The sequence below is a fragment of the Lycium barbarum genome, chromosome 9, assembly GCF_019175385.1.
Source record: "Lycium barbarum isolate Lr01 chromosome 9, ASM1917538v2, whole genome shotgun sequence".
Lineage (NCBI taxonomy): Eukaryota > Viridiplantae > Streptophyta > Magnoliopsida > Solanales > Solanaceae > Lycium > Lycium barbarum.
Genome location: NC_083345.1, coordinates 91,720,160 through 91,864,338, shown reverse-complemented (window position 1 = coordinate 91,864,338; position 144,179 = coordinate 91,720,160).

Sequence of the window (144,179 nt, the reverse complement as noted above, 5' to 3'; positions counted from 1 at the left end):
GGTTTAAGAAGACTTGGAACCAACCAAGTTAGTTGTTAATAAGATCTGTTTTAATGGAATTCCATAGAGAAGTTAGATGAATCAAGGATTCTTTCTGGCGAGAGTAAGTCACGGTTTCAGGTTTGTGGTGTGTGTGTGCTTGTGCTTTTAAGAAATCGTGGTGCACAAAATGGCTTTACCAAGTGCGAAGGAAAGGTTAACGAAATCAGGATATCTTCCCGGTTCAGAATGGGCTATGGTTTGTGGCCATGTTTCGAAGGATTACGTTGGTTTAGGAAAGTGTTTGTGGGACCTATTGATCGCGTTCAAAGTTGCGGTTTTATCAAATCAGAGAATTTGAGCAAAAACAATTCATTTATTCGAGGATCAGTTGTGGGGGGGAGGGGGGGTGAGCGAGCAGGTTCTTCTGAAGGTTACACCCATCTAGGGTGTCATGAGATTTGGGAAAGAGGGCAAGTGAGCCTGAGGTGTATTGGCCTGTTTGAGGATATCTTTTGTATTGACCCTGTGTTTTACGAGTTAGTTTCCCACCAGACCGGTCAGGTGTTCATCCGGTCTTTCGTGGTTTTATGTTGAAGAAGTACCATTCTGATGGTTCCTATATCATTCGTTAGGATTTAGTTTTGTTCTATAAGAATCTTTCCTATAAGAAGAAGTCAGCTATGCGTTCTAGATATCCAATTGTTGTAGACACAAGTATATTTCCCCCGTTCTCTTCCTTGTTGCTCGAGGACCAGCGACGAATTGGTATCTGATGTAACGAGCCATTTGGCCAATATTGCTTTTCGATGCTCTTGGTCCTTTCCCGAGCTTGATTAGCTCACGTTTGACCCGAGGAGACCGTTGACACGCTTCCCGAGGTCATTGGATGTGGTTTGGGTGAGTTTATGGAAAATTTGGCCTTAAAGTGAAAAGAGTTGACTCAAAGTTGACTTTTGAAAAAACGGACCTTTATCAGAAATTTGTCGATTCCTATAGGTCCAGATGGTCATTTAGAACTCGTGTGTTTGTTCGATTTGGTTCCTGATGCACTCGTGAGTGTTTTGGGTTGTTGGTTGGAAAGTAGCTCTTTGGCCGTTGGGGGTTGACTTGGTCAACGAGACCTCTTTTGAGAATTCCGAGTGCGCGAGTAAGTTCTGTAACGATTCTATTTTTTCCGATTTGTATTTGCACTTGTCTCATTTGAAAAGGAAAGTGTCCCGCGGAAGTACGGTTGTCAGTTGTACCGGAAAAAAGGAAAAAATATACTTCTATGCGGATGGTACTCATGGATATTATTTTAGAGTCGCCACCTAATTTTTAGGAAATTAGGAAAACCAGTTCGAAAAGAGTTCATTTAAAACAGTCAAATTTTAAAAGGATCCTAATCTAACCAAAACTCAGGTAAGGGTTCTGGTGATCCCCCGGAGAAGGTGTTAGGCACCCCGTTATTAAGGATCCGTAAAATATGGTTAACCTACGGGTTCTAATAGTGTGTCTTTTTGCAAATATAAACTGTTTGTGATAAAACTGTTTTTTGTCAACATTTCCACAAATAAAAGTTAGTCATTCATGCAAAATATCACATTTTTTAAGAAATGAAAATGGTAGAGTTTTGCCCAAAATTGGGCGTTTTGGGGTTCGGACTAGAATACCTAGGTAAAAACCAGAAGACGTTAACCTAAGTAGAACACTACGTAAGCCCACCCAAGTTTAAAAAAAGAATTTTTGGTTTAAGTTTTTTAAAGAGTTTTTATTTAAGTGTAGAAATAGTTTAAGACATACTATTATTATCCGTTTGTCAACCATATTTACATTTTTTAGATTTTTAGCCATTTCTTAGTTTAAGATAGTCCAAGTTATTAGAATAGTCAAATAGTGCCATAAAGTCTCAAATATGTTCGCGTCAGTTCATCAGGTAACTATAGCAGTCCACAAGTTTTAAAACTTCCAAATCAGTCTTCCAATTTTATAAAATCAATCGGTTTTCACCCACGTTATCGAAATGATATTAATTTTTTTAGAAGAAATTATACAAGCTACAACGATTCCAAAATTAGTTTTCAAGTTTAATAAAAGTCAAGTTTTAGCGACTCTAATTACGTGACAATCAATTGAGGGTTCCAATAAACACATATCATTAATTTTTGCCAAATAAATAATAAGAGATAGGGAGTTGGGGCTACCAAGCCCAACAAAATAAATGCATATAAAATTTATCTGCTCCAAGTTATGCTCCAAATGCTTAGTCCATCCATGGTTGAGGTCGACTCGATCTAGGGAAGTTAGTGGGCCTCGTTGGGGCCAACCAACGGGTTTGGGTGGACAAGGATGCAAATGGGTATACATGATATTAGTATACGTTCACAAATTAAACTAAGTACAAAATTAAAGAGCTACAATAATTATTACAATGCCAAAAAATGAATTACATCAGATTTGGGCCAAGCCCATATGATAATGAATTGCTGAGATAGAACCTAAACAAATAATGATGGCCGAAGTTTTAAAAGAGCGGATAATAGGCCCAATTACAAATAACAAGCCCAAGCTATCTTCTTCTAAATTTTTCTTAGTATCAAGCTGTGGTAGACATAGTATACCACTGATATACTTACTAAGATAGAGAGCAGAACCCATGAAAGGGCCCTCTATACACCTCGATATACACCATATACCTAACACATATAAATCCTCCAATACCAACTTAGATCACACAGGAAATTTCAATTCCACCCAGCAAATCCCATAATTCCCAAACTTAGATATTTAGCTACTAACTAAGGCTAAACAAACAACTAAAGCTATCTATAACAAACAGTTTCAAGACTAATGAACAACAAACTCAAAACATGAATGTCATAGAGTGATTCAACTAGCATAGGAAGAAAAAACAAGCAATTTCAAACCAAACAAGTTATGCAGGATCCAAGTTTAAAACAATCTTTAATGCAGGACACTAACATAGAAGTGAATTATCACCTAGGAATATGACTAGCAAAGGGGAGATTCAGGCAAAAGTGAGATAAAACCAGTTTAGTGTTATACCCCGTATGTTCATACGTCAAATTATTCGCAAGCAAGTCGACCCAAGTTAAATGAAGAATCATTTTCGGACACGAAATAGAAATCTTTTAATTTGCAATTTTAATTATAACATAAATTGTTTATAAATTTTATTTAGTGTAAAAATATTATTGGGGATTACGAACTAATTAATTATGATTATATTATTAAGTGGAGATTAGTGATTAATTAAGATTAATTAAGTAACTAATTAGGTAATTAAAGTGGGCCCCACTACACGTGGCAAGATGTGATTGGCCTTGAACAAAAATGGACACATGTCATGGAAATGGACATGTGTCCACCTTGTGGATGCCATATAAAGTCATGAGTATGACTAAGCAATCAACAACATTGCTTTCCATTTTGTGAAAAGCAATTAGAAATAGAAACATTTCCAAAGCTTGGAAAATAATGGGAGTTTCGGCCATGGCAGCTTGTGGTTAAGCTCACGGTCAGCCCTTTGCAATTAAATGGTTAAATTATCAATCACAATTGGAGGAGAAAGATGGAGGAAGCTCACGGCCATGGTTGGTTCTAGCCAAGTTTGTTAAGGTAAGGTTAAATACTTTCCTACATGTTTTAGAAATGATTAGTCTTTATATGAATTGGTGGATGTGGAAGTAATTGCAAGAATTGTGTATGTTGATATGGAAATTAGGTCAGAGCCGTATGGGGATATTTTAAACTAGCCATGGTTAATTAAGTTTAATTAGTAGTATGGTTGTTGTTATCATGAATGATATGGTAAAAGAATGAAGAAATGAAATAGTTGAAGTTACAGTTGTGTTGTTTGTGAACGTGTTGTTATCCTTGTCAAATTGAAAGGATTGGAGATGTGATTATGTCTATATATTCTTGTTGGTATTTTTGTGTTGACAGGAGGACAATTAGAAATTCGGGTTTGGCGAATATATAGGTGAAATGCTGCCCGATTTTTGTTAAGTCCTTGAATAATGAGAAAACCCCTAAACAAGAATGTATAGGTTAAAGAACAAGTTCTATAAAGCTATAGGCTACGGATTTACGAACTATAAATTATAGTTACTGACGATAATGTTACTTTTATATTAAATAGGCTAAAGGGGTGACGAAGCGAACAGTTTTGCGATTAGTCGTCAACAGGTATGTAAAGCTGTCCCTTCTTTCTTTTGGTATGTCTTAGATGTAAGTGATGAATGATATGAACTTTGGGGTAACTCTATTCATAAGTTCCGAATGTGATTCATGATTCTTATTCACTTCTTGATGTTAGAACTATTAAGTGATTGGGTTTTCCCCTCGAGTCCTTTGTACGTTGGATAGTAGTTGATGCGTGAAAATTCCTATTCTTAAAGAATTCTGTAATGATTTGTGTCCTTGACTTCTATAAGCTATTTCACACTATATTGACATGTGCCTACGATTCCTAAGACTCTTTTGATATGAACTATAATGATATTCGAGGGATACTTGTTATAATTGTCGCTACTGATACTCAGGTGTTAATCTCCTCTTCTTATTCTGTTTGAGTCTTGATAATGATTTAAATTGCATATGGTTGCTCACTACTCTACTCGTGCATGCCTCAATATGTCTTTCACCGAGTCTCGGGCCGAGTATGTTATCGTGTATAGTTTCACTGCATTGTTCACCGAGTCCCTCACTAGAGGGCCGAGTACGGTATATATATGTATATGATATATGATATTGACATGCATAATTTATGTTTCAAAGGCAAGTGTTTTGGTATTCTTGGCATTGTACTTGTTTCCTGTACACCTTATTTCAGTTATGATCCTTTTTACCGTATTTCATGCTTTATATACTCAGTACATATTCCGTACTGACCCCCTTTCTTCGAGGGGCTGCGTTTCATGCCCGCAGGTACAGATAGTCAGTTTGGTGACCCTTCAGCATAGGACTTCTATTCAGCTATCTTGGAGAGCTCTGTTGTTCCGGAGTTTAGACTTTTGGTACAGATCTTATGATATATATATATATATATATATATATATCTGTGTGTGTGTGTGTGTGTGTGTGTATGTTTATCCAGGGGTACGACGGGGCCCTGTCCCGTCATATTTCGCTATCGATACTCATAGGGGTCTGTAGACATATGTGTGGGTTGTGTATGGGTTTTGTTCAGCTGTGTCTATACGATGTACTGTGGTATGATGTTCGTCTCTAGTAGCAGCCTTGTCGGCTTGCATACGATATTGATATGTGATGGCAGCCTTGTCGGCTTCCGTATTATTTCATGATATGATTTGTTGTGACTGCTCAGGAGACCGTTGATCTGGAGGTATATATATATGATGATGTTACGAGCATTGGAGTTCCTTTATAAGTTTCCGTATTGTCGTAGTTTCAGTTTGATGTTATATGTAACAGGTTGGTATACGGGTGCCCAGTTCGGGCACCAGTCACGGCCTACGGGGTAGGGTTGTGACATTTAGTCTCAACATGCTTTTCAGTTTTCAAATTTTTTCAAGTTACACTCAACAGGTTTTGAAGGTTCACTTAGACTGTCAACAGGTTAAATTAGTGGTAGGAGCCATTTTAATTCCATTTTTTGTATAAAACAAGATGTCACAGAAGCAAGTTAAAGGTCTAAGGCTATTTTCTAAGTCAATTTTAACTAAACAGGTCCAAGTATCAAGCAACATAGGCCACAGGTTTACAAATACTCCCCAGGTTCTCAAACTCTAGTTTAGGTTTAATCATAGGTCACAAATGTCTCAACTAAGCACAAGAATTATCTTAGCATATGAACAGTCTCATAGAAGACATTAACAGGGCCTAATAGTTTGTACTTAGTCTTATTCTCAGAACTTAAACAAACAGGTTCAATATAACTATAGGATCAAACAGGGTCCCATTAGGACATAAAGAGTAATCAAGGCACGATCTATAAGTCCACAAGAAATCAGGAGGGAACATGAAAGTTATCCTAGGTGTAAACACGAGTTAACTATGGCAATAGCAAGTCACAAATGATAGGAAAACTCATATGGAAGCAATTATAGATGCCAAAAGGGCCTAAACCATGACTAGGAGAGGTTCATGACACTGTCCTAAGTTCAACACATCCCATCAGATATGTCTTGGCTAAAATAAAGCAAGCAAGGGTGGGAATAATACAAGCAAATAGCACATAGATAGTCTACAGTAAGCACACAACTAAGGATAATGCACATAAATGGCCAAGTGCCCATATGATAAACAAAGAAAGTACATGCTAACCTTTTTTAGTTTAGTTTTAGTTTGGCAAAGCATAGAATAGTTCAAACAGTAAGCAGGGGATAAAGGAAACAAGTTTCAAAAATCAGACACATAGAAAGGAAGGGAAAGAAAGTCCTGAGCTATCACTAGATTTAGTTTCAGACTCCCTTTGAGGTTCAATTTTAACTTTCGTTGTATGATTACCTTCTAATAATCTGGCAATCAATGGATACTTAAAGCCTACCTAATCAAAATAAGCTCACAGAGCATACTACACAACAACCTAGACAATACACAAGCTTAAAAGAGAGGACAAGTCACTGTGAGATCACAAACAACACACGACATTCCCAAAGACACTAGCCTGGGCCTCTGGTTCTCAATCTTAAGCAAAGAAAACAAGTTCTTCCATTCCCTATTATTTGCTTCCTATAATAGTTCCTAAAACATGTGGTTAAACACACACACAAGACCAAACATGACTCAAACTATTCTAAAACCAACATGACAAGCTATAAATCCATCAAGTTCATATTTTTAAATAGATTCTTAGTTTTAGAGGCTTCCAGCCACACTTAGCAATTTCAAAGTCTACAAAGCAAGTTAAGAGATTCATTCTGTACTTTTCTAAGGCTTAGCAAGATTCAAAGATGACAAAATGTATACAACTGAAGAAAAACAGTCACAAAAGCACATAAGTCCTTCTTTACTATAGCTTTAATAGTCATTTAGTCAAAAAGAGAAAATCAGAGGTTAGGTTTTAAAGGTTCACAAGATTTTATAGCTAGCTGACCTTTTGAAAGCTATTTTTTGCAAATTTTGAAAAGATTCAACCTTTAAAGGGTAGGAGAACAAGCCCGACATAGATAAAACAAGCAAACAGAGGTTCAAATACCTTATAGTCTAAATATATGTGAAGAATATACCAAAAAAAAAACAACACGTTTCAGTTTTTAAAGTTATTTTTAGCTTAGAATCAATCCATAAGGACCATACCGGATCAGAACATATGACATTCTTCTAAGACTCCAAAAATGTGCACAAATAGGCTAACCCAAAGAAAAATCATAGACTCAAGTTCCATTTTTAACCAGTTCTGATTTGAAAGTTATTTAACCATTTCAAAAGATATTTACATCATCATTTAGACTAGGTTTTAGCTTTTTAATAATAAAGACAAGAACACAGATTCAACTTATCAGGTTTCCAAAACTGTTTTAGGCAAAGAACATTTGGCAACCAACCATAAAACAAACTTAATACGTATACTTTTGTCTAAGGATCATTATACCTTGGATTAATGATCTAATTTTAACTTAAAACAAATTAACACAAGACCAAAAGAAGACAGAATTCTTAAACAATAGTAAAACAACAAAAACAAAAATGTATAAATGTGCCTCAAAACCCTCAAACATGCCAATGTAACAGTAGCTAATGATCAAACAAACAAATTTAATTAATTTTAAGCCAGTCTTAACCTTAATACCTACTAGTCAACAAAATCTTTTCAAACTTCCTTATATTGTCATCATAACAAGGTAATCTTAATAGTTCTATAAAACAGTAACCAAGATAATTTTAAAACAACCATAAACAGATCAATACATATAAATAATCTAGGACATAAATGGAATAGGATAGAATAGGGATATTACCTTTTTGTGGGGTAACCTAAAGATCAAAATGGAGGGATTGGATCACTATGTTTCAACACCAACACTCTACCTTTGAAAACAACCGTTGCTCTTTTTCTTTGTTTTTTTTTTAAGTATAATGTAGTGTATTTTTTTTAGTATTATTTATAGTATATCTATATATCTTCTAGTCTTTCTATAGTAGTAATATTTTTATAGTAGGAAAAACTTGGATTCTTAGAATTTAGGTTTCTAAAAATCCTCTTAAATACTCTGAAAATGTTCCCCTAAAAATATCACAAAACCCTTCTATTTATAGCAAAAAATGATGTTGGGGATAAAAAATGGAAGGTTCTAGGTTCCCCCTTAACCGAATTTCCCACCAATTCCAAAACCTTATCCAAACCAATTCAAATTCAGTAAAAGACAAAACAAATCGTACTAAATCATGCCTTATCCACCAAATTCTATTAATCATCGAATAGAACAACAAAAAATGCCAGCTAAATGTACCCTAAAATCCAAGTAAAATCAGAAAATACTAGGATAGTACACCTGGCCAATTAAATGATGGATTTTAGGCTATTCTAATAGTACAATTGTACCAAATTGTACAAACAAGATAGAATCCACAAAAACGGTACTCAAATTAAAGAATTTTCTTGGAAAATTACCCTAGGTCCTCTCATTGAGTGTATATAGCGCACAAGTTGGCCAAGGACTTGAGGCCCCGCCCATGGCAACCATATACATGAGAAAAACCCAAATAGTATCCCAAAACGATTCAAATTTCAAACCAACAACTATAATTTATACGAAATTGAACCTGGGTACCATGAGAGCTCGTAATAGGGCACAAAATCCCTCTCAAATCTGGCCATAAATGTCCTTAAATTGCCAATAAAGGCATAACCCTAGTCGCCTGAAATCGCCTCTCATCAGAGGTGAGGGGAAGGGTCGGGAAGAGAATGAAAAATTGGGGGGGGGGGGGGGGTGGAAGTTATTTTAATAAACTCCCCCCCCCCCCTTTTTTTAAAAAAAAACCCCCCCCCCCCCCCACCCATCCTATTTTTAAAAAATGCTAAATGAGCCCCTCTTTAAAATATTATACTCATTTAAAAAAAAAAAATACATACTCTTAAAAAAAACGTATTCGTCCAAAACTCCTTCACGAAAATAGTTTTGATGCAAACAAGATTTATAATACATATTTTTAAAATACGAGCTTTAATATGAGCCCAATATTGGCATAGTTCCGAGCAATATTTAAAAATATAAAAATGCAGTCAAAATGAGCCGTAATTCATACGTCATCTTAATTAACAATTTTTTCGAGTTAGACGGAGTGGGATACATATCTTCTTTTTAAATCAAATTTGTGAAAGTATATAACTTGTAATTTTCTTGTAATTGTCAATTTTTGCAATTTTCTCGGGATTTTTTAAATTTTGATTTTTTAAGGATGCACCCTTACTCCGTCTTGGACTTGGGAATTTCGAAAATTAAAATACGAGTCTTATGAGGTAAAAATTAGGTGTCAACAATTACCCCTTCGGAGTTCGAGGATGGTAAAGCCATCATTGAGCAACAAAATTTGACAAACCTAATTTTTACCGAACAAATACAAAATTCCAGCTTTCTTTGCGCAAAATTTTGAAAGTATGGTCGGACTCCGGTTTTTGGGCTTCCTACATATCTCCGGTTGCATGAGAATTCAGGCCGTTTGTAGTTCTGACTCTGTCACGACCCAAGCAGATGAGTCATGACAAGTGCCTGACCCCTAATGACCAAACACCCCTACACTTGCTTAACTATCACATAACAACAGAGTGGCCCATATCTGACTCATACCAGACTATATATATATATATATATATACACACACACACATATGAAAAATACCAAAGTAACAGTGCAAGCCGACTAGACTGCTATATATGTTGTACACAAAAGAATGAGAGCCGACAAGGCTACATCATGTACCAACTACATACAACTGTCTACAGACCTCTAATGGAATTGAAAGCTGTAGAAAGAACGGGACAGGGCCCCGCCACACCTATATATGATCATAACAAAATTACATACCAAAAGAGAGCAAACTGCAGCTCCAAACCAAGTGGAGTGCACTGACTACTGCAGAGGAGAAGTCCTACTGAGCTGGACTGCATGTCGGTCTATCGGGACCTGTGGGCATGAACGCAGCCCCCCCCCCCCCCCCGAACAATAGGGGAGTCAATACGGATAATGTATCGAGTATGTAAGGCATAAGGACATCAAGTACATATGAATCATGAAAACTAGTCTCAATATTTGGATGCATCTGTGGCTAACATCTAAATATATCTGCGTAACTCTGTATGCCTGAAGCAGACTCTGTGGCGTATGATATGCATAGGTTATAATATAACTGATAGTGTTGTAGAACGTACAGCCCGATCCATATATAATAGAATAGCGCTGAGGAACGTACGGCCTGATCCATATATCATATAATAATAGTAGTGCCGAGGAACGTATGGCCCGATCCATCTATCATATAATTATAGTAGTGCCAAGGAACGTACGGCCCTATCCATATATCATATAATAATAGTGTGTATATAACGCCTACGGGTCAATGTGCATATGAATATGGATGCAATGCATAAATGAAATGAATACATAGAATTCTCGGAGTGACATGAGGTCATACTATCTCCGATGAACATTCTTTGAGCTAACATCATCAACATAAGAAATATCAAGACCCATGAATAGAAGGAACAATCATAGGAACATCAAAGACTGAAGTACTCCTAGTGCTTCTAAGAGTAGAGAAATATGGAAGCTCGTTTACTTGCTTGTTCGTTCATATTATAAGATCATGCCAAAAATGAAAGAAAGGTTAGCCTTAACATACCATGGAGTCTACCTAATGTCCGATGCTTATTTCCCGAGCTTGTAACACTACAACCAAGATAACACGAATTACAATTAGGCCACATACATCCTTTACTACCCATTTCAAGTACGTATGAAACTTAACGAAATTCGGGCAGCATTTCCCATATAATTCTTACTCCAATCCAAACCACAAAACATCATCAACAGCAACAGTAACAATATACAACAACATAAACAAGTAGAAATCTCCCCAAAATTCCAATCGAAACAGCCTTCAAGGCAGCCACATCATCATGCTAGTTTAGGTCTTTCATATCATGTTTCCCTTCACTTTAAACTAAGGAATTCCTCCACAAAAAAATTATGTCAATAATTTCATATCAAAATATAATCATATCCATGCAAAAACATCTCCCAAAACAGCCTCTAATCTTAGTTTGACTCAATTGACTCAGCGCTTCCATAGCTATATTTCCTTTACTTTAAATCACTAAAGCTCTTGGTAATCAACTTAATATCAAAGATAAGAATAGTATACATACCTTAAAGGGGATGGAATTTCAAGAACCAAACTTCAAATCCAACTCCTAGGAACTTCAATAGAAACCCTAGGAATAACTTTCCCTTCACTAGCTCAGGTTTTCGGGGCTCGGATCTTACTTGGATGATAAAGAAAGGTTGGGAGAGGATTGATGAGTATTAGGGATATTTTAGGGTATTTTGGTGTGAGTTGAAATGAAAAATAATCACGAAATAGATGCATTTACACATCAGCTGCACCGCCTGAAAATTGACGGGTCGTTGGTGTGCATCGACTGATCGTCGACACTTCGACGGCCCATAACTCCCATCATCGATATGTGAATTCTAATATGCTAGTTGAGTTGCAAATAGACTCACTAAACTTATGAATGCATAGGTTATGGGTTCCGTAACTCCTTATATTCTAGGAGATATGTCTCCCCAAAGTTGACCCAAAATTTCAGTCCGGAATTCTGCCGAATTTTCCCAAAGTTTCAACAAACTTAATTTCTTTGACTCGCTTAACATCCAAACTTCCCGATAATTACTAAACATGATACCAAGCTCTCACGTATGAAGAATGAGCATGAATAATTCCTTATGACCTTGACGACAACCTCGCCTTGTAAGTCTTCGTCAACTAACTCACGACGAAACTTTACATATAAAAGTACGGGGTGTAACATCCTTTCCCCCTTTGGAACATTCGTCCGCGAATGTTAAACTAGCCTTGCATTCTCAATACTTCCTCAAGAGTTCTCTTATTGAATCATGCCCTGCACATACCTTCCTCTCAACAGGTCATATCTAATCGTACCATCATTCTCCTTACTTGACATATATTTATTGCTTCTCTTCTCATTTTTCCTTCCACACGTACTCTACTTATTTTTTTTCTTAGACCTTGCATTGAACTTGCTAATATCACATGCTTTCTTATCTTATTCTGGAGCTGAAAACGAGACACCAAACAGTTTTTATTTTCCCTTTTCCTTTCCTAGCTGGGACCATTTAATACATGGGAGCCCTAAGTCTAAGAGTGTACTTTTGAGTATTTAAACGTCCGCTTTATCACTCTTTCTTTATCCTTATCCCGAGCCTTGAAACTCTTTTCCTTTATATTTCCAAGTTACCAGTTTCTTGCCTTCACCTTGCGCTATCTCTGAATATTTCCTCCTGGTTTGTCCTTCACGTAATATGACCTATTGGTTTGAATGCTTTACTGGAGATGTCATATTATTCCATTGTTAACTGAATTATCATTCGATGCCAGTAGCCTTACTTAATTTTTTTATAATTTCCTTTAATCATGTTCTGACAACAATTAATTCTCCGTCGTCATTCTCCCAATCGTCTACCATGTTACTCATGGAAGTCTCTTATCGTATGCCCCCAGCTTCACCCTTTGTTGTCTCGCTTATGACTTAATATTCACCTGAAGATTCCACTTCACGTTGTCATTTTCTTAAAATGGGATTCCCTTCGTCATTCATTTCTTATTAAGGTTTTAAAGCTTGTTCGTCTCACAACTTTAATTCCTTTCTGAACGTAATTTATTTTTTCCAAAATAGCAGCATCTTGCCCCTTTTTATTGGTTGTGACTCATAAACATTCTATCCTAATATTGGCTATTGCACTCAAATTTATTCTTCCCCCCTTTATAGCTTCATCTTATCGTAATATCACAAACAACTTACTTATATCCTTTATCCCCAACGTTTATTCATAACAACCTCTTGAATCCTCAAAATAATCCAACAACATAGAGTTAATGCTTCGTCCTTTTTGTGCCTTGTCTCGTCTTCATTTTTCTTTAGACAGCAAAACACATACTAGGTTAAACATGGGCATTACCAAGAAAGTCTTAAACTTCACCTTTGGGAACAACTTTAATTTGAATTGAACTGCATCCTTTTTGGAATTTCCCTAAATTAGTCTGCAATGCCATAATGGGTAATCCTTTGTTACACTGAGGGATCATTGGTATAGTGTGATTGCCGAGTGCACTTAGGAGGGGCAAGAAATCCATTCTTAACTAATATTTGGAGAACTGAAGTATTCACTAATTATAACACCTCATTTTTCAATTAGAAAATAATCACGTAACATATATCCTTGGCGGCTTGTCTAACTCTCAATCATCTTAAAATGTTGATTCCTCTCCTAGTACTGAAGTACCTGTAGGGAGCTCATTTGTGTTAATCACGAATACTTCATAATGTCACTGCTCACTCTCCTCTCATCCTTTAACTTGCTTTCCTTGTTATCTTGCTCTTAGTTATCGACTCATTGTCCTATTCTTTCCTTACTCATAACTTCCTCCGTGTTAATTACAACAACCTCTTCTTCATAAAATCATTCTCTTAACTTATCCTCAATCCCATATAACAATTTTTCCTTATTCATTACCTTATGTAGTTATTATAAGCCCATAGGACTTAGTCTATCAAATGTATAAACTTTAGGCGTCAACAATGAATCTATCTTTGATCCACCAACCTGTACTCGTACTATACATATATGCGCATACAAATTTCCCGTTGTACCTTAACAAAACATAGGGGTCAATATATAATATCTCAAAAGCTCAACCACTGCCTCAACTTTGCTGGTGGCGTTAATACTGTTGACGACCGTCAACTTACAGGAGTTAAGTTCCAACAGCCTCTGATTCTCAGGGCTGATTGACGGTGCAAGGTTGACGGACCGTCGACCATCTTAACGGCTCGTCAATCTGCCCGTCAAGTTGCACTGTTCTCAACCTTCTTCCGACGTCGATTCGTTTAAACACTAATCCTTTGATACTTAATAGTCATGGCCTCTAGGCTCATACCTTGGTACACATAAAATAACATACTCAACACCTCAAAAGCTCAGAGATAAATCTTAATACTCGAGACTAATGCGACTCGTATATATAAGGATCAGAAAACTGCCTTTAAAATGACTTGTCTTTCTTGACCTTCCTTAAACATTTGGGATCTCTTTTAATTTCTACTCGTAGGGAACATATTAATTATTTCTAGTACTTCTATATCCACTTCCTCACTTACGCATAGCGCTATATTACTATTTCTCCCTCCTCATATAGGGTCAATGCTAATTCTTCCTTCAATCACCCATTACTAAACTCCTTTGATCTATAATGACATCTTACCCTTGCAGCACACATATACTCAAATAGCTTAGATTTCGAGAAATTTTGGCGTAGTTTCCTTTGTAATTCTTACTATCCTAATCTTGCACACAGCCCACAAAATACATCCAATGCCTTACAGGCTACCCATAAAACCCATAAAATTACATATGATACACAACTCAGTCACACATGGCTATTCGTATGAAAGGGGATATATGACAATAAAGCTCACTTCATATGCCATATCTGGCCGTCCTTCTTGCAAAACATCAAATTTATTTCCTAAACCCTTCGATAATCAGTCCTCTTGAATAAAAGTTCATATACTCATAAGACGTTCTCTCTGGATATGCTCTTTTACTCCCATATATAATTAACCAATCAAATTTGCATTTCATTTTCACTATCAACATTAGCTATAACTAGATCACCAACTGGCGAAAACACCACAAATGGTTTAATTGATTCAGTCTCTATCCCAAACTTGCCAGCAACAAATGGAGTAACATATAACACGTAAACCCTGGATCAATCAATACATATACATCATAAAAGAATGCTAGTATTATACATGTGACAATATCAGGGGAAGACTCGAGATCCTGTTGCCTAGTCAATGCATAGATGTGAGGCTGAGGGCCAATCGAATCTGCCGCTCCTCCCCGACCCCTACCTCTACCACGCACAAAAAACCAGCTGTTAATCCTGTAGGTTGAGCCCTACCTCTACCACGCACAAATGGACACTCACGCTTGATATGGATTGGCCAACCGTAGGCATAACAACCACCTAAACCCAATCGGCACGGTCCTGAGTGTAATCTACCATATTGGGCACACCGTGGCACAGGTCGCCTCATCTGACTGGAACCACTCTTAATCTCAGAACTGGGAACTCTGGAACTTTGAGCTAGACCAAAATAAACGGATCTATCAAACCTGGGTCCAGGATACCATGGAGGCGCACTAGATGCCGAATAAGCTAAGTGTCTAGAGAACTGCTGCCTTGGGCCACCTTCGAACTCACCGTCAAACCCTGAGAACCTGAACCTCTTGCTCTGACCCCTATTACCACGACCCGCACCCTGTCGCCGAGCCTGAGCAGCTACTAACTAGGTTAGCAAAAGGATGGCCTGTCTCATCTCCTGACCTGAGACATCTGGTGGAGGAGCTGGGAGTGCTGGAGCTGGAGCTCCTTTTCTCTCCTCTGAAGTGGGTGAAGTATGCGAAGTCTGGGATGGCGTCTCACTTTGGAAGTCGCCCCGAGCCCTGGGAATCCTCTGAGTATAGCTAGTAGTCTCACCAGCCACTCCCTTTCCCTTCTGGGCAGCTACAGTTTCCTTTCGGGGCATCACTGAAATCAGAACGAATCATTAGAAAGGGAATCCTTATCCCACCGCTCTATCATATAATCTAGAATAGAAAGAATGTCAACATCTTAAATGTCTTGTAGCCTCCTTCTTAAAAGTGTGGTGCACAACACACCCATAAACAAGACTCTACTAGACACGGTCTGTAGACAACCCTAGGACGAAACTGCTCTGATACCACTTCTGTCATGACCCAAGCTGATGAGTCTTGACGAGTGCCTGACCCCTAATGACCAGACACCCCTACACTTGCTTAACTATCACATAACAACAGGTTGGCATATATCTGAGTCATACCCAACTGTATATATATATATATATATATATGCAAAATACCGAAGTAACAGTGCAAGCCGACTGGACTGCTATATATACTGTACATAAAAGAATAAGAGCCGCCAAGGCTACATTATGTACCAACAACATATAACTGTCTACAGACCTCTAATGGAAGAGAAAGCTATAGAAAGGACGGGACAGGGTCCCGCCATACCCATATATGATCATAACAAAATAGCATACCAAAAGAGAGCGAACTATAGCTCCGAACCAAGTGGAGTGCACTGACTACTGCTGAGGTGAAGTCCTACTGAGCTGGATCACCTGTCTGTTTATCGGTACATTGGGACTTGAACGCAGCCCCCCCAAACAATAGAGGAGTCAGTACGGATAATGTACCGAGTATGTAAGGCATAAGGACATCAAGTACATATGAATCATGAAAACTAGTCTCAATATTTGAACGCATCTGTGGCTAACATCTGAAAATATCTGCGTAACTCTGTATGACTGAAATTGACTCTGTGGCATATGATATGCATAGGTAATAATATAACTGATAGTGTTGTGGAACGTACAACCCGATCCATATATAATATAATGGCGTGGAGGAACGTATGACCCGATCCATATATCATATAATAATAGTAGTGTCGAGGAACATACGGCCCGATCCATATATCATATAATAATAGTGCGTATATAATGCCTTTTGGTCACGGGTCAATGTGCATAGGAATATGGATGCAATGCATAAATGAAATGAATACATAGAACTCTCGGAGTGACATGAAGTCGTACTATCTCCGATGAACATTCTTTGAGCTAACATCATCAATATAAGAAATCTCAAGACCCATGAACAGAAGGAACAATCATAGACGGGGTATAGGAACATCAAGGATTGAAGTACTCCTAGTGCTTCCAAGAGTAGAGAAATATGGAAGCTCATCTACTTGCTTGTTCGTTCATATTATAAGATCATGCAAAAAATGAAAGAAAGTCTGATGCTTATTTCCCGAGCTTGTAACACTACAACCAAGATAACACGAATTACAATTAGGCCACATACTGTCACACCCCAACTCTACTAGGGTATGATAGGCACCCAACTCTTACGTAGAGCTGAGCGAACCCTCTGGCATTCGCATAACAACCTGTACATACTTATAGGCTTTAGGAATGTAATATACTACTCTTGCTTGCAATCGCATAAACCTCTAATGATAGTCAATTGTTTCTGAAGCCAACTAAATCAACTAAAATATCAACCTACATGGTCGATTTACTCAACACCGATCAATGTACTAATCACAGGACACTATCTGCAAAGTCTCTAAGAATGAATAACTGAATCATATAAGTCGGGATAGGGCCCCGACGTACCCATACTATCATATAATGATCGTAATGACTCGGCACTGCTCCAAGAAGAAATGGAGTTGCCAATCCCATCTGATAATGGACATCCTAGCTGAACACTTATACCTGCAAAACAATATGGGAATGTGTGGCATGAACACAGTGCCCCCAGGCAAAGGGACATCAGTACGAATAATGTACCGAGTATGTAAGGCAGGACTAAAATAATCTGAATATAAATATCAACTCAAGAGGTGAGGGGTAGCCGAATGTATATCAAGGAGTATCAACTCAAATAGGATAATCAGAAACAACCGACTCAATCCTGTACCTGAAACCTTACAATGAATCATCATCTATATGTATATACACCAAATCAACATAACAACAGAATAACTCAAAGGCAATGACTATGCATGTTTTCATATAAACTCATTTAATCAATATATAGGCCTTCTTAGACCAATTTGTATGTGAATGCTTAGGCCCTTAGAGACCAATCTGTGAATATATATGTATAGGCCCTTATAGACCACAACATATATGTATGAATGTATGTATGTATGTATGTATTTATGTATGTATGTACGTATATATGTATGTATGTATGCATGCATCATGACGTACCCGGTCTAGCCCATAACTCGATGGATGAATTATGTTACTGTAATCTGTATATGGTATCGTCCTGTATCAGGACTCGGTGTGAATAATATACATATATATACCGTACATACATATATATTTGCTCTCTTTTTCTCCTCTCTTGAGCCGAGGGTCTTTCGGAAATAGCCGACCTACCTTTCAAGGTGGGGGTTAGGTCTGTGTACACTCTACCCTCCCCAGACCCCACTCAGTGGGATTATACTGGGCTTGTTGTTGTTGTTGTTGTTGTATATACCGTACCTGTCCCTTTAGTAAGGGACTCGGTGTGCTATCTATATACTGTACCCGGCCCTCTAGTAAGGGACTCGGTATGCATGATGCAATGTAAATGCAATATGAATGAAAGATGAGTGCAACATGAACATACTGCAGAGATAAACTTGTAATCATTCATTCATAATGTTACACCTTGGAAAAATTCCCCGTTAACGTACAGTGAATAGGATAGCGAAGAGCATGACGTATACGATGATTTGATAAGTAAGAGATAGCATTTAATGATCCTAATCGAGGTTCAAAGACATTAGATGAAAAGGGAAAAGGTTATCAAGGAAAGCAAAGGATATGTTGTGCGTCAGATAAGAATTATGAGCGACGAGTTAACAATGGCTTAACGATGTTTCAGAGATGAGTGATAACGTCCCTTAGATTGGTATTGAGGTGTTAAAAAAGTGTCAAGAAGGTTGCATAAGGGTTGGAGATCAAACGAGTCGATGAGAACGAAATCGGAGCAACTGGGCATTATACGGCCCAACATACTGGCCGTATAAATTATATGGCCGTATGTTACACCGTATATTTGGACAAGAGGGGCATCATTCACTGGACCAAACATACGGCCACACATACAGCCCGTATAAAATGTACGGAACGTATCTTGGTCCGTATATCTTGGTCGGGACTGATTTCGTGATTTAATATAAGGACCCCTCTCTCATTTCATTTCCACTCTCCTCTCTTCAAGAAACCTCTAGAACTTTCTCCATTGTTCACCCACAAGGAATCAAAGGAAAACCATGATCAACTACACCAAATCCACGAAATCAAGTGTATGAAACCTAATAAAAGTTCATCTACACCAAAAAATCTCTAGGGAAGTGAGTTAGGGTTTTGGTGCAAGAAGAGAAGTTCCACTCAAGGCCTATTCTTCCATCGTTTAAGGTGATTTTTATGATCATTCTTGGTTGTTTAAGGTGTTGCAAGTTAAAAGCACTTGGATTGTAGAAAGATATAGGAAATGGGTCATGAATGTGTGAATAGTGACATTGTTGGGTAAAGGTTTGGATTGAATTATCAATATTGGAATGTTGTGATTGTAAGTATGTTATGAATGACATTTAGAACATGGAATAAGTATTATATATGAGAAAATGCGATAGTGAACTATAACCACAATTATGGAGAAATTGAAGAGGAATTGTGCAATGCGGATAATGTAGATGAATGATGATTGTTGTCTATTATATTGTGGATGTTGTTATGAATGATGGGAGTTGACATAGAATATGAGAAAAGTTGTATAAACAAAGGAAATGCTGCCCAATTTTCTTTAGCTTTAGTAAGCACGTTTAAGTAATCGATTGGCTAATGTTCATGCGACTTCTCTTGAAGGTAGAAACATGAGCATCAAAGGAGAACAAGCAAGCGATAGATTAGTTAAACGAAAAAGGTATGTGAGGCTAGTCCTTTCTTCTATGGCATGAATCCCATGGTATGATTTTTCCTTCTTCTCCATGAATCCTCTATATCTCGGAAAAACTAATAGCCCATGTTCATGAATAGCCATATGAGATGAGATATATATTATGGGTTCAATAATGATGATGATGAGTTAAGTATAAAGATTCTAGAGTTCATGATATGATGTTCTTATAACGTTAATGATGTCATATATTGTATACACTCACCTTATATATTATTTTCCTTCAAGGTGAGGCAGAATAACATTAAGTTAATGATATCGTTTATCGTACACACTCACCTTATATACTATTTCCTTCAAGGTAAGGCAGAATACTTATAAATGTTCCATAATGAAATCGGGGTTCACGACCATAGGTCACCTCGATAAAGTATAGCTATCTTTGAGTTATTATACATGCATTATGATGAGTATATGTTGATGATATTACACCGTGCCTATATGGATGGGCAGACATACCACTGCAGTGGACATCTTATACCCCGGACGCGAGAGGCCTGGACGTAGGTTAATTATTATCACACCGTACCTATATGGACGGGCAGCTTACACTTATACATTTATGCAGACATGATATGATGATGATTATGAAGTAAGCCAGCATGTGTTATTTCTTTTATAAGTGACAGTCAGATACAGTTTCTCTTTATTGATACTTCCTTTATCTCATTGATGTATTTTCATTACTTATGCCTCTCATACTCAGTACAATGTTCGTACTGACGTCCGTTTTCTTTGGACGTTGTGTTCATGCCCACAGGTAGACAGGGAGGTGTTCTTGATCCAGACTCGTAGGAGCCAGTAGTTGATTTGAGAGCACTCCATTGTTCCGGAGGTGCCTTGATTATTCTTTTGAGTACATATGTATATTTTGGGCACAACGGGGTCCTGTCCCGTCCCTATATCTAGCACTCTAGTAGAGGCTCGTAGATACGCAGTGTGGGTTATATGGTCTCACGAGGTTGCTATTATGTATATACATATACTATTTTGTTAGCCGAAAGGCTTATGTATAAAAAAATATTTATGTTTTCAAAAGAAAAATGATTTTTCCTATGACTTGAGTATGAAATTGATAAAAGAACGGTTAATGGGTATGATGAGTAGTAGAATGAGTGGTGCTCGGTGGTTAGCCCCGAGTACCCGTCGCGGCCCCTAGTCGAGACGTGACACATAACAATAGCTCCACAGGCATAATCTTTCTTATTGTATATTAACCTGTCATGATATTTCTTTAACATATCATACTCAGCCTATCCTAAGGTGACTCGGTGCAAATGATACTATACAAGGCTTATGTAACCATTAGCTGTCCTTTTAAGATCTTTTGAATCACTTCTGAGACTCTTTGCAGTCTAAGATGTCTTAATGCGCACGATAGTCAATACGAATTCAATTCAGCGTAAGGGCTTGGAATCATGTTATGGATTACAATAAACTGGTCGTCGATGAGCATCGACGGATTGGCGACACTTCAACGGCCCATAACTACCATCGTTGATATGCGAATTCAGATCTGCCAGTTGCGTTGGAAAGTAGACACGCTGAACATATGAATACATAGGTTATGGGTTCCTTAACTCCTTGTATTCTAGGAGATATGACTCTCGAAAGTTGACCGAAAATATATATCCGGAATTCTACCGAATTTTCCCAAAGTTTCAACAAATTTAATTTCTTCGATTCGCTTAACATCCAACCTTCCCGATACTTACTAAACATGATGCCAAGCTCTCATGTATGAAGAATGATCATGACTAATTCCTTATGACCTTGAGGACAACCTCGCCTTGTAAGTCTTCGTCAACTAACTCACGACGAAACTTTACATATAAAAGTACGGGGTGTAACAAACTCTATGAGAACTATAAAAGTAAAGAATTTCTTTAAACTATCTTGGGATGTCCCGAGATAATTATAGTAATATGACCGATCCTCAAAACTTGAGTAGCCTACATATCCCTGGCTTTGTGAATCCAGCCAATTGTAGTTTGACTTGATAGCCCGAAAAGGAATATCCCTTTATGTGGAAATTCCTTTGACTATTTTCGGTTGAAAATCAAAACAAGAGGAAGTTTTTGAAAAGGATTTATTAGTGATGGTGCTTGAAGTGATTTTCCAATCCCTGGTGTAGAAAGCTTGACTCTTGTACACGGTTTCTGATCGGTTGGCCATGAAAAAGTTCCACGTATGCTCTGCATGTTTAGAGTCTGGCATTTTGCTTCCGTCCTTGGTAGCTTCTAGCTCGTCACGAAATGCTGAGTCCTGCGTAATTGTTAATTGAAAATTTGATCTTAACTTAGCTATACTTGAGCGGCATTTTTCCATCTTGTTGTCGGTTACTTGTCATCCTCTGATATTATGTCCATCTTTTCGCAAATGCTTGTCCATTTTCTTTCTTCTTCTCATATAAGTGCATGCTTTCATGTATTTTTTTAAAAGAATAAATTTTTGACTACTTTGGATAATGATCACGACACTTTGGTCAACTATTTTCTCGTCATTTTCAGATGTTTTCATTTGTTCAATGATAACTTCCATTGGGATCTGGGTCAGGCTATACCGCATTCTTGCAAAACCTTCACACCCCAGTCTGGTTGTTGTTTTCGTAAGCATGATGCTATTAATCAAAACCATATCTTCAAGTGCAAGGTCATTTTTGTTTCTTATGACATTCGCTACCTCTGAAGATTTGGACTCATATCATTTTCACACAGTGTGGTGACTATCACAAATCTCGTGTCGACTGCATCGTTATCCTCATACGAAGCCTGCGGTATACCTGTTTGGGACTACATCACTTATAGTAAAAAATACCCAATTGAAGACTGCATATCAGAGTGTAGTATCATATTCCTTTCATGACGACTACTAACCTCTATGTCAAGAATTACAACGTTTAGTTAGACTATTCAAGTTAACTACTGCATACTCAAGTGCAGAGCCTTTTCTTATGGCTACCACTATCCCTGAACCAAGATTACGTTAACTTGAAATAAACTGCAGTAGCGACCGCAAATCTTGATGTAAGAATCACATTCGTATTTTAACAATTATGGACATTAACCTCAGATGACGACTCAACCCCTTTGGCACGCCGTCTTTTAATCCATATCGTTATCTTGAGGAATGAAGCTTACCTCAGTGGCAAAACTGGCACTTTCCTTTTTTGACTCCGGGGAAGAATACCCGCCCGTCGACAAGGTTCACATCTTCCGAAAGGACTAAAATCTTTTGTTTGTGAATATGGCATTTCAATGCCGATATCAATGTGTCGTCTTCAAATCATAGATTGTCAGGATGAAAATTGTGACCACCCTTCGCGTCAAAATTAATCCATCTTTGCTGACATTCTGTGTCGACGATCTTAAATTTGCTGTTAGAATTACGTCACCTGATTCAGGTGAGGACTGTGCTTACCAAATTTAAGACGTCTAATCAATCATTGTGTCAAGGCAAGTCATGCGACGTCTAGGCCGGGGTCTCAATACCTTGATACCAGACTTCGATAAATCGTGATTATATCTTTCTGTAGTCTTAAAATATTCTTTAATAAAAATCTTTGTGCTCTGCAAAACGAACAAACTTGTCAGCGTAAAACAAACTTTATTTAGGGAGGGCTTCGTTAACCTTTCGTATGCTCTTCTTTTCCACTATTTCTTGAAATTTCTTCTTCACTTTGCTCGTTGTTGTTATCCTATTTCAACCATCTTAGCAAACAAGTTAGTGTAAAAGCATCCATGCTTGTTTGTTCCCGCATCCACAGAAACATTCATGAGTTTCCTATATGGTCGACCGCTCTTCCTGCATGGGGATTTCTACCGTTCACACTTTGGCAGGAGAGAATGTTCATCTTTCTTGAAAATCTTTTGTTTTCGCAAAGAGGAAATCCTTTGGGCGATGATTTTTTTGTAGTAATAAGTTTGTAGTAGTGGTATATATTTATTTTTTTGAAAATGATATATTTTATACGCAGCCATTTAATGTCATGACATTGGTTACTCGAACAAAGTCCTCTATCACCTCTTCTTCGTCCTGATCTTGTCTTGCACTAAAATTTTCGAATCCCTTTCGAAAATTTTGCCCCAGTCTGTATACATCTTTGTACAAAACCGGATTTCGCCATGTCGAAGGAATTTTTGAGACCTTCTCGAAATTTATGCTCCAGTGTAAGGGTGTACTAGTTGATTCTGGATCAAATTACGTCGAAGGAATTTTTGAGATCCTTCTCAAAAATTCTGCCTCAGTGTAGAGGTCCTAATCAGTTCGTTCTTTTGAACTGGTATATCAAAAGAATTTTTTATGTCCTCTCAAAATTTTTGCCCCAGTTTCTTTGTGGGGTTACCTTTATCTCTGTCACACCCTAATCTTGATAGGGCATGATGGGCACCCGACTCTCATCAGAGTCGAGCGAACCCTTCGACATTCGCTCTATCAAAATCTGTCATTTCAAAAACTTTTAAAAACATGAAACTTTTCAAAATAGAGGTCATTATCTTTATAACGATTATGAAAACTTTCAATCAAATAAGTACTTTAACCCAATTGAAATCATCTAAAATACATGCTCTCTTAACATACACAAATGGTTCAGCTGACATCACTCTGTCGACATCTCGACAAACGCACCACAGGACGCTGTCTGCAAAGTCTCTAATATAGACGAAATACCATAGCATAAGTACTCTGACGCGGCGACACTCCGGAAGGAAATGGAGCTCACCAATTCAACTGGAACATCTTCTGGCAACATCCTCTACTCATCAGTATGCACCTGCGCGACATGAAACGCAGCCCCCGAAGAAAGGGGGTCAGTACGGAATATGTACTGAATATGTAAAGCATTACTGAATCATAAACACAAGGAAGGGCGCAACAATAAACAAGTTTAGAAGCAACCCGGGAATACCTGGAACAACATTTTGAACCTTGCCACATAGGACCTTAAGCAAATTCTAGCATACACAATATACATACGGCATACACAAATTCTAGAATACACAATATAAATATAGTATCACAATAGTCCCTTCGGACAGCCGCTTCCGGCATAGTAACATAATAGTCCCTTCGGACGGCCGCTTATGGCATAATAATAACGATGATGGCCCCTTCGGGCGTGCCGCTTCCGGCATAATAACATAATAGTCCCTTCGGACGGCCGCTTCCGGCATAATAATGATGATGGCCCCTTCGGGCATGCCGCTTCCGGCATAATAACATAATAGTCCCTTCGAACGGCCGCTTCCGGCATAATAATGATGATGGCCCCTTCGGGCATGCCGCTTCCGGCATAATAACATAATAGTCCCTTCGGACGGCCGCTTCCGGCATAATAATAATGATGGCCCCTTCGGGTATGCCGGTTCCGACATAATACAACCCTGGCCCCTTCGGGCATGCCGGTCCCGACATAATAATAATGACCCTCGCCCCTTCGGGCATAATAATAATAATGATATGTAAAGTAAACATAAGTAGTAAATGAAATGAAGTAGTAAAACCTCGCACCCCCTTCGGAGTGATTTTTTTGAAAATCTAATTAGTAAAATCTCGCACCCCTTCGGAGTGGTTTTGAAAATCAAACTTTATATTTCCTTTAGTATAAAACTAGTTTTCTCGAAATCATTAGTAAAATCATATGCACAACTCAATTGGCATAACATAAATTGAGGCCATATGTTATATAGCACGCTCAGACATAAGCTGAGGCCATCGCACACTCAGGCATAAGCTGAGGCCATAGCACACTCAGTGATCAGCTGAGGCCATAGCTCACTCAGGCATAAGTTGAGGCCATAGCACACTCAGACTTAAGCCGAGGCCATACGTTATACAGCACGCTCATTCGCGTCATGAAATCATATAGAAAAAAAACTATTATGAACCTCATGTATGAAATCAAACCCTTTTCATTTGTCTCCTTCGAGACTCACAAATTTAAATGTAAAATGCATAGGTAAAAGAAAGACCTTATGAATGTCCCCTTCGGGATTTATACATCATTATGGAATCGCACAACTTGAGAATGCCCCTTCGGGCTCAAGAGGTCAAAGAACTCAGGATATCCTACATCTAGGAATGGATTCATTATGGGTATCGTTACGCTTCGTACTTGTCACAGATCATAAACACGTTTCGGGTCAATCCGACTTAGTATAAGAAAGTTATGAGCGTTTGAAGTACAGACCTTCTGCGAACGTTTCAGAAGCTATTTGTTTTTGAAAAATTAGAGCAACATTCATACCAAGTACCTTTCAAGTTTCGTTATTCATTATAGAAACCTCTACGACCATTTTCAAGCAATCCGAGACCGTCTACGAAAGTTAGGGACATTACCACTTACAGAACTCTTTAAACTTTTATTGTTATTCAATCATACAATAAGCTCGGCTATACTAAGTATACTCACATCAAGAAGTGAATGAGAAGCATTAACAAGCTCGGAATCAAGAATATAGTTACCCCGAGATAAGTATCATAGCTTACTTAGCTCCAGGACATGCCAAGAGAAAGAAAAGGTGAGCTTTACATACCTGTCCCACGTCCATTTAGCTACGCTCATTCGTCCAAACTTGCTAGTCTACATTCAAGAGAATTGGCATAATCATTAGACTCATCGACATATGTTTGTCTTAGTCCTTCAAATGAATTCATTTATATTCTGCCGAAATTTCGGCAGCATTTCCCCTGTAAATACACCATCCCCGAGAATCTAACTCGGCCAATTTATCAACAACAAATCCGAGAATTCAACTCGGCCAAATTATCAACAACAATACCAACAATCATATCTCCAACTTCAACAATTATTTCAAATGCATTCTATCACTCGCAATCCTTTCTACACAATTCGACGACATTCCTCTTATATTCAATTCAACCACACCTAGTCAAGCTAACATCCATGATTTCACATTCAAGTATTAATCCGAAATCATTCTAACATGATTCAAGAACACTTCAAAAAATGCAACCAATATACCACTTCACCCGAAACCTTCCAAATTCAACAAGAACAATGACAACATATTTTCTTTCCTTCCAAATTCATAAACTACATCAACAATTCACATGCTAGCAACATTATTCTCCATAAATACAAGAAACTACATTCAAATCACATTAACTTCTCCAACAAACCACAAACAATTTCAATAGCAATTTGAAGCATTAAACCTTCATTTGCACCATAGAATCTACAACAACAACCACTAAAATACTAAGTAAAATTAATTCATCACTTCTACACAAAACAACCATCCGCACGGCTTCAACCCAACACTCATATTTTCATGAATTTCATTCATTTCTACACTCTACAACACATACAATCCACCCATAACATATAAAAGAGGAGTAAACCTTACCTCTTCCACTTAATTTCCCACTTGGCTAGAATCATGGTCTTGCAACAAATAGTGGTTTACTTGCTTCAACAACTCCTCCATGTTAATAAAGACCTTCCAATTCGTAGAAAAGCTAGAAGAAAATATTTTTTTGATCAAGATTTCTAAGAGTTCATTTTTTTGCTCCATGGCCGAATGGCCTTCTCTATTTTTCTCCAAGTTTCTCCAATCTTCTAAGGTGAAAAGGATGAGTAATATGAGTAATAAGTCATCTTTTGGGGATATTTATTTTAATTCCATGTGGGCCAAGGCCCACACCCTATGGACGGCCCACTTGGCCCCTTTTGCTCCATGAAAAATTATTTCCAAATTCCGAATTTGCCCTTAGCCTTCCTCCATTTTTCTATGAGTCATCTTGCGAATTTCCTTTTTTGCCCCTAGTCTTTCTTAACATTTCCACATCAAAACTTTCATGAACAACTTGTGTGCTAAACAAGGTCAAAAATATAGCCTTGCCCTTAACTTCCCGCAATTATCTTGAATTATACGAATACGCCAAATACGGGATATAACATCCTCCCCCCCTTTAGAACATTCATCCTCGAATATTCAACTGGCCTTATGGGAGTGTTATAATACTTCGGGAGGGTCGCTCTTATAGCTGTCCTTTCCTTCATGTCTATTCCTTATCTTTCACCCTGTTTTCTTTATAATCGAACTCCTCGGTCTTCACATGAATCCCCATTCCATGTCATGGGTTTTCTAATCAACTGCGCCAACTCATTATCCTTGTCCTTCGTACTCCCACATGTTCTTCCTATTTTTCTCTTATATCTACATTTGCAGAACTTTTAGTACACTTCCCAGGGGGTCACCCATCCCAAAATTTCTCTCGCCCTAGCACACTTAACCTTGAAACTTCGGTGAAATCCAGTGCATTAATGCTGATATAATCGCATCCACCTCTTCGCGTGACCTTCATTACATGATCTGGGGCAAGTCGAAGTCTTACAGATTCCGAGATATTCTCGTAACACGTCTTTCTCCTTAACAATTCCTAATTTAGCCCTTTCGATCCCTAATATTCACCTTCACTTTCATCCCCCACTTTACATTTCAATCATATTTCAATATTCTTACCTCATCCAACATGCCTCTTCGGCACCATTACTTACCGCTGTACTCTGTAACTGCTAATGTCATCGGTCGCTTTCTTCTGTCGATGTCGTCCTTTAGATGAAATCAAAGGTTAGTACAAGGGATTTCATTCCCTACGACTGGGCTCTATCGCACAATCTTAGATATGAAAGAAAGAATGACACCCTATTAATGTCTCGTAGCCTCCTGTTTATAGATGTGGTGCACAACACACCGATAAATAAGACTCTACTAGACACGACTTTGCAGACAACTCCTAGGACGACCTGCTCTGATACCACTTTGTCACACCCTAATCTTAATAGGGCATGATGGGCACCCGACTCTCATCAGAGTCGAGCGAACCCTTCGACATTCGCTCCATCAAAATCTGTCATTTCAAAAACTTTTAAAAATATGAAACTTTTCAAAATAGAGGTCATTATCTTTATAACGATTATGAAAACTTTCAATCAGATAAGTACTTTAACCCAATTGAAATCCTCTAAAATATATGCTATCTTAACATACACAAATGGTTCAATTGACATCACTCTGTCGACATCTCGACAAACGCACCACAGGACGCTGTCTGCAAAGTCTCTGATATAGACGAAATACCATAGCGTAAGTACTCTGACTCGGCGACACTCCGGAAGGAAATGGAGCTCACCAATTCAACTGGAACATCTTCTGGCAACATCCTCTACTCATCTGTATGCACCTGCGCGGCATGAAACGCAGCCCCCGAAGAAAGGGGGTCAGTACGGAATATGTACTGAATATGTAAAGCATTACTGAATCATAAACACAAGGAAGGGCGCAACAGTAAACAAGTTTAGAAGAAACCCGGGAATACCTGGAACAACATTTTGAACCGTGCCACATAGTACCTTACGCAAATTCTAGCATACACAATATACATACGGCAGACACATATTCTAGAATACACAATATAAATATAGTATCACAATAGTCCCTTCGGACAGCCGCTTCCGGCATAGTAACATAATAGTCCCTTCGGACGGCCGCTTCCGGCATAATAATAATGAGGATGGCCCCTTCGGGCATGCCGCTTCCGGCATAATAACATAATAGTCCCTTCAGACGGCCGCTTCCGGCATAATAATGATGATGGCCCCTTCGGGCATGCCGCTTCCGGCATAATAACAAAATAGTCCCTTCGGACGGCCGCTTCCGGCATAATAATGATCATGGACCGTTCGGGCATGCCGCTTCCGGCATAATAACATAACAGTCCCTTCGAACGGCCGCTTCTGGCATAATAATAATGATGGCCCCTTCGGGCATGCCGGTTCCGACATAATACTACCCTGGCTCCTTCGGGCATGCCAGTCCCGACATAATAATAATGATCCTGGCCCCTTCGGGCATAATAATAATAATGATATGGAAAGTAAACATAAGTCGTAACTGAAATGAAGTAGTAAAACCTCGCACCCCCTTCGAAGTGATTTTTTTGAAAATCTAATTAGTAAAATCTCGCACCCCCTTCGGAGTGATTTTTTTGAAAATCTAATTAGTAAAATCTCGCACCCCTTCGGAGTGGTTTTGAAAATCAAACTTTATATATCCTTTAGTATAAAACTAGTTTTCTCGAAATCATTAGTAAAATCATATGCACAACTCAATTGGCATAACATAAATTGAGGCCATATGTTATATAGCACGCTCAGACATAAGCTGAGGCCATCGCACACTCAGGCATAAGCTGAGGCCATAGCACACTCAGTGATCAGCTGAGGCCATAGCTCACTCAGGCATAAGCTGAGGCCATAGCACACTCAGACTTAAGCCGAGGCCATACGTTATACAGCACGCTCATTCGCGTCATGAAATCATATAGAAAAAAAACTATTATGAACCTCATGTATGAAATCAAACCCTTTTCATTTGTCTCCTTCGAGACTCACAAATTTAAATGTAAAATGCATAGGTAAAAAAAAGACCTTATGAATGTCCCCTTCGGGATTTAGACATCATTATGGAATCGCACAACTTGAGAATGCCCCTTCGGGCTCAAGAGGTCAAAGAACTCAGGATATCCTACATCTAGGAATGGATTCATTATGGGTATCGTTACGCTTCGTACTTGTCACAGATCATAAACACGTTTCGGGTCAATCCGACTTAGTATAAGAAAGTTATGAGCGTTTGAAGTACAGACCTTCTACGAACGTTTCAGAAGTTATTTTTTGGAAAATTAGAGCAACAATCATACCAAGTACCTTTCAAGTATCGTTATTCATTATAGAAACCTCTACGACCATTTTCAAGCAATCCGAGACCGTCTACGAAAGTTAGGGACATTACCACTTACAGAACTCTTTAAACTTTTCTTGTTATTCAATCATACAATAAGCTCGGCTATACTAAGTATACTCACATCAAGAAGTGAATGAGAAGCATTAACAAACTCGGAATCAAGAATAGAGTTACCCCGAGATAAGTATCATAGCTTACTTAGCTCTAGGATATGCCAAGAGAAAGAAAAGGTGAGCTTTACATACCTGTCCCACATCCAATTAGCTACGCTCATTCGTCCAAACTTGCTAGTCTACATTCAAGAGAATTGACATAATCATTAGAATCATCGACATATGTTTGTCTTAGTCCTTCAAATGAATTCATTTATATTCTGCCGAAATTTCGGCAGCATTTCCCCTGTAAATACACCATCCCCGAGAATCTAACTCGGCCAATTTATCAACAACAAATCCGAGAATTCAACTCGGCCAAATTATCAACAACAATACCAACAATCATATCTCCAACTTCAACAATTATTTCAAATGCATTCTATCACTCGCAATCCTTTCTACACAATTCGACGACATTCCTCTTATATTCAATTCAACCACACCTAGTCAAGCTAACATCCATGATTTCACATTCAAGTATTAATCCGAAATCATTCTAACATGATTCAAGAACACTTCAAAAAATGCAACCAACATACCACTTCACCCGAAACCTTCCAAATTCAACAAGAACAATGACAACATATTTTCTTTCCTTCCAAATTCATAAACTACATCAACAATTCACATGCTAGCAACATTATTCTCCATAAATACAAGAAACTACATTCAAATCACATTAACTTCTCCAACAAACCACAAACAATTTCAATAGCAATTTGAAGCATTAAACCTTCATTTGCACCATAGAATCTACAACAACAACCACTAAAATACAAAGTAAAATTAATTCATCACTTCTACACAAAACAACCATCCACACGGCTTCAAGCCAACACTCATATTTTCATGAATTTAATTCATTTCTACACTCTACAACACATACAAACCATCCATAACATATATAAGAGGAGTAAACCTTACCTTTTCCACTTAATTTCCCACTTGGCTAGAATCATGGTCTGGCCACAAATAGTGGTTTATTTGCTTCAACAACTCCTCCATGTTAATAAGGACCTTCCAATTGGTAGAAAAGCTAGAAGAAAATATTTTTTTGATCAAGATTTCCAAGAGTTCATTTTTTTGCTCCATGGCCGAATGGCCTTCTCCATTTTTCTCCAAGTTTCTCCAATCTTCTAAGGTGAAAAAGATGAGTAATATGAGTAATAAGTCATCTTTTGGGGCTATTTATTTTAATTCCATGTGGGCCAAGGCCCACACCCTATGGACGGCCCACTTGTCCCCTTTTGCTCCAAGACCCTTTTTTTGTTTTGGAATTCATGAAAAATTATTTCCAAATTCCAAATTTTCCCTTAGACTTCCTCCATTTTTCTATGAGTCATCTTGCGAATTTTCCTTTTTGCCCCTAGTCTTTCTTAACATTTCCACATCAAAACTTTCATGAACAACTTGTGTGCTAAACAAGGTCAAAAATATAGCCTTGCCCTTAACTTCCGGCAATTATCTTGAATTATCCGAATACGCAAAATACGGGATATAACAATCTCTATCTTGCTAAAGCGCATTTCTGAGGTTTCCTACGGTTTATTGGGAATTTTGTTTTGAATGACCGAGCCGGGAGAACTCCTACGTATCCCAATTTGTGAATCAGGTCGAAATGTAATTTGGGGTAAACATATTGGGATTTTTTGGTGTGACCGAACTCAAAGAGCTCCTACGTATCCTAAATGGAAATCAGGTCATAACATAGTTCAAAATACATAATTTTGGATTTTTGGTTTAAAGCCACCGAGCTTGGAAAAGTGCCTATGTATCCCCTTATAAGTATAGGGAATCGAGTCCTCGCGTAGTTCGTACATAATTTTGGATTTGTTTTTTTTTTCTAAGAAAACTGCAAAATTACAAGAAAAGGAAATGCAATTAAAGCAACATAAACTATAAAAACTCTTAATCTTCGTAGTCGTCTTCTTCTTCACACATAGTATCTCTTGATGGCATCTGAATTTATTGCTCTTGGCCATTCCTGGTGATATGACCCCACCTAGCTTGAGGCCATTCACTCGGAGCCAAGCGAAGGAGCTTCACGACCTTCAAGCTCTATTCATGAAGAAGGAAGCATTTGAGGAGCTAGAAGAGAAGATCTCAAGAGTCTACAATAGTTGGAAGGTGGCTTGGGAAGATTTGGAGAAGACATCTCAAAGTGGCTAAAAGTGCAAGAGGGACATTTTTGCAAACTATGGGCATTATATGCAAATCTCGACCAAGATTGCAATTCAAGGTCAAGAGTAAATTTGGAGGCCACATTTGCAAGATTTTGGTCATCTAGATGGTTGAAGACCCCGTGTTGGGGGTAATTTTGCAAAGAGCCACTTTTAGGCCTTTGTTGTAAAGCCCTAGACTATAAATAGGAGACTTGTCTCATTTTCATTTCTTTAGCTTGAAAATTGATGAAACTTGAGTATTAGTTTGTTTAGTAGTTAACTTAATATAGATTGTTTGGCTTGATTAACTAAGTGTGATTTTTTAGTTGTGCCTTGAATTACTTTCCATTGAATTTGCCTAGGGTTGCTCATTTGTGGATTTAAGTTGGGTCAATTCTTGAAATTCAAATTACTTAGGTTTTTAGGGTTTTGATTCCAATTGAAAGGGATTGCGTTTCATATATCCAACCTTGTTTATAGAATCCATCCTAAGGGTCTAGTATCTATCCATCTACCCTTCTTCTATCTCTTTTAGTCACCCACCCTTTATTTTGATTTTTCCTGTTCTTAGGTTTTTTTCTAGAGTTTCCTAGGTTTGTTTTTATCATTTGGTATCATATCTTAGGCTAAGAGATTTTTCCTATAATTTCTAATCCTAGGTTCTTCCTCGTTTAAAAAAAATCTAAAAATAAAAAAATTGAAAATTACAATTGTGGTTGGATTTGAGTGTTTTTAAAGGCAGATTTGAGTTTGTTGTGGTGGAAAACATCTAGAAACGAAATTTGATGTCATTTGGGTAAGGATTGAAGTTTCCACCATTGGAGGTTCATCAAAGCTTAAAGAACTCAAAGTGGGTCTGGTTGATTTGGATTGAAATTGACTTCAATAAGCACTGGGCTTTGTTCTCCTATCAAAGAGGAACCTATACCCGAAAGTTGGAGGAAAAATGAGTTGGAATTAAGGTACTTGGAATTTTGAATGTTCTTCATGTTCTTGAGGACATTCATATATTCATCTTGAGGAAGAAGGCCAAAAAGGAAGGTTTGATCTAAAATTTTCCAAGTCCAAGTGCAAAAGGTGTTAAAACAACCCAAAAGGGTAATTACTAGGTTGAGTGGGCCCAAGAAAGTCAGCAAGGTCAGAAAAATCGACCCCAGATCCAAGAAATTCAAATCCGAGACGTCATCAGAGGAACTGGAATACGGTCCATTGTACGGACCGTATAAAGTTCCACGGACCGTCAAATCTCAATGTCAAAATTAGGCTAGAAAACTTGCTTACTGTGACGCGTTGACGGTGTAATTATACGGAGCGTATAAAATTCTACGGGGCGTCAAATTGTAGCGTCAAAATAAAGCCAAGAAAATTGCTTACTGTGACGCATTGACGTTACAATTATACAACTGTATAATTTCCTGCAGAGCGTCAAATTTCCAATGCAGAAAGTACAAAAATTTTCAGAATTTTGACGATACACTTCTACAGTCCGTCAAAATTTATACGGACCGTATAAAATCTGATTTCCAACCGTATAATTTCCCGGGTAAGAGGTAAGCTTTCATTTCATGTCTTTGATTTCCCAAGCCTCAAATCTTGTTCTCAAATCAATTCACTTCTCAAAATTTCTTGAGCCTTGATTGTAAGTGATTGTGTCCCTATTCCTTAGGTAGGGAACAGAAAAAAAAAGAGAATAGAATTTTAAAAAAATTCATTATTTCAAATTGATACATTGGTTCAATTGAGGCTTCACTACCCCGTTTTCAAGTTATCACCTACCTGGGCCCGAAATTTTATTTATTTTTTGGTTTTTAGCATTCTATTTTGTTATGTCTCTCAACTAGTAGCTGTTTAGTAGTTGTTCCTACTTGTGTCCACATTTATTTCGTGCTAATTTCTTTCAAGCTTTTCTTCATTTTATTTCGTTGAAACTTTATTGGATCTCGTCCTTTTGATTCGAGTCGTCCGTCATTCATCTAAACAAGAATCCATTCTACAACAAAGGATAAGCAACCGGGTGAATTTGATTGGTTACGCGATTCATCAACTTCGAAAGAGCACGGAGTGTGGTAAGGTTGAGAGTTCATTACGAGTGACGTGAGGCTTTTATTACTAATCTTGTTTGCTAATTTTGCTGGTCATTATGTCTCACCAAGGCGATAGGATGCAAGAGGTAGTAGATGTGTCATCCATAGCAAATTCACTGGCTATAATCATGAATCAAATATCGGGCTTGACCTCGAGGATGGACGGAATGGATGGGAAGTTGAATGATGGGAAGTTGAGTGGCGTGGATGGAAAGTTGAATGTTATGGATGTGCGGTTAGTGAGTATTGAGAAGACTCACACGGGCACTCCCCGTTCTAGGAATGGGGATAAGACACAAGATACCACACCAACCATTACCCCGGGACTAGCACATACCTTGTGCAATCCCAACACCATAACCACTTCCACCCAAAGGGCTCTACCACCCCAAACAACAAACCTCCCACCCCAAAACTCCACATTCCAAAACATCAATCAACAAACCTATCCCCAAGTTTACGAAAACAACCCGAATAAGGCAATCCCTCAAGTAATCTTACAATAAACACCCCAAGCTCCACCCCAAGTCCAATTACAAGATCCCTTTTCTAACCAAAACCAATACCAACGCTACTACCAATACCCCATAAATGAAGAGGAGTATGATGATTATCCACAAGATAGGTGGTGGGATGATAACTAACAAGGAGAAAGGTGTGGAGGAATGAATATCCAAGGAAGGGGAGGAAGAGGAGGCTTTGAGAGATTTTCGGGCCATGACCCTATATTCCAAGGTCATGTAAACTTTGGGAGGGCCTAAGGTTATGAAGACCGGGGAGTATGGCAAGATAATGAGCGGAATTTGAACACTATCAAGGTGAACCTTCCTACTTTCCAAGGAGGTAACAATCCGAAATAGTTTCTTGAATGGAAATTTCAAAGTGAATGCATCTTCCTAACGAACAATGTGTCTGAGACCTTGAAGGAAAAGTATGCCCTCATTCAATTTGAGGGATATGCTTCTACTTGGTGGGAATATAAGAAGTTAAAAAGAGCTCAACAACACATCTATGATCTTCCGACTCGGAAGGACTTGATTGAGCTCATGGAGACAAGGTGGCTTCCACCCGCATACCACCAAGATGCACTCAAAAGGTTGTACATATTGAAGCAAGGGTTGAAAAGTGTGGAAGAGTACAATGATGAGTTTGAGGATTTGCGGATGAAGTCCAAGATAGAAGGGCATGAAGAGTACACTATTATAAGGTTTGCATCCAACTTGAATCGGGACATCTTTAAACCGATGAGGCTTAAGACTTATAATAGTCTTGAAGAGGCATTCCATGATGCATCCAAGGTTGAAGCGGATCTAAAAGAAGAGAGGTCCTAAATAGACAAAATCAAATCATCTTCAACCTGGAACAAAGGCAAATAAAAGTGGAAAACTTCCACTTGGGATAAGCCCAAGAGCAACACTCAAGAACCTTAAGCCAAAGCTGATGACAGGGCTAAAGGAGGTAACAATTATAACACCAACTATGATGGACCTTCTACCATCCAATGCTTCAAGTGCCAAGAAAGAGGGTACATTCCGAGTGAGTGTCCCAATCGGAGGACTATCACGATAGTGAGGGATAGGTATCAAATCGATGATGAACATGAGGGCGGGGTTAGTCATGAAGAAGAGAAAGAAAGAAGTGAGTGTAAGGGTGATTCCGATGAAGAGGTTGAGATAAGGTATGAAGAAGCCTTGAATCATGCTATTGTGGCTAGAAGAGCCATGGGGGCTCTAGCTAGGGAAGAGAGTGACCAAAGGGAGAACTTGTTTCATGTACGGTGAAAAATTGTCGATAAGGTGTGCTCATTAATCATTGATAGTGGGAGTTGCACGAATGCCGTTAGCCAATTTTTGGTTGAAAGTATGAAATTCCTCAACCACAAGTATACTAATCCCTATAAATTCCAATGGTTTAATGAATGTGGGAAAAGTAGGGTAAAAAAGCAAGCCATTATCAAATATAGCATTGGTAAGTACCAAGAAGAGATTTTGTGTGATGTGGTACCCATGCAAACTTGCCATCTATTGCTTGGAAGACCTTGGAAACTTGATGTTGATGCCCAGCGTAATGGGAGGACAAACAAGTACTCATTTGTGGTCAAGGGGAAGAAGTAAATTCTTAACCCACTAACCTTTTACCAAGTGAGTGAGGATTATAGAGTGATGGGGGAGCTTCGGGAGAAGTATCAAAAGGAAGAGAAAGAGAAGAGTGAGAAGGAGACTTTGTTGGTCATAAGTGGAGAGGAAACATATCAAGATGGTTCCAAGAAATGTTTGTTGACCAAACCAAGTAATTGCTTAAAAGGGGTTGATGAGCGACACTTCATGGTGTGTCTTGTCAACAAGGACCTTCTCTTAATGCTAACCAGCCTAGTAGCACTTAGCCTAGTAGTATATCTTCTCTTTTGCAGGAGTATGAAGCATTATTCCCAAAAGAAATGCCCGATGGCTTACCTCCCTTGAGAGGTATTGAGCACCAAATCAACTTTGTACCGGGTTCACAAATTCCAACAAACCCGGTTTATAGGAGCAATCCGGAATAAACAAAAGAATTGCAAAGGCAAGTGGAGGAGCTTCTTAAAAAGAGTCTAGTGAAGGAGAGTCTTAGCCCGTGTGCCGTTCCAAAGAAAGATGGCACTTGCAGGATGTGCATTGATTGTAGAGCTGTCAACAAAATCACGGTAAAGTATAGCCATCCCATTCCTAGGCTTGATGATATGTCGGATGAGCTTTGTAGCTCAAGTGTGTTTTCGAAGATTGATCTTAGAAGTGGCTATCACCAAATTCGAATGAACCCCAGTGATGAGTGGAAAACGGCCTTCAGAACCAATTTTGGTCTCTATGAGTGGCTTGTCATGCCATTCGAACTAATCAATGCACCTAGCACATTTATGAGATTGATAAACCATGTTTTGAAACCCTTTATCAACAAGTTTGTGGTTGTTTATTTTGATGATATCCTTGTGTATAGCAAATCAATTGATGAGCATGTAGGCCATTTGAGGCTAGTATTTGATGTCTTGTTGCGTGAGAGGTTGCTTGCTAATATCAAAAAATGTTGTTTTGTGTTGATAAAGTGGTATTCTTGGGTTTTGTGGTGAGTGAAAATGGTGTGGAGGTTGTTGAAGAAAAGGTGGAATCTATTAGAACTTGGCCATCTCCTAAAAATGCAACCGACGTGAGGAGTTTCCATGGGTTGACAAGTTTCTATAGAAGATTTGTAAAGGGTTTTAGTACAATTTCCTCCCCAATGACCGAATTGATTAAAAAGGAGGTTCCATTTGTGTAGGGGGATGTGCAAGAAAGGGCATTCCAAGAATTTAAGTCTTTGTTGAGTTCGACACCTTTGTTACAATTGCCAAATTTCGAGAAGACCTTTGAAGTACGGTGTGATGCTTCTGGAATTGGCATAGGCGGTGTCTTGATGCAAGAGGGCAAACCGTTAGCCTATTTTAGTGAGAAGCTTAAGGGGGCATCTTTGAACTACTCAACCTATGACAAGGAGTTGTATGCCCTTGTGCGGGTTTTGACCCATTGGCAACATTATTTGTGGCACAAAGAATTTGTGATTCATTCGGATCATAAATCCTTGAAGCATTTGAAGGGTCAATCCAAGCTCAACAAAAGACATGCCAAGTGGGTAGAATTGATTGGAGCTTTCCCTTATGTGATTCATAACAAAAAGGGTAAAGATAATGTGGTGGCGGATGCTTTGTCTAGAAGGTATGTCTTGCTCAATACAACGAATTCTAGAATGATGGGTTTTGAAAACCTTAAGGGATTCTATTCTCAAGATCCTGACTTTAAGGAAATTTGTGAGGACTTGACCCAAGGGAGGAGGGTTGATAGATTCCAACTTGTTGATGGGTTCCTATTCAAAGATGGTAGAGTTTGTGTTCCAATGAGCTCATGGAGAGAGTTATTCATTAAGGAAGCACATAGTGGTGGAATGATGGGCCATTTTGGGTGAGCAATTCCATTGGCCCAAGATGCGGCATGATGTTGAAAAGCTATGTGGTCAATGTTTGGAATGCAAGCAAGCAAAGTCCAAGACTCGGCCGCTAGGTATGTATACTCCCCTTACCACTCCTATTGGTCCTTAGATAGACATTTCTATGGATTTTGTGTTGGGTCTTCCAAGAACCAAAAGGGGTCATGATAGCATTTTTGTTGTGGTAGATAGGTTCTCAAAAACGTCTCATTTTATACCATGCCATAAATGTGATGATGCATCTCATGTAGCATCTTTGTTGTGAATCATGTGCTTAAATTGCATGGAGTTCCTAGAACTATTGTTAGTGATAGGGATTCTAAATTTCTTAGCCATTTTTGGAAGAGTCTTTGGAGTGCACTTGGCACCAAACTCATGTTTTCTACTTCTTTCCACCCTCAAACGGATGGACAAACCGAAGTAGTAAATAGGACTCTTGGAAGCATGCTTAGGTGTATGATTAGAAAAAATCCTATGTCTTGGGAGGATTGTTTGCCTTTGATTGAATTTGCTTATAATCGTTCTCTACACATTTCTATTGGCATGACCCCATTTGAAGTTTGCTATGGTTTTAATCCTTTGATCCCCTTAACCTTAACCCCCTTGTCTAGTGATGTTGTTGTGAGTATAGATGCAAAACAAAGGGCGGCCGAAATGTTGAAAATCCATGCTAAGGTAAAGGAGAATATTGACAAAATCAACACCAAGGTAGCAAAAAGGAAAAACTGTGGGAGGAAGAAGATAGAATGCCAACCCAACGATTGGGTTTGGGTCCATTTTCGAAAGGAAAGATTCCACCAATTGAGGAAGGGCAAGTTAAATCCAAGAGGAGATGTTCCCTTTAAAGTCCTTGAGAAGATCAATGAGAATGCCTACAAGACCGACTTACCAAGTGAGTATAATGTTCACAATGCAAGTGATCTTTCTTCTTGTGTTATAGGTGATCCTTTAGATTTGAGGATGAATTTTCTACAAGAAGGGGAGGATAATATGGTCCCACCTAGCTCGAGGCCATTCACTAGGAACCAAGAAAAGGAGCTTCAAGACCTTCAAGCTCTATTCATGAAGAAGGAAGCATTTGAGGAGCCAGAAGAGAAGATCTCACGAGTCTACAACAGTTAGAAGGTGGCTTGGGATGATTTGGAGAAGACATCTCAAAGTGGCTAAAAGTGCAAGAGGGATATTTTTGTAAACTGCGGGCGTTTTATGCAAATCTCGACCAAGAATGCAATTCAAGGTCAAGAGTAAAATTGGAGGCCATATTTGCAAGATTTTGGTCATCTAGATGGTTGAAGACCCCGTGTTGGGGGTAATTTTGCAAAGAGCCACTTTTGGGCCTTTGTTGTAAAGCCCTAGAATATAAATAGGAGACTTGTCTCATTTTCATTTCTTTAGCTTGAAAATTGATGAAACTTGAGTATTAGTTTGTTTAGTAGTTAACTTAATATAGATTGTTTGGCTTTATTAACTAAGTGTGATTTTTTAGTTGTGCCTTGAATTACTTTCCATTGAATTTGCCTAGGGTTGCTCATTTGTGGATTTAAGTTGGGTCAATTCTTGAAATTCAAATTACTTAGGTTTTTAGGGTTTTGATTCCAATTGAAAGGGGTTGGGTTTCATGTACTCAACCTTGTTCACAGAATCCATCCTAAGGGTCTAGTATCTATTCATGTACCCTTCTTCCATCTCTTTTAGTCACCTACCCTTTATTTTGATTTTTCTTGTTCTTAGGTTTTTTCTAGAGTTTCCTAGGTTAGTTTTTATCACCTGGCCATCCATTTCAGCAGGTACCATTTCTCCTCCTGATAGTACCTTTCGCGCCATATAGGTCCCTTGCTAGTTTGGTGCAAACTTTCCTTTATGTTCTTCTTGATTTGAGAATATTCGTTTGAGCACCAATTGCCCAATTGGAAAAACCCTGGTTCGTACATGCTTGTTGAAAGCCCACACCATTCTTTGTTGCTACAATTGATCATGGCAAACAACAATCATTCGCTTTTCATGTATTAAAGCTAGTTGTTCATACTTCTTGCGGATCCATTCTACATCATCTAATTTAGTTTATTGTATTATTCGAAGTGAAGGGATTTCTACTTCGGCTGGTATTACTGCTTCAGTGCCATACACCAACAGGTACAGAGTGGCTCCGGTTGAAGTTTTGGCAGTTGTGTGATAACCTAGTAATGCATATGGAAATTGTTCATGCCAATCTTTGTAGTTATCAATCATCTTTCTGAGGTTCTTCTTGATGTTTTTGTTGGCGGCTTCTATAGCTCCATTCATTTGTGGCCGGTATGCGATCGAATTTCGGTGAGTGATTCAGGACTACGCACACATTTCTTTCATCAAGTGCCTGTTCAAATTAGCCCCATTGTCTGTTATGATCGATTCTGAGATGCTGAATCGGCATATGATGTTTTTGCGCACAAAATCTGCTACTACTTTCTTTGTTACTGACGCATAAGATGCCGCTTCCACACAGTTGGTGAAGTAGTCTATGGCAACCAAAATAAAATGATGCTTGTTTGACGCAGCTGGCTCAAATGGACCTATGACATCCGTGCCCCAAGCGACGAACGGCCAAGGCGACGTCATAGCATTCAGTTATGTTGGAGGGACCTTTATCAAGTCTCCATGAATGTTACACTTGTGGCATTTTTGGATGAATTTGCTATAATCACTCTCCATGGTCATCCAGTAATAACCTGTTCTTAAGATTTTCTTCGCTAGCATGAACCCATTAATGTGAGGCCCACAGGTTCGAGCATGCACTTCTCCTATCAATCTTTTAGCTTCGACAGAGTCAACACATCTAAGAAATCCCAGATCCGGGGTTCTTTAGTACAGAACATTCTTATTGAGGAAGAAACAATTTGCTAACGTCCTGATAGTCTTCTTCTGATTGATGGTAATTCCTTCAGGATATTCTCCTTTCTCTAAGTACATTTTAGTGTCGACGTACCAAGGTTTTCCATCAATCTTTGCTTCTACAAAAGCACAGTGAGCCGGTTGATCTTTGATTTCAACTTTGACTGGATCAATGTACCTACTGTCAGGATGCTGAATCATGGATGCTATTGTTGCTAGTGCATCAGCAAACTCATTCTAGGTTCTTGGTATATGTTCAAACTTGACTTCTTCGAACTGATATGCTAGTCTTTGCACAAGTCCAACATATGGTATGATATTTTCATTCTTGGTGGCCCATTCTCCTCGAACTTGATAAATCAACAAATCTGAGTCGCCAATTACCTAAAGTTCTCGCACGTCTATGTCGAGGGCTAGATGAAGACCCATGATGCAAGCTTCGTACTTATCCATGTTGTTGGTACAATTGAAGTTCAACTTGGCGGCCACTGGATAATATTGGCCTGAGTCTGAAACCAAGATGGCTCCGATTGCTGATCCTTTAAAATTGACCGCTCCATCAAAGTATACTTTCCAGCCTAAATCATCTTCATTTTATTCGCCCTCAATGGTCATGACTTCTTCATCTGGGAAGTAAGTCCGCAAAGGTAGCCAGTAAATCTGCTAATGCTTGGCCCTTAACTGCTTTCTGTGCGACGTATTGGATATCGAACTCACTCAATAGTATTTGCCATTTGGCCAGCTTCCCTATCGGCATAGGTTGGCAAAATATGTACCTTAGGTGGTTCATTCTTCAGATCAAATGAGTCGTGTATTCAACCATATAATATCTTAATTACTGAGCCACCCAGGTCAGAGCGTAACACATCTTTTCCACAAAGGAATATCTTGATTCACAGGGTGTGAACTTTTTACTGATGTAATAGATGGCTCTCTCTTTCTTTCCTGTTTCGTTATTTTGTGCCAACATGCATCCAAAAGCATTCTCTTACACTGACATGTACAACAGTAAATGGCCCGGCGGCCTTGGCGGGACCAAAATGGGTGGATTTGACAAGTATCTTTTGATTGTATCGAAGGCTTTATGACAATATTCTGTTCATTTGGTTGGGTCTTCTTTCTTGAGGAGTTTGAGAATTGGTTCTACGATTACTGTGGATTGGGTAACGAAGCGCCCAATGTAATTCAACCTTCCTAGGAAACTCATGACCTCTTTCTTTGTCGTTAGTAGTGGGAGTCGTTGAATTACGTTCATCTTTATGGGATCCAACTCAATACCACGACGACTGACTATGAATCCTAGCAACTTTCTGGCAGGCACTCCAAATGCGCATTTAGTAGGATTCAACTTCAAATCATACTTGCGGAGTCTGCCAAAGAATTTTCTCAAATGCTTAAGATGGTCATCACCCACTTGGGACTTGATGACGACGTCATCTATATATACCTCAATCTCTTTATGCATTATATAATGAAAGATGGCGGTCATCACCCTCATGTAAGTAGCGTCGGCATTCTTGAGCCCAAAAGGCATTACCGGGTAATGATATACCCCCTCATGGTGTAATAAATGCTGTCTTTTGAGCATCTTCTTCATCCATCAGTATCTGATGATAGCCCGCGTAGCAATCCACAAAATATTGTACCTCATGCTTGGCGCAATTGTCAATGAGTATGTGAATATTTGGGGGTGGGAAATTATCTTTTGGGCTAGCATGATTAAGATCACGATAGTCCACACAGATCCTTATTTTCCCATCTTTCTTTGGTACCGGGACTATGTTTGCTAACCATGTCGGGTATGATGTCACTTCCACCGCTCCCGGCTGAATCTGTTTTTCTACTTCTTCTTTAATTCTAATACTGACATCAGGCTTAGGCTGCCTGATTTTCTGTTTTACCGGGGCAAATACTTCTAGGATCGGCAACCTATGGGTAACAATGTTCGTACTCAAACCTGGCATATTAGCGTAAGAGCAAGCAAAAACTTCTTCATACTCTTTCAACAAGCTTTGATACCCTTCTTTCTCAGTCTATGCCAGATGTACACTTATTTTGGTTTCCCGAATCTATTCCTCATTCCCTAGATTAACTGCCTCTATTCCCTCTAGGTTTGGTGTTGGTCTATTTTCATATTCCTCTTCAATGTCTATCAACCCTTCTGGTTCAGTTATCTCTTCTTCTTGATCATTGTTTTGTTCGTTATCATTTTTACTTGTTTCGTAACATGTCATAACATTATTTGTGGCTTCTGTATTATTATGCAGAGTGAACAACGAGGTAGAAGTCCAACCACTTGTTGTTTCCCCTGGCTCAGCACGACGAATTTCCAATACTTCAAAGCATTCTTCAATGATCGCCGCACACTCCTCTTCCCAAAACAGCGTCCTTAAACCCCCTTCTGAATCTTTGCTGTTGTGACTCAATGGACATGCTGTGAAAGACTGGTATAGATGAGGAAATGGCTTTCTCATTTCAACAGGACCTCTCGGCCTATCTTCTGCTTCTTCTTCTTCTGCCTCACATGACTCGTATCCAACCCCAAATCGATACTTCCCATTTTTTATATTCACTGGTTCTTTGATTCCTTGTAGGTTCCTTCCCATACCTTTCCCGGGCTCAAACTCACTTCTTATCGTAGTTGTAGCAACCATTTTATAGACCGGTGGCATAGGGATATCTTCATCATCTCTGCTGCGATCTATCATGGCTAATTCGACGGTGTGAAAATTAGTACCAGCTGGTGACTTCTCTATGATCGGTACCGAATTGTCCGGATAGTTGTGTCTACTTTCTTTACCGTGAATCACGACTTCTTGATCATCCATATATCTTTGAGAGTCTAGAGCAACGAAGATGCCACGATTCCAGCGGCGTGTAACCAGGGTCGTCCCAATAATAAGTTATAGCTCATCTTGATATCCATGATGACGAACTCTACCAGCGGGACCCATTTGTATGTGTAGATCTGTTTCTCCAATTAGGTCGTTGGTTGCGCCATCATAAGCTTTTACATTTGTTCAACTCTGGCAGATTTTGCCAATATCATATCTAAGATGTTTCAAAGTCGTCACGGCTCATACATTCAACCCCGCTTCTCCATCAATCAACACTTGAGGGATAATCTTGTCGCGGCATTTGACTATTATGTGTAAGTCCTTGTGATAGGTCTTACCCTATCTTGGTAATTCATCGTCAGAAAATGATAGCTTATGCGCTCATACAACATACCCTACAATCTCGGCCAATGTTTCACTTGTAGTGCCGGCGGGTACTTGGATTTAATCCAAAGCTTTCATTAAGGCTAAGCGATGTTGATATGAACTGAGTAATAATAACATTAATGATATCCTGGTAGGAGTCTTATGCAGGTGCTCAACAATCTAATAATCCTTTACTGGCATTTGCCTTTAAATGTTTTCAGCTTCGCGTTCAGTGATTGGTCTTTTCTGAGGATTTTCGCGATATGACGCTTTGAGTATAGGCTTTTCTAGAGTATAACACCTTCTAGACCTGGTCATACCCTGAACTACAATGGCTATCTGTTTTCCTTTGGTCACCATCATCAGGTGCGGTGGTTTGATCACAAAAGGTGCATTCCCAACTAGCACTAATGTTTTGAGTACGAACGGCTCGTTTTGAATTCGAGCGACTGTTGAGGGATATTTGATCATGAAGGGTTCTTTCTTGGCTACAGTGGATGACTGGGACATCTTAGATTTGCTTATCAAAGGGTCTAACATTTCTTTTCACTCTTGTAAGGACAATGAGGCGACGGTGCTTTCCAATTCTTCAATATCTGGACAAATGATCGTAGGGATCTCTTCCCATTCATTACATCTTTCTATCATGTGAATTTGATTCCCTCCATGCTTCGGGAGAGGATTTGTGTCCACATTTGGAGGTGTTGGCTCCATGATAAGCTCATGATTGCCAATCATATCATATCTTGTAGCTTGTGCCTTAAGTTTATGCAATATTCGGCAGTATGACCAACTTGGTTAGAATGATAGGCACAAGTGAAATTTGTCCTGTACCATCAATCCTTGGGCTTAGCAAGTTTTGGTGGAGCAGCATTCATTCGACCGGTGTCTCTTAGCTTGACAACCAAACTAGCCCTTGATTCTGGTAAAGGAGTGGATACTCTTGGAGGTATCTTTTGTGGTGCCTCGTACTTTGCTGGTAGAGGCTGGTTTTGAAAAGTCAGGTTTTGTGGAGCTTGGTTATTAGGTGCTAGCATTCGATAATTTGGTCCTGGAGCTAGGTTGCTAGGTGCTGGTATTTGGTAATTTAGTTGTGGACCTTGGTAGCCAGGTTGTGCATAGCATACAGACATCGGACTATATTGTGGTTAAGTGGTTATATAGCTGGTTGGTGGAGGCAATTGGTAGTTATCTTGGTTTTTATGGGTTATCTCTTTTCCTTGGCTTTTTGGGCTAGTAGCTCTACAAACATAAGCTACATCTTCTCTCTTCTTTTTGCCACTCGTGACACTACATGCACCTGATCTATTTAATACACTGATAATCCTGCCGGTCTTGAGGCCATCTTCGATGTCTTCCCTAACGATGACTAAATTTGCAAAGGAGTTCCCTTTCATAGTTATCATTTTGTCAAAACAATGAGCTTCTTGGTACCGTATAAATGCAGCTACCAGCTCAGATACAGTCATAGGTTGTTGCACATGCGTCGCCTCGTCTCTCTAGCGACTGGCATATTCTCTACAGATTTCGTTCAATTTCTGACGAATTTTCTCTAATGAGAGGCGATCGGGCGCATTTTCCACATTGAAGTGGGATCTCTCTATGACTGAATTTTCCATCTCTTCCCATGTCTTCCATCGACTGATGTCCTGTGAGCTAAACTGCTCCATGGCTATTCTTGACAGACTTCGACTGAATAATCTCATGAGCAAAGCTTCATTCCCACCATTTTCGACCAACTGGTCGCAATAAGCTCTTAAGTGGGCCTTAGGGTTGCCCGATCTATTGAAATGGTCGAATTTGAGAATTTTGAAACCTTCTGGTAGACCCAAGTCTGGATGTATGCACAAATCAGAGTATCTTAGTCCCTCCTTCTTTTTAGAGCCATTTCTAGTTCAACAATTTTCTTCCCCGTCTCCTTCTCGATTTTGTCTATTATAGCCTCAAAGAACATTTCCATGTTTTTCAGTTCTTGCAAGCAGTCAATATGAGTGACATGGTCTCGAAAGGTAACATTTGGTTGCACGGGGTGGTTTGCAGGAATTCCTATTGCTCGAGGGGCTTGATAAGTGTGTTTGATATGAGATGTTCTAGCATGAGCAGGTATTTGGAAAACTGGTGTTTGGTGGCAGGAATCCCCCACATGGGTGGTGTTTCGGCGCAGTGGAGTTTAAAAAGTAGCCCTAGTCTTAGTTTGTGGGAAATGTTCAAGGATTGGTAAGTCCAAAGTTGGGAAAATGGGTGCAGGCCTTCTAGCCTAAGTATTAGTAGCATTTTCCTTTTCAACTATCAAACGGGCTACTCCTTCTCTAGCTTCAGCCAATTTCCTCATTAGCAGGTTAACAACCTCATCCAAAGACATTCCAGCTATGTCAGCTGTTGGGGTACCCTCGAATAAGGATGTTCTGTTTTGGTTGTTGATTGGTGGCGGAGTCTCAGACATGTTTTCTTCTTGAGGGTTTAAGGAGGCAGCAGCAGCTTATGATCGAGTAACTGGTGCCAACGAATCGACCCCTGTCTATAAGAGAAAACAACTCAAAGGCTCCCAAGTTAGTGTTAGTTTAGGCACAAAATACGAAATATCACATTGTTCGCAGTTTATAGCACATAGATTCATATATCTTATTTTAACTCTTGATTGATTTACATTCCGAGGGTACTTTGGTCTTTTTGTGTTCTTAGGAATATTGACTTTTGGTAAATGGTCTTCATGGTTGATTTGCTTCTACTCATCCTGTACCAAGGGGGATTTTAATTTTTATTAGAAAAGCACTGACTCTTAAATAGAATGCCTACGTATCTCACCAAAGGGAAATCAGGTCCATCCGTAGTTCAGGAATACATAGAGAAAGGTTTTTTCCTATGCTACCCGAAACTTAGTTTTCTACCCTGACCAAGCCTTACGTAGGCTTCCCATATATCCCCAACGGGACATCAGGTCGGCGTGGTTCCGTTTACATAAAAAGGGAAAGAGATATTCTATCATATTGAAAGCAGTAAAAGGGATATTTAGGTTTTTTCTACCCAACTATACTAAGTAGGTCTTCATTGTCTTCTTGCTCTTCCTCTTCTAACCTTGTATTCCTGCGACAATCCAAACGTGGACTTCATTCACGAGAAGTTCCAATTCAAGCTTGAAATCCACACATTCGTCAATGTCGTGGCCAGGGCGACCAAGATGAAACACGCAAACCCTTTCTCTTGGAGGTCCTGGGCGACCCTGATAGGTTTGTGGCACTGGTTTTATATTCTTCACACTACACAGTAGGGAGTGAATCCTGGCATATGACTTCTCGAATTTTGAGAAGTCGCTCCTCCAGAACTTAACCCTCGATATGTTTTGTGGATGAGTTTTCCCTTGGTCATGGGTCAGGAAAGAGTGGGCCCCCCATATTTGGCTAATTCTTTGTCAATCCATTGGATCAGCTTCCTTTCCAACGCTCCACACTCATTGGTTGTATGACCCGACTGACGTTAGTGGTAGAGGTACTTTCTGTAAATCATAGAAGGAGCACACGGTGGCAATATATTTGGGCTTTGCGCATACACTCCAAAACTCCCAAAAGTCTCTAAAAGTTCTTGTTTGGACATTTCTACTGGCGTACCCTAATTGTACAATCTTGTGCCCTTGAGAACAATTGTGCATGAAATTGGAGGTTCCTCGAGCTAAGATTCGCGCGAGTCTCCATAGACTTTCAGATTGGGATAAGTAGTTCATCATCTCTCTAAGGTATAGGGTCGAGCCCTTCTTATTGACTGAGTGGGACAAAATTCCCAAGTGGCGCTTCAGGCATCTTTCTGCATTTTACCCGATTGGCAGGGTTTTGCTTAGTTAGCTCCTCAACATAAGCTAGGAAAGTTTCAGCTTCTTTCATCTTCTCATTGGCCGCCTTCGTGGTTTGAACAACTTATTTCATTCTAGCAGTAGCCAGGGCCATACTATCGTCCTACTGCCGGTTTTTCTTACTTATCGCTTCCATGTTCTCATCGTCACTAACTAGGTTAACGTAAGGAGAAGTCGCACTCATGCTATCTGGAGTCTCCATTTCCTATTAGAAAATCAACTCTTCAAAAGTGGGGATAAATTTAATTTTAGGGCTAGTTTTCTTGGTTTTTCTTTTAGGTAGTGTCCGGAATGTGGACCAATCAAGAGTTTTAATAATATATATGAGTTTCACACAAAACAGTTATATCAGATAAGCATTTAGACAATATATGATTCGTTTTCCTATACCCCGTTGCTCCGAGGCTACTAGCGTATGAAGTAAAATTGTGCCACATGTGAAACAACTTTATTTGTTCCCAAAGATAAACATCCAGTGCTTTTCATTAATAATATCTTCCCAAATGGGATTACAAGGCTTTAAACTAAATAAATGCAAAACATCAAAAGAAGTCCACTCCTCAGATCCAAATCTGCTCTCTCTCAGTCTGTGCCTTTTTGGCCCTACGAAGGGCGGTCTGAATGGCTACATGGGCTGGCATCAATGATGTCCCGATCCACTGACCCCTCTAAACATCAGTCAACGGCATCCCTGTATCTATGGCTCCCCTAACAAAATTGTCTAGCCATTCTAAACTCTTCAGTAAAGCATCTGCCTCATCTGTTAAACTCTTAATTATCTCTTGGTCATATTTTGTCTTTGCTTGATGATCTGGTTCTCTCCCATCCTCCCGTCATTTCATTCTTCTAACCTGAATTACATTCGCGGCTTCTCTATCTATAGAAAACTTATAGAGATACGGTCCTGGAGTGGCAGTACTAGCTAGCTCAGCCCTAAGCCACCCGTAGTAATCTTCGTCATGACTTGGACTGTTTGGATCCTCATCTAACTTATCTTTCCTTATCACATTCTTCCAATCTTTTCTAGCATCCTGAATACCCTCGATATGACCTTCTTCGTAATCTCGTACAAACTCTCCCATATCTCCCACATTTGTGATAACCCGTCTCATACCAAACTGTCTAAGTACTCTCAATGGTGCGTGGGGTCTGATTACCCTAATTCCCATAAGCGGTAAATAGGGACGCCTACAGCTCTTAACAGAAATAGTCTTGGAATGAAAATCAGGTACTTTCCACCTGATATGTTCTTCTCTTAGTCTAGAAAATATGTGAGCCCATCTTTTTTTATCTTGAACCCCACAAGGCACAGCAGTGACTCCCAAATCATCCTCTCTTAGTGCCGGATCTCGGCGTGAAGATAAACCACTCATATCTAAATGTTTTCGTATCCACCATTGGACTAAGATATTGCAACCCTGGAAGTAATAATAATGGTTGCGGCACTTTCCCAAAGCTCGGTATATATCTGATAGGATAATAGGAATGATGTCAAAATATTTGGTAAGCCCATTCGTTATAACTCCCCAAAGAACAACATGGGCAACAAAGATGACCCGGGTGTCGATGGTTAGTGAGACGTTTAGTGGAAATACCATGGTTCCTAATAGGCAGGTGATAAAGGCTAGTGTTTGGTTAGCTTTCTAGGAGTGTAGTGAAGAAAACTCAAGAATGTCGTTTTCGTACCCCTGTTTGGATGAATACCTCCCATATAACTCTCTAAAGGCTATAGCGGGTCCCTGTGCCCAATCAACTTTGTTGACAGCAAACATGTCTTTGATTTCTTTTGTGGTAGGTTTGTGAGGGATGAGAATATTTTGAGCTAACTTCTTTTTGGACTTGTTAGCGCTTCCCACGCTTTCCAAGACATCTCTAATCTCCTATAAAGTAGGAGTCATCTCTATTTATCAAAATTTGAACACCATTTTGTCATTATCCCAATAATAGTAATAATCTCTAGTAAACCTGGATCCTTAGTCAGACTTATCAACGAAGGTAGATTCCCTACGCAACCCTTTATCTCTTTCTTCTGATCATTAGTTAAACCTTTCCACCACATCACTAAACCTTGTGGCGGACCCACAATCATATCGAACTGTATATTAGGAGACATCTGCAAGACAAAAAATTGTTAGTTCTCCGCCCCCAAGAATAATATTTTATTTCACGCAAGGCAAAATAATGCTTCCAAATAGCAAGTAGTGGGATGCAGTGTCTTCAGGTTTTTACACCATCTGAACACAGTAAGGTGTCTATACTGTCCGATTCAGGTAGGTCTGAGATACCCAAACCGGTCTATGGTCAGCATACACTATATCAGTAAGGATTTGACTTTGCTCTACGCTAATTATTCTAGAGTGGTTTTCAAGCAAATGACATAGGTTACCCAAGCGGGGGGTGGGCTCTCTAAGGCTGTGGGATGACTGCATGCCTACTCGACCTTAGAGACCTCCAAAGAATATAGAAAAAGGGTTTTTTAGTGAAGGTATGACCGCAGCTCATCTCGCGTCGTCACCCTCGGAAAAAGCATAAAATAAGCCAGGAGTGATGGAGTATGCTTGCATGAATGACAATTATTTTGCGAGAATTTAAAGACATATACAATTTATATCACTTAGACAATTTATATCATACAAAGCAAACAAATTATTAGAACCCTTATGGTTAGAACCTTAAATTGTCCCCAGCAGAGTCGCCATCTATAGCGGTTCTATTTTTTCCGATTCGTATTTGCACTTTCCTCATTTGAAAAGGAAAGTGTCCCGGGGAAGTACGGTTGTCAGTCGTACCAGGAAAAAGAAAAAAATATACTTCTACGTGGACGGTACTCTAAATGGATATTATTTTAGAGTCGCCACCTAATTTTTAGGATATTAGGAAAACCAGTTCGAAAAGAGTTCATTTAAAACGGTCAAATTTTTAAAGAATCCTAATCTAACCAAAGTTCGGGTAAGGGTTCTGGTGATCCCCCGGGGAAGGTGTTAGGCACCCCGGTATTAAGGATTCGTAAAATACACTATAAACTGTTTGTGATAAAACTATTTGTTGTCTACATTTCCACAAATAAAAGTTAGTCATTCATGCAAAATATCACATTTTTCAAGAAATGAAAATGGTAGAGTTTTGCCCAAAATTAGGCGTTTTGGGTTTCGGACTAGAACACCTAGGTTAAAAGCCGAAGGCGTTAACTTAAGTAGAAGATTACGTACGCCCACCCGAGTTTAGAAAAAGAGTTTTTAGTTTAATTTTTTTAATGAGTTTTTATTTAAGTGTAGAAAATAGTTTAAGGCATACTATTATTGTCCATTTGTCAACTATATTTACATTTTTTAGATTTTTTAGCCATTTATTAGTGCCATAAAGTCTCAAATATGTTCGCAGTCAGTCCATCAGGTAACTAATAGTAGTCCACAGGTTTTAAAATGTCCAAATCAGTCATCTAATTTTATAAAATCAATCGGTTTTCACCCATGTTATCGAAACGATCTTAATTTTTTGGAAAGAAATTATACAAGCTACAGCGATTTCCAAAATTAGTTTGCAAGGTTTATAAAAATCAAGTTTTAGCGACTCTAATTACGTGACAATCAATTGAGGGTTCCAATAAACACATTTCATCAATTTTTGCCAAATAAAGAATAAGAGATAGGGAGTTGGGCCTACCAAGCCCAACAGAATAAATGCATATAAAATTTATCCGCTCCAAGTTATGCTCCAAATGCTTAGTCCATCCATGGTTGAGGTCGACTCAATCTAGGAAACTTAGTGGGCCTCGTTGGGGCCCACCAACAGGTTTGGGTGGACAAGGATGCAAATGGGTATACACGATATTAGTACACATTCACAAATTAAACTAAGTACAAAATTAAAGAGCTATAATAATTATTACAATGCCAAAAAATGAATTACATCAGATTTGGGCCAAACTCATATGATAATGAATTGCTGAAACAGAACCTAAACAAATAAGGGTGGCCCAAGTTTTAAAAGTGTGGATAATAGGCCCAATGACAAATAACAAGCCCAAGTTATCTTCTTCTCAAATTTTCTAAGAGTCAAGCTGTGGTGTACATAGTATACCACTGATATACTTACTAAGATAGAGAGCAAAACCCATGAAAGGCATACCCTCTATACACCTCAATATACACCATATGCCCAACACATATAAATCCTCCAATACCAACTTAGATCACACAGGAAATTTCAATTCTACCCAGCAAATCCCATAATTCCCAAACTTAGATATTTAGCTACTAATTAAGGCTAAAGAAATAACTAAAGCTATCTATAACAAACAGTTTCAAGACCAATGAACAACAGACTCAAAACATGAATGTCATAGAGTAATTCAACTAGCATAGGAAGAAAAACCAAACAAGTTATCCAGGATCCAAGTTTAAAACTACAGAAAAGGGCCAAAATTACCCCTGAACTTTGGGAAATAGTTCATCTATACCCTTCGTTATACTTTAGGGACAATTATACCCTTAGTGTTATACTATGGGGCCAATTATACCCTTATGTCTAACAGCTGCCACGTGGCATCATCCCAGCCCTTCAAAATTATTTTTCCCTCAAATAAGTTTTTACCCAATAAAATAACCCAACCCGCCCCGAATTTGTTTTCCAGCCAAGGGATAATGGGTTGAGTCCGTATCAATTTGGCTGAAAACAAAATCAGATCGGGTTGGGTTATTTTTGTGGGTAAAAAAATATTTGAGGGGAAAATAATTTTGAAGGGCTGGGATGATGCCACGTGGCAGCTGTTAGACATAAGGGTATAATTGACCCCATAGTATAACGGTAAAGGTATAATTGACCCTAAAGTATAATGAAGGGTATGGATGAACTATTTCCCAAAGTTCAGGGGTAATTTTGGCCCTTTTTTAATCTTTAATGTAGGACAATGACATAGAAGTGAATTATCACCTATGATTGTGAGTAGCAGAGGGAAGATTTAGGAAAAAGTGAGACAAAACCAGTTTAATCTCAATATGCTTTTCAGTTTTCAAATTTTTTCAAGTTACACTCACTAGGTTTTGAAGGTTCACTTAGACAGTTAATAAGTTAAACTAGTGGTAGGAGCCATTTCAATTCCATTTTGTGTATAAAATAAGATGTCACAGAAACAAGTTAAATGTCTAAGCCTATTTTCTAAGTCAATTTTAACTCAATAGGTCCATGTATCAAGCAAAATAGGTCACATGTTTACAAATACTCCCCAAGTTCTCAAACTCTAGTTTAGGTTCAATCATAGGTCACAAAAGTCTCAACTAAGCACAAGAACTATCTTAGCATATGAACAATCTCATAGAAGACATTAACAGGGCCTGATAGTTTGTATTTAGTCTTATTCTCAGAACTTAAACAAAAAGGTTCAATACAACTATAGGATCAAACAGGGTCCCATTAGGACATAAAGAGTAATCAAGGCAGGATGTACAAGTCCACAAGAAAGTAGGAGGGAACATGAAAGCAATCCTAGGTGCAAACATGAGTTAACTATGGCCATAGCAAGTCACAAAAGATAGGAAAACTCATATGGAAGCAATTACAGATCCCAAAAGGGCCTAAACCATGACTAGGAGACGTTCATGACACTGTCCTAAGTTCAACACATCCCATCAGACATGTCTTGGCTCAAATAAAGCAAGCAAGGGTGGTGATCATACAAGCAAATAGCACATAGATAGTCTAGAGTTGTTATACCCCGTATTTTTGCACGTTGGATTATTCATAAGCTAATCGACATAAGTTTAAGGATAAGGTTATTTTGAGACAACGACTTTTCAATCCCGATTTTAATAGTGCACGGTTTGCACATTAATTACAATTAGTGTATAAATATTAGTGGAGATTAGGGATTTATTAATCATGATCAGATTATTAAGTGGGGATTAATGACTAATTAAGCTAATTAGACCACTAAGTGGGCCCCACAACACATGGTTGAACCTGATTGGTGGTTAATTGGGTGGGACACATGTCATAAGGGTGGACACGTGTCCCATGGAGGGGCTGCCTATATATTCACATGGTGACTAATTGCTAAAAATTTCATTCCATAATTTTCTTGAAAACAAAACTTATAGTACAGCCATGGCAGCTCATGGCTATGGCTGTTCACAATTGAGCTCAAGATTTCCATGGCTAAAAATCCTAAAACAATGTTCTACACATCCCAAAGGAGGCAGCAAGTTAGAATCTAAATTGAGAAAGAAGAAGTGGTGCAATTGGTGCAAGTGATTATAGGATCTGTCCTAATTAAATTAAGGTAAGATTCTTCTTCTTGAAATGTAACTGGAGTTAATGATGTTGTAATGGAGAGATTAAATTGTATTAGACGAAATTGGAAGTAAGAAAATTACATGGTTATCGTTGGCGTTGTAATGGGCAGAATTGGAGTTGTTCTAATTGGATTAAGTTTGATTAGCATTGTCATTTATTATGGTATTGTATTTGAAGGTAATTTGTTTATGTTTGAGGGCTAGAAATATAGCATAGATAAGTATAGCTGTTGCTGTTCACGACAATATTATTCTCTTTACCGTGTGTTTGTAATTTTGCAAAGTAAAGATCGAAAATCGTATTTTTGATGTCGTAGTTTTTGTGGACTATTTCGAGCTTGTATTAGAATGATATTGAAGTAGTTTTATTGTACATGGGTGGTGGTTGATGTTGTTGTTGTCGTATTGTTGTCGATATGGCTCATAAATTTGGAAGAAAGCAAGTGTATAAGATATCGTAGAAGAAACGTTTGTTGGTCTATTTGGTGTATAATCGTACATGTTAACGATTTGAATTGAAAAAGGATTAGGAGAGGTTATTGGGTTGCTATCATTGTTGTTGGTGTTGCTATGCTAATCGGAGGTTAATTGGATGTTCGGATTAGGCGAGTTATGTAGAGGAAATGCTGCCCGATTTCCGTTAAGTTCTTAACTAATCAAAATACTAATCGAGAAGTATGAACTAAGAAATGATTCCTATAAGTAATTAGTTGTAAATTTATAAGATGAAGAGTCGTAGTTATTAACAATGGTGTTACTTTCATATTAAATAGGCTAAAGGGGCGACGAAGCAAGCTTTGTTATAGTTAATCCATAGCAGGTATGTAAAGCTGTTATGTTCCGTGTTTTCGTATAATTGGAAATCGAGAAATAATTACGACTTGTGTGTTATAAGGACATAATTTGATTTTAGTGAATATGATTATGTTGGTTATGGAATTATTAATGTTAAGACCTCGGGAAAGGCCGAGAATAAATTTGGAATTTCGGAAATTAGTTTCGGGAATTACAAAACGGGACTTCAGCTAATTGGGCCAAGGAAAATGCAACACAAATTGAGGCCCAAACCATGGAAGGGTGGCCGGCCTTGTGTAGGCCCAAACCCATAGTATTAATGTCATGTGCATAGCACATGACTCATAGTAGGATATATATCCACAACTCTTTGTATTTTTCATTAAATCAACAAAAAAATCAAGAACACCCCCATAAGAGAGGTTCGGCCGAACCTAGAAAAAAAAAAGAAAGAAAATTCCCAAGCTTGGTTAGTGATCCAAAATTCAAAGTTTTCACATATTGTGGAGTACTCAAGGCCCTCTTCAACGGGGTATAATTAGTTTGGCGCAAGAACGACGTTTACGACAAGTCGGGTTTTCAAGAAAAGGTAAGAATTTTGCCCCTTTAATGTTATAGAATTGATATGAATATGTTAAGGATTGGAAATAGACGAGAATCCCGTAATTTTGATGTAAATAGAAAGCCGTGGGTGTGTGTGTATAGTGGGTGTTGGCCGTGAGCCATAGGGAGGAAGAATGATGTGAATTGATCTTGTTTAAGTTGGTATAGTGTGTTGTTGTGACCCTTATGTCGTAAACGATTGATTGATGAATGGAATTGGCGTTGAAAAATGATTTTGGATGTTATCGGAAAGCGTATACCCTTGGTATCACTATGTATATCATTGTATATTTTGGGTGCGAGAGACTTGAGATGTGAAGTTATTATGATGTTAATGAATTCGGAATGAAACGACGTGAATTAGAATGTTCGTCGTGAATTTTGATGTTTTAAAGAATTCTAGAAAATAATGGATTTTGGTGTAATTTCGTGTATGGCTTGGATTGTAGTTACGATGTGATTGTATAAGTTTGAATGTAGAAATGAATACAATTATGTAGATTTAGAATTGGAGTTTTGAAAGTTTGAATGAAAGTTGCCAACTTAGATAACAAAGTAGAACTTTGAAGCTAGAATGGTTTGATTGTTGTTTGTGTTGTGTGTTGACGTGTGGGCTGTTGTGGTTGATGTATTTTGAGCCGAGCTAAGCCTCGGGGATGTTAGATTTATAGGGGAAATGCTGCCGAAATTTCGGTAGGCAAAATTGAAGTTAAAGGCATTTTTAAGCCTAAGAATCTCAATTGGTGACTTTGACCATTTGCAGATTTTTGACGAAACGGGGCTGGACTTTCGGGAGAGCTTACGACATCTGTGAGGTATGTAAAGCTTCCCACTTCTTTATTTGGCATATCTTAGTATGTTAGGCGAATATGAGAACTTCCGGAGCATTTCTGCTCCTCGAAACCCGATCCACAGAAAAGTTACTATTCATTCAATTCGATTGAAGCCTAAGGGCTCTATTTTGGCTAGAATGCCACCATTCGTCTGAAACCTATCGAAATGTGGTCGGGTAACCTAGAAACGACCATGTATGACCTTTGGCATATAAATGTTCGTAAAGATAAGTTCGCCACCTCACCTTGACTCGAGGTGGGCCCGCTACCCTGAAACGTCCTATTTGCCTTATTGGGCTATCTTTGTGAATAAAGTTGGATACGATACTTTCGATTGTGAAACTCCCTCCTATGAGATGTATTTTGAATATTATGATACACTAAGTTACGTTTTGAGCTATACGTACTATTTGGAAATGTTTTGTGAAGTGAAACTTTATATCGGCTAAGTATCCGACTATTTTGCATTATGATATGACTTATGGGTTTACTTCGTTTTGGAAAGCTATTTTGAAGTACGAATTGCATTGGTTTGCTCACGACTCCGGTCGTGCCTTATTATGACTTCGTTCACCGGTTCCTGGGCCGGTTTTGATTCGTGCGCCTTATGATAATTCGGCCGTATGCTGTGTTACGGTTCCCGAGGCTTCGCCATAGGGCCGGGTTCCGTTTGGAGTTGTGCTGTGATATGGCTCGTGATGCAATACGCTCACCTATGATTATGCTTGTGTTCGGGGATGTACGGAGACTTGAAACCTTCTGGTGTTATGCTGTGTGTGGCGCCAGCGTCGGAGTGGCGACCACGTTCCTAAGCGTTTGCATGATTCATTGCATTATGTATAAGTATATGATTTCGATATAGATTTTGATCTACCCATTTGTACTCCACTTTGACATTTGATTTGCTTTCGGTTTTGATCCATATTTCTGTACTCCGTGCTTTTCATACTCAGTACATATTTCGTACTGACCCCCTTTCTTCGGGGGCTGCGTTTTATGCCCGCAGGTGCAGATATCGGTGATCCTCCGCAGTAGGCTTCACTTCTTGCTATCCCGGAGTACTCCTATTTGATCCGGAGTCCACTTTTGGTACAGACTCTTTTTGCTTTGTATATATTCGGTATATTTGACTATTTGGGTAGGGCGGGGCCCTATCTCGCCATATGTCTTTGTTTTGAGTTCGTAGAGGCCTGTAGTCATATATGTGGGGCGAGGGTCCTATGTATGTTTGTCTGATTCCGTTTTCTGGTCTTAAGGCGGTCTGTTTGTTATGCCGGCCCCAAATGGCCCTTATGCTTATATTTGCACTTTTGACCGGCGATGTCCATTCCACCGCTCAGTTTGTATTTGATATGATATTTTGATTTGGCACGACCGCTTAAGACATATTTGATATCAATTATGTTCGATATGATTTCGAAAAATTATGAAATAAGTTTGGATTTGAAAATAAATGTGTGATTCGGTCTGGGTACCCAGGTAGGGTGCCAGTCGCGGCCCACGGGGCTGGGTCGTGACAAAAGTGGTATCAGAGCGGTTTGTCCTCGGAATGTCTACAGGCCGTGTCTCGTAGAGTCTTGTTTATCGATGTGTTGTGCACCACATCTATAAACGGGAAGCTACAGGGCATTTAGGATGTTACTTTTTTTTGGAATCTTAGATCGTGCGATAGAGCTGTGCTATTAGGATGATTTTGATCTGATTCGCCTTTGTGATTGCAGTGATGCCTCCGAAGAAGGCAACGGCGGCCCAGAAGGGCAAGGCGAGGGTTGGAGAGACTAGCCAGGCACAGCGAGCTACCCGGGCTCGTGTTTATGATTTGCCTGAGGACGTGCCACATTCTGAGGGGTCTGCTACACCCCCACCAGTACAGCCTGGAGTACGACCATCGGCAGCTCCAGAGGTCCGTGTACCCGCCCCTGAGACTCCAGCCACTCAGCCAGGGGCGGAGGACCGGACCCTGAGAGAGGCTGTACAGTTGCTGACTACGCTGGTAGCAGGACAGGCTCGCAGACGCGGGCGGAGGGATGATGATGACGATGACAGGCGGGACAGCCTGAGAGTTCGGGAGTTTTTGTTATGTGGCCCTCCAGAGTTCTTCGGGTCTAAGCCCGATGAGGACCCCCATGACTTTATACGGGGGATGCGACGCTCACTAGACTTGGTCAGGGCATCAGAGACCGAGTCAGTTGAGCTGGCTTCGCATCGGCTTCGAGATGTGGCTACCCACTGGTACGAGACTTGGGAGCTGTCTAGGGGAGAGGGTGCCCCTCCAGCCACTTGGGATCAGTTTGTGACAGCATTCACCCGCCACGTTTTGCCACCAGAGTTACGGCGGGCATGGGCTGATCGATTCTTACGTCTGCAGCAGAGGGGTCGGAGTGTTCGCGAGTATAACCTTGAGTTTGATTCTCTGGCCCGATATGCACCGGCCGTGGTAGCAGATATGTCCGATCGGATGCATAGATATGTTATGGGATTGGACCGGTATTTGGTTGATAGCTGTATGGCGGTGTCATTGCAGGCAGACATGGACATTGCCCGACTTCAGGCCTATGCGATGGGTATGGAGGACCGTCGCAGGTCTGATCCTACTGGCAGAGATCGAGATAGGAGGCCGCCCAAGAGGGCTAGGTCCGCAGGATATTCTGGAGATTCTCTGTTATGTTCCGTGTTTTCGTATAATTGGAAATCGAGAAATAATTAAGACTTGTATGTTACAAGGAAATATTTTGATTCTAGTTAATATGACTATGTTGGTTATGAAACCATTGGTGTAAATACATTGGGGAAGGCCGAGGGCAAATTTGGAATTTTGGAAATTAGTTTCGGGAATTATAAAAAACGAGATTTTAACGAATTGGGCCAAAAAAAAATTGGAAGAAAAATTGAGCCCAAAAGCTAAGGGTGGCCGGCCAAAGGCTTGGCCCAAGCCCTTTATTAAGTGGTCATGTGACTTTCACATGACCCTTAGTTAGGATATATATCCATATCTCTTAGAATTATCAATAAAATTACACAACCTTATCCTTTAGCTCAATAATACTCTCTCGGCCGAACCCCCCTTTGAGAGAAAGAAATTTTTTTCTAGCCTTTGTTTGTGATCCAAAAATCTTGTTCTTTCCATATTTGTAGTGTACTCAAGAAGCTCTTCAACGTGATATAATTTATTTGGCGGAAGAATCACGTTTGCGACAAGTCGGATTTTCAAGAAAAGGTAAGAATTTTTCCACTTTGATGTTATGGAATTTGTATGAATATGATAAGGATTAAGAATAGACGAGAACTTCGTAGTTTTGGTGTGTGTATGAAATCGTGGGTGTGTGCGTGTGTGGTGTTGTGGCCGTGAGCCACAAGGAGTAGAAGGCAAGGTGAATTTGATTTGTTTAGTTGATTAGTTGTGTCGTTGTGGCATTTATAACGTAAACGAATGTTTAACGAAATGAATTGGTATTGAAAGTGGTGGCGGATTATTATGGAAAAGTATATGATTTCGGTATATTTGTGTATATCCTTGCATAATTATGATATTAAGATTTCAAAAGTGACTTATGGTTGTTGTTAATGAATTTGGAATAAAACAATGCGAGTTAGTAAGTTCGTCGTAGTTGTTGACGTTTGGGATGCAATATGGAAAGTAGCGAATTGTTTGAACTTATGTATATTGCTTGGAATATTATTGGGACGTGTTTGAATAATCTTGAATGAGTAAATGAATACAATAATGTGGACATTAGTTTGGTATTGTGAAGTTTGAATGAAAGTTGTCAACTTATATAGAAAGGAAGAATATTGAAGTTAGAGTGCTTTAGTTATGGTTTAGGATGTTTGTGATGTTTGGGTTGTTGTGTTGATGTATATTGAGCCGAGCTAAGTCTCGGGGGTGTTAGATTTATAGGGGAAATGCTGCCGAAATTTCGGTAGACAAAAATCAAGTTAATGGAAATCTTAAGCCTAAGAATCTCTAATTGGTAACTTTGACCATTTGCAGATTCTGGATGAAACGGGATTTGATTTTAAGGAGAGCATAAGACGCCTATAAGGTATGTAAAGCTTCCCACTTCTTCGTTTGGCATGTCTTAGTATGTTAGGTGAATATTGGAACCTCCGGAGCATTTCTGCTCCTCGAAACCCGATCTACAAAACGACTACTATTCATTCAATTCAATTGAAGCCTAAAGGCTCTATTTTGGCTAGAATGCAACCAAATGTTCGAAACCTATCGAAATGTGATCGGGTCACTTTGAAATCATAATGTATGATCTTTTGGCCTTTAAATGTTCGTAAATTATGTTCGCCACCTCAATTTGACTCGAGGTGGGCCCGTTAACCCCGAGACGCCCTATTTGTCCTATTGGGCTCCCTTTTTGGATGAACTTCGATATGAGATCTTCGACCTTGAAACATCCCTGTATGAAATATGTTTTGACTATTATGATATGTTAAGTTTCGTTTGAGCCATACGTACCACTTTGGAAACAATTTGTGAGATAAACTCTCGTATGAACTAATCATTCGACTATTTTGGTTTATGAGACGACTTATGAGATTATTAAGTTTTGAAAGGCTGTTTTGAAATATAAATTGCATTTGTTTGCTCACGACTCCGTTCGTGCCTTATTTTGACTTCGTTCACCGGTTCCCGGGCCGGTTATGATTCGTGCGCCCTATGATAATTCGGCCGTATGCTGTGTTACGGTTCCCGAGACCTCGCCATAGGGTCGGGTTCCGTTTGGAGTTATGCTGTGATATGGCTAGTGATGCGATACGCTCACTTATGTTTGTGTTCGGGGATGTACGGAGATTCGGAACCTTCTGGTGTTATGCTGTGTGTGGCGCCAGCGTCGGAGTGGCGACCACGTTCTTGAGCGTTTGCATGATTTCGTTTGCATTATGTATATGATTTGATACGGACTTTGACATACTGATTGGTACTTCCCTTTGATATCCGGTTTGCTTTCAGTTTTGGCTCATATTTCTGTACTCCGTGCTTTACATACTCAGTACATATTTCGTACTGACCCCCTTTCTTCGGGGGCTGCGTTTCATGCCCGCAGGTACAGACATTGGTGATCCTCCACTGTAGGCTTCACTCTCTGCTATTTCGGAGTACTCCTACTTGACTCGGAGTCCACTTTTGGTACAGACTTCTTTTGCTATGTATATATTCTGTACATTTGACTATTTGGGTACGGCGGGGCCCTATCTCGCCATATGTCTTTGTTTTGAATTCGTAGAGGCCTGTAGTCATAAATGTGGGGCGAGGGTCCTATGTATGTTTGTCTGATTTTGTTTTCTGGTCTTACAGCGGTCAGCTTGTTATGATGGCCCTAAATGGACCTTATGCTTATATTTGCACTTATGACCGGCGATGTCTATTCCGCCGCTCCGTTTGGATTCGATATGACATTTTGATTTGTGCGACCGCTTAAGACATATTTTGATATAACCTATGTTGATATGACTTTTATGAAATTCTGAAATACGTTCGGATTTGGTAAATGAATATGTGATTTGGTCTGGGTACCCAGGTAGGGTGCCAGTCGCGGCCCACGGGGCTGGGTCGTGACAAAAGTGGTATCAGAGCAGTTTGTCCTCGGAATGTCTACAGGCCGTGTCTCGTAGAGTCTTGTTTATCGATGTGTTGTGCACCACATCTATACACAGGGAACTACAGGGCATTTAGGATGTTACTTTCTTTGGAATCTTAGATCGTGCGATAGAGCTGTGCTATTAGGATGATTCTGATCTGACCCGTTCTTGTGTTTGCAGTGATGCCTCCGAAGAAGGCAACGGCGGCCCAGAAGGGCAAAGCGAGGATGGGAGAGACTAGTCAGGCACAGCGATCTACCCGGGCTCGTGTTTATGATTTGCCTGAGGTTGTGCCTCATTCTGAGGGGTCTGCTACACCCCCACTAGTACAGCCTGGAGCAGGACCTTCAGCAGCTCCAGAGGCCCGAGTACCCGCTCCTGAGACTCCAGCCCCTCAGCCAAGGGCGGAGGACAGGACCCTGAGAGAGGCGGTACAGTTGCTGACTACACTGGTAGCAGGACAGGCTCGCAGACGCGGGCGGAGGGACGATGATGATGATGACAGGCGGGACAGCCTGAGAGTTCGGGAGTTTTTATTATGTGGCCCTCCAGAGTTTTTCGGGTCTAAGCCCGACGAGGACCCCCACGACTTTATTCGGGGGATGCGGCGCTCACTGGACTTGGTCAGGGCTTCAGAGACCGAGTCGGTCGAGCTGGCTTCGCACAGACTTCGAGATGTTGCCACTCACTGGTACGAGACTTGAGAGTTATCTAGGGGTGAGGGTGCTCCTCCAGCTACGTGGGATCAGTTTGTGACAGCATTCACCCGCCACTTTCTGCCCCCAGAGTTACGCCGGGCGCGGGCTGACCGATTTTTACATCTGCAGCAGAGGGGTCGGAGTGTTCGCGAGTATAATCTTGAGTTTGATTCTCTGGCCCGATATGCACCGGCCGTGGTAGCAGATATGTCCGATCGGATGCACAGATATGTTATGGGATTGGATCGGTATTTGATTGACGGCTGTATGGCAGTGTCATTACAGACAGATATGGACATTGCCCGAATTCAGGCCTATGCGATGGGTATGGAGGACCGTCACAGGTCTGATCATTCTGGTAGAGATCGGGACAGGAGGCCGCCCAAGAGGGCTAGGTCCGCAGGTTATTCCGGGGATTCTCGAGGCGGACAGCCTCAGCAGCAGCAGTCAGGCAGACAGCTACCTCCGTCCGGCCGGAGTACTCAGTCAGGCAGCCGGAGATTTGATAGTGCGGGACCGTCTGGGGCCGGTCAGAGCTCCAGAGCGGCAGGTTCACAGGTATCCAGAGGCCCCAGCCAGGCCAGACCACCCAGGCCCCGTTGTTCTCATTGCGGGAAGTCTCATCCTGGGGAGTGCTATCGAGCCACTGGAGCTTGTTTTTCGTGTGGTGGTCAGGGCCAATTTATGAGAGATTGTCCGTTGGATAGCGGTTCTGGTAGTGTGGCTCAGCCGACAGGGTCAGCCGCCGGTTCATCATCTGCTCCATCTGTTGCACGCCCTGGAGGGCGAGGTATGCCAGCACCGGCAGGACGCGGTCGAGGCCGCGGTGGAGTTTCAGGTTCTTGCGGTCCCTCGAACTGCATATATGCTTTGGCCAGCCGCCAGGATCAGGAGGCTTCGCCAAACGTCGTCACAGGTACATTACTGGTTTTCTCCAGATCTGTATATGCATTGATTGACCCTGGTTCTACTTTATCATATATTTCCCCGCTCGTTGCTAGTAAAATTGGGATAGTGTCTGAGCCTATAGAGCCATTTGAGGTAGCTACGCCAGTTGGGGATTTTGTTATAGCGAGACAGATCTATAGGGATTGTTCTGTGACTATTTATGATTGTTGCACTAGGGCTGATCTGATAGAGTTAGACATGCTTGGGTTTGACGTCATTATGGGTATGGACTGGTTGTCTTCTTGTTATGCTAATGTTGACTGCCAGAAAAAGGTAGTCCGTTTTCAGTTTCCAGGGGAACCAGTTATAGAGTGGTTCGGATCCACAGCATCGCCGAGGGGTAAGTTTATTTCATACCTCAAGGCTAAGAAGATGATCCAGAAGGGTTATACCTATCATTTGGTTCGTGTGCACGATACTGCAGCGGAGATACCTACCCTTCAGTCTGTTCCGGTCGTCAGTGAGTTTCCAGATGTATTTCCTGACGAGCTTCCTGGCCTTCCGCCTGAGCGGGAGATTGATTTTACTATAGAGTTGATGCCGGATACGCAGCCTATATCTATTCCCCCGTACAGGATGGCACCGGCTGAGTTGAAAGAGTTGAAGGAGCAGCTGAAAGATTTGTTGGATAAGGGCTTTATCAGACCCAGCACATCACTCTGGGGAGCGCCGGTATTGTTTGTTAGAAAGAAAGATGGGTCACTGCGGATGTGTATCGACTACCGGCAGCTGAATAAGGTGACTATTAAGAATAAATATCCCCTCCCCCGGATTGATGACTTGTTTGATCAGCTGCAGGGTGCTAAATATTTTTCGAAGGTAGATCTGCGCTCAGGTTATCATCAGGTGCGAGTGCGGGAGTCAGATATCCCGAAGACTGCTTTCAGGACCCGGTACGGGCACTATGAGTTCAGAGTTATGTCGTTCGGGATGACTAATGCTCCAGCGGTATTTATGGATCTGATGAATCGGGTATTTCGGCCTTTTCTGGACATGTTTGTTATTGTGTTTATTGATGATATTCTGATTTACTCGCGATCAGCCGAGGAGCATTCAGATCATTTGAGGACGGTACTTGGCATTCTCCGTCAGCAGAAGTTATATGCTAAATTCTCCAAATGTGAATTCTGGTTGACTTCTGTGGCATTCTTGGGCCATATTGTCAGTGCAGACGGTATTCGGGTCGATACGCAGAAGATTGAGGCTGTACAGAATTGGCCCAGGCCTATTACACCGACGGAGGTGCGCAGTTTTCTGGGATTGGCCGGATATTATCGCAGGTTCGTGGAGGATTTTTCTTCTATGGCAGCACCACTGACGAGGCTTACTCAGAAAGCAGCAAAATTTCAGTGGACCGATGCCTGCGAGCGCAACTTTCAGATGCTGAAAGAGAGATTGGTTACGGCCCCAGTATTGGCTCTTCCAGAGGGATCAGACGGGTATGTTGTCTATTGTGACGCCTCTGGTATTGGGATAGGTTGTGTATTGATGCAGCACGGTCGAGTCATAGCCTATGCTTCCCGGCAGCTCAGACCGCACGAGAAGAACTATCCCACTCATGATCTTGAGTTGGCCGCAGTAATTCATGCTTTGAAGATTTGGCGGCATTATTTATATGGGGTCCATGTTGATATTTATACGGACCATAAGAGTCTCCAGTATATTTTTAAGCAGAACGAGCTAAATTTGCGGCAGCGGAGATGGCTTGAGTTACTAAAGGATTACGACGTTGATATTCTGTACCATCCGGGGAAAGCCAATGTGGTAGCTGATGCGCTTAGCCGCAAGTCCGTAGGCAGTCTGGCTGGTGTACCATCTGATAAGAGAGATTTGGTTCGTGATATTCATCAGCTGGCCAGCCTCGGAGTTCGTTTGGCAGATTCTGGAGATTCTGGGATTTCTGTTCGTGCAGTTGCTGAATCATCTATTATTCAGGAGGTAAAGCAGCGCCAGTTTGAAGATCCTCTTTTGATTCAGTACAGAGATGTGGCTCTTAATAAAGCAAAGACTCAGTTTGAGATCTCGCCTGAAGGAGTATTATTATATGACGGCAGATTCTGTGTACCGGACGTGGCGGGCTTACGGCGGCAGATTATGGGCGAGGCCCATAATGCACGGTATTCTGTTCATCCTGGTTCCACTAAAATGTATCGGGATCTCAGGTGTTTGTATTGGTGGGACGGCATGAAGAAAGATATTGCTGAGTTTGTTAGTCAGTGCCCGAACTGCTAGCAAGTTAAGATCGAGCATCAGAAGCCCGGTGGATTATTACAGGAGATGGAAATTCCAGCCTGGAAATGGGAGACGATTAATATGGATTTCGTTGTTGGGTTACCGCGCACTCCACGCAGGTATGATTCTATTTGGGTTATTGTTGACAGGCTGATGAAATCAGCCCATTTCCTTCCGATTCGGACTACTTATTCGGCTGAGGACTATGCCAGATTGTATATTAGAGAGATAGTCAGACTTCACGGAGTCCCTATATCTATTATTACTGACCGGGGTGCCCAGTTTACGGCAAATTTCTGGAGGTCATTTCAGGAGGGATTAGGGACTCAGGTGAGCCTTAGCACAGCTTTTCATCCTTAGTCCGACGGGCAGGCCGAGCGCACTATTCAGACGCTAGAAGATATGTTGCGGGCCTGCGTTATTGATTTCAGAGGCAGCTGGGATGATCATTTGCTGCTTATTGAATTTGCTTATAATAACAGTTATCACTCCAGCATTCAGATGGCACCATATGAAGCCCTTTATAGCAGAAAATGGAGATCTCCTATTGGTTGGTTTGACGTGGGCGAGACTAAGCTGATTGGGCCAGACGTGATCCAGGAAGCTGTAGATAAGGTAAAGCTTATTCGAGAAGGATTATTGGCTGCTCAGAGTCGACAGAAAGCTTATGCAGATAGACGACGTCGACCGTTAGAGTTCCAGATTGGCGACTGGGTGTTCCTGAAGGTGTCGCCCATGAAGGGTGTCATGAGATTCGGTAGAAAGGGTAAGTTGAGCCCCCAGTACATTGGGCCGTATCAGATCGTTCGAAAGATAGGCGAGGTCGCCTATGAGCTAGACTTACCATCCGACTTGGAGGTCGTACACCTGGTGTTTCATGTGTCTATGTTGCGGAAATGTATTGGTGATCCTTCCAGGATATTCCCTGTCGATGACATTCAGGTGACGGAGCAGTTATCTGATGACAAGCAGCCTGTATCTATTCTGGATCGACAGGTGCGGAGACTACGCACTAAAGAAGTGCCCTCCGTCAAAGTCCTGTGGCGCAACAATAATCGGGAGGAGATGACTTGGGAGGCAGAGGACGAGATGAAAAGGAAATACCCTCACTTGTTCCCGACGTCCACAGGTAATCTAAACCTTTCAGTTTGTTATGTTGGTTGATAAAAATAATTTTGTATGCCACTAATAATAAAGAACTCCCCCGCCTTGGTCATAAGACTTTATAAGGTTAATTTAACATTCGGGGACGAATGTTCTTAAGTGGGGGAGAATGTTATGTTCCGTGTTTTCGTATAATTGGAAATCGAGAAATAATTAAGACTTGTATGTTACAAGGAAATATTTTGATTCTAGTTAATATGACTATGTTGGTTATGAAACCATTGGTGTAAATACATTGGGGAAGGCCGAGGGCAAATTTGGAATTTTGGAAATTAGTTTCGGGAATTATAAAAAACGAGATTTTAACGAATTGGGCCAAAAAAAAATTGGAAGAAAAATTGAGCCCAAAAGCTAAGGGTGGCCGGCCAAAGGCTTGGCCCAAGCCCTTTATTAAGTGGTCATGTGACTTTCACATGACCCTTAGTTAGGATATATATCCATATCTCTTAGAATTATCAATAAAATTACACAACCTTATCCTTTAGCTCAATAATACTCTCTCGGCCGAACCCCCCTTTGAGAGAAAGAAATTTTTTTCTAGCCTTTGTTTGTGATCCAAAAATCTTGTTCTTTCCATATTTGTAGTGTACTCAAGAAGCTCTTCAACGTGATATAATTTATTTGGCGGAAGAATCACGTTTGCGACAAGTCGGATTTTCAAGAAAAGGTAAGAATTTTTCCACTTTGATGTTATGGAATTTGTATGAATATGATAAGGATTAAGAATAGACGAGAACTTCGTAGTTTTGGTGTGTGTATGAAATCGTGGGTGTGTGCGTGTGTGGTGTTGTGGCCGTGAGCCACAAGGAGTAGAAGGCAAGGTGAATTTGATTTGTTTAGTTGATTAGTTGTGTCGTTGTGGCATTTATAACGTAAACGAATGTTTAACGAAATGAATTGGTATTGAAAGTGGTGGCGGATTATTATGGAAAAGTATATGATTTCGGTATATTTGTGTATATCCTTGCATAATTATGATATTAAGATTTCAAAAGTGACTTATGGTTGTTGTTAATGAATTTGGAATAAAACAATGCGAGTTAGTAAGTTCGTCGTAGTTGTTGACGTTTGGGATGCAATATGGAAAGTAGCGAATTGTTTGAACTTATGTATATTGCTTGGAATATTATTGGGACGTGTTTGAATAATCTTGAATGAGTAAATGAATACAATAATGTGGACATTAGTTTGGTATTGTGAAGTTTGAATGAAAGTTGTCAACTTATATAGAAAGGAAGAATATTGAAGTTAGAGTGCTTTAGTTATGGTTTAGGATGTTTGTGATGTTTGGGTTGTTGTGTTGATGTATATTGAGCCGAGCTAAGTCTCGGGGGTGTTAGATTTATAGGGGAAATGCTGCCGAAATTTCGGTAGACAAAAATCAAGTTAATGGAAATCTTAAGCCTAAGAATCTCTAATTGGTAACTTTGACCATTTGCAGATTCTGGATGAAACGGGATTTGATTTTAAGGAGAGCATAAGACGCCTATAAGGTATGTAAAGCTTCCCACTTCTTCGTTTGGCATGTCTTAGTATGTTAGGTGAATATTGGAACCTCCGGAGCATTTCTGCTCCTCGAAACCCGATCTACAAAACGACTACTATTCATTCAATTCAATTGAAGCCTAAAGGCTCTATTTTGGCTAGAATGCAACCAAATGTTCGAAACCTATCGAAATGTGATCGGGTCACTTTGAAATCATAATGTATGATCTTTTGGCCTTTAAATGTTCGTAAATTATGTTCGCCACCTCAATTTGACTCGAGGTGGGCCCGCTAACCCCGAGACGCCCTATTTGTCCTATTGGGCTCCCTTTTTGGATGAACTTCGATATGAGATCTTCGACCTTGAAACTTCCCTGTATGAAATATGTTTTGACTATTATGATATGTTAAGTTTCGTTTGAGCCATACGTACCACTTTGGAAACAATTTGTGAGATAAACTCTCGTATGAACTAATCATTCGACTATTTTGGTTTATGAAACGACTTATGAGATTATTAAGTTTTGAAAGGCAGTTTTGAAATATAAATTGCATTTGTTTGCTCACGACTCCGTTCGTGCCTTATTTTGACTTCGTTCACCGGTTCCCGGGCCGGTTATGATTCGTGCGCCCTATGATAATTCGGCCGTATGCTGTGTTACGGTTCCCGAGACCTCGCCATAGGGTCGGGTTCCGTTTGGAGTTATGCTGTGATATGGCTAGTGATGCGATACGCTCACTTATGTTTGTGTTCGGGGATGTACGGAGATTCGGAACCTTCTGGTGTTATGCTGTGTGTGGCGCCAGCGTCGGAGTGGCGACCACGTTCTTGAGCGTTTGCATGATTTCGTTTGCATTATGTATATGATTTGATACGGACTTTGACATACTGATTGGTACTTCCCTTTGATATCCGGTTTGCTTTCAGTTTTGGCTCATATTTCTGTACTCCGTGCTTTACATACTCAGTACATATTTCGTACTGACCCCCTTTCTTCGGGGGCTGCGTTTCATGCCCGCAGGTACAGACATTGGTGATCCTCCACTGTAGGCTTCACTCTCTGCTATTTCGGAGTACTCCTACTTGACTCGGAGTCCACTTTTGGTACAGACTTCTTTTGCTATGTATATATTCTGTACATTTGACTATTTGGGTACGGCGGGGCCCTATCTCGCCATATGTCTTTGTTTTGAATTCGTAGAGGCCTGTAGTCATAAATGTGGGGCGAGGGTCCTATGTATGTTTGTCTGATTTTGTTTTCTGGTCTTACAGCGGTCAGCTTGTTATGATGGCCCTAAATGGCCCTTATGCTTATATTTGCACTTATGACCGGCGATGTCTATTCCGCCGCTCCGTTTGGATTCGATATGACATTTTGATTTGTGCGACCGCTTAAGACATATTTTGATATAACCTATGTTGATATGACTTTTATGAAATTCTGAAATACGTTCGGATTTGGTAAATGAATATGTGATTTGGTCTGGGTACCCAGGTAGGGTGCCAGTCGCGGCCCACGGGGCTGGGTCGTGACATTCTCGAGGCGGACAGCCTCAGCAGCAGTAGTCAGATAGGCATTTTCCTTCATCCGGCCGGAGTACTCAGTCAGGCAGCCGGAGATTCGATAGTACAGGACCGTCTGGGGCCGGTCAGAGCTCCAGAGTGGCAGGTTCACAGGTACCCAGGGGCCCCATCCAGGCCAGACCACCCAGACCCCGTTGTCCCCATTGCGGGAAGTCTCATCCCGGGGAGTGTTATCGAGCGACTGGAGCTTGCTTTTCGTGTGGTGGTCAGGGCCACTTTATGAGAGATTGTCCTTTGACTAGCGGTTCTGGTAGTGTTGCTCAGCAGATAGGGTCAGCCGCCGGTTCTTCTTCTGCTCCATCAGTTGCACGCCCTGGAGGGCGAGGTATTTCAGCACCGGCAGGACGCGGTCGAGGCCGCGGTGGCGCTTCAGGTTCTAGCGGTCCCTCGAACCGCATATATGCTTTGGCCAGCCGCCAGGATCAGGAGGCTTCGCCAAACGTCGTCACAGGTACCTTGCTGGTTTTCTCCAGATCTGTATATGCATTGATTGACCCTGGCTCTACTTTATCATATATTTCCCCGCTTGTTGCTAGTAAAATTGGGATAGTGTCTGAGCCTATAGAGCCATTTGAGGTAGCTACGCCAGTTGGGGATTTTGTTATAGCAAGACAGATCTATAGAGATTGTTCTGTGACCATTTATGATCGTAGCACTAAGGCTGATTTGATAGAGTTAGACATGCTTGAGTTTGACGTCATTATGGGCATGGACTGGTTGTGTTCCTGTTATGCTAATGTCGACTGCTAGAAAAAGGTAGTCCGTTTTCAGTTTCCAGGAGAACCAGTCATAGAGTGGTTCGGATCTACAGCATCGCCGAGGGGTAAGTTTATTTCATACCTCAAGGCTAAGAAGATGATCCAGAAGGGGTATATCTATCATTTGGTTCGTGTGCACGATACTGCCGCGGAGGTACCTACCCTTCAGTCTGTTCCGGTCGTCAGCGAGTTTCCAGATGTTTTTCCTGACGAGCTTCCTGGCCTTCCGCCTGAGCGGGAGATTGATTTTACTATTGAGTTGATGCCGGATACACAGCCTATATCTATTCCTCCGTACAGAATGGCACCAGCTGAGTTGAAGGAGTTGAAGGAGCAGCTGAAAGATTTGCTGGATAAGGGTTTTATCAGGCCCAGCACATCACCCTGGGGAGCGCCGGTATTGTTTGTCAGAAAGAAGGATGGGTCGTTGCGGATGTGTATTGACTACCGGCAGCTGAATAAGGTGACTATTAAGAATAAATATCCCCTTCCCCGGATTGATGATTTGTTTGACCAGCTGCAGGGTGCTAGACATTTTTCAAAGATAGATCTGCGTTCTGGTTATCATCAGGTGCGAGTACGGGAGTCAGATATCCCGAAGACTGCTTTCAGGACCCGGTACGGGCATTATGAGTTGAGAGTTATGTCTTTCGGGCTGACTAATGCTCCAGCAGTATTTATGGATCTGATGAACCGGGTATTTCGGCCTTTCCTGGATATGTTTGTTATTGTGTTTATTGATGATATTCTGATTTACTCGCGATCAGCCGAGGAGCATTCAGATCATTTGAGGACGGTACTTGGCATCCTCCGTCAGCAGAAGTTATATGCTAAATTCTCTAAGTGTGAGTTCTGGTTGACTTCTGTGGCATTCTTGGGCCATATTGTCGGCGCAGACGGTATTCGGGTCGACACGCAGAAGATTGAGGCTGTGCAGAATTGGCCCAGGCCCACTACACCGACAGAGGTGCGCAGTTTTCTGGGATTGGCTGGGTATTATCGCAGGTTCGTGGAGGATTTCTCTTCTATTGCAGCACCACTGACGAGGCTTACCCAGAAAGCAGAGAAATTCCAGTGGACAGATGCCTGCGAGCGCAGCTTTCAGATGCTGAAGGAGAGATTGATTACAGCACCAGTTTTGGCCCTTCCAGAGGGATCTGACGGGCATGTTGTCTATTGTGACGCCTCTGGTATTGGGATAGGATGTGTATTGATGCAGCACGGTTGAGTCATAGCCTATGCTTCCCGGCAGCTCAGACCGCACGAGAAGAACTATCCCACTCATGATCTTGAGTTGGCCGCGGTGATTCATGCCTTGAAGATTTGGCGGCATTATTTATATGGGGTCCATGTTGATATCTATACGGACCATAAGAGTCTCCAGTATATTTTTAGGCAGAAGGAGCTAATTTGCGGCAGCGGAGGTGGCTTGAGCTACTAAAGGATTACGACGTTGATATTCTATACCATCCAGGGAAAGCTAACGTGGTAGCTGATGCGCTGAGCCGCAAGTCCGTAGGCAGTCTGGCCGGTGTCCCATCTGATAAGAGAGATTTGGTTCGTGATATTCATCAGCTGGCCAGCCTCGGAGTTAGTTTGGCAGATTCTGGAGATTCTGGGATTTCTGTTCGTCCAGTTGCTGAGTCATCTATTATTCAGGAGGTAAAGCAGCGCCAGTTTGAGGATCCTCTTTTGATTCAGTACAGAGATGTAGCCCTTAGTAAATCAAAGACTCAGTTTGAGATCTCGCCTGACGGAGTATTATTATATGACGGCAGATTCTGTGTACCGGACGTTGCGGGCTTACGGCGGCAGATTATGGGCGAGGCCCATAATGCACGGTATTCTGTTCATCCTGGTTCCACTAAAATGTATCGGGACCTCAGGTGTTTGTATTGGTGGGACGGCATGAAGAAAGATATTGCTGAGTTTGTTAGTCAGTGCCCGAACTGCCAGCAAGTTAAGATCGAGCATCAGAAGCCCGGTGGATTATTACAGGAGATGGAAATTCCAGCCTGGAAATGGGAGATGATTAATATGGATTTCGTTATTGGATTACCGCACACTCCACGCAGGTACGACTCTATCTGGGTTGTTGTTGACAGGCTGACGAAATCAGCCCATTTCCTTCCGGTTCGGACTACTTATTCGGCTGAGGACTATGCCAGATTGTATATCAGAGAGATAGTCAGACTTCACGGAGTCCCTATATCTATTATTACTGACCGAGGTACCCAGTTTACAGCTAATTTCTGGAGGTCATTTCAGGAGGGATTAGGGACTCAGGTGAGTCTCAGTACAGCTTTTCACCCTCAGTCCGACGGCCAGGACGAGCGCACTATTCAGACGCTCGAAGATATGTTGCGGGCCTGCGTTATTGATTTCAGGGGCAGCTGGGATGATCATTTGCCGCTTATTGAGTTTTCCTATAATAACAGTTATCACTCCAGCATCCAGATGGCTCCGTACGAGGCCCTTTATGGCAGGAGATGCAGGTCTCCTATTGGCTGGTTTGACGTGGGCGAGACTAAGTTGATTGGCCCAGATGTGATCCAGGAGGCTGTAGATAAGGTAAAGCTTATTCGAGAACGATTATTGGCTGCTCAGAGTCGACAGAAAGCTTATGCAGATAGACGACGTCGACCGTTAGAGTTCCGGATTGGCGACTGGGTATTCCTGAAGGTGTCGCCCATGAAGGGTGTCATGAGATTCGGTAAAAAGGGTAAGTTGAGCCCCCGGTACATTGGGCCGTATCAGACCGTGCGAAAGATAGGCGAGGTCGCCTATGAGCTAGACTTACCATCCGACTTGGAGGCCGTACACCCGGTGTTTCATGTGTCTATGTTGCAGAAATGTATCGGTGATCCTGCCAGGATATTCCCAGTAGATGACATTCAGGTGACGGAGCAGTTATCTTATGACGAGCAGCCTGTAGCTATTCTGGATCGACAGGTGCGGAGACTACGCACTAAAGAAGTGCCCTCCGTCAAAGTCCTGTGGCGCAACAATAATCGGGAGGAGATGACTTGGGAGGCGGAGGACTAGATGAAAAAGAAATATCCCCACTTGTTTCCGACATCCACAGGTAATCTAATTTCTTTTTCAGTTGTTGTGTTGATTGATAAAATGAATTATGTATGTCATTATTAAAAAGGGACACTCCTGCCTTGATCATAAGACCTTATAAGATTAATTTGACATTCGGGGACGAATGTTCTTAAGGGGGGGGGGGAATGTTATGTTCCGTGTTTTCGTATAATTGGAAATCGAGAAATAATTACGACTTGTGTGTTATAAGGACATAATTTGATTTTAGTGAATATGATTATGTTGGTTATGGAATTATTAATGTTAAGACCTCGGGAAAGGCCGAGAATAAATTTGGAATTTCGGAAATTAGTTTCGGGAATTACAAAATGGGACTTTAGCTAATTGGGCCAAGGAAAAATGCAACACAAATTGAGGCCCAAACCATGGAAGGGTGGCCGGCCTTGTGTAGGCCCAAACCCATAGTTTTAATGTCATGTGCATAGCACATGACTCATAGTAGGATATATATCCACAACTCTTTGTATTTTTCATTAAATCAACAAAAAAATCAAGAACACCCCCATAAGAGAGGTTCGGCCGAACCTAGAAAAAAAAAAAGAAAGAAAATTCCCAAGCTTGGTTAGTGATCCAAAATTCAAAGTTTTCACATATTGTGGAGTACTCAAGGCCCTCTTCAACGGGGTATAATTAGTTTGGCGCAAGAACGACGTTTACGACAAGTCGGGTTTTCAAGAAAAGGTAAGAATTTTGCCCCTTTAATGTTATAGAATTGATATGAATATGTTAAGGATTGGAAATAGACGAGAATCCCGTAATTTTGATGTAAATAGAAAGCCGTGGGTGTGTGTGTATAGTGGGTGTTGGCCGTGAGCCATAGGGAGGAAGAATGATGTGAATTGATCTTGTTTAAGTTGGTATAGTGTGTTGTTGTGACCCTTATGTCGTAAACGATTGATTGATGAATGGAATTGGCGTTGAAAAATGATTTTGGATGTTATCGGAAAGCGTATACCCTTGGTATCACTATGTATATCATTGTATATTTTGGGTGCGAGAGACTTGAGATGTGAAGTTATTATGATGTTAATGAATTCGGAATGAAACGACGTGAATTAGAATGTTCGTCGTGAATTTTGATGTTTTAAAGAATTCTAGAAAATAATGGATTTTGGTGTAATTTCGTGTATGGCTTGGATTGTAGTTACGATGTGATTGTATAAGTTTGAATGTAGAAATGAATACAATTATGTAGATTTAGAATTGGAGTTTTGAAAGTTTGAATGAAAGTTGCCAACTTAGATAACAAAGTAGAACTTTGAAGCTAGAATGGTTTGATTGTTGTTTGTGTTGTGTGTTGACGTGTGGGCTGTTGTGGTTGATGTATTTTGAGCCGAGCTAAGCCTCGGGGATGTTAGATTTATAGGGGAAATGCTGCCGAAATTTCGGTAGGCAAAATTGAAGTTAAAGGCATTTTTAAGCCTAAGAATCTCAATTGGTGACTTTGACCATTTGCAGATTTTTGACGAAACGGGGCTGGACTTTCGGGAGAGCTTACGACATCTGTGAGGTATGTAAAGCTTCCCACTCCTTTATTTGGCATATCTTAGTATGTTAGGCGAATATGAGAACTTCCGGAGCATTTCTGCTCCTCGAAACCCGATCCACAGAAAAGTTACTATTCATTCAATTCGATTGAAGCCTAAGGGCTCTATTTTGGCTAGAATGCCACCATTCGTCCGAAACCTATCGAAATGTGGTCGGGTAACCTAGAAACGACCATGTATGACCTTTGGCATATAAATGTTCATAAAGATAAGTTCGCCACCTCACCTTGACTCGAGGTGGGCCCGCTACCCTGAAACGTCCTATTTGCCTTATTGGGCTATCTTTGTGAATAAAGTTGGATACGATACTTTCGATTGTGAAACTCCCTCCTATGAGATGTATTTTGAATATTATGATACGCTAAGTTACGTTTTGAGCTATACGTACTATTTGGAAATGTTTTGTGAAGTGAAACTTTATATCGGCTAAGTATCCGACTATTTTGCATTATGATATGACTTATGGGTTTACTTCGTTTTGGAAAGCTATTTTGAAGTACGAATTGCATTGGTTTGCTCACGACTCCGCTCGTGCCTTATTATGACTTCGTTCACCGGTTCCCGGGCCGGTTTTGATTCGTGCGCCTTATGATAATTCGGCCGTATGCTGTGTTACAGTTCCCGAGGCTTCACCATAGGGCCGGGTTCCGTTTGGAGTTATGCTGTGATATGGCTCGTGATGCGATACGCTCACCTATGATTATGCTTGTGTTCGGGGATGTACGGAGACTTGAAACGTTCTGGTGTTATGCTGTGTGTGGCGCCAGCGTCGGAGTGGCGACCACGTTCCTAAGCGTTTGCATGATTCATTGCATTATGTATAAGTATATGATTTCGATATAGATTTTGATCTACCCATTTGTACTCCACTTTGACATTTGATTTGCTTTCGGTTTTGATCCATATTTCTGTACTCCGTGCTTTACATACTCAGTACATATTTCGTACTGACCCCCTTTCTTCGGGGGCTGCGTTTTATGCCCGCAGGTGCAGATATCGGTGATCCTCCGCAGTAGGCTTCACTTCTTGCTATCCCGGAGTACTCCTATTTGATCCGGAGTCCACTTTTGGTACAGACTCTTTTTGCTTTGTATATATTCGGTATATTTGACTATTTGGGTACGGCGGGGCCCTGTCTCGCCATATGTCTTTGTTTTGCGTTCGTAGAGGCCTGTAGTCATATATGTGGGACGAGGGTCCTATGTATGTTTGTCTGATTCCGTTTTCTGGTCTTAAGGCGGTCTGTTTGTTATGCCGGCCCCAAATGGCCCTTATGCTTATATTTGCACTTTTGACCGGCGATGTCCATTCCGCCGCTCAGTTTGTATTTGATATGATATTTTGATTTGGCACGACCGCTTAAGACATATTTGTTATCAATTATGTTCAATATGATTTCGAAAAATTATGAAATAAGTTTGGATTTGAAAATAAATGTGTGATTCGGTCTGGGTACCCAGGTAGGGTGCCAGTCGCGGCCCACGGGGCTGGGTCGTGACAAAAGCTAACCCTTCCTTCTTTTTGGCATGATCTTTACGAAACAAACAGACGACGTGTATATGACTCCAAAGAAACTCCTATTCTTAGAGCCACTAGGATGGCTAATGTTCTTGATTCTTAGAACTTATTTTCTTATGTCTTGATATGTGTCTATGATTTCAGGCGTCCTATTTTGATATAATCCATTGTGACATTCGAAGGGTACTTGATATGATTATTGTGTTGATTTTCAAATGATAGTTCATTTTGATTATTCTATCGAGTCTCAGATATGACTTAGTTTGCATATGGTTGCTCACTACTCTGCTCGTGCATGCCTCAATGTATCTTTCACCGAGTCCCGGGCCGGGGTACGTTTCCGTGCACAGTTTCACTGCATTGTTCATCGAGTCCCTCACTAGAGGGTCGGGATACGGTATATACATATATATATATATATATATATATATATATATATATATATATATATATATATATATATATATATATATATATATATATATATATATATGATGATATGATGCTATGATGATGTGATTATGGCGCCAAGGATGGTATATGATGACTTTATTCACCGAGTCCCATGATGGGCTGGCTATGATATATGATATTGATATGCATGATTTACATTTCATAAGGCAAGTGTATTGGTATTATGATTGTCATACTTGTCTCCTGTAATCTTTATTTCAGTCATGATCCTCTTTATTGTATTTCATGCTTTATATACTCAGTACATATCTCGTATTGACCCTCTTTCTTCGGGGGGTTGCGTTTCATACCCGCAGGTACGGATACTCGATTTGGTGATCCTCCAGCCTAGGATTTACACCCAGCTGTTTGGAGAGCTCCATTGTTCCGGAGCCTATCTTATTTTGGTACAGATCTTTTGATGTAGACTTATGTATATCTAGGGGTACGGCGGGGCCCTGTCCCGTCATATTTCACTATCGATACTCTTAGGTCTGTAGACATATATGTGGGTTGTGTATAAGTTTTGCTCAGCTGTGGCTATGCGAGTTGTTATTGATATGGTCGTCTGTAGTGGCAGCCTTGTCGGCTTGTGTATCGTATTGGTATATAGTGGCAGCCTTGTCGGCTTGTATATCATGCCATGTATTGGTTAGCTGTGACTCCTCAGGAGACAGATTTATTATGATATATGACGTTTTGAGTCTATAGCTTGCTCTTGCAAATTCGCATATTGTCGTGGTTTCAATGTGATTATATTTAACAGGTATGTATACGAGTGTCCAGTTCGGGCACTAGTCATGGCCCATGGGGTTGGGTTGTGACAAAAGTTGTATCAGAGCAGTTCATCCTCGGAGTGTCTACAGACTGTGTCTAGTAGAGTCTTGTTTATCGGTGTGTTGTGCACCACATCTATAAACAAGAAGCTACAGGTGATTTAGGATGTTACCTTTCTTTCATATCTAAGATCGTGCGATAAAGCCCAGCCATAGGAAATGAAATTCCTTATACTAACCCTTGATTTCAGCTGAAGAACGACATCGATAGAAGAAAGTGACTGATGATATTGGAAGTTACAAAGTACACAGGTAAGCAACGGTGCGAAAGATGCATGTCGGATAAGGTAAGAATATTGAAGTATGATTGAAATGTAAAGTTGAAGAATGAAAGGGAAGGTAGATAGGAAGGTATAACAGGATAGATCGCTAAAGGATCAAGTACGTCTCGAGGTGTGATATATGAGGTAAGTTTCGACATCTTTATACTTTTACTTGAAATTGGGAGCCCTGTGTGGCTACGATATGATATGATATATATGTATATATGTTGGCCCTGTGAGGCATTGTTGGTATTTCCTGCGTGTAGGTTTTGGGATAGTAGGAAATACAGAGGAAACTCTGCTAAAATTTTCTTAGAAATAAAAAGGGAATGAGATATAAGTTCATGACATGTCTTGAAAGGTCGTGTCAACAGTAATAATAGGATTTGACCAAGTTGCAAGTCTGACTTCGAGAAATAAAGTTAACTGTTGAATTGATAGTAATAGTAATTATGAGGTCGATATCGATATGGCAAATTTATCATGTTGGATTAAAGCTTTAAGAGATACCCTCCATGTCATCCGTAAAAGGCATCATTCTTATTTGGGAAATTTTATTTCGAAGAAGCAAATATGAGCAGCAAAGTTTGGAATTCATTTGAACGGACCAGAATACTTTCTAGCCACATTTTACCTTAGAAAAGGCTCATGTTGAGGAGCAAAAATGTCCACAATTAAGTTTCACTTTTATTTGAAGAGTACAAAGCATAGAGCAAGTAGTTTATGAACTAAATAGTTCGTTCATGACCCAAGAACAAATATGAAGGTAAACTATGTGAATCAAGCATTAGAAGTCCCGTGGTGCTTGTCGGATTCTAGTTCTTTTTCTTATGGTGGTTTTGGAGGATGCTTCATGGTGACGTAATATTGGAGTTGGAGCGTTCTTGTGTTCTTGAGGTAACATTTCATCATATCTTTACGTCCTTGAGTTTATTAGTTCTTAATCAACTAATTGGAGATGGAATTTGTAGAAGGAAAACTCAAACTTGTGGGCTATCTTAGATCATGTGTTTCATGTGTTGTTGATGAAATGCTAGGATAATTTGGAAGGGTTTGTGACACTAAGGGATGATTTAGAAAAAGGTGGAAAATCTTAATAGAACGTTTTATTGAGGTATCGAGTGAACTGATAAGTAGGGATAAATTACAATGAGTTTATAGTTAGAAGAAGTAATAGTATGATTGAGGCAAGAGTACACAGGAAGAAGAATTGTGACAAATATGAATGTATTGATAAGACAGCTTGTGAGGTATTAAGGATAAGATTGACCAGAAAGGGTAAAAGGTTAAGAAGTGTTACACTATAGGATTGATTACGAACAGGATGTAATGTGAATATCATAAGGGTTGTTATGAAAATGAGTAAAGCCTAGCGAGGAAGTGACTAAAGGATATGACGTGATCTGTGTGATTAAAGTATAAAGGCGAGCTCTAGAATGAATAAGAAAGACTTATGGAGTTCTTTTATAGGGAAAGTTCAGAATAAAGATTATGCGATAACGGAAATGATAGCGAGCACAAGTGAAGAAGGAGTTAATTGATAGAAGGAAATAAGAAGAAAGCTAGATAACAATGCAATTATAGGTTATGACATGTATAGCCGGGAACAAGAGCAATATAAGTGATGGAATTATGAAAGACCAAACTATAGAAAGATGAGCAATGAGGTAATATAAGTGCCAGAAATGACTGGTATGATAAGAACAGACAGGGATAAGCAAAGTGCGTTTTGAGAATGAGAAAGGGGTTATGTAGAAGTAATGTTTTCCGAAGGATATAGTGGTAGCATAATATTTCTTGTGCATAGAATAAAAGATGGGTATAGACTAGAGAAATGGTAAGGGAATTCTAAAGGAAGCACCCAAGATAGATGTAATTAATTGAGTATGGGTATAGAATGAAAGGGAAATATGTAGCTACGAGCTTAGAGGTATATTACAACGATGAGGTTAAAAGATAAGATTGTCATTTAGATGAACCCGATATGAATTTGAGTAAGTTAGAAGTCGGTACCGGGTACACAACAAGGGTAAAAGAGCATAAGGCATAAAGGAGTACTACATGTATACGACTTCACCTCAGGAACAGTGAAATCCTTAAAGGACAGGGACTGTAGGTTGAGGAACAAATGATGTATTGTAAATTCATTAGAGGAAACAGATGATACAGGTTGGGATAAAGATAATTTTACATGAGAACGTTGGACCCTTATCCTCGGAATATAAGTGCTACCTAATTGAGAATTTGGAACGACTATAAGTACTAACTAATTACTAATCGGAGTAAGTGGAATGTGGCCTTGGATAAGTTGCTACATGGGTTGCATTACTCGAGTACAGATGGTCAGATGAGATTTTATACTATATGTAGAAAGGTTCTCGTCGCTTCACTATTTTGTTAAGGTTTCGTACGTGGATAATCAAAATCATAAATTATAAAGAAAGGAAATGGATATGGTACAGTGTGCCAAGTGAATTGAAAAAAAAGGGAGATCAGATGAATTTGAAGGTTGGAAATAGGGACGCAGAGCGGAATATAAACAGATAATGGTATACATACACCCTACAGGGGGGAAGCGGGTGTGAGAAAAGCAAGTGTAAAATGGAAGCAATTGACACTGCAATATGTTTGATATGGATACTTAAACTTCAAGTGAGATCCCTTGCTGAAACAAGTTAGTAAGATCTGAAAGCCAACAATAAACGGATAGAAGTCAGGATGATATTTGAGACAGTGCTGAGAATACGACAAGAGAATGATAACGAGTAACTTAAGAGATATTTTAAAGGATAGCAATGTTATACCATATTAAAGGCTAAGATTTGGCAGTAGAGTTGTGCGCTAGTAATATTGCGACTTATAAGTAGCAAAGGGAAGGGATAGAAAATCTCCTATAGTAGGGAATGAGAAAATCAAAGGGGTGAATAATGGAAGGGAAAGGAGTATAACAAGATAGGCTACGAGCGAGTTTTAGTACAGATGAGTTATGGGAAGCATAATGAACCAGGCAAAGGAAAGACTATGACTAAGATTGGATATATTTTATACAAGTTGTACAAGAATAGTTATGCAACCTACGAATATTTGTATGCTAAGAATGAGGCCAAGTGAGTATTTGATAAGAAGAGTAAGGATTCAGTAATAACAATGTGGTTACGATATTTCGGGCACATTAAGGAAAGATGTAAAGATGGTTTAAGCCAAATTACCGAGATAGAATTAATACTAAGGGAAAATAGGACATGGCCATGGCTGAGCCGAAGACTTATCCCGATACCGATTGTAAGATAAGAGTTCTAGGCAAGGTAAAGCATGAAGACTACTAAGACGATGCTAAGATATCTCTTGGGCTCATTTGAGCACTTACGCATATTCTGATGCGTGATAGGAGAACTAAGAGCAAAATCTGGGTAAAGAGGTAATAGAAGAGTTTGAATTAAAGATAAAGGAACGACACGAGATAATATGCCTAAAGTGTTATAAGTTGGATTAAGGGAAATGGTTTAAGCGAGATAATCAGAACAAGCGGGTTACTGGATGACAGCGAATTTATATGTCAAATCAAAAATTCCTTCAAAATTATACCAGTTAATGATAGTCACGTCACAAAGCAGCTATGTAAAGTTATTAAATGAGGGAGCTCTAGCGCTACTTGATAGCCAACTCTAAGGATTAAGATTAAGAGCTAAAAAGTAGAGTGACCGTTAAAATCTTTTAAAAACAAAGTCGAGAAGTGATACATGAGGCCGAAGATTCCAGAATATGGATTGAAACAGCAAAGCAATGTAAGGTTATTGAAGTAAAATAATGTAACACCTTGGAAAATTTTGTTTTATTCGTAGATTCTGCGAAGGGTCTACATGTTGAGAGCATGAAATACTCCAGGGATAGCAAAGTCTATAAATCGACGAGGGACGTCTACGCGTAAGAGGTAAGATGAAGTGAACGATACCTCTCAAAGGAGTAACCATAGAAAAAGAAAGAGTCGAGTTATGACTAAGTGTACTAGAGAGAAGAGTAAGATTTCAGCAAAAGAGCTCGCAATACAACTGTCAACCAACTGCGAAATAAAAAGGAGAGTAAAGCCAATAATGTGGAAGTATTACCTCGACAGGCGAGATCAAGAGGGAATATCACGGGAATGGTTACTTAGAGATCTGGAATGAGTTATAGTAAATTAAAGGGAATCGACCAATGAAAGAGGCATGTGAAGGGAATAATTCAATAAGAGAACACTTGAGAAAGTATTGGGAGTGGAGGACGAGTTTACCATTCGAGGACGAATGTTCTAAAGGGGGGAAGGATGTTATACCCCGTATTTTTGCACGTTGGATTATTCGTAAGCTAATCGACATAAGTTTAAGGATAAGGTTATTTTGAGACAATGACTTTTCAATCCCGATTTTAATAGTGCACGGTTTGCACATTAATTACAATTAGTGTAGAAATATTAGTGGAGATTAGGGATTTATTAATCATGATCAGATTATTAAGTGGGTATTAATGATTAATTAAGCTAATCAGACCACTAAGTGGGCCCCACAACACATGGTTGAACCTGATTGGTGGTTAATTGGGTGGGACACATGTCATAAGGGTGGACACGTGTCCCATGGAGGGGCTGCCTATATATTCACATGGTGACTAATTGCTAAACATTTCATTCCACAATTTTCTTGAAAACAAAACTTATAGTACAGCCATGGCAGCTCACGGCCATGGCTGTTCACAATTGAGCTCAAGATTTCCATGGCTAAAAATCCTAAAAAAATGTTCTACACGTCCCAAAGGAGGCAGCAAGTTAGAATCTAAATTGAGAAAGAATAAGTGGTCCAATTGGTGCAAGTGATTATAGGATCTGTCCTAATTAAATTAAGGTAAGATTCTTCTTCTTGAAATGTAACTGGAGTTAATGATGTTGTAATGGAGAGATTAAATTGTATTAGACGAAATTGGAAGTAAGAAAATTACATGGTTATCGTTGGCGTTGTAATGGGCAGAATTGGAGTTGTTCTAATTGGATTAAGTTTGATTAGCGTTGTCATTATTATGGTATTGTATTTGAAGGTAATTTGTTTATGTTTGAGGGCTGGAAATATAGTATAGATAAGTATAGGTGTTGCTGTTCACGACAATATTATGCTCTTTTCCGTGTGTTTGTAATTTTGCAAAGTAAAGATCGAAAATCGTATTTTTGATGTCGTAGTTTTGGTGGACTGTTTAGAGCTTGTATTAGAATGATATTGAAGTAGTTTTATTGTACATGGGTGGTGGTTGATGTTGTTGTTGTCGTATTGTTATCGATATGGCTCATAAATTTGGAAGAAAGCAAGCGTATAAGAAACGTATGTTGGTCTGTTTGGTGTATAATCGTACATGTTAACGATTTGAATTGAAAAAGGATTAGGAGAGGTTATTGGGTTGCTATCATTGTTGTTGGTGTTGCTATGCTAATCGGTGGTTAATTGGAAGTTCGGATTAGGCGAGTTATGTAGAGGAAATGCTGCCCGATTTCCGTTAAGTTCTTAACTAATCAAAATACTAATCGAGAAGTATGAACTAAGAAATGATTCCTATAAGTAATTAGTTGTAAATTTATAAGTTGAAGAGTCGTAGTTATTAACAATGGTGTTACTTTCATATTAAATAGGCTAAAGGGGCGACGAAGCAAGCTTTGTTATAGTTAATCCATAGCAGGTATGTAAAGCTAACCTTTCCTTCTTTTTGGCATGATCTTTATGAAACAAACAGACGACGTGTATATGACTCCAAAGAAACTCCTATTCTTAGATCCACTAGGATGGCTAATGTTCTTGATTCCCAGAACTTATTTTATTATGTCTTGATACGTGTCTATGATTTCATGCGTCCTATTTTGATATAATCCATTGTGACATTCGAAGGGTACTTGATATGATTATTGTCTTGATTTTCAAATGATAGTTCATTTTGATTATTCTATCGAGTCTCAGATATGACTTAGTTTGCATATGGTTGCTCACTACTCTGCTCGTGCATGCCTCAATGTATCTTTCACCGAGTCCCGGGCCGGGGTACGTTTTTGTGCACAGTTTCACTGCATTGTTCACCGAGTCCCTCACTAGAGGGTTGGGATACGGTATATATATATATATATATATATATATATATATATATATATATATATATATGATATGATGCTATGATGATGTGATTATGGCGCCAAGGATGGTATATGATGACTTTATTCACCGAGTCCCATGATGGGCTGGCTATGATATATGATATTGATATGCATGATTTACATTTCATAAGGCAAGTGTATTGGTATTATGATTGTCATACTTGTCTCCTGTAATCTTTATTTCAGTCATGATCCTCTTTATTGTATTTCATGCTTTATATACTCAGTACATATCTCGTACAGACCCTCTTTCTTCGGGGGGCTACGTTTCATACCCGCAGGTACGGATACTCGATTTGGTGATCCTCCAGCCTAGGATTTACACCCAGCTGTTTGGAGAGCTCCATTGTTCCGGAGCCTATATTATTTTGGTACAGATCTTTTGATGTAGACTTATGAATATCTAGGGGTACGGCGGGGCCCTGTCCCGTCATATTTCACTATCGATACTCTTAGGTCTGTAGACATATGTGTGGGTTGTGTATAAGTTTTGCTCAGCTGTGTCTATGTGAGTTGTTATGGATATGTTTGTCTGTAGTGGCAGCCTTGTCGGCTTGCGTATCGTATTGGTATATAGTGGCAGCCTTGTTGGCTTGCATATCGTGCTATGTATTGGTTAGCTGTGACTCCTCAGGAGACATGTTTTTTATGATATACGGCATTTTGAGTCTATAGCTTGCTCTTGCAAATTCCCATATTGTCGTGGTTTCAATGTGATTATATTTAACAGGTATGTATATGAGTGTCCAGTTCGGGCACTAGTCATGGCCCATGGGGTTGGGTCGTGACAAGAGTAAGCACACAACTAAGGATAATGCACATAAATGGCCAAGTGCCCATATGATAAACAAAGAAAGAACATGCTAACCTTTTTTAGTTTAGTTTTAGTTTGTTAAAGCATAGAATAGTTCAAACCAGTAAGCAGGGGACAAAGGAAACATGTTTCAAAAAATCAAACAGATAGAATGGAAGGGAAAGAAAGTCCTGAGCTATCACTAGATTTAGTTTCAGACTCCCTTTGAGGTTCAGTTTTAGCTTTCCTTGTATGATTAACTTCTAATAATCTGGTAATCAAGGGATATTTAAAGCCTACCTAATCAAAGTAAGCTCACAAAGCATACTACACAGCAACCTAGACAACAAACAAGCTTGAAAGAGAGGCCAAGTCACAGTAACATCACACAACACACGACAATCCTAAAGACACTAGCCTGGGCCTCTGGTTCTCTCAGTTTTAAACAAAGAAAACAAGTTCTCCCATTCCCTATTATTTGATTCTTATAACAATTCCTAAAACAAGTGTTTAAACACACACAAAACACGAAATAGGACTCAAACTATTCTAAAACCAATATGACAAGCTATAAATCCATCAAGTTCCTATTTTTTAAACAGATTCTTAGTTTTAGAGGCTTCAAGCCACACTTAGCAATTTCAGAATCTACAAAGCAATTTAAGAGATTCATTCTTTACTTTTCTAAGGCTTAGCAAGATTCAAAGATGACAAAATGTATACAAGTGAAGCAAAATAGTGAAAAAAGCACACGAGTCCTTCTTTATTATAGCTTTAACAGTCATTTAGTCAAAAGAGAAAATTAGAGGTTCAGGTTTTAAAGGTTCACAAGATTTTACAGCAACCTAATCTTTTAAAAGATATTTTTTGCAAATTTTGAAAAGATTCAATCTTTAAAGGGTAGGAGAACAAGTCCAACATAGATAAAACAAGCAAACAGAGATTCAAATACCTTCTAGTCCAAATATATGTGAAGAATATACATAAACAAACAACACATTTCAGTTTTTAAAGTTATTTTTAGCTCAGAATCAATCCATAAGGACCATACCGGATCAGAACATATGACATTCTTCTAAGACTCCAAAAATGTGCACAAATAGGCTAACCCAAAGAAAAATCATAGACTCAAGTTCAATTTTTAACCAGTTCTGATTTGAAAGTTATTTAACCATTTCAAAAGGTATTTACATCATCATTTAGACTAGGTTTTAGCTTATTAACAATAAAGACAAGAACACAGATTCAACTTATCAAGTTTCCGAAACTGTTTTAGGCAAAGAACATTTGGCAACCAACCATAAATCAAACTTAATACCTATACTTTTGTCTAAGGATCATTATACCTTGGATTAATGATCTAATTTTAACTTAAAACAAATCAACACAAGACAAAAAGAACACAAAATTCTTAAACAGTAGTAAAACAACACAAAAAAAAAATGTGCCTCAGAACCCTCAAACATGCCAATGTAACAATAACTAATGATCAAATAAACAAATTTACTTCATTTTAAGCCAGTCTTAGCCTTAATACCTACTAGTCAACAAAATCTTTTGAAACTTCCTTATAGTGTCATCATAACAAGGTAATCTTAATAGTTCTATAAAACAGTAACCAAGATAATTTTAAATCAACCATAAACACATCAATACATGTAAATAAGCTAGGATAGAAATGAAATAGGATAGAATAAGGATATTAACTTTTTGTGGGGCAACCTAAAGATCAAAATGAAGGGATTGGATCACTATGCTTCAACACCAACACTCGACCTTTGAGACCTTTGAAAACAGTCCTTGCTCTTTTCCTTTGGTTTTCTTTTACAGTATAATGAAGTGTATTTCTTTTTAGTATTCTCTATAGTATATCTATATATCTTCTAGTATTTCTATAGTAGTAATGTTTTTATAGTAGGAAAAACATGGATTCTTAGAATTGAGATTTCTAAAAATCCTCTTAAAGTCGCTGAAAACTTTCCCCTAATAATGTCACAAAACCCTTCTATTTATAGCACAAAATGATGTTAAGGATAAAAAAATGAAAGGTTCTAGGTTCCCCCTTAACCGAATTACCCCCAATTCCAAAATCTTATCCAAACAATTTCAAATTCAGTAAAAGACAAAACAAATCATACTAAATCATGCCTTATCCACCAAATTCTATCAATAATTGAATAGAACAACAAAAAATGCCAACTAATTGTACCTTAAAATCCAAATAAAATCAGAAAATACTAGGATAGTACACCCGGCCAATTATATGACGGATTTTATCCTATTCCAACGGTACAATTGTACCAAATTGTACAAACAAGATAGAATCACAAAAAATAGTACTCAAATCAAAGAATTTTCTTCGAAATTACCCTAGGTCCTCTCATTGAGTGTATATAGCGCACAAGTTCGCTAAGGGCTTGAGGCAGCGCCCATGGCAACCATATACATGAGAAAAACCCGAATAATATCCCAAAATTATTCAAATTTGAGACCAACAACTAAAATTTATACGAAATTGGGAACCATGAGAGCTCGCAATAGGGTACAAAAGTCCTCTCAAATCTTGCCTTAAATGGCCATAAATCGTCATTAAAGGTGTAACCCTAGTAACCTGAAATCGGCTCTCATAAGAGGTGAGGGGAAGGGTCGGGGAGAGAATGAAGAATGAGGGGAGGGGGTGGAAGTTATTTTAATAAACTCCCCCCCCCCCCCCCCCAATTTAATAAATCCCCCCTCCTATTTTTAAAAAATGCTAAATGAGCCCCTCTTTAAAACATTATAGCCATTTTAAAAAAAAAAACGTATTCGTCCAAAACTCCTTTGCAAAAATAACGTTGACAAAAACAAGATTTATGATACATAGTTTTAAAATATGAGCTTTAATACGAGCCCAATATTGGCATAGTTCTGAGCAATATTTAAAAATATGAAAATGCAGTTAAAATGAGCCGTAATTCATACGTCGTCTTAATTAACAATTTTCCCGAGTTAGATGGAGCGGGATATATATCTTATTTTTAAATCAAATTTGTGAAAATAAATAACTCGTAATTTTCCTGCAATTGTCAATTTTTTATTAAATAATAATTTAATGTCAATTTTTGTAATTTTCTCGGGATTTTTAAAATTTTTATTTTTTAAGGGAGCACCCGCACTCCGTCTTGGACTTGAGAATTTTGCAAATTAAAATACGGGTCTTATGAGGTGAAAATTAGGTGTCAACAAGTTCGTAGCGCATTTTTACATATGTATACATATTTTGTTTGTGTTCGGGAGGTTCCGGGCTAATTTCGGGTGTCGATTCCAAGTTTTGGAAACACTAGAATTTTTTGGTGTTTCAGTGCTGGCTTTGCTCTTCGCGTTCGTGGGACTAGATTGAAAATAGTTGGGTCGAAAATAGGTTAAAGAAAAACAAAAAACATAGACCCTCAGGAAAAAAAGCTAAAAACCAAACAAAAAATTACAAGTAAAACATATTTTTTTCTAAAAATATAATTAAAAGTAAATAATTACAAAATAATAATAATAATAAATAAAAAAAGAATTTACTCATGTTTTGTGGCTTTTATATGAATGGAATGAAAATTGATGGGTCAGTTTGGGCTCATTTGATGGACCAGTTTAGGCAGATGATTTGTGATGGGTCAACTTGGGCTAGCCCAAATCAGCCCATTTTCAAAATCACTCTAGCCCGAACCCATTAAAACTTGGGCGAGTTAGGTCAGTCAAATGGGTTGGGGCTCATTTTGCCACACCTAGTTTTGGTCCTTACATCACATACCACTTGAAATAGCATTCAACCTCGAACAGTGAAAGATGGAAAGATAAATGGATCCTAAAAAAGCTTGGAATATCTAGATCGCATATTTGACTCGGTCTCCCAGGTATCCTCGATGGACGATGTCTCCACTGCACTTTCATTGAACTATTTGTTTCGATCTCAACTTCCGAACCTATCTATCCAAGATGGCTATCAACTTTTCCTCAAAAGCTAATTTCTGATCAAAAAACATTGAATCCCACCGAATGACATGAGAAACATCCAAATGATGATTATTTATCATCGAAACATGAAAATTCGGGTGAACACAGACTCGAAGGTAAAGCCGACTGCCACTTCTCCAATACGCTGAATAATCTCAAACGGGCCAATAAATCTCGGACTCAACTTCCATTTCTTTCCAAATCTCATCACAACCTTTATGGGTGAAACATTCAACAAAACTCGCTCCTCAACCATGAACTCTAAATCACGAACCTTTTGGTTCGCATGTAACGACCTGTCTGATCGTTATTCCTTTTCGATGCTCTTGATCCTTTCCCAAGATTGATTATCTCACATTTGACCCGAGGAGAGAATTGACACGCTTCTCGAGCTCATTGGATGTGATTAGGGTGAGTTTGTGGGAAATTTGGGCTTAAAGTTAAAAACGTTAACTTAAAGTTGACTTTTAGGTAAACGAATCTTTATAGGAAATCCACCCATTCCGAGAGGTCCAGATGGTCGATGAGAACTTGTGTGTATGTTCAGTTCGATTCCCGAGCATTCGGGAGCATTTTGGGTTGTTGGTTTGAAAGTGAGTCTTTGGCCGTTGGAGGTTGACTTGATCAACAAGACCTTTTTTTAGAGTTCTAAGTGCGCGGGTGAGTTCATAGTGCTTTGTTTTTACATATGTATACATATTTTGTTTGTGTTCGGGAGGTTCTGGGATAATGTCGAGTGTCGATTCCAAGTTTGGGAAACACTAGAATTTTTTGGTGTTTCAGTGCTCGTTTTGCTCTTCGCGTTCGTGGGACTAGGCCGCGTTCGCGAAGGCTAATGTTTCCCAAAGGGTCACGTTCGCCACTTGAGACTGAGTTCGCGAAGGGTTCAGATCGGATCCTTCCTCGCGTTCGCGAAGAAGGAATTTGTTGAACAACTATTTGAACCCTAAAAATCGGGATTTGACCTCCATTCTTATATTTTCCACTTAGAAGCTTGGTTTTTGGAGACTTGAAGATACCTTGCAAGGATTATCATTTAGGTAAGATTCCAAATGCCTTTTTATGATTATTCTGTCGTTTAGTAAGATTTTCATGCTAAGATTCTTGAATTTAGGGAGGTAAATTGGGATTTGAAACCCTAGGCTTGAACTTGGTTTTCTTCAATTAAAAATGAATTAGTGGATGGATTTCACTCATTTTTAGTATATAGGCCTCATAAGTAATGGGTAAACTAATTTGATATGAATTCCCTATTTTGCATTTCGTGGCTCGGCTTCCTATTTTGGGAGACATTTTGGGTTCGAATTTAAAGTATATCAATATGAGTACAATTGGATTCGAATGACGTCCTAGATTAGTAATTTGACCTTATTGAAACCGATTTTCCTCTGAAATGACTATTTTGGCCTTGAGGTTGGTAATAGGTTTTTGAACTAACTTTGTGATCCGAAATTTTCTGAAACTATTATAGGTGTCATTCTTCATGATTTCTAATCTAGATCGCGTTATAACTAGACTTTGAAGATTTCGAGGCACAAATGTAGGTTATGGTTTACCTTATGGGGAGACTTCGATTAGCGAAGCGTATGTTTAGATGATATTGTCGGAGAATGCATGCAAAACTTCAGGTATGAAGTTGGGTTGGATATTGGCTTAGGTTTGACCTTGTTGTATGATTTGGGGGCTAGCCACCCGTTGCGCTGTTGACTTATCTTGTTCTAATTAATTATTGGTTTGTAGCCATGTTGAGACATCAAATATTGGTAATTAGTGATATATAATGACTATGATATTGCGGTACTTTACTTGATTTGATATTGAGATGAGAAATGTGATTCCATTGTGGCTTATTGTGTAGCCTTATTATTGATATTACTTTTATGCCATGTGGTACTGTTTGGGGTTGAATTGGATGTTGATATTATATTACATCGTATTCATACTCATTTCCATGATACATTGATATTGCATTGTTATGGTACTGAGGATGGAAAGTGAGAAGGAAATACTGATGCGTTGAAACATATTATATATCGAGTCATCTCTGGGTTGTGTGTGGAATGATTGATATAAGGCGTATATGTGGGAATGGAGTCATCTCTAGGCTGTGTGCGGAGTGACTAGTACATGGACTTCGCCGGTCCCCCATGAGTTGTGCTGCTGAGATGTGATGTTCCATTGATCGGAGTGCATGTGTATGGTGCATATGCATTGCATTGATCATTCATACATTATTGCAGTTCTTTGTACCTTTTGATTTCTTGTGATATGGCTGTGATATGGTATTGATATACTGGTTCAGAATGGTTTTACTAAGAATTGGAACAGTTGGGTTTAGATGCTATAGCATAGGTGATGACTTGTTGTGATATGGTTATGATATACTAGTTCAGATTGGTCATACTGAGACTTGGCACAGTTGGGTTTAGATGCTATAACATAGGTGATGACTTGTACGGTGGTTATTGAATCGTGTTGACTAGTACCTTGTTGTTTTACATGTTTTGTCACGACCCAACCCCGTGGGCCGCGACTAGTGCCCGAGCTGGGCACCTATACGTACCCGATACCCAATTTAGCATATTAACAGAATAATAATATAATAATAACATTAGTGGATGCTACAGAATTTAGCAGAAGAGTAGACTTGGCACACAGAAGCCGATAAGGCTATCATAAAACAAAACATCCCAAACATATATATACAGAACCCACACAGATGTATCCACAGACCTCTACAGAACATATCATAATCATAAGACGGGACAGGGCCCCGTCATACCCAGAACAATATACATATCCAGATAACAGTGACAGACTGTACCAAAAGATGGGCTCTGAAGAAGAGAGCGCCCCAAAATAGCAGAAACGGGATCCTAAACGTGTGGATCAGCAAACCTGTCGTCTGTACCTGCGCGGCATGAAAACGCAGCCCCCGAAGAAAGGGGTCAGTACGAAATATGTACTGAATATGCAAAGCGGAATCACAGAAGTCAAATCATAATGATTACAGAAAATGAGTACAAAATCCAGAGTGTCAAATGCATATTTCCAAAACCGACAGAATGTGTACAGAAACATGTCATATCATATCATATCCGGTCCCTGCCACGGGACTCGGCAGACAGAATGTGGCCACCCTCCCGACGCTGGTGCCACTATACAGAGGAATCAGAAAAAGGGGCGTGGCCCCGTATCATATAATGTCATATCAAAATGGCCATAACAGATCAGATCAGAATAGGCGGACATGGCACATCATACTCCACAGACCCATGTACGCGTATACCTGCCCCTTCACATCGGGACGCGACGAACAATGCAGAGAATTACGCTTGACAACATATCCTGGCCCGGGCTCAGTGTGGGAAACATTGGGACATCCACGAATGGAGTAGTGAGAGACTAATGCAATTTAAAAATATCATAAGTGTTTGAAAAGACTCGATGAAGCGTAGCAAAGACAAATAAATCAAATGGAGTCGGACGGAATCATAATAAATGTATTTCGGATATCGTAATAAATTACAGAAGTATAACTTTCCCGAAGTCATTCCGAGTGTCAAAATAATTTATAATATTTAACAGAATATTTAAAATAATATTCGTTAAGCGATTAGTAGGGTAATTAAAACATTTCTTTCAAAAATCGCTTAAAAAGGAAGCTTTAGCATATTAGGGGCAAAACCGTAAATAGCGGGCCCGCCTTGGGACAAACAAGGCGGCGGGCTCAAATTGTGCACTCTAAGCATATAGTATCACCTAAAAAGGTTATACAGACATTCTATGACTTTCTGAATAATTTAGAGCAAAATTGCATAATTTCAGAAAAAGCGTATCAAAATGGTTCAATTCTACTGAAGGAAAAACTGATATTTTGTCTTGCGGATTCCGAGGGCCAAGAGGTCCTTCGAGGCCCGGATCCGACCCTAACACACTAGGGGCATGCCAAGGGAAGAATTGGGTTTGCTTTACATACCTTTCGCGCTCCTTAAGCCTTTCCAAACTCACTTCCCGTTTCGTCGAAAAACTGCAATTGGTCAAGTTTACCAATTGTGAATTATTAATGCCATTATTTCAACTTTAAGCATATTTGGCTACCGAAATTTCGGCAGCACTTCCCCTATACATATGACACCCCGAGAATTCAACTCGGCTATAAATCATCAACAACAACCCAAACGACAACAACAATATCAACAATAAACATTAAAAACACAATTATCCTTCAACTAGTCATTTTTCTCACAAGTTGACATAATCTTCAATTCAACCCAACATTCAACTAAGATCAATAATTTCATATTCAACAACCATCATGATCATCACCATATAGTTCTAGAAACATTTCATATCGTTTTCCTTAAGATATACACTCGATATACATGATATACAATCTTCCGCCAAAATCATAACTTATGCAAAACATCAAATCTTTGGCATACAACTTCATAACAAGTTTCCAACTTCCAAATTCATCACTGATCATTACTATTAGCAACCAAACAACTTCATTTCCTTAACGTCGGAAAATCATACTAAAACGACATAAGTTTCTACATTCCAATTCAATACAAACTTATATCATTCTAACTTCATTTACATATCAAGCATTACAACAACACTCCAATACTCTAAACAAACTTAATCCATTTCATTCCCAAGTCAAATACACCACACGGCCATATGCTATTTTTCTCCATTCAATCAAATTTATTCCACTTTCATTCTCAACATAAATTCCATCACATTCACAACTAGAATACAACATGAATTCTATACATTTTGGCTATACAACATGTATATACACACGGCTACAAGCCATATACCAAACCCACATTGCAAACTTCCATTTTTCCATATAATCAACACATTTCTACATACTACAACACAAACAAAACTTCATAACACAAAGACAAGGGATGAATTCTCACCTTTTCCTCAAGTCTCCTTCACTTGAATATATGATCACTTTGGAGATTCTAATGCTCCCCACTCCAAACCACTACACCAAGATACAAAGGAACCTTGACTTAGTAGGAAATCAACAAGAAATGAATTTTTAAGACAAGATTTTTGCTAGCCAATTTTTCATGGCAAACCCGAAACCCTCTATCTTCTTGCTCTTTTTTTTTGTTCTTGTTTATCATCTTTGTTGACTTGTCTTGATATTATCCTAACATATACTAGTTGATCACATGACTAGCACATGATCAACTAGGTGGGTTTGGGCCAAATTAAATGGCTTGGCCGGCCACCCCTACTCTCTTTGGGCCTCAATTTGTTTCACATTTTACAAGCCCAATAACTTGTGAATCATATTTTGTAATTCCCGAAACTAATTTCCAAAATTCCAAAATTACCCTTAGCCTTGTCCCACACTTTCATGACTCTATTCTTTCATGCATAACTCTTATGTTCAACAAAATATCAAATTGATCTTATATCTCAAGAATCCAATATAATTCAAGTCTTTCCAAATGTGTGAAAACACGGGATGTAACATCCTCCCCCCCTTTAGAACATTCGTCCTCGAATGTAAAATTAATCTTATAGGGTTGGAAAATACTTTGGGGGAGTTCATGCTTACAAACAACACATAAGACATACGATTGACATTGAAATGAAATTAAGCAGGATTTAAGGTTACCTGTGGGCATAGGGAACAATTGAGGATATTTCTTCTTCATTTCTTCCTCAGACTCCCAGGTCATTTCCTCCCGGTTATTATTCTGCCACAGTACCTTAACGGAGGCCACATCTTTATTCCGGAGCCTCTTTACCTGACGATCCAAGATAGATACGGGCTGCTCCTCGTACGATAACTGCTCCGTCACCTGAATATCATCAGCAGGGAATACTCTGGAAGGGTCACCAATGCATTTGCGGAGCATAGACACATGGAATACCGGATGTACCGCTTCCAAATCAGATGGCAAATCTAACTCATAAGCGACATTTCCAACCTTCCGAACAATCTGATAAGGCCCAATATAACGCGGACTGAGCTTACCCTTTCTGCCGAACCGCATCACGCCTTCCATAGGCGATACCTTCAGAAATACCCAATCGCCTACCTGAAACTCCAACGGTCGACGTCGTTTATCCGCGTATGACTTCTGTCGACTCTGGGCTGCCAACAGTCGCTCTCGAATATGTTTTACCTTGTCCACGGCCTGCTGGACCATATCTGGGCCAATCAACTCTGACTCGCCAATATCAAACCAGCCAATCGGCGATCTGCATTTCCTGCCATATAGAGACTCGTACGGAGCCATCTGGATGCTGGAATGGTAATTGTTATTATATGCAAACTCAATCAATGGCAAGTGATCATCCCAGCCTCTGAAATCAATAACGCAGGCCCGCAACATATCCCCCAACGTCTGTATAGTGCGCTCGGCCTGTCCGTCGCTCTGAGGATGAAAGGCTATGCTCAGACTCACCTGAGTCCCTAGACCCTCCTGAAACGACCTCCAGAAACGCGCCGTAAACTGGGCGCCTCTGTCAGAAATAATAGATATAGGAACTCCGTGAAGCTTCACAATCTCTCTAATATAGAGCCTGGCATAATCCTCGGCGGAATAAGTAGTCCTGACGGGAAGAAAATGGGCTGATTTCGTCAGCCTATCAACAACGACCCAGATGGAATCATACTTCCGTGGAGTGCGAGGCAAACCTGTAATGAAGTCCATATTAATAACCTCCCACTTCCAAGTCGGGATTTCCATCTCCTGCAACAGTCCACCCGGCTTCTGATGCTCAATCTTGACCTGCTGACAATTAGGGCACTGGGCGACGAACTCTGCAATATCCCGCTTCATGCCGTCCCACCAGTATAAGCATCGGAGATCGTGGTACATCATCGTAGACCCAGGATGGACCGAATAGCGAGCATAATGTGCCTCGCTCATAACCTGCTGCCGAAGGCCTGCAATATCAGGTACACACAACCTGCCTCTGTATAACAAAGTACCGTCCGGTGAAAACTCGAACGGAGTCCTCTCCTTATCATAGGCTGTGTCCCTGTACTGAGCTAAGACAGGATCTTCGTATTGACGCCGCTTAATATCGTCCCTGAGGGATGACTCAGAAACCCCTCGAACAGAAATCCGTGTATCTCCAGAATCGGCGAGACGAACCCCGAGACTAGCCAACTGCTGAATATCACGGGCTATCTCTCTCCTGTCTGGCTGTAAATCGGCCAAACTACCCATAGACTTCCGATTGAGCGCATCGCCAACAACATTAGCCTTACCCGGATGATACAGAATATCCACGTCATAATCTTTCAGAAGCTCCAGCCACCTCCGCTGTCGCAAATTAAGCTCTCTCTGCCTGAAAATATACTGGAGACTCTTATGATCAGTATAGATATCCACATGAACGCCATATAAATAGTGTCTCCATATCTTCAGAGCATGAATCACCGCTGCGAGCTCCAGATCGTGGGTAGGATAATTCTTCTGCTGCTTCTTGAGCTGCCGGGAAGCATACATTATAACTCTGCCGTGCTGCATCAATACACAGCCTAACCCCATACCAGAAGCGTCACAATAAATAACATACCCGTCCGGTCCCTCTGGAAGAGTCAGAACTGGGGCTGTAGTCAGCTTCTCCTTCAGCAACTGGAAGCTCCGTTCACAAGCGTCAGACCACTGGAACTTAGCTCCCTTCTGAGTCAGCCTTGTCAAAGGCGCTGAAATCGAAGCAAACTTCTCCACAAATCTCCTGTAATAACCTGCTAATCCCAGGAAACTGCGTACCTCTGTGGGCATCGTAGGTCTGGGCCAATTCTTCACGGCCTCGATCTTCTGTGTGTCCACACGGACACCATCAGCTGCAATAACATGCCCCAAGAAAGCCACTGAAGACAGCCAGAATTCACACTTAGAAAATTTGGCATATAATTTCTGATGCCGGAGTACCCCTAATACCGATCTCAGATGATCTGCGTGCTCCGCCTCAGACCGAGAATAAACCAGGATATCATCAATGAATACAATTACGAACATATCCAAGAATGGCCTGAATACCCGGTTCATCAAATCCATGAATACTGCGGGGGCATTAGTAAGCCCAAAAGACATTACCCTGAACTCGTAATGCCCATATCGGGTCCGGAAAGCTGTCTTAGGGATATCGGCCTCTCGTACTCGCACCTGGTGATAACCGGATCGAAGATCTATCTTCGAAAAACACTTAGCGCCCTGCAGCTGATCAAACAAATCATCAATCCTGGGGAGGGGGTATTTATTCTTTATAGTTACCTTATTCAGCTGCCGATAATCAATACACATACGCAGTGACCCGTCCTTCTTACGCACAAATAATACCGGGGCTCCCCAAGGCGAAGTACTGGGTCTGATGAAGCCCTTATCCAACAAATCTTTCAGCTGCTCCTTCAACTCCTTTAATTCTGCAGGCGCCATTCTATACGGAGGAATAGAGATAGGCTGAGTGTCTGGGAGTAAGTCAATAGAGAAATCTATTTCCCGCTCTGGAGGAAGACCTGGAAGCTCGTCGGGGAAAACATCTGGAAACTCGTTAATCACGGGGACTGACTGAAGTGTCGGCGTCTCTGCGTCCAAGTCTTGCACCCGTACCAGATGATAGATATAACCCTTTCTAATCATTTTCTTTGCCTTAAGCTATGAAATAAACTTACCTTTCGGCGATGCTGTATTTCCAGCCCAATCTAAAACTGGCTCCCCGGGAAACTGGAAGCGAACCACCTTATTCTGGCAGTCAACATTAGCATAACAGGAAGCTAGCCAGTCCATAACCATAATAACATCAAATTCTGTCATATCTAACTCTACCAGATCTGCCTTAGTATCACGGCCACATACAATCACAGAACAGTCTTTATAAACCTGTCTCGCTACTATAAAGTCCCCTATCGGTGTGGCTACCTCAAATGGCTCTATAGGTTCAGACATAATACCAATTTTACCGGCAACAAGGGGTGAAATATATGATAAATTCGAACCTGGATCAATTAGTGCATACACAGATCGAGAGAAGACCAATAAAGTACCTGTGACGACATTAGGAGATGCCTCCTGATCCTGGCGGCTGGCCAAAGCATAAATGCGGTTCGAAGGACCGCTAATACCAGAAGCTCCACCACGGCCTCTGCCGCGACCCGCTGGCGCTGGAAAACCCTGCCCCGTAGGGCGCATAGCCACTGACGAAGATGAAGACCCAGCGACTGATCCGGTAGGCTGCGCTGCACCACCCGAACTACCCTTATACGGGCAATCTCTCACAGAATGGCCCTGACGACCACAAGAAAAGCATGCACCGGTGGCTCTGTAGCACTCTCCCGTATGGTATCTGCCGCAAAAAGAACACTGAACCCTGGGTGGCCTCATCTGACCAGAACCCCTATCTGTCCGTGAACCTGAAGCCCTGGAGCTCTGGCCTGCTCCTGAATAGCCTGGGCTATCAAATCTGCGACCGGTAGGCTGGGGAGGCGCGCTCTGCGCTGGCTGAGATGAAAATCTGCTAGGCTGTTGCGGCTGTTGGGGCTGTCTTCCCCGAAAATCTCCAGATGACCTGGCCCTCTTGGGCTGTCTCCGATCCTGGCCCCTGTCAGGCTGGTGTCCTCCTCTGCCCCGATCCTCCATACCCTGGGCATGGGCCTGGATACGGGCAATGTCCATACCGGGCTGAGCAGCCAATACTAAGCAGCTATCAATAAAATTCCGATCCAGCCCCATAATATATCTGTGCATCCGGTCCGCCATAGTAGCCACCACAGTAGGTGCATATTGGGCCAAGGAATCAAACTCCAAACTATAGTCCCGGATACTGCGGCCCTTCTGCCTCAATAATAAGAATCTATCATATCTGGCTCGTCGCAACTCTGGGGGCAGAAAATGTCCAAGAAATGCCTGAGAAAAATTGCCCCAAACTGCTGGAGGAGCGTCGTCCCCCCTGGATAGCCCCCATGACTCGTACCAGTTTGCCGCCACATCATATAACCGGTACGAAGCTAACGCGACTGACTCTGTCTCAGAAGCATTAATCAAATCTAGAGTGCGTCGCATCTTCCTGATAAACTCCTCAGGATCCTCCTCGGGCTTTGTCCCGAAGAACTCTGGAGGACTACAAGTCAAAAACTCACGGGCTCTCGAACTATTACGTCTGACTGCCCGGTCACCTCCCAGTCCATGCCCCTGAACCTGCCCTGCCACAAGTCTAGTCAGCAACTGGACTGCCTCCCTCATAGACTGATCCTCAGTGCCTGGCCGTGGAGCTGGAGGATCAGGTACTGGAACTGCGGGAGCTGGCGGTGGAGCCGCCCCCCGATCTGCAGCTACGGCTGCCCCTATCTCCTCCACGAGTGGCGGTGTAGAAGAACCCTCTGTCTGGGGCAAAGTCTCCGGAGCAATATTTGCGTGGGCCCTGGTAATCCTCTGGACCCGGCTAGTCTCTCCCAAGGCTGCTGACTTGGCCTTTTGGGCCGCTGTTGCCTTTTTTGGAGGCATATCTGCAAATATAGCCACTCGTTAGGGAGGGGTCATCCTGATAACACAGCTCTATCGCACGATCTAAGACAGAAAGAAGGGTATTATCCTAAATGCCCTGTAGCCTCCTGTTTATAGGCGTGGTGCACAACACACCGATAAACAAGACTCTACTAGACACGGTCTGTGGACATTCCGAGGATGAACTGCTCTGATACCACTTTTGTCATGACCCAACCCCGTGGGCCGCGACCAGTGCCCGAGCTGGGCACCTATACGTACCCAATACCCAATTTAGCATATTAACAGAATAATAATATAATAATAACATTAGTGGATACTACACAATTTAGCAGAAGAGTAGACTTGGCACACAGAAGCCGATAAGGCTATCATAAAACAAAACATCCCAAACATATATATACAGAACCCACACAGATGTATCAACAGACCTCTACAGAACATATCATAATCATAAGACGGGACAGGGCCCCGTAATACCCAGAACAATATACATATCCAGATAACAGTGACAGACTGTTCCAAAAGATGAGCTCTGAAGAAGAGAGCGCCCCAAAATAGCAGAAACGGGATCCTAAACGTGTGGATCAGCAAACCTGTCGTCTGTACCTGCGCGGCATGAAAACGCAGCCCCCGAAGAAAGGGGGTCAGTACGAAATATGTACTGAATATGCAAAGCGGAATCACAGAAGTCAAATCATAATGATTACAGAAAATGAGTACAAAGTCCAGAGTGTCAAATGCATATTTCCAAAACCGACAGAATGTGTACAGAAACATATGTCATATCATATCATATCCGGTCCCTGCCACGGGACTCGGCAGACAGAATGTGGCCACCCTCCCGACGCTGGTGCCACTATACAGAGGAATCAGAAAAAGGGGCGTGGCCCCGTATCATATAATGTCATATCAAAATGGCCATAACAGATCAGATCAGAATAGGCAGACATGGCACATCATACTCCACAGACCCATGTACGCGTATACCTGCCCCCTCACATCGGGACGCGGCGAACAATGCAGAGAATTACGCTTGACAACCTATCCTGGCCCGGGCTCAGTGTGGGAAACATTGGGACATCCACGAATGGAGTACTGAGAGACTAATGCAATTTAAAAATATCATAAGTGTTTGCAAAGACTCGATGAAGCGTAGCAAAGACAAACAAATCAAATGGAGTCGGACGGAATCATAATAAATGTATTTCGGATATCGTAATAAATTACAGAAGTATAACTTTCCCGAAGTCATTCCGAGTGTCAAAATAATTTATAATATTTAACAGAATATTTAAAATAATATTCGTTAAGCGATTAGTAGGGTAATTAAAACATTTCTTTCAAAAATCGCTTAAAAAGGAAGCTTTAGCATATTAGGGGCAAAACCGTAAGTAGCGGGCCCGCCTTGGGACAAACAAGGCGGCGGGCTCAAATTGTGCCCTCTAAGCATATAGTATCACCTAAAAAGGTTATACAGACATTCTATGACTTTCTGAATAATTTAGAGCAAAATTGCATAATTTCAGAAAAAGCGTATCAAAATGGTTCAATTCTACTAAAGGAAAAACTGAAATTTTGTCTTGCGGATTCCGAGGGCCAAGAGGTCCTTCGAGGCCCGGATCCGACCCTAACACACTAGGGGCATGCCAAGGGAAGAATTGGGTTTGCTTTACATACCTTTCGCGTTCCTTAAGCCTTTCCGAACTCACTTCCCGTTTCGTCGAAAAACTGCAATTGGTCAAGTTTACCAATTGTGAATTATTAATGCCATTATTTCAACTTTAAGCATATTGGGCTACCGAAATTTCGGCAGCACTTCCCCTATACATATGACACCCCGAGAATTCAACTCGGCTATAAATCATCAACAACAACCCAAACGACAACAACAATATCAACAATGAACATTAAAAACACAATTATCCTTCAACTAGTCATTTTTCTCACAAGTTGACATAATCTTCAATTCAATCCAACTTTCAACTAAGATCAATAATTTCATATTCAACAACCATCATGATCATCACCATATAGTTCTAGAAACATTTCATATCGTTTTCCATAAGATATACACTCGATATACATGATATACAATCTTCCGCCAAAATCATAACTTATGCAAAACATCAAATCTTTGGCATACAACTTCATAACAAGTTTCCAACTTCCAAATTCATCACTGATCATTACTATTAGCAACCAAACAACTTCATTTCCTTAACGTCGGAAAATCATACTAAAACGACATAAGTTTCTACATTCCAATTCAATACAAACTTATATCATTCTAACTTCATTTACATATCAAGCATTACAACAACACTCCAATACTCTAAACAAACTTAATCCATTTCATTCCCAAGTCAAATACACCACACGGCCATATGCTATTTTTCTCCATTCAATCAAATTTATTCCACTTTCATTCTCAACATAAATTCCATCACATTCACAACTAGAATACAACATGAATTCTATACATTTTGGCTATACAACATGTATATACACACGGCTACAAGCCATATACCAAACCCACATTGCAAACTTCCATTTTTCCATATAATCAACACATTTCTACATACTACAACACAAACAAAACTTCATAACACAAAGACAAGGGATGAATTCTCACCTTTTCCTCAAGTCTCCTTCACTTGAATATATGATCACTTTGGAGATTCTAATGCTCCCCACTCCAAACCAACTACACCAAGATACAAAGGAACCTTGACTTAGTAGGAAATCAACAAGAAATGAATTTTTAAGACAAGATTTTTGCTAGCCAATTTTTCATGGCAAACCCGTAACCCTCTATCTTCTTGCTCTTTTTTTTTTTGTTCTTGTTTATCATCTTTGTTGACTTGTCTTGATATTATCCTAACATATACTAGTTGATCACATGACTAGCACATGATCAACTAGGTGGGTTTGGGCCAAATTAAATGGCTTGGCCGGCCACCCCTACTCTCTTTGTGCCTCAATTTGTTTCATATTTTACAAGCCCAATAACTTGTGAATCATATTTTGTAATTCCCGAAACTAATTTCCAAAATTCCAAAATTACCCTTAGCCTTGTCCCACACTTTCATGACTCTATTCTTTCATGCATAACTCTTATGTTCAACAAAATATCAAATTGATCTTATATCTCAAGAATCCAATATAATTCAAGTCTTTCCAAACGTGTGAAAACACGGGATGTAACATGTTTATCTTGCTTTATTGTCTTTATATACGTTAGCTAGTCTTAGTTGGCCTATGATACCTACCAGTACTTGTTTGTATTGACCTGCACTTGCTGCATTCTTTTGTGAATGTAGAGTACCAGGTTGGATCTACTTCTACCCCTCATGGCTGATCATCGAGGTTGCTGTCGAGTCTATTCGGAGTGAGCATGAAGGTGTTCGCTGCCCGAAGACTCTTCCTATTGCTTATGTCTTGCTTTCCATTCTAAGTCATGATTTTGAGACTATTTATGTACTATTATTCAGAATTGTACTATTTGGTTTAGATGCTCTTGTATGACTAGACCAGATACTAGGGTGGATTTCATTTCCTTCCGCACTTATTTATATTATATCTGTGAGACTTACGTTATTTTACTTTCTTCTGCTATTATCTATCATTTGTAAATGTTGGATTAAGGGTTCGCCTACCACGGTGGGAAAGGTAGGTGCCTGTACGACTTAGTGAGAAGTCTTTCCTAAATCAACTTTACCTTATCCAAGGAGTATCTCAATAAATATGCATCCCAAGGCCTAACCTTGAAAGCGTCAAACAATCCAATTGGAGAACAATAACTCCTACCTTACAATGCCTCAAATGGTACCATCTCAATGCTCGAATGATAACCATTGTTGTAAGAACACTCCCCCAAAGGTACAAACTGATCCCAATGACCACCAAAAATCAATCAGACAAGCTTGCAATATATCCTCGAGAACTTAGATAGTCTGCTCGGACTGACCATTAGTCTAAGTGTGAAAACATGTACTACGCTCCACTTTAGTACCCTAGTTGCATAGACCACCAGAAATGAGATGTAAACTGAGTACCTAGGTCCGAAATGGTAGAAATGGGAACTCCATGCAATTGAACTATCTCTCGAATCTAAACCTTGGCCATCTTCTCTGAATTATAGCTGGTCTGAACTGGAATGAAATGAGAAGACTTGGTCAACCTGTCCACAATGACCCAAATAACATCAAATTTGTCCAAAGTACATGGCAATCCTACCACAAAGTCCATAACAATCCACTCGCACTTCCATTCGAGTATAGGCATCTTCTGAATCACACCACCAGGCTTCTAGTGTGTTCATACTTCACTTGTTTGCAATTCAAACACTGAGACATGAACTCCACTATGTCCCTCTTTATTCGACACCACCAATAATGTTACTTCAAGTCACAATACATCTCTGTAGCCCACGTGTGAATGGAATACTTTGAATTATGAGCCGCCTCCATGATAAATTGAGTCAAATCTCCCAATCTAGGAACACAAATCAGACCCTTGATCCTCAAAATACCATCACCATCACGAATCGCTTCCTTAGCCTCACCTTGTAACACTTTGTACTGAATCTTACACAATTTCCCATCATCAAACTGTTGAAGTCGAGTCTGCTCCAATAAGGAAGATCGTGCCTCCACACAAGCTAGAACTCTACCAGGCTCTGAAATATTATGTCTCACGAAATGACTAGGGAAAGACCGAACATCCATAGCCAAAGGACTCTCTCCCACCCATAATAATGCAAAACTACCTATAGTCACCGCCTTCTTACTCAAAGAATCCGCCACTACGTTGGCCTTGCTCAGATGATAAAAAATAGTCCTGTCATAGTCCTTGAGTAACTCCAACCACTACGCTGTCTTAAATTAAGGCTCTTTATATTGAATATATACTGAAGGCTATGATGATCCGTGAATACCTCACAATGCACCCCACAAAGATAATGCCTCCATATCTTCAAAGCGAACACTACTGCGCTAACTCCAAATCATGAGTGGGGTAGTTCATCTAATGCGTTTTCAATAACCTCGAAGCATAAGCTATCATCTTTTCTTTCTCCAGCAACACACACCCAAGACCCACTCCTGAAGCATCACAATAGAGCGTAAAGCTTTCTCCCTCAATAGGTAGGGTAAATATCAGAGGTACTCAACAAAGTCCTAAGCTTTTGAAAGCTAGCTTCACACTCATTAGACAAATGAAATATCACCTCCTTCTGAGCCAACTTGGTCAACGGGGATACAGCATATGAAAATCCCTCTACAAAATGCCGATGATAATCGGTGAGACATATAAAACTTTGAACTTCGATAATCAAAACGGGTCTGTTCCAATCTAGAATTGCCTCAATCTTCTTAGGATATAACATGATACCATCTTTAGTCACCACATGCCCCAAAATGCCACCGAACTAAGCTAAAACTCGCAGGTCACAAACTTAGGATAAAGCTTCTTCTTTTTCAAAATCACAAGAACAATCCTCAAATGCTGCTCATGCTCTTCTCTACTTGTCATACCCCAAATCGAGAGAGGCGTGATCGGCATTCAATGCCATACTAGGCTCGAGCGAACCACTCTATGCAACTCTGAAGGGGCAACCCTCAACTTTGGACGATAGGGCCTACCTTGTCACGACCCGACTAGGGCCCATGACGGGTACCCGAGGCTAACCACCGAGCACCGCTCATACCATTACCCATCGTACACATCAAGCATCCATTCACTAATCTTATACTCAAATCATAGGAAAATCATTTTTCACTTTGAAACATAATTACCTTTATGTACATAAGCCCTTCAGCTATCAAAATAATATACACACAATAAGGACATCGTGAGACCATACTACCCACACATACGTATCTACGAGCCTCTACTAGAGTGCTAGACATAGGGACGGGACAGGACCCCAAAGTGCCCCAAATACATATACACAAAACAATAAGCAATGGCACCTCCGGAATAATGGAGTGCTCTCAAGGCCTGCTAACAGCTCCTACGAGTCTAGATCTCCTCTCTGTTTACCTGTGGGTATGAACACAGCGTCCAAAGAAAAAGGACGTCAGTACGAACATTGTACTAGGTATGTAAGGCATGAATGAAATGAACATAATAGAGAAATCATAAGACATAAGATGAAGACATAACCTGCTTAACCTTCAAGAGTGGATGCATTTCATACATATAACATATATAATCATAGTACATATATTGTCATAGCACATACATCACCATATCGTATATATCCCATCATCATTAACCCGCATCCGGGTAACCATCATATGTCGCTCACTAGTGGTGTCATGCTCGGCCCCTAGGCTCGGTGTAAACATAGTAGTCCGCCTTAGCGGTGACATGCCCGGCCATCTAGGCACAGTGTAATCGTATGCAGCCGGCCTTCGCGGTGACATGCCCGGCTATTTTGGCACGGTGGAATCGTGCCGTCACATACTCATCATAACCTTAACATTATTATGCATCTCATAGGCATATTATGACCTTATCGTAACCTACATCATTATACATTTATCATCAAACATACGTTAGGACTTGAAGGCAACTATGGCTATGTCGGGGTGACATAAGGTCGTGAACCCCCGATTACATCATGGAGTGATCATAATCATCATATCTCACCTTGAGGTGACTAACATTTTAAGGTAAGTGTACACAAGGAAAAGCATCAATGGAACCATACTTAGGATCATTAACCTCATGGACATCGTACCTCACTTTACGATTCTTTATACTTACTCATCGTCATCATTATCATTGTATTCATGACATATTTCTCATCTTTATCTCATAAGAAGCTCTTTATCGACGTTGACTCATAGTTCCCGGAATATAAAAAAGTCATGGAGAGGTAGGGAAAATAATATCATAGGACTCATATAAGGATCATTAGCTTCGTAGGAATGTCATATCATGAGCTTTAGGACTTCTAGACTTAGATTCATCATCAGTATTGTCATGCTCGTAACGTATCTCTTTTCTTTATCTTGTATGAAGCTCTTTATAATCGCGGACACATAATTTCCGATATGTAGGAAAATCATGGAAAGATAGGAGGATTCATGCCATAGGAGTCATGCCGTAGAACGAAGGGAATAGCCTTACATACCTCTTTCGTTTAACAATTCCATCCCTTGATTGTTCTCCTAATGCTCACGTTTCTACCTTCAAGAGAATTCGAATTAACATTAGCTAATCGATTATATGAACGTGCTGACTAAAGCTAGAGAAAATTGGGCAGCATTTCCTTAGTTTATACAGCTTTCCTTATATCGTATATCAATTCCCAAACGCTTGTAATAAAATTCACAACATTATAACCAGCAATCTTCATTCATCTACATTACCCACATTCCAGAATTTCACTTCAATTCATCCATAATCATGGTTGTAGTATACTAGTGCATTTTCTCACATATAATGCTTATCCCATATCCTTAATATCATTTATAGCATAATCATAATCACAATATATCAAGAATCATGACTTATCCCAAGCTACTACTCAAAATCTCATTATTCTCATCTTTATAACCCATTTTCTATCTCCTTTCATAATCTAAGTCTTTCAACCTCTCAATATCCTAAACAATATGGAATGATCATAAAACTTACCTTAGATAGTGTGGCAATGAGTCTTGAGTGGGAAGACTTCACTTGAGCCAAAACCCTAGTTCCTTTCCAATGGAATTTCTTGACTTAGATATACTCTAATGACTTTCTTACACTTTATTTCCTTGGTTTGATGAAGTTGATCCTTACTCTCTTTTGGATTATTGTAGGTGAAGTGTGGAGAAATGTTCTAGAGAGTTCTAGAGAGAAGGGGAGTGAAGGGGAAATGAAATGAAATGAACTTGATCCCCTTATTAATAATACACAATCTGTCCCGTCTTGTTTGTACGGACCAACATACGGTCCGTATAAAATATACTGACCGTATGTCTGGCCGTAGATTTGGTCCAGTGAATGCTGCCCATCTGGGCTAAATATACGACCTAACATACGGCCAGTATAATTTATACGGCCAGTATGTTGGGCCGTATAATGCCCAGCTATTCCGATTTCATTCTCGTCGACTTGTTTGATCTCCAATCCTTATAAAACCTTCTTAACACTTGTTTAACACCTCATTAACAATCTAAGGGACTTTATAGCTCTTCTCCAAAACATCATTAAGTCATTATTAATTCGTTACTCATAAATCCTTTCCGATACATAACGTATGCCTTGCCTTTCTTGGAAAACTTTCTTCTATTACCTCGAATGCCTTCGAAATATCAATTAGGATCATCCAATGCTATTTCTTACTTATTGAAACATCGTATACTTCATGCCCCTCGTTAGTCTATCCACTGTGCATCAACGAAAATTTTTCCGAGGTGTAACATTCTTCCCCCCTTTAAAAACATTCGTCCTCGCATGTGGCCATACACGACCAAAAGCATTAAAAGTAAGGTATTGCATTGCATACCTGGGGCAACAACGTTTCATCTTGAACCTCCTTTCGGAGCCATTATTTTAATCCTCTTACACACACTATCTATATCATTCCCTTTGAATAGGTTAAAATGAGTTTTTCTTCTTAGTAATGACTCTCGGGTGCAATACTTCCCCGATTCCTCAGAAATATCCTTTCAGGAGATATAAGTGAGTCCCTTTCCTGATATAATCCTCGTTGATACTCGGACTCATCAGTCCTTTTTCTTGATCAATTATGGTATTAAGTTCCACATGGTTTACAAACCCCTCCCGCTTTCCTTTCTTCCCTATGACCACGATAATGGTATTGACCCACATCTGTAGAGTCTAGATAAACTCAATCTGGTGTCCTTTCATAGGTGTCCGTCGTCGACTTCCTCAAAGGCCTCATAATTTTTGAGAATTTCATAACCCTTTGGTAACTGTCGGAAATTTGCTATACCCATAATGGTACAAAAATGAAAATTCCAAGGCATAATATTATTTTGGTAAAAGTCCCCCTTCATTCAGTGATCTTATTGCATTCGTAAGTTGTCACACCCCAGGGCTACCGTAGGAAGCATATAGCATGTACTTATATCATATTCTAAGTAATTGTCCTATTTATTCTTAACGATAATCCCAACTCAACATTTCAACTCAATTCACCATATATTTTCCTTCAATTGACCCGAAGTATCATGACCACACTATTCTTGTTTACCTCTTACACCTCTTTTTAGGTACCCACTAGGTTTCATTGGCGACGTATAAATACTTGCAAGTTACATAATAGTTCTTGCGTGATTCGTGTACATACACATCTATACATATACATGTATCCATATCCGTATACATATTCGTGTCCATATTCATATCCATAGCATACCCGACCTTGAAGGTTCGGTGGTTTTCGCATACCCGGCCACGACAAGGCTCGGTGTCATACATACCAAAACTCTTTTGTCTATCTGTAGTAACTTATCTCATTATGCCCTCTTCCTTCCTTTATTTTTCCCTTGATTATCATATCTTATGTTCTACTATAGAAAACCTTAGGTCCCTTTCTTAATTGTCGCTTATAAATCGCAATATCATTAACAATGACTCTACCGTTAGTTCCTTTGCCTCTATTCTAATATAGCACCGCTATCTTTTACAATATCCCTTGAGTTATTTGCTCTCAATTTCACGTGGTTCAAGGTCTTCGCGAATGATTTCCAATACAGTCTCAGATGCCTGCTCAATTCATGTTCGTTTATTTACTAGTCATTAGACTCATTTCTGCGCAACTCTCACTCTTTGTTTTAGAGTCTATATCTGTCACATCTTAGGGTCCATCGTTTCAATCTCTACACTTGTATTCTCTTTACTCGCTTCCCCCCTTTAAGGGTTTTACCTGTACCATTCTCAAATCTGTTGCCTTACTATTAAATCTTGCATTCCTATATCCCTTACTATACTACATCTTATTCATGCCGTTTCCCATAATCTATACCTACGATAATTCATGCGTGAAGTCTTAACATACTAATCTTGCAGCTTTGTAATCAAGTGATACAACCGACATAGCAATCCGAACAATGACGTATTTTACTTAGCTCATCTAGTAGTTATGAATCAATGTCTAAATCCACTCCAATTAACAACTTTTGTCCCATAGGGATGCTCACAATAGTAGTATGTCTAGTTATCCATACCATCCATGCAATGTCACTTGCCCTCTTCTTCGGTGCTCAAAGTTCACTTGTAACGTCATCTTTGTTTTCTAGGGCCTTAGTCTCATGCACAACTAATACCCCTTATGCCTCATACCCTTTTACTCTTGTGTTTCACTCAACATTGATTTCAAAACCAATCATATTGTATTTGTTGTTGATGATAGCTTTGCTCTATCGCTTTATCATCGTACGGTAAACTCATAACTCATGGCCACATTTTTCTTTTCAACTCATTACTTCATATACTTTACTCGTTCTAACTTGGTATAGGATATTCGTAGGAGATGCATCTTCCTTTAATCATAACACGACTACTTCTTAAGCACCCGTACTTTGCGGCGCATTTCCTTCGCTTTCTATTCCCATTCTTATTCCTTTACATTCCTTCCTCCTCAAATTATCTTATTTCCTCCTGTTTTATAATCAATCCTTTATTATTCGCACGAGGAACCCTATTCTTAACTTAGTACCTGTTACACCTCGGAAAATTTCCCGTTGGTACGCAAGTAAACGAACTAGTGATGTGTGCGAGGAGTGCGAGTGCATAATGTTTCATGAGAAATGTGCGTATATGGACGAGAATGATTAGAATGAAAAGTCGAGAAATGTGAAAAGTTGAAAGTTGGCAAAACTGCCCAGTGGTCATAAAGTGCAAAATACGGACCGTAAAATGGAATACGATCCGTAAACTGGCAGTCGTAAATTGCCATGCAAGGTTTCAACTTTCTGCCCAGTTGAGAACTGCTAAAATACGACCAGGAGGACGGACCGTAAAGTGATTTACGGCCCGTAAAACATGGTCGTAAATCACCATGCATGCAGCCAAAGTTTCTGGTTCTGCTTTAGGTTAAAGACGACCACGAGGGACGGTCCGTAAACTGGAATACGGACCATAAACCTCCATGGACGACCACTGTACACCTCAGCACAGATTTTCATTTCATTAAATATGAGGACCAAGACTTGTTTTATTTCATTTCTACATTACACCACTTCTCTCTACATTTATTTCATAAGTTTTCAAGGATTATAAGTCACCAACAACATAAACAAGTGAATCAAGTGTAAGCAAGCCATTAAATACCATTCAAGTCAAGAAATGCAAATGGAGAAAAACTAGGGTTTTGCTCAAAGTGATGTATTATCAACCAAAGCTTGTCCCTACATCATCTAAGGTAAGATTCATGATATTAATATGTTGGTTAACTTATTGAGGAGTTGAAATACTTGGATGGTAGAAGTATATACTAAAATGGTCAATGGAGGGTAAAATGAGGAATGTGGGTAATGTGAATGACTAATGGCTATTGTTATTATATTAATGAAGGTAGAAACTTGAGCATCGAAGGAGTACGCGCAAGTGTTGAATAGTTCGACGAAGAGGTATGTAAGGCTAACCCTTCTTTCATAAGGCATGGTTCCTTGGCCAAACTCTTATATCCTCTATATGATTATGTTGTGTTGAAGTGATTGACACTCCGAGCTCATAAGCTCACGATCCTCGATACGTGCTACGAACGTACTACGCACCCCATTTGACGAGTAAGCATAAGATAGAGATGTAGCGAAAATGATGATGATAGTGATGACGATGATAATAATAATGATGCTAAAGGTGCCTACGGGCTATTATATTCACATGTGCCTATGAAGGGCTATAATGACACCCCGAGCTTATAACGCCAGGTAGGATATATGTATATGAATATGTATAAAGTATGTATACGATTACGAAATGCACGCACACATCTGCAGATGGTACGGATAACCCTGAAGCCTTGGTAGGGCCTGGTATGAGTAACCTTGAGCCTTGATTGGCCAAGTATGTACGAAACACCGATCCTATGAGGTCGGGTATGCTATGTAAAGGCTATGTATATGAAATGACTATGTATATAATATGAATATGAATGTGATAAGACTATGTATAAGAATACGAATAAGGACATGTATACGAATATGAGAACAAGTATGGTACTAGTACTACTATGGAATACGAATGATGATGTAGGTGTACTAATACGTATGAAAAATGGAAATTCCTACGAAAGGCAGGCAAGCACTATGACGATGATATTATTGTCTCCCCTCCTATGCTATTTCATATGTTGTTCATTATGCTCGTATATCGATGTTGATCATGCTTTACATACTCAGTACTTTCTTCGTACTGACGTCCTTTTGTTGTGGACGCTGCGTCATGCCCGCAGGTGCTCAGGGAGACGGACTTGATCCAAAGCTGTCTACTCGGAGATTTCATAGAGAGCTCCATTTCCTCCGGAGCTATATCTTTTGGGTACTCATTCTTTTGTGTATATAATTATGGGCATAGTGGGGTCCTGTCCCGCTCATGTGATATGTTATACTCTTCCTAGAGGCTCGTAGTCATGTGTATATGGTTAGACATGTCCCGCCTTGTCGGCCTATGTTTTGTATATCATTTTGTCGGCCACGTTGGCCCATGTACATTGATGTGGCATAGATGCCTATGGTGATATAAACGTACTGTTGTCCAATTGGGACTAGTTGATGAATGAATCAAAATGTATGTATAATTATATGGCTCACCTAGATGTAAGTATAAGAGTAAGCTAAAAGGGTGCTCGGGTGGGCTAGCACCGGGTGCTCGTCGCGGCCCCGAGTCGGGTGGAATGGAAGCTCATTGTTCCCGTTACTCCGTACACCCCGGAGCGACGAAAATGTATCATGATCATAAGTCTATATACTGGTGGAATGGAATGAAGAAAGATATAGCGGAATTCGTAGCTCAGTGTCCTAATTGCCAACAATTGAAGATTGAACACCAAAAGCCGGGTGGATTATTGCAAGCTATAGAAATCCCAACTTGGAAGTGGGAAGTGATTAATATGGATTTCATTACAGGGTTACCCCGTTCTCGACGTAAGTATGATTCCATATGGGTGATTGTGGATAGACTCACAAAGTTAGCTCATTTCTTACCGGTCAGGACGACCTATGTGGCAGAAGATTATGCGAAGCTTTATCTTAAAGAGATAGTGAAACTCCATGGCGTTCCAGTATCTATTATCTCCGATAGAGGGACCCAGTTTACAGCTAAGTTTTGGAGATCGTTCCAAGAGGGTATAGGGACCCAAGTGCGCCTAAGCACGACATTTCACCCACAGACGGATGGGCAAGCTGAATGCACCATTCAGACTTTTGAAGATATGTTGCGGGCATGTATGATAGATTTTGGAGGTAGTTGCGATGACCATTTTTCACTCATTGAGTTTGCTTACAATAACAATTATCATTCTAGCACTCAAATGGCACCGTATGAGGCTTTATATGGGCGGAGGTGTAGATCCCCGATTCGGTGGTTTGAAACTGGAGAGGCCAAGTTGATAGGGCCAGATTTGGTCCAGCAAGCTATAGAGAAAGTCAAGCTCATACAAGATTGGTTATTAGCCACTCAAAGTCGCCACAAGTCCTATGCGAATAATCGTCGAAGGGACTTAGAGTTCCAAGTTAAGGATTGGGTATTCTTGAAAATGTCGCCAATGAAAGGCGTTATGAGATTTGGCAAAAAGGGGAAGCTCAGTCCCCGGTATATTGGACCATATGAGATTGTGCGCAAAATAGGCAAAGTGGCCTATGCGTTAGATCTACCTCCGGAATTGGAGTCAGTCCATCCAGTATTTCATGTCTCGATGCTTCGAAAATGTGTTGGAGATCCCACTAGGATCGTCCCAGTAAATGATGTGCAAGTGACAGAGAAATAGACTTATGAAGAGGTACCCATTGCCATATTAGACAGGCAAGTACAGAGGCTTAGGAATAAGGAAGTGGCCTCAATTAAAGTCTTGTGGAGGAATAGCAATTGAGAGGAGATGACATGGGAAGCAGAAGAAAGTATGCGATCTAAATACCCATATTTATTTCAGCCCGTGGAAGAAGCCCAAGATGAGACGTCAAGATCATAAGGTACGTATATTTTCTTTTATGCTTTTGGGTCATGTGTGGCCAAAATTTTTATGTTGTTACGTTGTGGCCCTGTGTGGCATCAATATTTTGGGTTGTTGTGGCAGGATGGTAGCGCCATATTATAAGGGGAACTCTGGCGAAATTTTTGTAGAATTCCCCGAGACTTTAACATTCGAGGACGAATGTTCCTAAGGGGGGAAGAATGTTACACCTCAGAAAATTTCCCGTTGGTACGCAAGTAAACGAACTAGTGATGTGTGCGAGGAGTGCGAGTGTATAATGTTTCATGAGCAATGTGTGTATATGGACGACAATGATTAGAATGAAAATTCGAGAAATGTGAAAAGTTGAAAGTTGGCAAAACTGCCCAGTGGTCGTAAAGTGCAAAATACGGACCGTAAAATGGAATACGGTCCTTAAACTGGCAGTCGTAAATTGCCATGCAAGGTTTCAACTTTCTGCCCAGTTGAAAAGTGGTAAAATAAGACTAGGAGGACGGACCGAAAAGTGATTTACGGCCCGTAAACCATGGTCGTAAATCACCATGCATGCAACCAAAGTTTCTGGTTCTGCTTTAGGTTAAAGACGACCACGAGAGACGGTCCGTAAACTAGAATACGGACCGTAAACCTCCATGGACGACCACTGTACACCTCAGCACAGATTTTCAATTCATTAAATATGAGGACCAAGACTTGTTTTATTTCATTTCTACATTACACCACTTCTCTCTAGAATCATCTCTCTACATTTATTTCATAAGTTTTCAAGGATTATAAGTCACCAACAACATAAACAAGTGAATCAAGTGTAAGCAAGCCATTAAATACCATTCAAGTCAAGAAATGCAAATGGAGAAAAACTAGGGTTTTGCTCAAAGTGAAGTATTATCAACCAAAGCTTGTCCCTACATCATCTAAGGTAAGATTCATGATATTTATATGTTGGTTAACATATTGGGGAGTTGAAATACTTGGATGGTAGAAGTATATACTAAAATGGTCAATGGAGGGTAAAATGAGGAATGTGGGTAATGTGAATGACTAATGGCAATTGTTATTATATTAATGAAGGTAGAAACTTGAGCATCGAAGGAGTACGTGCAAGTGTAGAATAGTTCGACGAGGAGGTATGTAAGGCTAACCCTTCTTTCATAAGGCATGGTTCCTTGGCCAAACTCTTAAATCCTCTATATGATTATGTTGTATTCAAGTGATTGACACTCCGAGCTCATAAGCTCACGATCCTCGATACGTGCTACGAATGTACTACGCACCCCATTTGATGAGTAAGCATAAGATAGAGATGTAGCGAAAACGATGATAATAATAATGATGCTAAAGGTGCCTACGGGCTATTATATTCACATGTGCCTATGAAGGGCTATAATGACACCCCGAGCTTATAACGCCGGGTAGGATATATGTATATGAATATGTATAAAGTATGTATACGATTACGAAACACGCGCACACATCTGCAGATGGTACGGATAACCCTGAAGCCTTGGTAGGGCCAGGTATGAGTAACCTTGAGCCTTGGTTGGCCAAGTATGTATGAAACACCGATCCTATGAGGTCGGGTATGCTATGTAAAGGCTATGTATATGAAATGACAATGTATATAAAATGAATATGAATGTGATAAGACTATGTATAATAATACGAATAAGGACATGTATACGAATATGAGCACAAGTATGGTACGAGTACTACTATGGAATACGAATGATGACGTAGGTGTACTACTACGTATGAAAAATGGAAAGTCCTACGAAAGGCAGGCAAGTACTATGACGATGTTATTATTGTCTCCCCTCCTATGCTATTTTATATGTTGTTCATTATGCTTGTATATCGATGTTGATCATGCTTTACATACTCAGTACATTCTTCGTACTGACGTCCTTTTGTTGTGGACGCTGCGTCATGCCCGCAGGTGCTCAGGGAGACGGACTTGATCCATAGCTGCCTACTCAGAGATTTCATAGAAAGCTCCATTTCCTCCGGATCCATATCTTTTGGGTACTTATTCTTTTGTGTATATAATTATGGGCATAGCGGGGTCCTTTCCCGCTCATGTGACATGTTATACTCTTCCTAGAGGCTCGTAGTCATGTGTATATGGTTAGACATGTCCGGCCTTGTCGGCCTATGTTTTGTATATCATTTTGTCGGCCATGTTGGCCCATGTACATTAATGTGGCATAGATGCCTATGGTGATATAAACGTACTGTTGTCCAATTGGGACTAGTTGACGAATGAATGGAAATGTATGTATAATTATGTGGCTCACCTAGATGTAAGTATAAGAGTAAGCTAAGAGGGTGCTCGGGTGGGCTAGGACCGGGTGCTCGTCGCGGCCCCGAGTCGGGTCGTGACAGTACCGCTTTGTCCTTTAGAATATACTACCTTTGTACCATCCATTCTTCGCTTCCAAAACTTATTCTATTCATTCTGATCATCCCCTCTCATCCTTATTGTGTTGATCCTTTTCCTAACAATCGTCCTATTTCGTTATTCATCTTTCTGTAGTTTTGGTCTTTTACATCCAGCTAAAGATATCACTCATGCTCTCGATTATACAAATCACAAACTACTACTACTTTGCCATATCACATTTCTATGATTCCTTTTTCAACTTTGCTTGCTATCATTTCTGTCATTGCGAAACCTCTATGCTGGATTTTTCTAACAAGGTCTTATGAGCTTTCTTATCTACTGCCCCATGGCTCGCTTGCTGGTTTCACACTTGCATTCATTCTTTATTCATATAGAACATGTAACATCTTTAGTCGTTTCCTCACTATACTTTACTTACATTGTATTATAGTTTTTGCCATGCTATCATTATATCTTGATCATAATCAACGCTATAAAGTGCCACTTTTTTACCTCGTTCGCAAGCCTGCTCGTAAAATAGAATAAACCTTGCGAAGTAAGCATACTCAACCTGTTACTCTTTCTAATCAGCCCTATTCACTTACCATATAAGTTGTTTTACCAATGGATTCACATTCGTTATACCCCTTTGTATTTCATACCCCTGCCTCAGTCATGTTGTTACTTTATTTTGCTAATAGACTTATCGTATCTTACTCATGCTTGTCCATCCAATCAATACTCCAGTATCGCACTCTATTGGAGTTACCATTCCTCTCCTATGTCGTGTTTTAGCACTACCAGTCTCCCTAATTTACTCTAGCATTTCTCTTTACCTTATCAATGTCGATCTTATAATTACCGTTACTATCAATTCAATAGTATTTAACTCATCTCTTGTAGTTGTTAACGATACTCCAAACTTAATCTCGTCCTGACATTACTTTTTCCATAACATCTTTTCATGTTAGGACATATTACAAGCTTATATCTTATCTCCTTTAAATTCTAGGAAAATTTCGGCGGAGTTTCCTCTATATTTCTTACTATCCCAAAACCTGCACATAGCAAATACCAACAATGCCTCACAGGGCCAATATATATGTACGACATATCTCAACCACACAGGGCTCCCACTTTCAAGTAAAAGCACAAAGATGTCGAAACTTACCTCATATATCACACTTCGAGATGTACCTGATCCTTTCGCGATCTGCCTTGTTATCCCTTCCTATTTACTTTCCCTTTCATCCTTCAGCTTTACATTTCAATCATACCTCAATATTCTTACCTTACTCGACACACATCTTTCGTACCATTGCTTACCTTTGTCCTGATTCATTCAATTTGTTTAGTTCACAAACTTATAATTGAACTTATCATCAAGAGATACCTTTGATCAATTCCTCTGTTGTACTTACATCGACTTACCTCTACGACAACCAATCCATTATCATAGAAATGCATATTCCGATAACGTAGCCACAACCAAGCGGCTTACCTCCGAAACATTCAATGTCATCAATTACTTTCTTCTGTCAATACTGTTCTTCTGCTGCAATCAAAGGTTAGTATAAGGAATCTCATTTCCTATGGCTTAACTCTATCGCACGATCTTAGAGATGAAACAAGAGTAACCATCCTAAATAACCTATAGCCTCCTGTTTATAGATGTGGCGCGCAACACACCATAAACAAGACTCTACTAGACACGGCTCGTAGACACTTTCTAGGACTGAACTGCTCTGATAACACCTTTGTCACGACCCGACTAGGGGCCGTGACGGGTACCCGGGGCTAACCACTGAGCACTGCTCATACCCTTACCCATCATACACATCAACCGTCCATTCTCTAATCTTATACTCAAATCATAGGAAAACCATTTTTCACTTTGAAACATAATTACCTTTATGTACATAAGCCCTTCGGATATCAAAATAATATACACACAATAAGGAAATGATGAGACCATACTATCCACACATATGTATCTACGAGCCTCTACTAGGTGCTAGACATAGGGACGGGACAGGACCCCGCCGTGCCCAAAATACATATACACAAAGGAATAAGCAATGGCACCTCTGGAATAATGGAGTGCTCTCAAGGCCTGCTAACAGCTCCTACGAGTCTGGATCTCCTCCCTGTTTACCTGTGGGCATGAACACAGCGTCCAAAGAAAATGAACGTCAGTATGAACATTGTACTGAGTATGTAAGGCATGAATGAAATGAACATAATAGAGAAATCATAAGACATAAGATGAAGACATAACCTGCTTAAACTTCAAGAGTGGATGCATTTTATACATATAACATATATAATCGTAGTACATATATCGTCATAGCACATACATCACAATATCGTATATATACCATCATCGTTAACCCGCGTCCGGGTAACCATCATATGCCGCCCACTAGTAGTGTCATGCCCGGCCCCATAGGCTCAGTGTAAAAACAGCAGCCCGCTTTAGCAGTGACATGCCCAATCATCTAGGCACAGTGTAATCGTATGCAGCCCGCCTTCGCAGTGACATGCCCGGCCATTTAGGCACGGTGGAATCATGTCGTCATATCCTCATCATAACCTTAACATTATTATGCATCTCATAGGCATATTATGACCTTATCATAACTTACATCATTATACATTTATCATCAAACATACGTTAGGACTTGAAGGCAACTATGGCTATGTTCGGGTGACATAAGGTCGTGAACCCCCGATTACATTATAGAGTGATAATAATCATCATATCTCACCTTGAGGGGACTAACACATTAAGGTAAGTATACACAAGGAAAAGCATCAATGGAACCATACTTAGAATCATTAACCTCATGGACATCGTACCTCACTTTAAGATTCTTTATACTTACTCATCGTCATCATTATCATTGTATTCATGACATATTTCTCATCTTTATCTCATAAGAAGCTCTTTATCGATGTTGACTCATAGTTCCCGGAATGTAAGAAAGTCATGGAGAGGTAGGGAAAATAATATCATAGGACTCATATAAGGATCATTAGCTTCGTAGGAATGTCATATCATGAGCTTTAGGACTTCTAGACTTAGATTCATCATCAGTATTGTCATGCTCGTAACGTATCTCTTTTCTTTATCTTGTACGAAGCTCTTTATAATCGTGGACACATAATTTCCGATATGTAGGAAAATCATGGAAAGATAGGAGGATTCATGCCATAGGAGTCATGCCTTAGAATGAAGGGAATAGCCTTACATACCTCTTTCGTTTAACAATTCCATCCCTTGATTGTTCTCCTTCAATGCTCACGTTTCTACCTTCAAGAGAATTCGAATTAACATTAGCTAATCGATTATATGAACGTGCTGACTAAAGCTAGAGAAAATTGGGCAGCATTTCCTTAGTTTATACAGCTTTCCTCATATCATATATCAATTCCCAAACGTCTGTAATAATATTCACAATATTATAACCAACAATCTTCATTCATCTACATTACACACATTCCACAATTTCACTTCAATTCATCCATAATCATGGTTGTAGTATAGTAGTATGTTTTCTCATATATAATGCTTATCCCATGTCCTTAATATCATTTATAGCATAATCATAATCACAATATATCAAGAATCATGACTCATCCCAAGCTACTACTCAAAATCTCATTATTCTCATCTTTATAACCCATTTTCTATGTCATTTCATAATCTAAGTCTTTCAACCTCTCAATATCTGAAACAGCATGGAATGATCATAAAACTTACCTTAGATAGTGTGGGAAAGATCCTTGAGTGGGAAGACTTCACTTGAGCCAAAACCCTAGTTCCTTTCCAATGGAATTTCTTAACTTGGATAAACTCTAATGAGTTTCTTACACTTGATTTCCTTGGTTTGATGAAGTTGATCCTTACTCTCTCTTGGATTTTTTATGTGAAGTGTGGAGAAATGTTCTAGAGAGTTCTAGAGAGAAGGGGAAATGAAATGAAATGAACTTGATCCCCTTATTAATAATACACAATCTGTCCCGTCTTGTTTCTACGGACCAACATACGGTCCGTATAGATTATACTGACCGTATGTCTGGCCGTAGATTTGGTCCAGTGAATGCTGCCAATCTGGGCTAAATATACGGCCTAACATACAACCAGTATAATTTATACGGCTAGTATGATGGGCTGTATAATGCCCAGCTATTCCGATTTCGTTCTCGTCGACACATTTGATCTCCAATCCTTATGGAACCTTCTTCACACTTTTTTAACACTTCATTAAAAATCTAAGGGACGTTATAGCTCTTCTCCAAAACATCATTAATTCATTACTCACGAATCCTTTCTGATACATAACGTATGTCTTGCCTTTCTTGACAAACTTTCTTCTATTACCTCGAAGGCCTTCGAAATCTCAATTAGGATCATCCAATGCTACTTCTTACTTATTGAAACATCGTATACTTCGTGCCCCTCGTTAGTCTATCCACTGTGCATCAACGAAAGTTTTTCCGAGGTGTAACATACCTACACACAGACAATACCAACCGGCTGATAAGGCCACAATCTGGATAAACATGAACATTGATTATCTCGTCTGAACTGGGCACACACACCCAAATATATATACATAACTGAGCAAGACGACGAGGCTGCTATTATCGCACACAACCAACAGTACCAAAATAGGTATATACAAGCCAGCAAGGCTATCATACTGGCTTACCATATACAGGACTCGTCTACAAACCTCTAAAGAAAGTATAACTGTATCATGGATGGGACAGCGCCCCGACCTACCCATCAAGTCTGTAAGCTCAAAAGAAAGACTCCAAAAGACCTGGCAACTCCGAACAAAAGGAGCTCACCAATAAGCTAATATTAGGTCCTGTCTACTGGGGAGGTCTGTCAGTTTGTCTCTCTATCTGTACCTGCAGGCATGAATACAACGCCCCCGAGAAAAGGGACGTCAGTACAAAATAATATACCGAGTATGTAAGGCAATAGATGTTGAAACTAAAATACAACTGAAGGTAAAATACATAAATCTGCTGAAATAAACAAGGATTAGAGAAACCTGAGAAGTACATCGATCTGCTTCTACTCAACTCACAAGAAAACTGTACTATCGAGTCTACCCGGCCATATCAGAGGCTCGGTGCTAACTACCCGGCCATGCGAGGCTCAGTGCATCTCTACCCGGCCATAGATGGCTTAGTGCAATCTCTACCCGGCCATCAGAGGCTCGTTGCTATGTCCACCCGGCCGTACAGGCTCGGTGTCATTTCCTTATAACAACCCAACATGCTATAAACAACATCTACACCAAACTATCATAATTCTATTACACAACCACGAGATCTAACACTGTAATTACTCCCGACAAAGGACAAATATGATAATAGCAATATAATTATAAAGAAATGGAAGTAGAAATATGTGAAGATGACAACATGTCTCCTTCTATCTTTCTCTAGGTTCATGAACACAATAAGCTGATAAGAGTCTCTCGAAAATACAACACAACACTAGCGAGGCTATACACCTCTAAGACAAGCTCTAATCGATAATCTCGCTTTATGAAGTTCGTCAAGCTCTTACCTTATAAGGGATCATGCCAAGGAAAGAAAGGATAGCCATTACATACCTGTCACTTGCTCGGATATTCAAGGATCTGAACTCAAGCAACACTTTAATCTACAACAATAATAACGACGCTATCGTTAAACTACGAACGAGTCCATTTTCATATATTGAATGTTAAACTTATTTTATAACTAAATGGGCAGCATTTCCCCTGTTTATTTCACTTTCTGCAAGTCCACAATAGGCACAACAACAACTCAAAACAACCAACAACTTCTATAACAAGTTTTATAACCCAAACAATGACACAACAAGTGGCAAGCTCAGCTACAACTATCAAACACACTTCTCTATCTTTTCTTTCCTTCAAAACACATATCAATGACAACAACAACAATATATTCAAGTTACTGCAACAATTTCCAGCCATAAGGTGCTATAAATACATCTTCAAATCAGTTCAACAAGTTACCCTAACTCAACCGTGATTTCTCCATCAATATCCCATAAGTTCTAACTTCCACAACTTAGCTATGATCTAGATTAATTCAAATTCATCTAGAGGAGGAGAAGTCTTACCTTATTTTCCAAGAACTCTTCTTCTTCCACCTTACTTCTCTTCGAAGAAATCTCAGATTCGACAACATGACAAAGCGAAACAACGAGATCAAAGCGGTGAGCAAAACCCGTTACCAAATTGAATAATGATATTTGCTAAAAAGGGAAAATCATGCTGTTGCCTCTATTTCTCAAGAAATAAGTTGATGGAATTTTAGTTTTCAAGATAATTCTCAAAGTGGTATAAGAATTTCCAAAGTGAGAGAATTAATTCTCCAAAATGAAAAATATAGTTGCTGAAACGTTTTTTCTATTTCTAGCATGTTTACCAAAGTGAAATGATTGTATCTTATGGATGAAATAAAAATATCCCCATGATGCCACCTATTGTTACACCTTGGAAATTCCGTATGTGTTGCCTTGTGGATAGGCTAATGTGAGCTTAAGGTAATTATGAAATCCTTATGAGATTAAGGAAAGCATTGTATAGCTTAAAGTGTATACTCTATGATTTCAAAGTCATACGAATATGTGAAGTTTAGTTTGTTGAAGGAAACGAAATGTAAATCGCCTTCGGAAAGGTTTCCACTATAATTGAGCTAATTTTTATTTAGAAACATCTTGAGGGGATGCTATAAGGCCTATTGTATGGTTAATAAAGTATTATATAAGTTTCAAGAAGGTTCCACGTGGATTGGAAGTCAAACGAGTCGACGAGAATGAAAATCGGGATTTTTCCAGTTGTACGGCCATTTGTACGGACCGTATAAATTATACGGCCTGTATAATGGTTCGTAGGTTTGTTCCAAAGAAGGGTGCAGCCTGGTGGTATTATACGGCCTGATTATACGGACCGTATAAATTATACGACCCGTATAGTAGGCCGTATAAAACAGGTCGGGTCAGAATTTTTATATTATAAGGATGGTCGACCCTCACCTCATTTCATTTCCCACATTTCTTCTACACTCTCTAAAGCTCCAAAACCCTTCTCCAAACATATTTTACCCAAACCCAAGTGATTACAAAGATCAAATAGCAAGAATCAAGTGTTCATGCGTTAGAAGGTTTCCTAGGGTTGGTAGATTTCAAGAAATACTTGGGCATTGTTGCTAGGGTTTTTGGCACAAGTTGATAGCTGCTCTAAAACTTGTTTCTATGGGATGAAAAGGTTAGTTTTCATGCTTATTTCATGTTAATGAGAATGTTTGGTTGTAGCAAAACTTGGGTAGAAAGAGAAAGTAGAAAATGAAGTCTAAATGTAGCTTTTATGATGTTTATGAGTAGTAAACTATATTGAGTCATGATTCTTAGTATGATATGGAGATAATCATGTTATAGAAGGTAATAATAGTGATGAAGAAGCGTTATATGAAAATGCGCTAAAATGGGTGTGAAGTTGTGGGCATAAGTTGAACATAAGGATGAATTCTAAAGGACTAATGAAGTGTGATTACTCGATTATGATATTATGTGTGTATTATGGATGTTATTGTGGTTGTTGGGAGTTGTTTTGTAAAATGGAGGAAGTTGACAAAATAGGGGAAATGCTACCCAATTTTCATTAGATAATGAATTGTTCTAGTTTGGGTTTAAGAGTATCATTAAGGCTTAACCTTAGTATGAATCCTTCAAATTGTAGATTGCTCAAGCTTCAACGGTGAATGATAAATATTTAAGAAGACGAAGAGGTATGTAAGACTAACCCTTCTTTCAATAAGGCATGGTTCCTTGGCTATATATATATACATCCTTTCATGAGTTCTATAATATCCTCCAAATGATTCTATCTCCAAAGCTACTAAAGCTCATGATTCTCGATACTTTTTCGATTCTACTACTTTCCTTATATGATGGTTGATCCTCTAAGGATAGATGTAACGAAAACGATGATGGTAATGATTATTATATCCTGTGTTTTCGCACATCTTGAAAATTGGAAATAATTGTGACTTGTAAGAAATAAAGTTATAATTGGTTATATTTAGCATAAGAGTTGTGCATGAAAGAATCTTAATGTGGAAGTGTCGAATAAGACTAAGGGCAAATTTGGAATTTTGGAAATTATTTTCGGGAATTACAAAATTTGATTCACAAGTCATTGGGCTAAAAAAAAAACTAATGGAATTGAGGCCCACATTAAGGGACATGGCCGGCCAAGTTATGGCCCAAGTCCAACATGAATTAGTCATGTGCTTGGCCATGTGACTAATTAAGATAAAGGGAGATAAGTCTCCATTTGCTTCAAGAAAATTCAAGAAAAAATTAAGCAAACAAAAGAGAGAGCAAAGACTAGAGGGTTTCGGCCCTAACCCCTTAAAATTAGCCACCAAAAATCTTGCCTTAAAAATTATTCTCTTGTTGGATTTTCACTAATTCAAAGTCCCTTTACAACTTGGTATAGTTGGTTTGGAGAAAAGAGGTCTTGATTCCTCAAAGTGATCATAAATCCAAGCAAAGAAGAGGGAGTAAAAAGGTAAGAATTTATCTCTTTTTATTGTGTTATGATGTTTTGTTTGTGTTGTAGTATGTGGGAATGAGTTGATTGTATGGAAAATGGAAGATTTCAAAGTGGGTTTGGAATATGGTGTGTAGCCGTGAGGGTATATGTGTTGTATACCTATAATGTGTTGAACTATGTTATATTCTAGTTGTGAATGTGATGGAATTCATATTGCGAATGAAAGTTGAATAAATTTGGTTGAATTGATAAATAGAGCAATTGACCGTCTGGTTTATTGGAGTAGGAATAGAAATGGATTAAGTTGTTTAGTGTGTTAGTGTGTTATTGTGATTCTTGCAATGTGAATGAAAGTAAAATGATATGAGTTTGCTTTGAAATGAAATGTAGAAACTTATGTCGCTTTAGTACGATTTTACGACGTTGTGAAAATGAAGATGTTAGGGTATAAGTTATGATGATCATTGATGAATTTGGAAGATGAAACATGTTATGAATATGTATGCCAAAGATTAGAAGTTTTGGACGAGTTAGGACTTTGGCGGAAAGTTTGTATATTATGTATATCGTGTGTATAATTTGAGGAAACGATATGAAATGCTTCTAAACTATGTTGTGATGATCTAGTTTGATAATGAATGCGAAATCATTGAAATTGGTTTGGGAATTGAAGTTGAAATGAAGGTTATGGCATTATGTCGGCAAGTAGAACTAGTTGCGCCATATTGTGTTTCTAATGTTTGTTGTGGATGTTGATGTTGTTGTTTGGGTTGTTGTTGATGATTTTGAGCCGAGTAGAATTCTCGGGGGTGCTATATGTATAGGGGAAGTGCTGCCGAAATTTCGGTAGACAAATATGAGTTGAACTGAATTCGTAGCATCTATAACTTACAATTGGTAAATGTGACCATTTGCAGATTTTCGACAAAACGGAGAGTGAGCTTGGATAGGCTTAAAAAGCTCAAAAGGTATGTAAAGCTACCCCGATCCTTCTTTTGGCATGCCTAAGTGTATTAGAATCGAATTCGGGCCTTGAAAGACTTTCTGTCCATCGGAATCCGCAATTGAAAATCTCGCTTTTTCCTTCAGTAAGATTGAGCCCTTTTGGTTAGTATTCTTGAAAATCATGCAAACTTTCCCTAAAATACTTGGAAAGCTATAGAACGTCCGTAGAACCTTTGTAGGTGACCCCATAAGCTTAAAACATGTAATTTGAGCCCACCGCCTTGCTTGTCGCGAGGTGGGCCCGCTATTCCCTGTTTTGCCCTTATTGTACTTAAGTCCTATTTTCGGGCGGTTTTTGAAAGAAATGTTTTGACTACCATTCTAATTACCTAACAAACGTTGTTTTAAATATTCCATTAAGTATGATAAATTGTTTTGACACTCGAAACGACTTCAGAAAGGTTATACTCTGTAATTCATTATGATATCCGAAACTCATTTACTATGATCCCTTCCGACTTCATTGGATCGGTTTGTCTTTGATATGCCTCATCGAGTCTATGGAAACATTTATGATATTTTAATTGCATTAGTCTCTCACTACTCCATTCGTGGATGCCCCAATGTTTCCCACACTGAGCCCGGGCCAGGATATGTTGTCAAGCGTGATCCTCTGCATTGTTCGCCGTGCCTCGATGTGAGGAGGCAGGTATTCGCGTACATGGGTTTGTGGAGTATGATGTGCCTTGTCCGCTTGTTCTGATATGATTTGCTATGGCCATTTGATATGACATATTACGTTACGGGGTTCTGCCCCTATTCTGATTCTTCTGTGTTGTGGCACCAGCGTCGGGAGGGTGGCCACGTTCTGTCTGTCGAGTCCCTTGGCAGGGGCCGGATTTGATATGACATATGTTTCTGTACACACTCTGCATGTTTTGAAAATATGTATCTGATACTTTGGATTTTCCGTTTACTTTCTGTATGTTATGTACCAGTTATGAGTTTGTTTCTGTAATTCAGGCTTTACATATTCAGTACATATTTCGTATTGACCCCCTTTCTTCGGGGGCTGCGTTTTCATGCCGCGCAGGTACCGACGACAGGTTTGCTGATCCGCCCGCTTAGGATCATATTCTGCCATTTTGGAGCGCTCTTTTGTTCAGAGCCCATCTTTTGGTACAGTCTGTCATTACTGTATATGTATATTCTCGTTCATGGGTACGGCGGGGCCCTGTCCCGTCATATGATTCCGTCGGTCTGTTTAGAGGTCTGTGGACATGTTTGTGGGTTGGGATCTTTCTGTACAGATGTGTGCTTATGTTGTGTTTGGGCGATCCCATTCGCCGCGGCGGCCGGTCCGCATATGTTTAAATGTTGCTTCGTTGGCCCTGTGTGGTCTTCTGTTGGTATTTTCTGTGCGCAGGGTTATTTTGGATAGTTCGTAAAACAAAGGAAACTCTACCAAAATTTTCCTGGAAATTATCTAAATTTGAAATAAAGCCTTGTCGGCTTCTGCTATATACTTGAATGCGTGTAGATAAAATTTGAGATAGCTTTTGATAAATGTGTTTGGGTGCCCAGATCGGGCACTAGTCACGGCCTACGGGGTTGGATCGTGACAATGATGTTGATGATACTTGTGGACTCTTATGTATACGTGTCTAAGTATGTATGACTATTAATTAACACCGATCTTATATGGCCCGGTATGATACCTATCGCGCGCACACCACTGCAGTTAGGTACGGATAATACTGAGCCTTGGTAGGGCCAGGTATGTATAATCATCGAGCCTTGTCATGGCCGGGTATTGAAACACCGAACCTTCATGGTCGGGTATGCTATGAATATGAATACGAATACGAATATATATATATATATATATATATATGTGTGTGTGTGTGTGTGTGTGTGTGTGTGTGTGTGTGTGTGTGTGTGTGTGTGTGTGTACATGAATAAGCATTAGAAATGGAAGGTCCCTATGAAAGACAAGTATGTAGATATGATGAAGCCCACTAGAGGTACAAATGACTCTATTACCTCCTGATTCTCCCATCTTATGCTATTCCTTATGGTAATCCTTATGCAGTCTCTTATGCTCATACTATGATATTGATTATGCTTTACATATTCAGTACATTATTCGTACTGACGTCCTTTGGTTTGTGGACGCTGCGTCATGCCCGCAGGTGGCCAGGGAGACAGGCTTGACCCATAGCTTTCTTATTCAGGGACTACATAGAGGAGCTCAATTTCATCTAGAGCTATAGCTTTTTGGTATTATTCTTTTGTGTACATACATATGGGCACAGCGGGGTCCTGTCGTGCCTATATGATGTTACCTACTCTTCTTAGAGGCTCGTAGACAGTTGTGTAGGGTTAGATGTCATGTAGCCTTGTTGGCTCGTATTTTGTATACCATTTTGATAGCCTCGTCAGCTTGTGTATATGGATATGGGAATTGTTATTGACGATGATATAAATGTATTGTTACCCAGCGAGATTTGTACTATTGATGTATGTAAATTATTAATAAGCCATGTGGCTCACCTAGATGTGAATGAAAATGTACGATAAGAGATATCTGAATGGGTTAGCATCGGGTGCCCGTCGTGGCCATCCGGTTGGGTCGCGACACCTATACTTATATAAACTTAGTCACTCTTGCATTTCTTCCACGTGGACAGCCCACTACAATAGTCATCCATAATAGATTAATTAACCGATTAATCTCCCACTAATGTCCAACATTTCACTAATTATTCACATAATTAATTTTGTGCTCTCAATTTACTTAATCATTTTAACACACTTCTTATACTCATTATCATATTTATGAGATATGACCCTATCCCATAGCCTCTTTCTCGACACACGAAATATTATTTTCAATCACCGTCATCACACTTTTATATCCCAAAGCCCTTCGGAACTTCATCCTTTTATACTGTGAGCTCTCAATCTGAATACTTGTATATGATCAAATCATCCAGGCTCGGGCATATCTATTTATGTTGGACGATTCAATCTTCTAGTCCCAACATACGAGGTATTATTGTCACGACCCGACTAGGGGCCATGACGGGTACCCGGAGCTGACTATCGAACACCACTCATTATGCTAATCGTCATACCCCACATGAACATACACAACCTCCAAGGCAATACATATATATACATAAGCCCTCACGGCTGCAAAAGTGATATAAAAAAATACACACTGATGTAACCATGAGGCAATTACTATCCACGCATAAGTATCTACGAGCCTCTACTAGAGTACTGGGACATAAGGACGGGACAGGACCCCGTCATACCCGAATATGTACATAAAATAATATATCAAAAAATGCACCTCCGGATTAGTGGAGTGCTCCTGTAAACCTGTTGAGTAAGCTCCTAAGCGTCTGCTCCATCGCCTGCCTACCTGTATGCATGAACACAGTGTCCATAAAGAAAAGGACGTTAGTACGAACAATGTACTGAGTATGTAAGATATATATGCTAACATAATAATGAAACATAGAAAGCATAAGAAGGAAAGATAACTGTAGCCGGTTGCCTCTTAAGGCGGAATCATGCATGCTTACTTTTACCTTTCAAACATGTCACATATACATATATAATCTGTCCAGATTAATAACATCATTGGCCCGCGTCTAGGGTAATCATATCACACCGCCCACTAGTGGTGTCATGACGGGCCAAATAGGCACGGTGTTGTCAAAAGCTGCCCGCCTTAGCGGTTTCATGTCCAGCCATCTAGGCACGGTGTTATCATAAGCCGCCCGCCTTAGCGGTGTCATGCCCGACCATCTAGGCGCGGTGTAATCATACACATATACTCGTCATAAAGCATGCATAAGAACTCAAGTAAAAGCTACGAATCTATCGGGGTGACGTAAGGTCGAGAACCCCCGATTCCATTATGGAGTAGTCATGATCATCATGTCTCACCTTGAAAGAAATAGCATCATAGGTGAGCCTAAAAACAATGAACAACATCAAGGAATCATATAAGGATCACGAGCTTGATAAGAATAGCATATCATAAGCTTTAGAGCCTCTAGACTTAGCTTCATCGTCATCATTATCGTTATCTCATTAGTAGCTCTCAATAATCATAGACTTATAATTTTCAGAACATGAGAAAGTCATGGTAAGATAAAAGTAGTCAATTTATAGGAGTCATGCCTTAGAAAAGAATGGACTAGCCTTACATACCTTTATGTCTCCTTAACTCTATCGACTAAGCATTTTCCTTCCTAGCTTGTGAATCTACATTCAAGAGAGTCTGTACTAAAATTACATAACCGGAAGCATACTTAGGCTTGAGCTAAAGCTAATGAAAATTTGGCAGCATCTCCTTTGTTCCTACAACTTTCTCCATATAATATAACAACCCCCAAACATCAATAACAACACTACAACATTGTAATCAATGATCTTCACCGAGCTATACATCATTCAATTCTCACAATTCTATTTCAAAATCATCCATAACCATAGCTTCTTTAACATCATTTATATCAGTTATAACAAGATTATACTCATATCATGTTAAGAACTATAATTCAAGTCAAGTCACTTTTCAAGAATACCATTATCTTCCCATTTGAGCTACATATTCTACTTTCCTCCTCAATCCAAGTCTTTCAACTATTCAATATTCTTAATAATATGAAATGATCATAAAACTAAACTTTGATTATGTAGGAATGGGCTTTGGATGAAAATACTTCACTTGGAGAAAACCCTAAGTTCAATTCCAAGGAAATTTCTAGCTTCCACGAACCCTTGTTAGCATTCTTGCACTTGATTCCACTAATTATTGGTATTTGATATTGCATTCACCTTGAGTTTATGTTAATGAAACGTATGGAACCTTTTAGAGGTTTTGAGAGAAGTGGAGAAGACGTAAAATGAAAAATATGAACTTGGGTCACATATTTATACTTACAGAAAAAGTTGTCCCGATCATGTTATACGGACACTTATACGGTACGGATAACTTTAAACGGTCCGTATAAGTGATATTATTTTACCATCAGGGATTTTCCCTTCTTGTAAAGGTTATACGTACCCTTATACCGATCGTATAAAGTTATACGAACCGTATAAGCTGTCGTATAACTCCGTTTTTCCGAAGTTAATCTCGTCGTTTCGTTTGATCTCCAATCCTTATGGAACCTTCTTAACACTTGTTTAACACTGCATTAACAATCTAAATATCCTCATAACTCTTATCCAAGGCGTTACCAATCAATTCCTAACTCGATAGTTGCCAAATCTTCCCCAACACAACTTATACCTCACCTTCCTTTGACGAACTTAGTCTCACTAATTTATGTCACTTTAAGATCTTATCGTATACACATTAAAATTTCCAGGCACCCTTCTTAAAATCATAAGGTCCTCACATTCAGCTTATGTTTGCGTTAGTCTATTTACCGCACAACGACATGAAATTTCCGAGGTGTAGCACTCTCCCCCCCCCCCCCCCCCCCGGCCCCTTTAAGAACATTCGTCCTCGAATGTTAAGTTCTCGGGAATTATAAAGAAATTTCGCTAGAGTTTCTCCCATAATATGGCACTACCATCCTGTCACAACAACCCACAATAACAACACCTTACAGGGCTACAATACAATGGCAAGAAAATATGGCCACACACGACCAAAAACATCAAAAAGAAAGCATTACATACCTTATGATAATGGCATCTCATCTTGAATCTCTTCGGGGGTGGAAACAATTGCAGATATTTGGATTTCATGCCTTCTTCCGCTTCACAAGTCATTTCTTCTCGGTTATTGTTTCTCCATAAGACCTTGACTGAAGCTATTTCTTTGTTCCTGAGCTTCCGCACTTGCCTATCTAGTATGGAAATGGGCACATTCTTCATAAGCCAACTTCTCAGTAATTTGGACACCCTCTATAGGTATAATTCTGGAGGGATCGCTAACGCACTTACGAAGCATCGACACATGGAAAACAGGGTGGACTAATTCAAGCTCTGGAGGTAAATCTAGTTCATAAGCCACTTGGCCCACCTTACGTATAATCTTATAAGGTCCAATATACCGGGGACTGAGCTTGCCGTTCTTGTCAAATACCGTTACACTTTTTGTCGGTGACACTTTCAAGAACACCCAATCATTGATTTGGAATTCCAAGTCTCGTCGGCGGTTGTCCGCATAAGCTTTTTGGCGACTTTGGGCTATCAACAATCGGCCTCTGATAAGCTCGATCTTTCCACCGCTTGCTGAATCAATTCTAGACCTATTAATTGTGTCTCTCCGACTTCGAACCATCCAATTGGTGACTTACACTTCCTCCCATACAAAGCTTCATTCGAGGCCATCTGGATGCTGGAATCATAACTATTGTTATAGGCAAATTCAATAAATGGAAATGTTCATCTCAATTACCTCCGAAGTCCAGTATACATGCCCGCATCATATCTTCCAAAGTCAGAATATTGCACTCAACTTGTTCGTCAGTCTGTGGATGGAATGATGTGCTGAGCCTCACTTGAGTCCCAGACGTTCTTGAGAGGATTTCCAGAATATTGCAGTAAATTATGCTCCTCTATCAGTGATAATAGACACCGGGACACCATGAAGTCGCACTATATCCTTAAGATACAGCCTTGCATAATCTTCTGCTGAATATGTGGTTTTGATCGGAAGAAAATGGGCTGATTTTGTGAGTCTGTCAACAATCACCCATATGGAGTCATATTTACTCCGGGAATGCGGCAAACCTACAAATAAAATCCATGTTGATCACTTCCCATTTCCAGGTCGGAATTTCCATAGCTTGCAACATCCCTCCTGGCTTCTGATGCTCAATTTTCACTTGTTGGCAATTTGGGCACTGAGCCACAATCTCTACGATATCATTTTTCATTCCATCCCACCAATACATTAGCTTAAGATCATGGTACATCTTTGTCGCTCCTGGGTGAATAGAATAACGGGAGTAATGAGCTTCTTCTCAAATCTAACGACGTAGTCCTACAACATTTGGAACACATAGCCTGCCTCGGTACCTGAGGACTCCATTTCCAGAAACCTCAAATGGTGACTTCTCTTTCTCAGGAAATGTATCCCTATAGTGACTCAACTGGGGATCTTCATATTGGCGCTCTCTCACCTCCATATCTAAGGATGAAATAGCTAAATTAGGAATACCAAATCCTGCATTGCCTGAAATCAATTTGACGAACTCCTAGGCTAGCTAGCTGGTGAACTAGCTGGTGAAGCTCACAGATTAATTCTTTCTTCTTCGGAGGGACCTCACATAGACTTCCCATTGATTAGCGGCTAAGTGCATCAGCTACTACATTCTCCTTTCTAGGATGATATAAAATACTCACATCAAAACCTTTCAATAATTCTAACCACCACCTTTGTCCTAGATTTAACTCCTTCTACTTGAAAATATATTGGAGACTCTTGTGATCTATATAAATATCAATGTGTACACCGTACAAGTAATGTCTCCACATTTTTAGCGCTTAAATAACCGCAGCCAATTCAAGATCATGGATCGGGTAATTCTTCTCATGTTTCCACAACTGCCTTGAAGCAAAGGCAATAACCTTACCATGCTGCATCAACACACAGCCCGATCCGGAACCAGAGGTGACACAATAAACAACATAGCCTTCTGATCCTTCTGGAAGTGTCAGGACCGGGGCTGAAGTCAATCTATCTTTTAATTCTTGGAAACTACGTTCACAGGCATCAGTCCATTGAAATTTTGCTGATTTCTGAGTTAACTTCATCAGTGGTGCAGAAATAGAAGAAAATCCTTCCACAAATCTTCTATAATAGGCTGCTAAACCTAGAAAGCTTTAAACCTCTGTAAGGGTTATAGGCCTTGGCCAAGTTTTCACGGCGTCGATCTTTTGAGTATCCACATGGATACCATCAGCTGAGATAATATGGCCCAGAAAAGTCACAGAATTTAGCAAAAATTTACATTTCGAAAACTTAGCATACAATTCACGAGTCCGGAGAGTTCCAAGGACAATACGCAAGTGTTCTGCATGCTCTATTTCTGGCCGAGAATATACCAAAATTTCATCGATGAACACTATCACTAATAGATCTAAAAAAGGCCTGAACACATTATACATCATATTCATGAATACCGCTGGGGCATTTGTCAATCCGAATGACATCACTCGAAATTAATAATGACCATATCTGGTTCTGAAAGCCGTCTTCGGAATATCTTCTTCTCTAACCCTCACTTGGTGATACCCCGATCTCAAATCAATCTTGGAAAACCATTTAGTACCTTGTAATTGATCAAACAAATCATCGATTCTTGGAAGCGGATATTTATTCTTGATTGTCACCTTGTTCAACTCTCTATAATCGATGCACATTCACAAAGATCCATCTTTCTTTCTTACGAACAAGATAGGTGCTCCCCATGGCGATGAACTAGGTCTAATAAATCCCTTCTTGAGCAAATCTTTCAATTGTGCCTTTAGCTCTTTCAATTCTGCTGGAGCCATTATGTAAGGAGGAATAGATATAGGCTCGATGTCCGGCAACACATCTATAGTAAAATAAATCTCCCGCTCTGGTGGAATACCTAGAAGTTCATTCGGTAATACATCTGGAAACTCATTTACTACTGGAACAGATTGAAAAGTTAGCGGCTTTGCTTCGGTGTCATGAACTCGGACTAGATGATAAATATAGCCTTTAGCGATCATCTTCCTTGCCTTAAGGTAGAAAATAAACCAACCTCTAGGAGATGTTGTATTGCCCTTCCATTCAAGCAGTGGTTTTCCAGGAAATTGGAACCGAACTATTTTCGTTCTACAATCCACATTAGCATAATAAGAGGCCAACCAGTCCATACCCATAATCACATCAAAATCCAACATTTCTGGTTCAATCAAATCAGCTACAGTCTGGCAATCACATACCACAACCACACAATTTTTGTATACATGTCTAGCTATTACTGGATCACCAACTAGAGTAGATACCTCGAAAGATTTAATTGGCTCGGGTTTTACCCCAATACGACAAACAATATAAGGAGTGATATAAGACAACGTAGAACCCAGATCAATCAATGCATAAGAATCATGAGAGAATATGGATAATATACCTGTAACCACGTCAGGGGAGGACACAAGATCCTGACGTCCGGCTAAAGCATAAATACGGGGCTAGGTGCCACCTGAACTGGATGCTATCCCTCTGTCTGTACCAGGGCCTGCTAAAACCTGGGGAGTCTTCCCTACGAGATGCACAGATGAAGAAGAACTGGCTACTGATCCTGTAGGCTGAACCCCACCTCTACCGTGCCTCGAGGGAAAATCACGCATCACATGCCCAATCTATCCACAAACATAACAAAGATCGTAACCTTGGCGGTACATTCCTGAATGTAACTTTTTGCATTGATTGCATCGTGAAACCGATGGTATCCTCTAGCGAGGATCACCTCCAAACTGAGAACCTGAGACCTTTAAACTCTGACCGGGACCAGAATAAACGGGGAGATCAAATGTCCTACCCGCGAACCGAGGAGGTGCACTTGTCACAAACTGGCCCGAATATCTAGAATACTGCTGCTGCTGACCCTCTCTATACTCACTACTAGCACTGGTAGATCGAGCCCTCTTGTTCTGTCCTCTATCGATATCACGCTCACCCCTCTGCGGCTGTTGCTACTCTTCTAAATTCTGGGCGTGCGCCTGAATACAGGAGATGTCCATCCCCTCCTGCAATGAAGCTATCAAGCAATCTTTGAATAAATGTGGCCCTAAGCCACTCACAAATCTATGTACTCTATCTCCCATATCGGCTACCATAGTGGGAGAAAACCGGGCCAATGAATTAAAATGGAGACTATACTCCCGAGCACTCATATTTGCTTACTTTAGATTCAGAAACCTGTCAGCTCGGGCCCTTCTAACATCGGGTGGAAAATAGTGACAAAGGAAAGCATCTACGAATTCCTGCCAAACCGAGGGAGGAGCATTTTTCTTTCTTGAAAATATCCAGTTATTATACCATAGGACAGCTATATCCCAGAGTCTATAAGATGCCACTCCACAGATTCAGTATTAGAGGCATAGATGATTCTCAATGTCCTCAATATTTCATCTATAAAACCTGGCGGGTCGTCGTCCGGCTTTGACCCGAAAAATTCTTAAGGATTTAAACTCATAAAATCACGATCTCTTGCATTAACTACCTGATCACCTGGGCCTGCACTTTCCTGTCGAGCCTGTGCGGCAACCAACTGAGTCAATAACTAAATGGTCTCAGTCATTTGTTAACCCGAAGCACCCAGTGGAGGGACTGGAGGTATAGGAGGTGGAGTAGAGACACCTTTTTGTTCTTCTAGAATAGCCTGAGTGTGGGAGGTAAGGGAAGGAGCCTCATTATGGGATTCACCCTCTTCTATATTCGTTGGTGGCTCCCCTTCCATCCACCTTGCTGTCGTAGCCTTTCCCTTCTGGGCGGCGGTGGCTTTCCTTTTTATCAGTATTGCTAAAATCATAACGCACAATTAGGACAAATGGAATCTTATAACATAACTCTATCGCACGATCTAATAAGAAGAAAGATGGTCAGTTTTCCTAAATACCCCGCAGCCTCTCGTTTATAAGTGTGGCGTGGTTCACACCCATAAACAAGACTCTACTGGACACGGCTCGTAGATACACCTTAGGACGGAACTGCTCTGATACCACTTTTGTCACGACCCGACTAGGGGCCATGACGGGTACCCGGAGCTGACTATCGAGCACCGCCCATTATGCTAATCGTCATACCCCACCTGAACATACACAACCTCTAAGGGAATACATATATATACATAAGACCTCATGGCTGCAAAAATGATATACAAAAATATACACTGATGTATACATGAGGCAATTACTACCCATGCATAAGTATCTATGAGCCACTACTAGAGTACTGAGAGATAAGGACGGGACAGGACCCCATCATACCCGAATAAGTACACAAAATAATATATCAAAAACTGCACCTCCGGTGTAGTGGAGTGCCCCTGTAAACCTGTTGAGTAAGCTCCTAAGCATCTGCACTGTCTCCGTGTCTACCTGTGGGCATGAACACAACATCTATAAAGAAAAGGACGTCAGTACGAACAATGTATTGAGTAAGTAAGGCATATATGATAACATAATAAGGAAACACAAAAAGCATAAGAAGGAAAGATAACTGTAGCTGCTTGCCTCTTGAGGAGGAATCAAGCGTGCTCACTTTTACTTTTCAAACATGTCACATATACATACATAACCTGTCTGGATCAATAACATCATTAGCCTGCGTCCGGGGTAATCATATCACGCCGCCCACTAGTGGTGTCATGTCGGGCCAAATAGGCACGGTGTTATCATAAGCCGCCCGCCTTAGAGGTTTCATTTCCAGCCATCTAGGCACGGTGTTATCATAAGCCGCCCGCCTTAGCGGTGTCATGCTCGGCCATCTTGGTGCGGTGAAATCAAACACATATACTCATCATAAAGCTTGCATAAGAACTCAAGTAAAAGCTACGACTCTATCGGGGTGACGTAAGGTCGAGAACCCCCGATTCCATTATGGAGTAGTCATGATCATCATGTCTCACCTTGAAAGAAATAGAATCATAGGTAAGCCTAACAACAATGAACAACATCAAAGAATCATATAAGAATCATGATATTGATAAGAATAGCATATCATAAGCTTTAGAGCCTCTAGACTTAGCTTCATCGTCATCATTATCGTTATCTCATGAGCAACTCTCAATAATCATAGACTTATAATTTTCGAAACATGAGAAAGTCATGGTAAGATAAAAGGAGTCAATTTATAGGAGTCATGCCTTAGAAAAGAACGGACTAGCCTTACATACCTTTATGTCTCCTTAACTCGATCGACTAAGCTTTTTCCTTCCAAGCTCATGATTCTACATTCGAGAGAGTCCGTACTAAAATTAGGTAACCGGAAGCATACTTAGGCTTGAGCTAAAGCTAATGAAAATTGGGCAGCATCTCCTTTGTTCCTACAACTTTCTCCATATAATATAACAACCCCCAAACATCAATAACAACACTACAATATCGTAATCAATGATCTTTACCGCACTATACATCATTCAATTCTCACAATTCTATTTCAAAATCGTCCATAACCATAGCTTCTTTAACATCATTTATATCATTTATAACAAGATTATACTCATAACATGTCAAGAAATATAATTCAAGTCAAGTCACTATTCAAGAATACCATTATCTTCCCATTTGAGCTCCATATTCTACTTTCCTCCTCAATCCAAGTCTTTCAACGATTCAATATTATTACTAACATGAAATGATCATAAAAATCACCTTTGATTATGTAGGAATGGTATTTGGATGAAAATACTTCACTTGGAGAAAACCCTAACTTCAATTCCAAGGAAATTTCTAGCTTCCACGAACCCTTGTTACCATTCTTGCACTTGATTCCACTAATTATTGGTGTTTGATCTTGGATTCTCCTTGTGTTTATGTTAATGAAATGAATGGAACCTTCTAGAGGTCTTGAGAGGAGTGGAGAAGATATAAAATGAAAAATATGAACTTGGGTCACATATTTATACTTAGAGAAAAAGCTGTCCCGATCATGTTATACGAACACTTATACGGTCCGTATAAGTGACCGTATTTCACCATCAGGGATTTTTCCTTCCTGTAAAGGATATACCGACCGTATAAGTGGTCATATAACAGCATTTTCTCGAAGTTAATCTTGTCGTTTCGTTTGATCTCCACTTCTTATGGAACCTTCTTAACAGTTGTTTAACACTGCATTAACAATCTAAATTTCCTCAACTCTTCTCCAAGGTGTTACCAATCAATTCCTAACTCGATAGTTGCAAAATCTTCCCCACCATAACTTATACCTCACCTTCCTTTGACGAACTTAGTCTCACTAATTCATGTCACTTTAAAATCTTATCTTATATAGTCTAAACTTGCCAGGTACCCTTCTTAAAATCATAAGGTCCTCACGTTCACCTTAAGCTGACGTTAGTCTATTTACCGTGCAACGACATTAAATTGTCGGGGTGTACCAATTATAGCATGGACCGTAGTTCATTTAAATAAATGTCGAACCTCGATGAAACTTAATTTCTTCGATTCGTTTAACTCCTAATTCTTACGACATATCCGTACTATCATTCTAACCACCTATAAGCTTGGGATAGCCTCATTATCTGCTACTTATGTCGTCTAACTTGAACGCTTTCTAATGCACGAAAACATACGATGTAACATCCTTCCCCCCTTTAGAAACATTCGTCTTCGAATGTTGAGGTTTTATAATTCCAAATTTCTAATTCTCAGGATTCCGAAGAAAATTTCAGCAAAGTCTCCTCTATAAATAGGACTATTGAAACCTATCAAGCAGCTAGAAAACACATCCAATGCCACACAGGGCTATATAAAAATCATAATATAAGATGCTGGTCTCACACGACCATCTATCTATCCAAAAATTAGAAGGTTAGCCATAACTCACTTCCCCCCCCCCCCCCCCCCCCCTTAGGACCATTCGTCCTCGAATGTTAACTCTTTGAAGTCTATGGAAATTTTGGAAGAATCTCCTCTGTTATCGTACTTCTACAAACGTATCACACAACCCTATAACACAATACAATGCCACACAAGGCTAAAACAATTAATAACAACAATGGTCGCACACGACCAACGAAAGTAACTAACAATATAGTGCTTACCTGAAAGTGATGGTATCGTGGCCCGAACCTGCTCTGAGATCGAAAATAAATAGGGGTATCTAGACTTCATATCTTCCTTGGTATCCCAAGCTATCTCTTTTACATTCTTATTCCTCCAGAGTACTTTTACGGAGGCTACATCTTTGGTTCACAACCTATGAACCCGACGGTCTAGAATAGCAACAGGGATTTCCTCTTGTGATATCTGCTCTATAACCTGAACATCATCTACGAGTACGACCCTGGAAGGATCTCTGATGTACTTACAGAGCATGGGTACATGAAATACTGGATGCACTGACTCTAAGTCTGAAGGCAAATCCAACTCTAGGAAACCTGCCCTACTCTACGAACTACCATGTAAGGTCCGATATATCTAGAGCTGAACTTGCCCTTCTTACTAAACCTCATAACACCTTTTTTCGGTGATACATTCAAGAATACCCAGTCATCTATCTGGAATTTCAAATATTGTTGTCCTAGCCATCTATCCTTGCGGCTCTACTACGTCTAAGTAGACCATACTATATGATAACTCTTACAGTAGTCTACCTATTACTATTGACAGAATCTGGTTATTGAAGGTATTTTTTACTACTTAACTAATATGTACAAATCTATGTCCTTTTATACTTCCTCATTACGATTTGTCATACATCTACACCCTAACTTTTCTAAACCTCTGACCGTCTCTTCACTATCTCGGATCTTAGCCTATCATATGGTATACTCGATTGCCCTACAAGGGGCCTAGTTACTAACTCGGGTCAATGATATACTAGGGGCATTAGATCTATCTGGACATACACACTAAGGGAACAACGGTCAAAGTACCTGTCGTATCCTTAAGAGAAAACTCTGGATCCTGTTGTCTGGTTAAAGCATAAGTGCGGTTCTGCTGGCTGCCTGAACTAGAAGCTTCGCCCCGACCACGGCCTGTACCACTATCGATGAAAGACGGTGGATCTGCTGTGAACCTTGTAAGTGGTTCTATATTTGCTTGCCCCTTGTCTAGACAATTCCTCATCTAATGGCCAAAGTGGCCACACGAATAATAAGCACTAAGACAATCCTTCATCAAGTGGCCCTGACGGCCACATGAGTAACACACGTTCGATCCCCACTGGCACCTCCCAAAATGCTCGCGACCGCAATTTTCACAACGTGGCAAGGACGACTCCATTCGGCCTGAATTCTTTTGTTGTTGTAGCCTTGGTACACGAAAATTCTCACCTACTCCAGATGGGATGTAATACCCTGATCTGTATCCTTGGGACTGAGGCGCTGGTCGCCTACCCTGATACTGGGGTCTGAAATTCCCCCGACTATCACCCTGCTGACTAGCGGACTTGGCCCTCTTATGATGCTCTCTCTCTTTGTATCCTCTCAGTCAGCTGCTGCTGACGTCTACGATCCTCGCAGTTCTGCGCAAAAGCCTGAATATGACTAAGGTCCATATTATCACTCACCACCGCAGTGGTACACGCCTCAACATAATGGGGTGCAAACCCGCTATAAACTTGTGAATCCTGGCCCTTGATGAATCAAAGAAGGATGGAGCATATTTAGCCAAGGAACCAAATCGGAGGCAATAATCACGAACACTAGAACTACCTTGCTGGACTGTCAAGAACTGATCAACCCTCGCCTTTCGTATCTCCAACGGAAAATAGTGATCAAGAAAGGCCTCTGAAAACTTAGACCAACACGCTGGAGGTGCCTCAGGACCTCTGGCATGCTCCCACACCTCATACCATAAGACGGCTATATCACGAAGCCCGAAAGCTGCTAACTCTACTATCTCGATCTTAGTAGCATGCATGACCCTGAAAATACGGTGAAACTTATTGATGAAGTTTTACTGATCCTCGACCCACCTAACCCTTGAGTGCTCTGGAGCTTCAAGTGCTAGGAACTCACGAACCCTCGAACTACTGGACCCATCAATAGTCACTTTACCAGCAGGTGCTCTCGGCTGTCTCTGTGTCGCCACAAGCTGAGTCAATAAGTGCACCGCACTCCTAAGATCCTGGTCTGTCGGTGCGGGAGGGGGTACTGGAATTGCTGCCTCCCTGGGAAGCTCCTCGAGTGGTGGAGTCATTGATGATCCCTGGGATAGGGTCTCACCCTGGCCCTCAGACTTGGCCTCAGTTGCTGGGTGTGCCCTACTGTTTCCCTCACTAGCTACCGTATCAACTCACTGGCTAGTTGCAGTCTTCCTAGTCACCGGCATAGCTATATACGAAAAGGAAAGGGTAAGTTTAACTCAAACCTCATATGACTTGTCTCTACAACACGATTTAGATCTGAAAGAACGGTAACAAACGCCTAAATGCCCTATAGCTTCCTGTTTATACGACGCGGTGCACAACACGTATATAAACAAGACTCTACTAGATAGGGCTTGTAGACTCCCTAGGACAGACCTACTCTGATACCAAGTTTGTCACGCCCCAAATCGGGAGAGGTGTGATCGGTACTCGATGCCATACTAGGCCCAAGCGAACCACTCTAAAATTTGTAACTCTAGAAGGGCAACCCTGAACTTAGGCTGATAGGGCCTACCTACACATAGACAATACCAACCGGCTGACAAGGCCACAATCTGGATAAACATAAACATTGACTATCTCATCTGAACTGGGCACACACACCCAAACATATATACATAACTGAGCAAGCCAATGAGGCTGCTATGATCGCACAAAACCAACAGTACCAAAAGAGGTATATACAAGCCGGCAAGCCTATCACATTGGCACACCATATACAGGACTCATCTATAAGCCTCTACAGAAAGCATAACTGTATCATGGCCTGAACAAGGCCCCGACACTGCAATATATTTGATATGGATGCTTACACTTTAGGTGAGATCCCTTGCTGAAACAAGTTAGCAAGATCTGAAAGCCATCAATAAATGGATAGAAGTCAGAATGGTACTTGAAATAGTGCCGAGAATTATTTGTAAAGACCTTGAATGATAAGAAATTAGGAAGTGGGTCTTATAGAAAGATAACGATAAGAGAATGGTAACGAGTAACTTAAGAGATGTTATAAAGGATAGCAATGCTATACTAGATTAGAGGCTAAGATTTGGCAGTAGAGCTGTGCGCTAATGATATTGCGACTTATAAGTAGCATAGGGATGGGATAGAAAATCCCCTATAGCAGGATACGAGAAAATTAAAGGGTGAAGAAAGGAGGGGAAAGAAGTATGACAAGATAGGCTACGAACGTGTTTTAGTACAGATGAATTAAGTAAAGCATAATGAACCAGGA